Below are 129677 nucleotides of genomic sequence, written 5' to 3' on the forward strand. Positions count from 1 at the left end.
CTTATGAAACAGTTCTATGCCACCATTTTTTTTCTTAAAATGTCCTGTACTAAGTCAGGAAAATGGCCATTGTTATATTATAGTTCGTTTATGTGTGTGTTACATTTTAATGTTGTGTTTCTGTTGTGTCGTAGTTCTCCTCTTGTTTTTGATGTGTTTCTCTCAGTTTTAGTTTGTAACCCGGATTTGTTTTTTACTCAATCGATTTATGAATTTCGAACAGCGGTATACTACTGTTGCCTTTATTTCTATGCAATTGAATATTAATATTTAGCACATTCCTCTGTGACATTGTGAACGCTAAGCGTTTGATGTGTTGTTCTGTTGTGCAGCTTTAGCAGGGTAATCGATATACTCGCTGTATAAGTGAAACGGTGGTATTGTGATCAAACCCCATAAAGAACAAATCTATTCTATTAATTTGATTTTTCGTCTTCATTATTTCTTGTATTTATTTTTCACTTGTTTTTAAGCTTCGTTTGTCATCTTCCCTCGTAAAATATATGAATATTTCTAAAACCAGCACACCTTCAGAATTAGTTAGTTTTGATATGGCGGAATTTAAAAGACCTTGAATTATAAACCTAACATTTGTTTAGAAAAAAATGCAATGTTATTATTTATCAATTAGTAAGTTGATATTTTAAGAGTTTTGCAAGTAAGGAGGGAGAAAGGGATCAATTATTCCGTAACTGTTTTAAATTAAATGATTGTTAGGCTAGATTAAGTTATACGTCGAGCCTAATTTTTTTGTTATCCTCACTGTGCCATTATTGAATAAAATAAACAATATACTGTGCAGTCAGTCTTAAAGTTTCTAAACCTCTCCAATTATGCTTTATTTTCCGAGTTACATTATATTGGATAAACGCAAGGGTATTTTCAAACAAGACCATTACCGGATCTGGACCTGCATCGCTGCATGCAAATGATTGAGGTAACATGTATACCGGATCAAAACTTATCATTCCTAGACCAAATTTAAAAAAACTTCAATAGGTGCCAAGCTACATCAAAGATGTAAAAAAAAATTACTTACTCGCTACAACTCAACGTTATCAAGCTGCAAATCAAATATCAAATAATTCCCTTTCATAAAAGCCAAGAATAATTTCTTTTGGACGGACGGACGGACGGACAGATAGACGGAGTCGAGCGGTAAGATAACCTTCATCCGCCTTTGGTGATGCGGGTAAAAATAAAGCTACGTTTCTTAAATCCCTACAACTTCAATACTCACATGCATCACACATTGCGTATTAAAATTGAAAAACGTGGTTGCTAAGATTTGTAGTCACCATCAATTTCTCGACCAACAAAACCTCCAAGTAAAATGCAACTGTGAAACCCTATGATTGGCTACATTTAATTCAAAAGTTAAGTGTTTGGCCTCCAAATGCCATTGATAAGTGTTATCAGAACCCGCGTCTATTTTTTTAAATTATAAGCCTGCTGACTGATGTACCAAAGGTATCACCATTACAGTTGTCAGTACTCTTGTGCAAGGATTGGAATATCATTGATTCGATATTTTGTTAATGCTGTGCATTAAGTGTTATAAAATATCATTTTTTTTTTCTCCGAAGCATCGTTAGTATTAGCTAGATTTGGCACTACATAAAATTGAGAATGGAAATGGGGAATATGTCAAAGAGACAACAACCCAACCAAAGAGCAGACAATAGCCGAAGGCCACCAATGGGTCGTCAACGCACCGAGAAAATCCCGCACCCGGAGGTGGTCCTCAGCTGGCCCCTAAATGAAATTGTGTACTAGTTCAGTGAAAATGGACGTCACACAAACTCCAAAACATATAAATGAACTAAAATTAAAAAAAAATTTACAAGACTAACAAAGGCCAGAGGCTCCTGACTTGGGACAGGCGCAAAATGCGGCGGGGTTAAACATGTTTTGTGAATCTCAACCCCCCCCCCCCTATACCTCTAGCCAATGTAGAATAAAGAAATACATAGTAATACGCACAGTAAAACTCAGTTCAAAAGAAGTCCGAGTCCGATGTCAGAATAGGTAACAAAAGAAACCAAGCAAAATGACAATGATACATAAATGAACAAAGGACTACTAGCAGTTACTGACATGCCAGCCCAAGACCTCAATTAAACTGAATGAAAGATTATTGTCTTCATCATATTAAAATCAAGTACAATCCCCCCCGTTAGGGGTTTAGTATCAAACCATCATAACATATATGAGAAGAACATAACCCGTATCATGCCAACAACTGGTTTTAGAATAAATGTGTTTATTTCCGATGCAAAGACCCTATGAGTGAATCAATATTAATACCAAAATATGCAATCCTTAATGACTTGACAACAGTATTGTAACTATATCCTTTCCGAATAGGTCTTTTTAAAGGTTTGTTAGATTTTGAGGTGAATGCCGACATTTTTGTGCTTTGTAAAGAATATTACCATAAAATATTGGATGTGAAATACCTGAACGTATAAGATGTCTGCATGTTAATTTATATTTACGAATGATGTCCTGGTACCGATAATAAAATTTAGTAAATGTTTTGACTAGTTTGTGATATCTAAAACCCTGGTGTAATAATTTTTCAGTAATACAGAGATTTCTTTCGTTGAAATCAAATACGTTGTTACATACACGAGCGAATCGAACAAGTTGAGATATATAAACACCATAAGATGGTGACAAGGGAACGTCACCATCTAAAAATGGATAATTAACAATAGGAAATGAAAAATCATCTCTTTTATCATAAATTTTGGTATTAAGCTTCCCGTTAAAGATATAGATATTAAGATCAGGAAAGGGCAGTGTTCATTGTTAGTATTAGCTTTATTTAAAGTCAGTTCGGCAGGATAAATCTCTTTAGTGTACATACTAGAAGTCGTCATTATTGAGAGCCAATATATCATCTAAATATCTAAAAGTGTTATTAAATTTTTGAATCAGATGTTGTTTCGATGGGTCTTTGCTGATTTTAGTCATAAATTGTAACTCATAACAATACAGAAACAGGTCCACAATAAGTGGTGCACAGTTAGTCCCCATGGGAATTCCGATAACCTGACGATATACGGAATCTCCAAAGCGAATAAAAATGTTATCTAGTAAAAATTCAAGGGCAGCTATAGTATCAAAGCAGGTCCAATTGACATAGTTGTTTTGTTTGTTGTTACTAAAAAATGACCTAAAAGACTTTGAACATATATATTCGCATTCCGACTTTTTTAATGCCCATTTAATCAGGTGTGTGAATTTTTTCTTGTCTATAAATTTGTGTTTTAGATGCTGTTTAACTTTGTAATTGATCGCTCGGCATGTGCGTTGTGCATACGAAGCTATTAAAATGGTGTACATTATATCGTTGAATAGTTTTTTTAGTGATGATCCAATAAATCATCGTCGAGGTACATAAATGATAATAACAACATAGATAATATATATTTATGTATTTAAAAAAATTAAATATATTATAGAGACAATGTAATGGTTATGTCTATAATAACTGTTTTTATTTGCTGCCCATAAAGCAATGTTAACATTTATCAAGATGTGATTCTCAAAGCAAAATTATATATAGTTGGACATACATGCAACTAAAATATCTGTAGCTCTTAGTCGGTTTTACCCTTTATATGTAAGGATAAAATCTCAAAACAAGTTGTATAAAACAAAACGTAATTTATAGTATTATAAAATCTATTACAGAAGGAACATATCAGTTTGCACTAATGTCAGATAATTTAATGTGGGATTTATTCGCTTATCTTTATTTCACAGGATCCATCAACCATTTCCAACTCTTTCGAGTTGAAGGAGACGATCAACTCTCTTATTCCAGCTTTTGTGGGTAAAATTTCGACTGTTGTCATAAATGTTTGATCGCTTGGTACAATGCTGAAAAACAAAATGTTAGTGTTGAATACAAATTCACGGTTATGACGATACATTTGTATTTTACTTTACAACATTCATTGAAAGTAATCACTCAGTTATGTTTTACGTCATCAATTTCTAAATTAAACTGACTGCAAAAGTACACAATTGTTAAAAAAAAAAGCAATGCATTAAGGAAGACATATTTTGAATATGTTGATCTGGCATTGATGAAAAATAAAACCCGTTATTGTAATGATTAATCGTAAATAATTTTTACGCAGTGACTGGATTTACACAATGGGAAGTCCATTAACGTATGAGGCGTTCAGTCAACTCATTATTAGGCATCACATAAACAGTACCAGTATTGTGTACCAAGTATTCCAAGTACATATTTGAATATACCCTTGTTATGAATATCTTCCTTATAGCTATACATAATTTATAAGAAACCCCATTTTATTTCAATCAATTACGAATACAACTCTAACCTTTGAGGTATAACTTGGTTTTCCGTTAAGCCAGTACCCTCAACTGTTAATTCGCAACTAGTCAATGCACATGGAAGTGGATTTGTGAACGAGACTTCTGCTTTTATCTTCTCGCCAACCTTTCCAGTAGCTGGTGCCTAAAGTAACAGTATCGATATATCATTATAATATAAATGCAAAGCATATAAGTGTATGATTCAGTCCATCCATTTTAAGTATAAAAAATAAGGGTATGTTATATAATTGGCAATGAGAAAAGTTAACACACAAACAAACATCCACCAGAGACGAGAAACTATGATGTAAAAAACTATTTTATAGATTACAGTGCGGTCTTTAACCATAGGTAGAAACTTATTAAACAATGAGTTAAACAAGGCCTTAGCATGATAAAATGTAAAAGAGAGGCGAAAGATACCGACGAGACATTCAGACTCATAAGTCAAAAACAATCTGACAACGCCAGACAAACAACAGTACACAAAAAACAACATAGAAAACTAAAGACTGAGCTACAAGAACCCCACCAAAAACTGGGGGTGATCTCAGGTGCTCCGGAAGAGTAAGCAGATCCTGCTCCACAGTTTACCGAAAAAAATCCACGGCCTGATTTATACTCAAAACAATACACGAAAAACAAATAAAGTGACAGATTCCGACGAAAACACCTAAATTATAGGCTCCTGACTTCTTATTCAATGTAGTTGTACTTTAATTCAACGAAAGAACTTAGGGAAGAACTAACAGTGAGCTGCTTCAGGCGAAATAATATGGATGAAAGGTTTGGTAATCATCTTCCCAAAAAATATATCCCTTTTTGAGATTTTAGACTGAAAATTGAAGTAAAACAACTTTTTTTTTTATTCGTGGAATTTTAATTTGAATGAAGCCCCTTGAGAAATAAATACCCCTTTCAAAAGATATTAATCAGAAATGATATATGCTTTATCCGTCCTGCTAATAAGAGTTGCGCCATGAGCGCATGAGCGAAAGACAAACTTACGGGTGGATAAAAACTACATATCCCCGGGTAACACAGTAAATGGTGTATCTATAAAGAACTGCAATAAATACCTTGATCTTAAGTTCTGGTTTAATCAGGCGAAAGGTATCTTGATCGACGTATGAGTGTTCAGTTTCGAGGATTGTACACATACATGACATCTTCATATGGCACTGGTCAACCAGCTTGCTATAGTATTCATCAAATGTCACCTTGAGGCTCAATTCCTTACCTACAAATAAATACAAATAAATGAATAGAATGCTAAGAAATTACAGGATATTTGTGTATTGCTTATATGTGTTTCATCTTTATCAACCATGTGGTTTAATTGATTTGACCTTAATTTGATTGTTTCTGTGGTTTGTTTCTTTGTTTGAATTTAAAAACACTCAATGTTATAATGATGGAGGAAGCAATGAACATTATTAAGTAACCTTATCACAAACTAGTCGATAGATTGTCACATGACTAGTAGTGGTGTTGATACCCTAAAACCGTTGAACCTTTTGAAATTGCAAAAGGCTAAAGCAGTCTGCCCATTTAGATTTCAAACACTGAAGTTACTTTCTTTTCGCCAATATTTTGATCTTACTGCTGATTTTGATGTGCAATACTGACTGGGATTTTTTTTTTTTTTTGACGCAGAATCATTAAGCAATGGTTTCTTGTCACATTAATCAACGTTCAGTGGAAAATATGATACAGGTATTATACTCACTTTTATTTGCTGCTATTTTCTCATTGCCAATAGCTAAATTCTTCACTCTTTTGGCTGGAACTCCAGTATAGTACATACTACTTGTACATATTGAACCAGACAGTGTCCGGATCTCACTGCTGTTATTGCTTATCTTTAGAATAATTTCAAAATCTTTTCCGTATGGAGCTGTTTCTTTCTCCAGCAATTCAAACTGTACATCCTATATCCAATGTATATTAAGACATCATTTTTTTTTTCAAAATACTCATTAATTCCTGATAACATGATAATATCTTATATGTTGAACTTTTATAAAATAAAATAATCCGCAATTCTTCATGTTTTTTCGTTAGGATATGATTTTAATCCAATTTTACGCCAACTCTGCTCAGTAGCATATATTTTTTATCAAATATGCAAATACCTTGGTAAAACGAATAATTTATTATTTGATTCCCATTCGCCAGAATATTAACACATATTTTTATAAGTTATCTGCCTATAAATTCTGTAATTTTTACACTTACTTTTGTTGTTTCACATTCCTCTGACAAAGTTGAACCACGATGAGTTTAATATTGTTTCACAATTTAATTCAGCCTCATTCAGTTATAAAGTTACTAAATGAGTAAAATAGGTGTGGGTCAATGGGACAGCAACTATTTATCAAACTGTAGCAACCAAACGTCTAGCTCTCATGAGATTCTTGCTATCATTTTATGTATTATTGAATTACACTTAGGGCTCATTAGAACAGTAAGCTTACAATTTTGATTTATACATAATAGAATTTGATACATTGTATCATGTCTATTAAGGTAACTCACCCAATTCTGTCAATAAAACGGATTTATAAACAACTGTCATAAAAGTTGAAGGTTTAGCTAGCAATAAAACCAGGTTAGCCCAAGATTTGCTTCAGAAACCAGTACGTATACCAAGTCAGGAATAAGACAGCTGTTGTCCATTCGTTCCGTTGATTGATAAAGTCGAGCGTTTGATTTTGTCAGGTTTTATGAACTTCTCCCCTTTTTTAAATTTACCTTGGAGTTCGCTATTTTCATTAATGCTTTTTTACACGTTGTTCTTAAACAGTGAAAACCTTATTATATCATTGACCATTTAGCAGTACAATGTCCATACAGTTACTTTTTTATATGAGTAAATGCGAAATTAATCAGTAAGCATGTTGTTTCAACCCTATTTTGATTTTCAAAATTCATAAAACATTACATGTTATAATTTTGTGTTTGATTCCAGTTTATTGTTTGAATAACTAAAGCAATAATTGTGAATTCATGAAATTATAAAGCGCCTACCATAGGTTTGCCTTCATGGTAGATACCTTTTCTACTAGACTCTTGATTGGCTCTCATGACTGCTGTTCTTTCTTCATTCGAACCTTACATAAAAATTAAAAAATTAGATTTTAAATAAAAATATCAATATATTATATATAAACTGGGTTTAAATTGAAGAAAGCAAGTGTGTAAAATTGACATTCAACATCAGTCACGAAAAGTAAGCATTATATTGTTTGGACTTTTTTATGACAAAAATTACATTTCTTTATCAAAATCAATATTCCTTTTATTCAAAGACAACTTCCTTTATATTGGAAAAACTCATAAAACTCATACAATGATTAAATCAAAAATTAAATATTGTTTTCTTATTATCTTTTGTTATTCCTTATGAAGTATAACGATTATTTGTCCATTTCAAAGAAGCAATTCATTCTATTTGTATAATGCAAATTCAGGCGACGGTAGTGTACCGATGGTCAAACCTAGTCAATCGATTAGGAATAGACAAAGCAAGACAAGAAATAAAAATTGATGGCAGTTAATAGAACACTTTCTTTGTTTTGGAAAAATTCATACAACTCATAAAATGATCAAATCACAAGTTTATTAATTTTTCTTATAAGCTTTCGTTCTTGCTAATGAAGTATAATGATTACTTGTAAATTTCAAAGACGCAACCCATGCTATTTATATAGCACAAATTAAGGCAACAGTTAGTTATCGATGTTCAAACCTCGTAAATCCATTTGAAAGGCACAAATCAAGACAAATAACAAAAACTGAGGGAATCGCATCAACAAAGTGTCAAGTAAAGTTCCCTTCATTGAAAACTATGCAATTTTGTTCTTTTTTATCAAATATCACTCTTAACCTCCATGGTTTACCTTCTGGGTGTTTGTACTGATTAGTCACATCCTCGCGATATCTATCATAACAGAAATTTTCCCAATTTCCCATTGGTTTCCCGGTTGGTAAATGTGTACTTATATGTTTTCCTATGCTGAAATAATAATTGATAAACAATAAAAGAACAGCAGTTTATGCAATTCATTTTAAGACGTAGGGTAAACTTATTATATATACCAGGATTAAAATTTTGTACGTACGCCAGACGCGCGTTTCGTCTGCAAAAGAATCATAAATGACGCTATGGTCAAAATAGTTAAAAGAACAAATAATGTACGAAGCTGATGAGCATTGAGAACCCAACATTCCGAAAGATTTTTCCAAATACAGCTATGGTAGTCTTTTCCTGTGGTATAAATTTCCTTAGTATTTCGAAAAATTAAAAGTTGTGTAAACAGTTAATTTAGAAATATGACCACATCAATGATACTTTATTTCCACACAGGAGTGCCTACTACTGGGCGTGTGATACCATTGGAGAGATTGCAGAATGAATTTTTTTACAGCTTTTGCAGTTTTTACTTTGTACTCAAACGCAAGAGGTATTATAGATTAACGCAGAAATTTAAGACATCACATTTTAAATTATTAATAACATTAAACAGTTAAACATCTATAAAACTCATATAGTTTTGATTCATGAGACAGAAAAATCATTTTTATAACTATTCCTAGCTCAGAAACCTTTGATATGTGTCTGTCTGTTTGTTTTTATGATAGTTTTGTTTTCATTAATCTGAAACAAAAACATGTATTACATTTTATACTAATAGGTGCTTTACTGTCTTTATGACACATCCTTACATTAAATTTCTTTTGCAAAAAAGGGTTTCGGTACTGGTTACCTGTGTTTTTGGAGTCCAATATTTTTTAGATCACCAGTTTCAGTCATTTGCCAGAAGACTTTGTCTGCATTCACCTCCGCGAAGACAAATGGTGTATCAAAAGGAAGGTAGACCTCTCCGGTTTTAATGGCTGCTAATGGAGCAGGTCCACATTGATATATACCTGGGATAATACACTGTGCATTATAAATTACAATAGTAAATCTAATATATTTACACCAATAAATGTAATTCATGTTATATCACCAAAAACCAACCCTCATTTGATGTTTTATTTTTTTTTAAATTGATTGTTCTGTAGTAGAGAACCAATGCAATGTATTATGTGCTAGCTTAGGCTGCTTGTGAACTGTTAGACCTCGAGGGAATCATAAGCTCAGTAGTCAGTGCTTGGACAATGACATTATTTACTACATACAATTCATCTTAAATATATTAAGAAACAAAGTTTTAAACTCCGTCAGTCAAAGTTGACCTTAGATGAATTTGGTTATATAGTTTAGGTCCCTTTTGGACATATAATTCCTAATGTTTCTCCGTATCTATACTGGCTTTCAAATGTTTAGGTTCGAGCGTTCCTGGTGAAGATATATCCAGAAAAACGTTACAGACACACGAAAATGTTATTTTCCCATGTCTATGCAGTCTAAGATTTAGATAGAGATAGCAATATCGTATATGTGTTTCAGTGTATTGTTATAGAGAGGCGATACCAAAAGGACATACAAACTCGGAAGATGAAAAAAAACTGACAACGCCATGGCCAAAAAAAAGACAAAAACCCAAAAGACAAACAACTGTTACAGTACACAAAACACAATATAGAATACTAAAGACTGAGTAACACGAACGCAATCAAACACCAGGGGTGATATTAGGTGCTCCGGAAGGGTAGGCAGATCCTGCTCTACATTTCGCACCCGTTGTGTTGCTCATGTAAGTACAAACCCGGTGATAAGTCTAATTCGGTAGGTCACATTCGGAAACAAGAGGCTCATGAGAGCCTGATATCGCTCACCTGTAATTTCAATTTCAGGCATTTGACTTATTTGTAGATCTTACTTTGCTGAACAATTTTGTCATTTACACTTTCTCTCTTTCTATAATAATATTAAAGATAATACATAACGGGTAAAGTACACAAAACTGTAAAATTTCCTAAAAATTAACTTTTCAGGACAGTAACCCAACAACAAGTTTTCCTATTGGTCTAGAGACTACTTGACAGGTAGATCGATCTAAACCTGTTTAACACTTTCACCTATGTCAGTTTTGCTCTTACTGCTTTAGTTTTTGAGATGAAAGCCAAAAACTTCATTTGACCCCTATGTTCTATTTTTAAAAACTGCCGCAATGTTTTTGAATGGATCGAATCCCTGAATACAATCTATAAACTAGATACCCTAAGGAACATTAAGTTAAAGTTTGGAAGTAGTTGGCTCACTAGTTGCAGAGAAGAAGATTTTTGAAAAAAGTAATAGACCTTCAGGAAAAAATATAAGAAATAAACGTTTCAAGGGCAATAACTCCTTAAGGAGTCAATTGATTATTTTGATCATTTGACTTATTTGTTGATCCTACTTAGCTGAACATTTTTGCCATTGTACACTTTCTCTCTATTATAATATTAAAGATAATAACCAAAAACAGTAAAATTTCATGAAAATAAAATATTTCGGACAGTAACCCTACAATGGTTGGTCCAATTGGTCTGAAAATTTCATAGCAGATTGATCTTGACTTATTCATCACTTAAACTCCATGTCACTTTTGCTCTAACTGCTATAGTTTTTGAGATAAAAGCCATAAACTGCATTCAACCCCTATGTTCTATTTTTAGCCATGGTGGCCATGTTTGTTAATGGATCACAACTTCGAATACAATTTATAAACCAGTTACCCTAAGAAACATTCAGTTAAAGTTTAAAAGTATTAGGCCCAGTAGTTTCATAGAAGATTTTTAAATGTTAGCAAACATGATAAACAAATTGTGTAAAATTGTCTTTAAAGGGCAATTACTCCTTAAGGGGTAAATTGACAATTTTGGTCATATTAACGTTTTTGTAGATCTTACTTTGCTGAACATTTTTGCTGTTTACAGTTTATCTTTATCTTCATTAATATTCAAGATAATAACCAAAAACTGCAAAATTTCCTTAAAATTACCAATTTAGTGGCAGCAACCCAACAATAGGTTGTTCGGTTCGTCTGAAAAATTCAAGACTAATAGAACTTGACCTATTGAACAATTTAACCCCATGTCAGATTTGCTCTAAATGCTTTAGTTTTTGAGACAAACTTAAAGCCAAAAACTGCATTTGCCCCCTATGTTCTATTTATAGCCATGGTGGCCATGTTTGTTAATGGATCAAAACTTCGGATACAATTTATAAACCAGTTACCCTATGGAACATTCAGTTAAAGCTTAGAAGTATTATTAGGCCCAGTAGTTTCAGGGAAGATTTTTAAATGTTAGAAAACATGATGAACAAATTGTGTAAAATTCTTTTTAAAGGGCAATAACTCCTTAAGGGATCAATTGACAGTTTTGGTCATTTAACTTTTTTGTAGATCTTACTTTGCTGAACATTTTTGCTGTTTACAGTTTATCTTTATCTTCAATAATATTCAAGATAATAGCTAAAAACTGCAAAATTTACTTAAAATTACCAATTTAGTGGCAGCAACCCAACAATGGGTTGTTCGATTTGTCTGAAAATTTCAGGGCTGATAGATCTTGACCTATTGAACATTTCTATTTCATGTCAGATTTGCTATAAATGCTTTAGTTTTTGAGATGAAAGCCAAAAACTGCATTTTACCCCTATGTTCTATTTTTAGCCATAGCGGCCATGTTTGTTGATGGATCAAAACTTCGGATACAATTTATAAACTAGATACCCTAAGGAACATTCAGTTAAAGTTTGAAGGTAGTTGGCCCAGTAGTTTCAGAGGAGAAGATTCTTGAAATAGTTTACGACGACGACGACAGACTACGACGACGACAGACGACGGACGCCAAGTGATGGCATAAGCTCACATGGGGCCCTTCGGGCCCGGTGAGCTAAAAAGAGGACAGGATTGTAGTTACGACAATAGGAACATATCCATCGTCATATGTGAAACAGATATTCCATAACGGTCTGCCTACTCGTGATGGCGCCCGTAAAATTTACGATGGGATTATTTCAACTTCACCAATTGGAACTCTTGGTTTAATAGCTTCCTTGTGAGCAGCAACCCTCTATCAAGGATATCATGATAGGAAATACAAGCCCTGGAATATCGATATATACTCCATATACAGACTCTGCTGGAATTTTTCTACATCGAAATTGTAAGTTCACAATTGGGAAGTAACTTACAAATATCACAAAAATACATTAATGGTGAAATATAAATATGTCTGGTAAAATTTCGTGGAAAGACCGTAACTATTGTCGGTAACACATTAACATAAAAAAGATACGGAATGTGTGTCAATGAGACAACAACTCACAATAATAAAATATCTTCATGCAATCTTCAGTGAAGGTTGCGAAAGTGTTCACATCGTATTGCAAGTTATCTTCGCATTCACAAATCGCTTTACATCTAAAAAAGTTATGAATTCAACATGGATGACGACATGTATTTTCACTTAATAGAAAACAAAAAGCGCCAGCGACAACTATAGTTAAATAATCTTCTGATTTTTTTTCTAACATTGGAAAAAAACAAGCTATTAAAGATACATCTCTAAAATCCCTCCAGAAAAAAACTTAAATTATATCTCATTTACAAAAAACCAAGACCCAACTTAATAGAAGCAACACTTTCTAATACAGTATCAATAATGTTCGCAGCTTTTTAAAGATTAGCACTGAAAAACATATTTAAACTTACCATCACTGGCTTCTTGGGGTGTAGCATCTATAGCTTGCCACCCGCCATAGCCTTTTGGCAGATCTGGCCTTGCCATCCATACATCGTTCCATACATGAAAATTCCTTCAATCAAAAAATGTTTACTAAATTTGATGTTCACATATAATAATTAGTTTTTCTTTGCGTGTGTAGGAACAAATAACTTTGTAGAGAACGTTTTCTGCAATTCCTAATATATAGGTATTAACATCTCTCTACTGTCGTCATAAATGAATATAATAAATAGAAAGACTAGTAATCAACACTTTTAGTTAAGTATCACAATTCAATTTGTCTAGCTTGGTAATTTGCATTCGCCTTAATTGTCCGTCCATTCGTGAGTCTTTAGTCGAAGCATATTAGCGAAAAAAGTAGTTCGGTCTAAACACGATAGGAAATGATTTCTGAGTATGATAACGTGATATCTCTAGGTCTTTTATAGCTTACTTAAAGGTATAAGTTTATGCTAATTTTTTAAGGCAGTTCGGTCAACTATAATTGCTTACATCCACGTTCTATTGTCTATGATGAATAGTTGTATCATCAGCAATCATCCAAAATCAATTATATTTTTTTAATATTGAGTTAATAAAAAGGACAGGAATTATTTATTCTTTAGACTCTAAAGATCGGTTCAAATTATTTCGGTTGTATTACGTCGTCGTGGTAAAATCTTTTATTTGATTGTGCGTTCGCTTCACACAGTTATTCTATTGTTACGTAGTACAGAATTATTTTTATACTAATCCACGAAAGAGAGGCGGAATATACCGAGGGATAGTTAACCTGAAAAGTTGAAAACGAACTGACACTGCCATGGCAAAATACAAAAACGACCACAAGACAGACAACAGTTTAAAACCATTCCGTAGCACATGAGTAGATCACCCCCAGTTTTTGATGGTGTTCCTGTTGCTCGGTCTTTAGTTTCTAGTTTATGTTTGTAAGCAGAGCCTCCATTTGGAACCTGTCGTTTTGCTCATGAAAGTACACACCCGGTGATTTATCTAATTCGGTAATTCACGTTCTAGGAAAAGAGGACGGGATCATGGTTTCGAAAAGTAGAACATATCCGTAGTCATTTTTGAAACAGATATTCCATAACAGTACCCAAATTCGTGATGGAGTCTATAAAATAGGGACGACTTCACCTTCACCACTAAAATTTCTTAGTTAAATAGCTTCCTTGTAAGGAGCAACCCTCTATCAAGGAACTTATGATAGGAAATGCAAGCTAGATGGAATATCGTATCAACTTGAAGATATAATACATATGCAAGCGCTGGAGGAATATTGCTTTAATAAAAATGGAAATAAGCTTGATAATGTTGGGTTGTACCTTATAAGCAACTTTCAGATTTATCATGTATTCATTTTTCTTGTTTGCAAATTGATAGAAGACGCTATGTTTCACTTACCAAACGCTATCATCATTAAGTTCTTCTAATGAGTCTCCTGTCGAATCAAAGTGATTGTCAATAGAAATAGAACCATCACAATCATGTGCAGATGCAAAATTTGTCACACTTCTTGCCGGTATACCAAGAGTTCTACAAACTGTTAATTAAGATATTTGTAAATGGAAAGTAAGATAAAAGAAATGTTGTCAATATGTTGGTATCATGAATTTCAAGTATTTGTATGTACAGGAGTGAAAGGGGGTTTTCGTCTGTTTATGTTCTTAGGGATCAAGATTGACATCATTGTATAAGTAAACAATACTTCCATTGATCGAATGAATTAATTGGAAAATACAAAACTTATTTTCCATCTAAATCTTCTATCCTTATTCACCAAGTAGTTGTATTCTTCACCGCCATTATCCGTACGTCCGTCGTTGTCGTTGTCTGTTAGCACTTCCGTCCATTATTATTTTCACATGATGGTACTCATATTCTGATATGTACTAGTATAAAAAATATTTGGACCTTTATAACGTCTTTTTGAACGGTGTAAGTGATTTTAATATCTGTTATGGCAGTCACTTGTTTGCTAACACTTAGATTTTTCTATTACAATAACTGAGCATAGTACTATTTTTCTCAATGAATAATCCTGAACGTCGCCTGCATATTCTTGGTATTATATTTTACATTTGACTTATTATAATTTTGGTCAAGATAAATGGGAACAAATTTCACCGTCCAAGCAATGGGACTTTCCTCAATTAAAACATAAATATTATGCAACTTAACATTTAAATATAATTTTCATATTACATGACAAAAACCAATACAGTACAGATGTCGGAAATGGGTAAAAGGAGTAAGTTCGGTTTGGGAACTATTGCCTCGAATATTATGTCGATTGTTTAAAGATAAAAATTATTTCAAGTTAATGAATATGCATGTAAAAATGAACTATTTTTGTCTAGCTTTTCTAATAAAGCGTTGACATTTACACCCCAAAATGGCCGAACATCATGATTTTGGTGAAAGGTGACAAAATCGTCCACATGTAGGCCTACATAGCATATAGTGCATTCAAGTCAGATATGTAATGTGTTACAACAAACAAAATGTCAAAATATCTTTGTTGTCGATGTATGCGCTGTGTGTTCATCGTCCGAAAACCAATGTATTTCTAATAATATCAAAATTTGTTCTATTTGTGAAGCCAGAAAAAAAGAAAGCTGATTAGTAGATTTTCAACAAAGATACCGATTAATCATCATAGAGTTGTTCTACGTATTAACATTATGATAATGGTACATAAATCCGTGGTTTAGCTAGAAATAGGAGTCATATTTGGGCACTGCCGACCCTTCTCCTTTATTAATCGATACGAAACAGGAGAGATTCATCTATTCTTGCTTTTATAACTCGTGCATATCAAATTTGATATGTTATCCGACAAATTATTTTTATTGTATATATGTCCCACTTTCCCTCGGAGTTCGATATTTTTGTTATTTTACTTTTTGTCACACATTGGAAATACAATATCCAAAAAAATATATAATGGAGAGGTTTCAACTTACGAGTTGTAGTAATTCCAGAGAAAACCCAGCATTGTCCGTAATATACACTCCTTTTAGTTTTATAATATTCTTGTAAAATTGCAATACTCCCAACCCAATGCAATGGCGACTTCCCACCTTCGTAGTCACCTGACCAGTTTCCCTCTAAAACACCATATTCGTCTGAACCGTTTGCCTGAGAGAGAAATATAACATTTTAAATCATTTTAGCAACTCATTCTGAACTGTGTTTGTTGGTCATTTTTCGACATAGAACTGGTTGGTACTGATTCCAAAACGACTATCGTTGAGTTTTTGGAGAACAGTGTTGAAAGAGAGACGGAATCACCAAAGGGATATTTAACACATAAGTCGTGACAAACTGACAACGCCAGGGGAAATAAAAACAACGACCAAAGAATGTAATAACATAAACGTCACCAATTTGAATGCACCAGATGCGCATTTCGTCAATGTCGCATCTGTGATGCTCGAGGTCAAATATTTAAATATCCAAAATCTAATACAAATTTTGAAGACTGGAGTCAACCAAAAAGGACCTAAAGTATAGCCAAATCCGGACAATGAATTATAGATTTACATGCGGAGAAATATTCCTTTATTCAAAATAATAAAACAAATGTTATAACAGCAAATTTTAATCAAACAATATCCGTATTTTCATGCCAGTACCGAAGCACTGGTTACTGGGCTGATGGTACCCTCGGGGACTAACAGTCCACTGTTTACATGGATACACATACTGTTATTTAAAAAAAAATAAGCAATAACTGACTTCAGATGTGTTGAACTTTCGAAGCACATGAGTTCATCCCGCGTTTTTTTCTTTGTTTTGCTGCTCAATCTTCAAATTTTTGTGCAGTATTTTATGGACTTCCTCTTTTGTCTTTTTGTAGTGGCATTTTCTGTTTTGCTTTGATTAGTGTGTTCTGATTTTCATTTGAAAATCTTCCCTATTTTCTGAATACACATTATACATATTAAAGGAGATCTGAGAATTACGTAAATGACACAGTATCCAAATAAATTATCTTAAAGTCAATATGAATGTGCTTATTTACATTTCATGAAATTCTAACTAGACCTACCAGTGCTGATATTTTTCTTGCCATTTTGACTGGATCTCCTCTAGTAGACCAGAGTTCTACATTACTGTCTAGCAGATACATGGCACAATCAAGAATATCTTTTTCAAACTGTTAAAAAAACAAAATACAAATAAAACCAAATAACACAGTAAGTGTAAAATCATAATTGAAAACATTTCAACTCTATCTGACAAATTTTAACTTTCATCTTATTTAAATGAATTTAAGTGCAAGTCTTTGTAAGAATCAGGCAATTTAGAAGAATTTCAAAACATGACCGAAAAAAAACCGCCGACCTAACCGTCTTATTTTGAAGTTACCCTTGTCCCAAGATAGAAATGGTAGGTCTTTCGTTTCTGCGTGTCTGGTAATTCCAGAAATCACTAGACAATCTTTGGATGGAATGATAGCAAATTATGGAGTTAGCTCCCCTTAATTGGTAATTTATAGTGCATTTCAACCAAATATATCTTGAAATACCAGAACAGTAAATGGAAATGAATGTTATATTCGTGCGCCATTACACATTTCGAACTTAAATTAATGTTAATTTAACTTTAGTGGATAGTTGTCTCATTGGCAATCATACCACATCTCCTTATTTCTATATTGAGTGGGATTTTGTTTGTCATGTTTTCACCACTGCCTGATTCTTAGGCAGACTGGCAATTTAAAATTCTCGACAGATTTCTCTACAAACATTCAGCAAGAAAACTTTGGCATGCCATTGCATTCAATGGGTATGATGATAAAAATAATGATAGGGTAATATGCAACTTGTTTGTATAGAGGCTGCACAACGACAAAAAAAAAGTTTAAATTAAACAATATAGTACAGTTTTCATGTATAATAGTCCGTAATATATCTAAAACAAATTGCAATACGTTATGCATCAAACTGTTAATGAAATCTACAGAATAAAATGTGTTCGTTTCTTTAATTAGAAATTGATATTATTCCAATTTTTACACAAAACTTTTATGTTTCTTAGTGTAGGAATGTGGGTTGAATTATGCATGCAGAGTCTGTCTCTACATGTATAGAATGTCGTTGAGGTTTTATTAAATTAAGATAACGCTGTAAACGTTACGTCTAGCTTCGTTGGTTTTTTTTTATATCGTATTATATCATTAACTATAGGTGTACCTGTCCAAAGTTCCACTTTCTTCCATTCATTGACTTCATGTTTCCAACATAGATTCTCCCCTTGTCGTTTAAGATGTACTCGTTTAATAAATCTTGTTCATGAAGGTAAACTTGGTCGTCTATGAAAATATATTTTAATTATAGATGAAAGCAATTGTTGATGGCCAGTTTAAACAAGAAAAACTGCGAGCGGAGCTCACAAACTCAAACCATGGTCTGTCATTTGAATAGATTTGGCAAAGTTATTTTTGCAATGAGAAACCAAAAGAAGTCCTTCGGATAAAAAACAAATACATGCACAGCTGCACAATGCAATTTGGTACGTGAAGATAATGTGGAAGTATCATTGAAATAGGGACTGTGATTTAGGAAAATTACAAATATTGCGTGTTTTTCTTCTTTTGTATAGAAAAATTCACGTTAATAACAAAAGCATCATTCAAATATCAAAACAATTTTAAAAATTCACAATGACATTATCATTTAATTAATCAAATCCAGTCACTGGTATACGAATGGTGTAGTTGATATAAAGTAAAAGGTGAGTGAATGGTCACAACGACTGAATTGGGGTATTACCACTATTAATGTTGCATTGACATTTTCAATTGATAATATTAAGGTCACGAAATGTAGGTGAAAATACGATCTCGATGTATATTAACTATAGAAGTTAATAGCAACTTCTTTGACTTGATAAGCTGCCATTGTAATTGATGTATACGTGTACTAGATTTCATTTGACGGCAATGTTTGCAAAGTATAAAGTAAATGACTACTGTATTTTTTAGTTTGGTAGTTTACACTGACATGTCTGGTAGTCAGATGGTATTTACTTCATTAACATCACTGATGTGGCTGTCGTTTTGTCTTTTCATCCTGCCGTATCTAAGGGCACATATGGCCAAATCCTAGGTACTTCGTTCATTATTTGTATCACGTGACTTTGGCCTTTTTTGAGTAAATTATTTCACTTAGTTGTAGATTGAAAATATAAATCATATGAAATTTGCAAATTAGCAAAGTACCTCATTTTTTTATATGATTGGCATATCAAACTTTGGTTAAAATAAAATGATTTTCTTCCGTCTTTCTTTCAGTCGATCTTGATTATAATACTTCGGTCTGACAGTAAAGTCTGTTTTTTTTTCTTTTTTAAAAACAAAGCTGATAACAGTTCATAGTATCATTGCAGGGTATTAAACTTTAAGATACAATTTTCTTGTTGTTTTTTGTTTGTTTTACGGAATTACCGTCCTAAGTCTGTATCCTTATTCAGTTAAGTGATGCTTCCACAGAAAACTACTTATGGGTGATTGAATGATAACCTAACTGTTTTATCTGATCCTTGTATTGTGATATATCTTTGCCATTAAGTCTTTTTTGGCAAAATTCTTTACCGAATTTCTGTCAAAATTTTATTTATCTGTGCCATTAAGACTTTTTTGTCAAAGTTCTTTACCGAATTTCTGTCAAAATATAGAATATAAAAAGTGTCAACTTATTTCACTTATAGGAATTATAAAAATTAAAATGCGAACCTGTAAAATGTTTTGTAGCAGGTCAGTTAATCAAAAAAGCCACATGTGAAGACCATAAACAAATTGACTTATTCATTATATTAAACTTGCCTTTACACCAAGGATTGAATAGCATGTAGATATTTTGATCGTGACACATGTCAAATATTATTGTCTTGTTATCGGATTTCACTACAGTTTCAATCTGTATCTTCCATATCCCAACATAACAAGAAGGCGGGGTATTTATCCTGATTGACAACCTTTTCTTCTCGTTCTTTAAGATCCATGCTCCCCATTCTTTCTTTACATCCTTATCTGAGAGAATGAGACTAACACGTGTCCCTTTTGTTGGTGACGGATTATACCCTGAAAAAAATACTGCTATGCTGTATATGCGGTATATTTGCACTAAAAACCTCCATCAATTTTGCACATACATTTTCATGTTTTTTGTGAACTTCACATTCACAAAAAAGATGAAAATATATGTGCAAGAGTACGTATCTGCGTAATCTAGTGTTGCAATGACCGTTAATACTGAATTTAGAATTTCATTTCAAAACTACATAATTTAGGAAATAGATGATACTTTGGTGCAGAAACCGCTGAGGTTTTTAATAACGGTTACTACTAACTTGGTTACTTCGTTACAGGAATTGCTTTGTAATACCACTCGTGGTAATATAGTTAACGTAACTACTTAGCCACTAAGTTACAAGAATAATGTGTTTCATAGTTACACTACAGAAAATAATGTGTCACCGAGTTAAAGGAACTACTTTGTTACTATCATGACTAAATATCTACGTTATTTAACCAAGTTAAAGGAACTATCATATGTAACCAATTTAAAGGAACTATTTTAGTTTACGAAGTTAAAGGAACTACTTCATTTAACCAAGTTAAAGGAACTACTTTGTCACCGAGTTAAAGGAACTACTGTGTTACTCAGGAAAGAAACTAATTTGCTACTTAAATTATAGTTCCAGGAAATACTTTATGAAAAGAACAGTATACACATTAATATCTAGTTTATGCTGTCGTACACGAAAAGTTTATATTAATAATGCGATAAAAAAAAGAGGAAAACAACCTCATTACAAGCAATACATTATACATAAGTCATAGGTGAACCATAAGTTTATGTTGACATTAAAATGCTCTCGTTTTGAAAATGCATATATAGTATTTGCGACTGGAAGATAAATAGATATTAATCGATAAATCTCTCGGCGTCCGTGTTAAAATAAAAATCTTTGCAACATTTCTTTAGGGGTCAGTAGTGTTCTGTTGCAAGTCAAAATGTCTGCATCTATGCAACATGTCCTCAATTCCCAATGACAGTCGACATTCTCGACATCCATGCCGTCGACCTTCTGTGCACAGGCTATATTGATTTATTGTTAATTTGTTCTCGTCCTCAATATGCACGCAAAACTTGCCACTAAACGTAAAAGAAACAGCAACCAATTAATCAACTATAAATTTAAGGTTGTATGTAAGTATTCCTGAATTCCTACAAATAAGGAAACGTTACATATATATCCGCTTATTGAACACACATAAAAATGACCGTTATATTGCTTGATAATTCAATTTTGGATGTAATATGTCTTCTGAATGGCTGAATTTTTTTTTGGTTATCAGCTCATAGACATAATTTTGTCATTTAACTGTGACATCACCAATGGTTTTTTTTTATGATTTACTCCTTAATGTTAAAATGGAATTTAGAATTAAACTATTAGGAACGACTGTAATACTTTTTCTGTATATTCGAAATAACCTAAAAAATGTGGTGCACACTTTTAAATAACCCGCTACGCGGGTTATTCAGTGTGCACCACATTTTTGATGTTATTTCTTCATAGACAGAAAAAAATATTACAGTCATTCCTTAAATGTGAATATGCACTTTGTATGGGGAACAACTTTTCAACATTATATCACTAGTTGAATCATTCGAAACAGGCAAAACATCTTGTTCACACTTTACATGTAGTAGCAAACACATCAATCGACCTTTTGAACTCCACATAATAAACAATTCAAATTAGATGAAAGTTGACATCTAGTCAATAAATGAATGTAATTTTACCCAGAGGAATTTTTGTCTTTTTAGTGCGAAAAATTTGTCATGTTGACAATTCCAATAATATCATCTCGAATTTTAAATCTCAGTAGCATTATTTGAATCTTAGTTACATTTTTCAAAATTGCACTTTCCAAGACAATCACTGATTAATAGGCGTTTGACTTGGGACAGGCCCATACAGAATGTGATAGGGTTAGACATATTCGGGAGCTTATATACCCAATTAAAAAACTTTGTGTATTAACAAAACTGTTAACATGATTTTTTATGATTGCATATTGAACAATAAACAAAACAATGTTTAGAACATATGCTGAGTATCTCTTCCTGATGGAAAAAAGGAAGCTACTCAGCTGGATAATTGTAAAAAAAAATTGTAAAGTGGTATTAAGCATTTAGTAAAGTTACATGTAAACATTTGTGTTATTGTTTCCTCTGGCTTATCAAAAAAACACAACAGAATAGTATTATTATTGTATCTTCATTAGTTATCTAAACTATGAATCAATTATCATAAGTTTAAGAATATTTGCTGAGAATTTTTCAGTCATCATTTCTAACACTATGAATAAAGGACACTCCTACAAGGAGACACATCCGATATAATGTAACAATAAAGAGAAAATAAATTTCTTCAGTTTTCAGAGTATAAGATTTCCACGAGGAAGAAGATGTTCGCTACTTTATTCTAAAACTATAACTTGTTTTTGTTGTGGTTCGTGCTGTTCATTCTTTAATTTTCTATGTTGTGTTTTTATCTATTTGTTTTGATCGTTTTTTTTTTTTTGTCATGGCGTTGTCAGTTTGTTTTCGAACAATTAGTTTGACTGTCCCTTTGATACCTCTCACCTCTCTCTTAGTATTGTTTACAATGGCGGATATTTCATTACAAAAGGAACTTGTGTTTTAAATAAATTATCCTTTAACGTTTAAGTTTTTGATAAAAACATTAAATCTTTTTGTCACATTCAACACCTACATGTATCTTGATTAATATATTAAACATAAAGAAAAATTACGTTCCACTGGCAGACAGGTTAAATGATTCCTGAACATCACAACCCTTACTACAAAGGTTAAAATTTTATAGTTTTATTAATATAATCATTTCGCCCGATCGGATGCTGGATAAAGTGACGAAGTACGAACTTTCTACGTATTAATGATATATTCTTTATTTGTAACGAAATGATTCCCAATTAAATATGTTCAGTTGAATAGATAAGTTCTATAAGTAAGCATACACAGCCTGAAAGTTGTGTCACACTACATCTCCTGTGTGCATAAAACAAAGATATCCGAGAGGGTGGCGTTCAGAAACAAAAGGAGAAATACATTACAGTAAATTGGCCAACCCCTTTATGACCACACGCATCATATTGACCATGGATGAATATTAAAATACGGCGATAAAAACGGCCTTCAACAATGAGAAAACCCCATACCGTACAGTAATATTTACAATACTTCTCGATAAAGATAAAATTGAGAATGAAAATGGGGAATATGTCAAAGAGACAACAACCTGACCAAAGAGCAGACAACAGCCGAAGGCCACCAAAAGAGTATATAAAGGAAATATACCTGCAAGGAAAACAAACTTTAGATCATCTTTCTTTATATCATAATTCCTGTTCACTTCAACAGTAATATCGAATGTTTGCCCTCGTCTCACTATCAGACCTCTGCCTTCCTCGCTGATGCTGTATTCATTAGTGTGATGTTCCTTCGAGTTAATAGATATATTCAAATCCACATTTTCTATAGTCAAATCTGGTTTAACTGGTGGTATAGGTTCTTCAAAATAAAGCAAAATCAATATTTTTATTTATATGTATATATTAATTATTAGTATTAAAATATCGATGCAAGAAATTAGAATATTAATCATAATATAATCAATTTTAACTATTTATTTCAAGTTCAATCTAATATCATCTGTTTCCAAACAAAACCAGTCATTTTATAATCAGAAATCAACTGGATGACGACCAATTTTCCCTTAGAGAAAACAATTTTGCGTAGACTTTTTAACTTTTCAGATCCAAATAAAAGTATGGGAACACGCCACCATAGTACATGTATCTTACAAACATATAATTGGAGTTGTCTAACATGCGTGATTTCTTCATAACACTTAACATAGCTTTCACGCACAGTGAGACCCCCCCCCCACCCCCACCCCCTGTTTTCCAACGACAACCACTGAACTACAGGCTCCTGATTTGGGACATGCAACAAAGGATGTGACGGGGTTAAACATTATTGTTAGCGCTCAACCCTCCCCCTAACCTGGGACAGTGGTGTAACAGCATAACATAAGAACAAACGCTAAAAATTAGTCGCAATTGGCTTAACTCAAAATATCGGTACGACGCACAAAACAACTAACATAAAAACAATAGACACAAAGCACTGATATAAGAGTACTCGCAGTTACTGAAAACTAGTTCGGTCAAAATCAATTACAATTAAAAATAAATAAAAGTTCTCCCTGACTAAAGTATGAATCAGTACACATCCAACGGATTTAGTGAAGAGGTCATAGACATTTTTTGAAACAGATGACCTTATGCAATGCCAAAATATAGGTAAACTGTATCGACAGGATGTAGGCTTATGAGTTCTCATAACTGTAGACTACGTATATAGCAATATATACTTTATAGTTATGTTTTAATTCTTAAAAACTAAATCAATGTTAGCACCGATAAAAACAATACATGCATTTAAATATTTTCTTACGTGTTAAATTGATACCCTTTGAGAATAAGTTTATTAAGGGAATCGTTAAGTTTACATGGATCACATCTAGATTTACAGGCTCTATAAACAATATCGCCGTAAAAATTAGGATGTGATATCCCGTTTTTAATAAGAATACTTCAGGTATCTATGAAATAATTTGGTACAGATTTTAATTTATTTGTGTTAACGAAATCCTTGATTTTAAACTTCACCAGTTATACATAAATTACTTTCATTAAATTCTAAAACGCGACTACTGACAAGAGCATAGCGAACGAGTTTTGAAATATGCATATGTAAGAAGGGTCAAAGGAATTAAGCCTATCTACCTCATAACTATTGAGTTTAACGCCTTCTCTTATTTTGTTCAAAGTAACATTGTGCATGTCGAAGCAATCTTTAAAGGCACGCATAGTGAGTCCCCCAATCGCGGGAACACAACAAATGTATCCTGTTTATAGCGATTTTTTTCTGATTTTTCAATATTACTTTCGTCCAATATAAATTTTAGACAATCGAGAATGTCAGAGATCAGAATTTTTTTTTAGTTTTTTTTCATTACACGCTGTTTTGAACAAGATGATTAAGGGGACGACCATTTGATTTTCTGGGAGAGGGATTTTTTTCCGAATAGCATAGATCATTTTCATCTGTTGCTACGCATGCTATTTTTCCGCAGGAAGATGTATTTTTAACTTTTGTCCAATTTGTTTCCTGCATTTTGTGTAGCAGCAAAGATGTTTATTGTCAGTTCTTACTAGGCCAAGGTATTCGCTTTCCACCCCCCACCCCCCCCCCCCCCCCCCCCTTTTCCCCCAAAAAATATAATCAAATGGTCGTCCCCTAAGTCTTGAATGTACATTTCCTTGTTACCTCGCATGTTTCCAGAAGCCGGGATGATTCAATGCTCTTCAAAGTTAATAAACTTATCAAATTTTTGAATGTTTGCTTTATGTGTATCGTTGAAATGGTTTTTTTTTCTTTCAATAAGATATTATCAATGTATTTTAAAGCTTACCTTCTCTTTCTATAATTGGTTTTCGGCCTTCTGATGTTGGAGTGCTAACTGAACGTCTAGGAAAATTTGAGAGTGTGAATCTGTTACCACCATTTCTAAGGACATCGCTAAAAAGTCTCGTGCGGATAGTAGAACTACTTCCTGTACGTCTGCTACGCGGCAATGAGCGACTTCTCCTTGTTCTCATTTTGAAATATGTAGAACTAAAGTGAAAAATATAAGAAGAAATAGTAAAGAACTTGAAAGAAATGTTAATAGGATGATGCTAATTTAAACGTACAAGATCTTATGTTGATAATGCCTGACTATGATGCATTATTTCAACTAAATGATAATTGGCAAGAAGAGCGTTAATAATTGTATGAATGTTTTGCTGGATCACTATTGCAAGTATTACATACGCTAAAAATAAACATAAAGTATGCGCTCTTTCAGAACTTTGTAGATATCAAGGTCACATCTTGCATCTTTCCTCGTAATATATAAACATTTAATAGCATTAACTTAGACATCAAAGCCATTTGTTAAAGAACAATGAACTGCACAATTGTGAACTCTTGGTTAATGCACCGTACAACCGACCTGCATTATTTGTTCAAAACCCGAGGGATACGTTTACAATTACACATTGCTGTATTCTTGGAGAGTGTGTAAAGGGAGACAGCGTGAAATTCATTATATTTCTCCTCATTCAAATTTCTTGAATTGATCGATGTTCTCTTTTTCATTCTTAGTCTAACACCACGGCACTGTAACCATCTCTTCAGTTGGACATTTGCACAGCTTTCAAAATCATTTAAATGTATTTTTGCCCCAGGAATATCTTTATCAGTTAATTTTATTTTCATAAAATCTTGAGTGGATGCCATTGTTATTACTGATTTGTTTGCATGAGGTGAAACCCAATTGAAAATTGCAAAAGGAGAATAAATAGACAGTCTGTTCAAAATCCGAAACAAACTGTATAAAACATGGGGAAATGTACTTTATCAAAAATTAAATTGAGTTAATTCGATTATATTCATTGAACTGAACTAACAGCCTATTTCATTCAAGAACTGAAAAAATAAAGAATGCAAAAATTCCTCCCTTGTGATATTTGTCGGGTCTGGATTAAAACTAATTTTGGGTCAGGGGTTCTTTTCACAAAAAATCTTTACTGAAATGTTCATGACTTCAGAGTATTTTTTCTCGTAAGCGTTTTTTTTTTTGTGATTTTGTTCGCTGGTGTACGATGTGATTTAATAACTGACTTTTGACTTATTTTGTAATCAAGCAATTGATTAAGCAATTTTACGTGTTGCTCAGTCTTTGGTTTTCTATGTTGTGTTTTGCGCAATGAAGTTTGTTTGTCTTTTTCTTTTTAGCCATGGCGTTGTCAGTTTATTTTCGACTTGTGAGTTTGAATGTCCCTTTGGTATCATTCGCCTCTCTTTTTGTGACAAACCCTAGATTATGCTTAAAAATTTTGAGAGATCATTAACTTTTCCAAAAAGGAACCTCAATTGGAAAAAAAAACCTGTACAAATGTTAATCCCTTACGGTACGATGCAACCATTTTTTTATGTTTAAACATTGATATTTTCCCTACAATGTTATCCTCCCCCTCTAATTTAACCTGAATTTTAATTGATACTTTCATACATCAAAGCAAAGTAAAAATGAAATGAATTTGCTAACAGAGCATGTACAATCTAACACTTACATTTAAAGTGACTGACAACACATTACATCATAAAAATAGTTTGACTGATTATTTTATAAGCATGAATGAGTTTATGCAGTGTCATCTTCAACACGCAGGTTGATTATAACATCAAAACATCACAATAGAATGCAATTCTTACTCACTCATGTTATAGTATGATTTAAAACGACAAGATAACATGCTACGCTTCATGCATTTGATTTACAGTACGTATTGGCGGATTTAGGGGGATGTTCCGGGGGTTGGACTCCACTTTTTTTTTCGATTTTTAGTATTTTAGTCTTTTGTGTGTTTTTTTTAATCATGTGAACGTTTAATGGTATTCCGGGGTTTGGACCCCCCTCCCCTGTCCCCTTTTCAAAATGGCTGGATCCGCGCCTGATATATATATATATCATCTTCAGCATAAATAAAATCAAACATAAAATAATTTGCTGAGATCGAAATTTTAGGATAAATTAACTTTCATCATGAACACTCGGACTGGTTTCCTTGACGTCCAGTTCAATATGAGTGTTCATGAGGAAAGTCAACTTGGTTTCCGTTTCCTTAACGTCCATTTCGTCCCGAACATGCATAAAATATTTGCCCCTGGGCGTAGAGCAAAGAACAAATCAATCAACCACCTTAATGTCCAGTGGAGAAAAAAATTAAACTTTTTCATTTTTGCCAAAAAAAAAAATATTTTTTTGTGTATTATTTTGTCATTTTTTATATTTCTTTGTTAATTTGGCATAACTTTTTTAGAAAAATTTAGCAAAATTTTATTCCCGGGTGAACAAGGGTAGGGTGTTATTTACAACCGGGTAATTAACTAATCAGATTTCAGAATTCTTGCTGCATAAGAAATAAATAGGTTTTATATGTTTTTAACTCTCTGTGTAGTGTATCGTAGAGTGATTTTTGTTTTGTTTTTTTGTTATTTTACCTTGTTAAGCCGTGGTGCTATCTTTTTTTTTTCCTTTTTTTTTTGGACTTTACTCTTGGTATACGTACAAAGCTTTACTTCTGACAGTCTAAGAACTTAGGTTTTGATTAAGAATAGCCTTAAGTTTGTATTTATTTTATATAACTTCTTCTAATTTGCCAAATCTATATAAAAAAATCAGTTTCGAACCATTTTCGGGCTTTTATAATGTGGTTATATTTTTAAAAATATATTTAAAAGACATACAAATATTCTTGGAAACTCAAAGAACACATATGAAAACGCTGTTATGCTGTTAATTTTAGCAAAATTGAAAGACGCTTTTTTTTCAAATGGACTTGGTGAGAAATGAATTCAGTGGAAATTGGTTCTACAATGTACCTCATGTAAATAATTCATTTCAAATTCTTTGTGGCCACCACGTGCATTAATAGTTGTTATTAGCGTTTGAGATTAGACAAACCGCTGTTCAAAAACAGAGAAAAAGACCACCCATTAAATATCTTTATATTCTGCATTGTATACATTTACTGCACTCACAATTATTTTAAATTTGATATCTTTACTGTACTTGAAAAAATTAATTTACGCATTTAAATTATACAAAAGTATGTCATCGTATTTTCCATTTGAAGTCGTAAATCGAAGCACATAAAAGCATATTATTCAGAATCATGATTGTTGAACGGAACATGACCACAAAAAGTGCGCATATCTTTGATGGAAAAAAACAACACTAACATTATATAAGAAATAATTTTGTTGGCACGTAAATGAATTGATGCATGTAACCTTTAAAACACCACTGTCAGCTTTATCGAGTATCTTATTATTCAATGTTGTATTCTCGCATATATTATTTAAATTATAGCATTATGTTATAAAACAAGAAAAAGATAGAAACTGTCGGCAATCATGTTGGTTTGAAGTTTGTGATTTATTGATTGATTGGTGTTTAACACCACTTTCAGCACTTTTGGCTATTTCGTGGCGGTCATTTTATATTGGATGAGGAAGTCGAAGTGCCCGGAGATAACCACCCACCTACGGCAGGAAAACTGACGATCCTAGTCAATTACGATTGGAGTCGAACACATTTGCCATATGATGGATTCGAACGCAAGACATCTGTATTGACAGGCTTATGATACAGTAGTTGTACTACCTAGACCACTCGGCCACCATGGCGCCTGTATATTATGTGTCACATCTACAATCATTCTAAAGAAAAGACCAACTAAATGGAAACATTCAAAAAACCATTGTGTAGAGCTTTGATAGTTTCAGGCATACACGCATGCTGTGAAGTATCAACATTAACGATACTAAGTTTTGCTGCATAAAATGCGCATTTCAACAATTAATGTCTTCAGTGATGCTCAACATATTTGAAAAATCTAATACCTAAAATATGTAGCGTTTTATACGAATATGGGCCTTATTTTTTTAAACAAACTCAGTTGTTTCTACTTTCATTATGACTAAAAGTTTGAAAAATAGAAGGGATGATTAGGCCATAATTTGCCTTTTGCATTTTTTAATAAAGGAGTTTTGATATTTTAATCAACTTCCCACAGCTGATCATAATTGATACATGTATTAGTATTAATCAAAATTAGAATGCTTTCTTACGTATATTTACTTTTGACCTTCAAAGTTCTCTTAATAAGGAAAAAAAATGCAAAAATCGACATTACAGATTAGTTTTTATATCGTCATATTCTGATTTAAATTAAATATATATTAAGACTTACCACAATACGTATTATACTGTAACAGTTACTTATATGTTGATGCACAATGTACGTAAATCATCTTTTTTGTAAAGGCTGTTTCTCACGTCTAATTTAACCAAATTGTATATGTGAAGTGACCATGTGTTTTCATCTATTTCAATTAATGCATGTTTATAAAGTCATGCGTACAATTAAATCATAAGACGACATTACTTTAGTAAAGACTAACCACTCCTTTCCATTTGGATAAAAAAAAATGAAAAAAGGATTGAAAAAAATGCCTTTTTTAGCCATTTAACAAAATTCACTGTGACGTTGCGCACGATGTCGGTACATATGTACTACTTAGCGTTACACGACGTTCCGAATAATGAAGCGATTTCGACGATTTCAAAGAACGTTTCAAGCGTTCAAGCTTATAATTGATGAGGTCAATTTACTGTTGTGAATTTGGTAACCGATTTCGGTTTGTCTGAAAATGCATAGTTTAACAAATAAAATATCGTACACATATTTTTTTTAATGAATATTCATTTATAGGAGTTGTCAGTCTTTCCAGGCCATAATTGATCATTTTACTTTTGGAAGCAGTTCGCATCAATGAATCATACATTGATTTCCAAATTTATACAGATTTCTTTTTTTAATATAAATTAGATTTTGATTTTATTTTCCCTTTTTAATGCATGTTTATACATACTCCTTTTGTTGTATTTCTTTCCGTTTCCGTTTCCTTTCTATATTTTATCATTTCCCGATGCTTTCTTTGTCGCAAAATTTCTAGGTAGTTAAACATTTTGGATTCATGTTTTTCTCATTTCCGTATTTTTGTGACATTATATGCACATCCTTTGTTTTGTTATAATAGCCAGCAATGGTTTTTCTCTATTTTATTTTATTAACAAAAAAATTATACATGTTGCTTTTGATGATTTAAAACTTGCATATAGACAACGTTCCTTGAATAAAACAAATGTCATGAATGTGCGGAAAAAAAAACTAAGATCCCGATGTTTTTTTAGATCAATCTCATTTGGTCAACATTTGAATTTAAACTTAAACTTTTCCTTTATCATACATTGGTTATATTTTAACTTATTTTTTTATTTTCATTCGAATTAAACTGGAAACTATTAATTATGATATAAAATTAAAAACCCGAGCATGACATCAATTACGTTTTGCGAACGTTGGGACAAAACGGCTATACTTTTCGAAACGATATATAAACATCTTGTTGCCTATCGAAAAAATGTTAAACACTATATTGTTTAAAAAGAAAAAAACTTTTACCGTCAAGTTTTATTTTCTTTGATCTAACTATGCTGCCTTATTTAATATACAGCCGGTTAAAACCTCAATTGTAAAAAACTTTCAAAATATCATAAATATTTTTCCTCTCAGCTTTTCCAATTTCACGGTATAAATGCGCAAACCCGATATATGCTTACCTTGCATATGCTTGGACATTTTTCAGACCGTTTTCAAAAATAACATTTTCCGGTTTACGGTTTCAGTGATATTGATTTTGCTTTAACACGCGAATAACAATAACAATAGCAATACTCTTGTGAAGTTTTACGATGGTCAGAAAAAAAATACTGTAGGAAAGAAACGAAACTCCGATCTTTTGCACACAAAATGTAACGTTGGACATTACGTTTTTGCGTAAAAATGGGATAATTAAGTGTTATAATTCTTGATATTTTAAATTTCGGTTCCTTATTTCTTTATTTTGAAGTCTAATGTAATAAATTCAACTAAAAGTCACTATATTTTTATCAAACTGACCAGTCTACGTATTTATTTTCATGCTAATCTATAGCAAAATGGAATTCGTACCAACATCGTGCGCAACGTCTGTATCATAATAATACTATTAATCGGTGATTATTGTTTGTAACTAGCTTACATTCAGTGACAAATATCTCAAGGCGCGCATATTCAGGACGAGAACAAATCAACAACTAATACCATATGTAGGTTCAGCAAAGGGGAAAAGGAGGGTTATAAATATAACTCTTAGGTCCGAGTACACAGTTATTTCGTAGTGCATTTCTTTTAGACAATAAATGAAAATTAAAAAAATCCCACCTGCGCTTTCTCAATAATATTTTTACAGTGTGTTGTACTACTTTTGGGACAAATTATATCAAAATTATAGAAAACTTCATCGGCTCTAACTCAAAATATGGACAATTTCATGTTAAGGGGGTCTTCAAATCTTTTGACAGCTTGCGAAGTGCTAATTTTTAACATTTTTCAGCTGGACCAAATCACTACTTTACTTTAAAATTCATGACCCAAATTTTTTTACAGTGTCATTTCACCCCCCTACTTACTATTTGAGTCATAAAACATGGAGAAATAAATTTGGAAGTGGTATAAAAAAAATCAACAAGTAACACACTGTCCACACTAGGGACTATATTCGTGGACAACGAAAATCAAAGGACGATAACTGTGTACCCGGACCTAATAGGGTAGAAAAAGTTGACCAATCTTAATGAAACTTGGTATGACCAAAGCTTATTAAATTAATAAACTGCTTACAAAGTTTCATGGCAATAGGATATATATTATAGACAATATGACTAATTCTATATTCAACTTTGGGTGTTAAATTTAGACGGTAAAATTGAAAATTTTCAACTATCAACATTTGGGGCTTAAAAAATTAAGATTTTGCAAAAAAATACTTTTGAAATGCCTTAATATATAATATATTATGTATTAAAAGCAATAGAGTACTCATTTGATTTATCAGACTTATCATAATTATTAAAAAGTCAAATTTATATGAGCCTATGGCTAAAAATGGAGGTTTTCCAATGAAGGGGGGCCTTACATAAAGATGTAATATTTTCCAGCAATTTTAAATTTGTAAAGCTTTTTGGTTATAAATAATCCTTACATATGTATTTAATGTACTTTAAATGGAAAGAAAACTTACAAATAACATATCACATTAGTTTAAAAGGGTCTTAGGCCAAGTAAGACTGAAAATAATTTAGGGTCAATTTAGGCTGTATCACATATTTACATTTAAAAATGCATATTGAAGCTATAGGAAATAAAATTTTTTGTCTGTTCTATCATTTCTATACTCAGGTGACATGATACAATAAATCTGAGCACAAAAAGACTCTTGCATTCAACTTTTTTTGCAGACAGTATGGTCTGATACAAAGATTTTTCACTTTTTAGTGAAAAACATGCATGCAATTTTAGTCTCAATAGGCTTATATTTGAACCACTTGCTATCCTACAGAAGAAAAGAAAGATATTATGTGACATAAAACAGGTACAACAGACATTGTTAAGTGCTTTTTATACACATTTAGTGAGGTCTTTATAATGGACTTCAACTTTTATGTTCCAAGCTCCTCACATTTAACTTGATCCAAACAGGGCGTTAGACGAGGATCATATATACAACACATTTTTCACATATTGTCTGAGATAATCTTCTTTTCTGTAGATTCAGAGTTCACAAATGAGTAATACAACTGGATTGAAGCATAGAAACACAAATATTGACACATAAAAACCTGTCAGATAGAAAGTCAGAATGCCACTTATGCATCAAAATTGAAAAAGCTATGAAATGCTTATTTTGACCATAAAATGCCAAAATTGGTCATTTTTGCAGAAATTCTATCAAATAAAAGTTTAAATCCTTTAGTTTTATGCTATTTAATAAATTGACACCATCAAATCATTCAGGGAAGTTGCCAAAGTACAGATTCTATATTTCCTGATTTCACCTCTTAGGTCCGAGTACACAGTTATTTCGTAGTGCATTTCTTTTAGACAATAAATGAAAATTAAAAAAATCCCACCTGCGCTTTCTCAATAATATTTTTACAGTGTGTTGTACTACTTTTGGGACAAATTATATCAAAATTATAGAAAACTTCATCGGCTCTAACTCAAAATATGGACAATTTCATGTTAAGGGGGTCTTCAAATCTTTTGACAGCTTGCGAAGTGCTAATTTTTAACATTTTTCAGCTGGACCAAATCACTACTTTACTTTAAAATTCATGACCCAAATTTTTTTACAGTGTCATTTCACCCCCCTACTTACTATTTGAGTCATAAAACATGGAGAAATAAATTTGGAAGTGGTATAAAAAAAATCAACAAGTAACACACTGTCCACACTAGGGACTATATTCGTGGACAACGAAAATCAAAGGACGATAACTGTGTACCCGGACCTAATAGGGTAGAAAAAGTTGACCAATCTTAATGAAACTTGGTATGACCAAAGCTTATTAAATTAATAAACTGCTTACAAAGTTTCATGGCAATAGGATATATATTATAGACAATATGACTAATTCTATATTCAACTTTGGGTGTTAAATTTAGACGGTAAAATTGAAAATTTTCAACTATCAACATTTGGGGCTTAAAAAATTAAGATTTTGCAAAAAAATACTTTTGAAATGCCTTAATATATAATATATTATGTATTAAAAGCAATAGAGTACTCATTTGATTTATCAGACTTATCATAATTATTAAAAAGTCAAATTTATATGAGCCTATGGCTAAAAATGGAGGTTTTCCAATGAAGGGGGGCCTTACATAAAGATGTAATATTTTCCAGCAATTTTAAATTTGTAAAGCTTTTTGGTTATAAATAATCCTTACATATGTATTTAATGTACTTTAAATGGAAAGAAAACTTACAAATAACATATCACATTAGTTTAAAAGGGTCTTAGGCCAAGTAAGACTGAAAATAATTTAGGGTCAATTTAGGCTGTATCACATATTTACATTTAAAAATGCATATTGAAGCTATAGGAAATAAAATTTTTTGTCTGTTCTATCATTTCTATACTCAGGTGACATGATACAATAAATCTGAGCACAAAAAGACTCTTGCATTCAACTTTTTTTGCAGACAGTATGGTCTGATACAAAGATTTTTCACTTTTTAGTGAAAAACATGCATGCAATTTTAGTCTCAATAGGCTTATATTTGAACCACTTGCTATCCTACAGAAGAAAAGAAAGATATTATGTGACATAAAACAGGTACAACAGACATTGTTAAGTGCTTTTTATACACATTTAGTGAGGTCTTTATAATGGACTTCAACTTTTATGTTCCAAGCTCCTCACATTTAACTTGATCCAAACAGGGCGTTAGACGAGGATCATATATACAACACATTTTTCACATATTGTCTGAGATAATCTTCTTTTCTGTAGATTCAGAGTTCACAAATGAGTAATACAACTGGATTGAAGCATAGAAACACAAATATTGACACATAAAAACCTGTCAGATAGAAAGTCAGAATGCCACTTATGCATCAAAATTGAAAAAGCTATGAAATGCTTATTTTGACCATAAAATGCCAAAATTGGTCATTTTTGCAGAAATTCTATCAAATAAAAGTTTAAATCCTTTAGTTTTATGCTATTTAATAAATTGACACCATCAAATCATTCAGGGAAGTTGCCAAAGTACAGATTCTATATTTCCTGATTTCACCTCTTAGGTCCGAGTACACAGTTATTTCGTAGTGCATTTCTTTTAGACAATAAATGAAAATTAAAAAAATCCCACCTGCGCTTTCTCAATAATATTTTTACAGTGTGTTGTACTACTTTTGGGACAAATTATATCAAAATTATAGAAAACTTCATCGGCTCTAACTCAAAATATGGACAATTTCATGTTAAGGGGGTCTTCAAATCTTTTGACAGCTTGCGAAGTGCTAATTTTTAACATTTTTCAGCTGGACCAAATCACTACTTTACTTTAAAATTCATGACCCAAATTTTTTTACAGTGTCATTTCACCCCCCTACTTACTATTTGAGTCATAAAACATGGAGAAATAAATTTGGAAGTGGTATAAAAAAAATCAACAAGTAACACACTGTCCACACTAGGGACTATATTCGTGGACAACGAAAATCAAAGGACGATAACTGTGTACCCGGACCTAATAGGGTAGAAAAAGTTGACCAATCTTAATGAAACTTGGTATGACCAAAGCTTATTAAATTAATAAACTGCTTACAAAGTTTCATGGCAATAGGATATATATTATAGACAATATGACTAATTCTATATTCAACTTTGGGTGTTAAATTTAGACGGTAAAATTGAAAATTTTCAACTATCAACATTTGGGGCTTAAAAAATTAAGATTTTGCAAAAAAATACTTTTGAAATGCCTTAATATATAATATATTATGTATTAAAAGCAATAGAGTACTCATTTGATTTATCAGACTTATCATAATTATTAAAAAGTCAAATTTATATGAGCCTATGGCTAAAAATGGAGGTTTTCCAATGAAGGGGGGCCTTACATAAAGATGTAATATTTTCCAGCAATTTTAAATTTGTAAAGCTTTTTGGTTATAAATAATCCTTACATATGTATTTAATGTACTTTAAATGGAAAGAAAACTTACAAATAACATATCACATTAGTTTAAAAGGGTCTTAGGCCAAGTAAGACTGAAAATAATTTAGGGTCAATTTAGGCTGTATCACATATTTACATTTAAAAATGCATATTGAAGCTATAGGAAATAAAATTTTTTGTCTGTTCTATCATTTCTATACTCAGGTGACATGATACAATAAATCTGAGCACAAAAAGACTCTTGCATTCAACTTTTTTTGCAGACAGTATGGTCTGATACAAAGATTTTTCACTTTTTAGTGAAAAACATGCATGCAATTTTAGTCTCAATAGGCTTATATTTGAACCACTTGCTATCCTACAGAAGAAAAGAAAGATATTATGTGACATAAAACAGGTACAACAGACATTGTTAAGTGCTTTTTATACACATTTAGTGAGGTCTTTATAATGGACTTCAACTTTTATGTTCCAAGCTCCTCACATTTAACTTGATCCAAACAGGGCGTTAGACGAGGATCATATATACAACACATTTTTCACATATTGTCTGAGATAATCTTCTTTTCTGTAGATTCAGAGTTCACAAATGAGTAATACAACTGGATTGAAGCATAGAAACACAAATATTGACACATAAAAACCTGTCAGATAGAAAGTCAGAATGCCACTTATGCATCAAAATTGAAAAAGCTATGAAATGCTTATTTTGACCATAAAATGCCAAAATTGGTCATTTTTGCAGAAATTCTATCAAATAAAAGTTTAAATCCTTTAGTTTTATGCTATTTAATAAATTGACACCATCAAATCATTCAGGGAAGTTGCCAAAGTACAGATTCTATATTTCCTGATTTCACCTCTTAGGTCCGAGTACACAGTTATTTCGTAGTGCATTTCTTTTAGACAATAAATGAAAATTAAAAAAATCCCACCTGCGCTTTCTCAATAATATTTTTACAGTGTGTTGTACTACTTTTGGGACAAATTATATCAAAATTATAGAAAACTTCATCGGCTCTAACTCAAAATATGGACAATTTCATGTTAAGGGGGTCTTCAAATCTTTTGACAGCTTGCGAAGTGCTAATTTTTAACATTTTTCAGCTGGACCAAATCACTACTTTACTTTAAAATTCATGACCCAAATTTTTTTACAGTGTCATTTCACCCCCCTACTTACTATTTGAGTCATAAAACATGGAGAAATAAATTTGGAAGTGGTATAAAAAAAATCAACAAGTAACACACTGTCCACACTAGGGACTATATTCGTGGACAACGAAAATCAAAGGACGATAACTGTGTACCCGGACCTAATAGGGTAGAAAAAGTTGACCAATCTTAATGAAACTTGGTATGACCAAAGCTTATTAAATTAATAAACTGCTTACAAAGTTTCATGGCAATAGGATATATATTATAGACAATATGACTAATTCTATATTCAACTTTGGGTGTTAAATTTAGACGGTAAAATTGAAAATTTTCAACTATCAACATTTGGGGCTTAAAAAATTAAGATTTTGCAAAAAAATACTTTTGAAATGCCTTAATATATAATATATTATGTATTAAAAGCAATAGAGTACTCATTTGATTTATCAGACTTATCATAATTATTAAAAAGTCAAATTTATATGAGCCTATGGCTAAAAATGGAGGTTTTCCAATGAAGGGGGGCCTTACATAAAGATGTAATATTTTCCAGCAATTTTAAATTTGTAAAGCTTTTTGGTTATAAATAATCCTTACATATGTATTTAATGTACTTTAAATGGAAAGAAAACTTACAAATAACATATCACATTAGTTTAAAAGGGTCTTAGGCCAAGTAAGACTGAAAATAATTTAGGGTCAATTTAGGCTGTATCACATATTTACATTTAAAAATGCATATTGAAGCTATAGGAAATAAAATTTTTTGTCTGTTCTATCATTTCTATACTCAGGTGACATGATACAATAAATCTGAGCACAAAAAGACTCTTGCATTCAACTTTTTTTGCAGACAGTATGGTCTGATACAAAGATTTTTCACTTTTTAGTGAAAAACATGCATGCAATTTTAGTCTCAATAGGCTTATATTTGAACCACTTGCTATCCTACAGAAGAAAAGAAAGATATTATGTGACATAAAACAGGTACAACAGACATTGTTAAGTGCTTTTTATACACATTTAGTGAGGTCTTTATAATGGACTTCAACTTTTATGTTCCAAGCTCCTCACATTTAACTTGATCCAAACAGGGCGTTAGACGAGGATCATATATACAACACATTTTTCACATATTGTCTGAGATAATCTTCTTTTCTGTAGATTCAGAGTTCACAAATGAGTAATACAACTGGATTGAAGCATAGAAACACAAATATTGACACATAAAAACCTGTCAGATAGAAAGTCAGAATGCCACTTATGCATCAAAATTGAAAAAGCTATGAAATGCTTATTTTGACCATAAAATGCCAAAATTGGTCATTTTTGCAGAAATTCTATCAAATAAAAGTTTAAATCCTTTAGTTTTATGCTATTTAATAAATTGACACCATCAAATCATTCAGGGAAGTTGCCAAAGTACAGATTCTATATTTCCTGATTTCACCTCTTAGGTCCGAGTACACAGTTATTTCGTAGTGCATTTCTTTTAGACAATAAATGAAAATTAAAAAAATCCCACCTGCGCTTTCTCAATAATATTTTTACAGTGTGTTGTACTACTTTTGGGACAAATTATATCAAAATTATAGAAAACTTCATCGGCTCTAACTCAAAATATGGACAATTTCATGTTAAGGGGGTCTTCAAATCTTTTGACAGCTTGCGAAGTGCTAATTTTTAACATTTTTCAGCTGGACCAAATCACTACTTTACTTTAAAATTCATGACCCAAATTTTTTTACAGTGTCATTTCACCCCCCTACTTACTATTTGAGTCATAAAACATGGAGAAATAAATTTGGAAGTGGTATAAAAAAAATCAACAAGTAACACACTGTCCACACTAGGGACTATATTCGTGGACAACGAAAATCAAAGGACGATAACTGTGTACCCGGACCTAATAGGGTAGAAAAAGTTGACCAATCTTAATGAAACTTGGTATGACCAAAGCTTATTAAATTAATAAACTGCTTACAAAGTTTCATGGCAATAGGATATATATTATAGACAATATGACTAATTCTATATTCAACTTTGGGTGTTAAATTTAGACGGTAAAATTGAAAATTTTCAACTATCAACATTTGGGGCTTAAAAAATTAAGATTTTGCAAAAAAATACTTTTGAAATGCCTTAATATATAATATATTATGTATTAAAAGCAATAGAGTACTCATTTGATTTATCAGACTTATCATAATTATTAAAAAGTCAAATTTATATGAGCCTATGGCTAAAAATGGAGGTTTTCCAATGAAGGGGGGCCTTACATAAAGATGTAATATTTTCCAGCAATTTTAAATTTGTAAAGCTTTTTGGTTATAAATAATCCTTACATATGTATTTAATGTACTTTAAATGGAAAGAAAACTTACAAATAACATATCACATTAGTTTAAAAGGGTCTTAGGCCAAGTAAGACTGAAAATAATTTAGGGTCAATTTAGGCTGTATCACATATTTACATTTAAAAATGCATATTGAAGCTATAGGAAATAAAATTTTTTGTCTGTTCTATCATTTCTATACTCAGGTGACATGATACAATAAATCTGAGCACAAAAAGACTCTTGCATTCAACTTTTTTTGCAGACAGTATGGTCTGATACAAAGATTTTTCACTTTTTAGTGAAAAACATGCATGCAATTTTAGTCTCAATAGGCTTATATTTGAACCACTTGCTATCCTACAGAAGAAAAGAAAGATATTATGTGACATAAAACAGGTACAACAGACATTGTTAAGTGCTTTTTATACACATTTAGTGAGGTCTTTATAATGGACTTCAACTTTTATGTTCCAAGCTCCTCACATTTAACTTGATCCAAACAGGGCGTTAGACGAGGATCATATATACAACACATTTTTCACATATTGTCTGAGATAATCTTCTTTTCTGTAGATTCAGAGTTCACAAATGAGTAATACAACTGGATTGAAGCATAGAAACACAAATATTGACACATAAAAACCTGTCAGATAGAAAGTCAGAATGCCACTTATGCATCAAAATTGAAAAAGCTATGAAATGCTTATTTTGACCATAAAATGCCAAAATTGGTCATTTTTGCAGAAATTCTATCAAATAAAAGTTTAAATCCTTTAGTTTTATGCTATTTAATAAATTGACACCATCAAATCATTCAGGGAAGTTGCCAAAGTACAGATTCTATATTTCCTGATTTCACCTCTTAGGTCCGAGTACACAGTTATTTCGTAGTGCATTTCTTTTAGACAATAAATGAAAATTAAAAAAATCCCACCTGCGCTTTCTCAATAATATTTTTACAGTGTGTTGTACTACTTTTGGGACAAATTATATCAAAATTATAGAAAACTTCATCGGCTCTAACTCAAAATATGGACAATTTCATGTTAAGGGGGTCTTCAAATCTTTTGACAGCTTGCGAAGTGCTAATTTTTAACATTTTTCAGCTGGACCAAATCACTACTTTACTTTAAAATTCATGACCCAAATTTTTTTACAGTGTCATTTCACCCCCCTACTTACTATTTGAGTCATAAAACATGGAGAAATAAATTTGGAAGTGGTATAAAAAAAATCAACAAGTAACACACTGTCCACACTAGGGACTATATTCGTGGACAACGAAAATCAAAGGACGATAACTGTGTACCCGGACCTAATAGGGTAGAAAAAGTTGACCAATCTTAATGAAACTTGGTATGACCAAAGCTTATTAAATTAATAAACTGCTTACAAAGTTTCATGGCAATAGGATATATATTATAGACAATATGACTAATTCTATATTCAACTTTGGGTGTTAAATTTAGACGGTAAAATTGAAAATTTTCAACTATCAACATTTGGGGCTTAAAAAATTAAGATTTTGCAAAAAAATACTTTTGAAATGCCTTAATATATAATATATTATGTATTAAAAGCAATAGAGTACTCATTTGATTTATCAGACTTATCATAATTATTAAAAAGTCAAATTTATATGAGCCTATGGCTAAAAATGGAGGTTTTCCAATGAAGGGGGGCCTTACATAAAGATGTAATATTTTCCAGCAATTTTAAATTTGTAAAGCTTTTTGGTTATAAATAATCCTTACATATGTATTTAATGTACTTTAAATGGAAAGAAAACTTACAAATAACATATCACATTAGTTTAAAAGGGTCTTAGGCCAAGTAAGACTGAAAATAATTTAGGGTCAATTTAGGCTGTATCACATATTTACATTTAAAAATGCATATTGAAGCTATAGGAAATAAAATTTTTTGTCTGTTCTATCATTTCTATACTCAGGTGACATGATACAATAAATCTGAGCACAAAAAGACTCTTGCATTCAACTTTTTTTGCAGACAGTATGGTCTGATACAAAGATTTTTCACTTTTTAGTGAAAAACATGCATGCAATTTTAGTCTCAATAGGCTTATATTTGAACCACTTGCTATCCTACAGAAGAAAAGAAAGATATTATGTGACATAAAACAGGTACAACAGACATTGTTAAGTGCTTTTTATACACATTTAGTGAGGTCTTTATAATGGACTTCAACTTTTATGTTCCAAGCTCCTCACATTTAACTTGATCCAAACAGGGCGTTAGACGAGGATCATATATACAACACATTTTTCACATATTGTCTGAGATAATCTTCTTTTCTGTAGATTCAGAGTTCACAAATGAGTAATACAACTGGATTGAAGCATAGAAACACAAATATTGACACATAAAAACCTGTCAGATAGAAAGTCAGAATGCCACTTATGCATCAAAATTGAAAAAGCTATGAAATGCTTATTTTGACCATAAAATGCCAAAATTGGTCATTTTTGCAGAAATTCTATCAAATAAAAGTTTAAATCCTTTAGTTTTATGCTATTTAATAAATTGACACCATCAAATCATTCAGGGAAGTTGCCAAAGTACAGATTCTATATTTCCTGATTTCACCTCTTAGGTCCGAGTACACAGTTATTTCGTAGTGCATTTCTTTTAGACAATAAATGAAAATTAAAAAAATCCCACCTGCGCTTTCTCAATAATATTTTTACAGTGTGTTGTACTACTTTTGGGACAAATTATATCAAAATTATAGAAAACTTCATCGGCTCTAACTCAAAATATGGACAATTTCATGTTAAGGGGGTCTTCAAATCTTTTGACAGCTTGCGAAGTGCTAATTTTTAACATTTTTCAGCTGGACCAAATCACTACTTTACTTTAAAATTCATGACCCAAATTTTTTTACAGTGTCATTTCACCCCCCTACTTACTATTTGAGTCATAAAACATGGAGAAATAAATTTGGAAGTGGTATAAAAAAAATCAACAAGTAACACACTGTCCACACTAGGGACTATATTCGTGGACAACGAAAATCAAAGGACGATAACTGTGTACCCGGACCTAATAGGGTAGAAAAAGTTGACCAATCTTAATGAAACTTGGTATGACCAAAGCTTATTAAATTAATAAACTGCTTACAAAGTTTCATGGCAATAGGATATATATTATAGACAATATGACTAATTCTATATTCAACTTTGGGTGTTAAATTTAGACGGTAAAATTGAAAATTTTCAACTATCAACATTTGGGGCTTAAAAAATTAAGATTTTGCAAAAAAATACTTTTGAAATGCCTTAATATATAATATATTATGTATTAAAAGCAATAGAGTACTCATTTGATTTATCAGACTTATCATAATTATTAAAAAGTCAAATTTATATGAGCCTATGGCTAAAAATGGAGGTTTTCCAATGAAGGGGGGCCTTACATAAAGATGTAATATTTTCCAGCAATTTTAAATTTGTAAAGCTTTTTGGTTATAAATAATCCTTACATATGTATTTAATGTACTTTAAATGGAAAGAAAACTTACAAATAACATATCACATTAGTTTAAAAGGGTCTTAGGCCAAGTAAGACTGAAAATAATTTAGGGTCAATTTAGGCTGTATCACATATTTACATTTAAAAATGCATATTGAAGCTATAGGAAATAAAATTTTTTGTCTGTTCTATCATTTCTATACTCAGGTGACATGATACAATAAATCTGAGCACAAAAAGACTCTTGCATTCAACTTTTTTTGCAGACAGTATGGTCTGATACAAAGATTTTTCACTTTTTAGTGAAAAACATGCATGCAATTTTAGTCTCAATAGGCTTATATTTGAACCACTTGCTATCCTACAGAAGAAAAGAAAGATATTATGTGACATAAAACAGGTACAACAGACATTGTTAAGTGCTTTTTATACACATTTAGTGAGGTCTTTATAATGGACTTCAACTTTTATGTTCCAAGCTCCTCACATTTAACTTGATCCAAACAGGGCGTTAGACGAGGATCATATATACAACACATTTTTCACATATTGTCTGAGATAATCTTCTTTTCTGTAGATTCAGAGTTCACAAATGAGTAATACAACTGGATTGAAGCATAGAAACACAAATATTGACACATAAAAACCTGTCAGATAGAAAGTCAGAATGCCACTTATGCATCAAAATTGAAAAAGCTATGAAATGCTTATTTTGACCATAAAATGCCAAAATTGGTCATTTTTGCAGAAATTCTATCAAATAAAAGTTTAAATCCTTTAGTTTTATGCTATTTAATAAATTGACACCATCAAATCATTCAGGGAAGTTGCCAAAGTACAGATTCTATATTTCCTGATTTCACCTCTTAGGTCCGAGTACACAGTTATTTCGTAGTGCATTTCTTTTAGACAATAAATGAAAATTAAAAAAATCCCACCTGCGCTTTCTCAATAATATTTTTACAGTGTGTTGTACTACTTTTGGGACAAATTATATCAAAATTATAGAAAACTTCATCGGCTCTAACTCAAAATATGGACAATTTCATGTTAAGGGGGTCTTCAAATCTTTTGACAGCTTGCGAAGTGCTAATTTTTAACATTTTTCAGCTGGACCAAATCACTACTTTACTTTAAAATTCATGACCCAAATTTTTTTACAGTGTCATTTCACCCCCCTACTTACTATTTGAGTCATAAAACATGGAGAAATAAATTTGGAAGTGGTATAAAAAAAATCAACAAGTAACACACTGTCCACACTAGGGACTATATTCGTGGACAACGAAAATCAAAGGACGATAACTGTGTACCCGGACCTAATAGGGTAGAAAAAGTTGACCAATCTTAATGAAACTTGGTATGACCAAAGCTTATTAAATTAATAAACTGCTTACAAAGTTTCATGGCAATAGGATATATATTATAGACAATATGACTAATTCTATATTCAACTTTGGGTGTTAAATTTAGACGGTAAAATTGAAAATTTTCAACTATCAACATTTGGGGCTTAAAAAATTAAGATTTTGCAAAAAAATACTTTTGAAATGCCTTAATATATAATATATTATGTATTAAAAGCAATAGAGTACTCATTTGATTTATCAGACTTATCATAATTATTAAAAAGTCAAATTTATATGAGCCTATGGCTAAAAATGGAGGTTTTCCAATGAAGGGGGGCCTTACATAAAGATGTAATATTTTCCAGCAATTTTAAATTTGTAAAGCTTTTTGGTTATAAATAATCCTTACATATGTATTTAATGTACTTTAAATGGAAAGAAAACTTACAAATAACATATCACATTAGTTTAAAAGGGTCTTAGGCCAAGTAAGACTGAAAATAATTTAGGGTCAATTTAGGCTGTATCACATATTTACATTTAAAAATGCATATTGAAGCTATAGGAAATAAAATTTTTTGTCTGTTCTATCATTTCTATACTCAGGTGACATGATACAATAAATCTGAGCACAAAAAGACTCTTGCATTCAACTTTTTTTGCAGACAGTATGGTCTGATACAAAGATTTTTCACTTTTTAGTGAAAAACATGCATGCAATTTTAGTCTCAATAGGCTTATATTTGAACCACTTGCTATCCTACAGAAGAAAAGAAAGATATTATGTGACATAAAACAGGTACAACAGACATTGTTAAGTGCTTTTTATACACATTTAGTGAGGTCTTTATAATGGACTTCAACTTTTATGTTCCAAGCTCCTCACATTTAACTTGATCCAAACAGGGCGTTAGACGAGGATCATATATACAACACATTTTTCACATATTGTCTGAGATAATCTTCTTTTCTGTAGATTCAGAGTTCACAAATGAGTAATACAACTGGATTGAAGCATAGAAACACAAATATTGACACATAAAAACCTGTCAGATAGAAAGTCAGAATGCCACTTATGCATCAAAATTGAAAAAGCTATGAAATGCTTATTTTGACCATAAAATGCCAAAATTGGTCATTTTTGCAGAAATTCTATCAAATAAAAGTTTAAATCCTTTAGTTTTATGCTATTTAATAAATTGACACCATCAAATCATTCAGGGAAGTTGCCAAAGTACAGATTCTATATTTCCTGATTTCACCTCTTAGGTCCGAGTACACAGTTATTTCGTAGTGCATTTCTTTTAGACAATAAATGAAAATTAAAAAAATCCCACCTGCGCTTTCTCAATAATATTTTTACAGTGTGTTGTACTACTTTTGGGACAAATTATATCAAAATTATAGAAAACTTCATCGGCTCTAACTCAAAATATGGACAATTTCATGTTAAGGGGGTCTTCAAATCTTTTGACAGCTTGCGAAGTGCTAATTTTTAACATTTTTCAGCTGGACCAAATCACTACTTTACTTTAAAATTCATGACCCAAATTTTTTTACAGTGTCATTTCACCCCCCTACTTACTATTTGAGTCATAAAACATGGAGAAATAAATTTGGAAGTGGTATAAAAAAAACCAACAAGTAACACACTGTCCACACTAGGGACTATATTCGTGGACAACGAAAATCAAAGGACGATAACTGTGTACCCGGACCTAATAGGGTAGAAAAAGTTGACCAATCTTAATGAAACTTGGTATGACCAAAGCTTATTAAATTAATAAACTGCTTACAAAGTTTCATGGCAATAGGATATATATTATAGACAATATGACTAATTCTATATTCAACTTTGGGTGTTAAATTTAGACGGTAAAATTGAAAATTTTCAACTATCAACATTTGGGGCTTAAAAAATTAAGATTTTGCAAAAAAATACTTTTGAAATGCCTTAATATATAATATATTATGTATTAAAAGCAATAGAGTACTCATTTGATTTATCAGACTTATCATAATTATTAAAAAGTCAAATTTATATGAGCCTATGGCTAAAAATGGAGGTTTTCCAATGAAGGGGGGCCTTACATAAAGATGTAATATTTTCCAGCAATTTTAAATTTGTAAAGCTTTTTGGTTATAAATAATCCTTACATATGTATTTAATGTACTTTAAATGGAAAGAAAACTTACAAATAACATATCACATTAGTTTAAAAGGGTCTTAGGCCAAGTAAGACTGAAAATAATTTAGGGTCAATTTAGGCTGTATCACATATTTACATTTAAAAATGCATATTGAAGCTATAGGAAATAAAATTTTTTGTCTGTTCTATCATTTCTATACTCAGGTGACATGATACAATAAATCTGAGCACAAAAAGACTCTTGCATTCAACTTTTTTTGCAGACAGTATGGTCTGATACAAAGATTTTTCACTTTTTAGTGAAAAACATGCATGCAATTTTAGTCTCAATAGGCTTATATTTGAACCACTTGCTATCCTACAGAAGAAAAGAAAGATATTATGTGACATAAAACAGGTACAACAGACATTGTTAAGTGCTTTTTATACACATTTAGTGAGGTCTTTATAATGGACTTCAACTTTTATGTTCCAAGCTCCTCACATTTAACTTGATCCAAACAGGGCGTTAGACGAGGATCATATATACAACACATTTTTCACATATTGTCTGAGATAATCTTCTTTTCTGTAGATTCAGAGTTCACAAATGAGTAATACAACTGGATTGAAGCATAGAAACACAAATATTGACACATAAAAACCTGTCAGATAGAAAGTCAGAATGCCACTTATGCATCAAAATTGAAAAAGCTATGAAATGCTTATTTTGACCATAAAATGCCAAAATTGGTCATTTTTGCAGAAATTCTATCAAATAAAAGTTTAAATCCTTTAGTTTTATGCTATTTAATAAATTGACACCATCAAATCATTCAGGGAAGTTGCCAAAGTACAGATTCTATATTTCCTGATTTCACCTCTTAGGTCCGAGTACACAGTTATTTCGTAGTGCATTTCTTTTAGACAATAAATGAAAATTAAAAAAATCCCACCTGCGCTTTCTCAATAATATTTTTACAGTGTGTTGTACTACTTTTGGGACAAATTATATCAAAATTATAGAAAACTTCATCGGCTCTAACTCAAAATATGGACAATTTCATGTTAAGGGGGTCTTCAAATCTTTTGACAGCTTGCGAAGTGCTAATTTTTAACATTTTTCAGCTGGACCAAATCACTACTTTACTTTAAAATTCATGACCCAAATTTTTTTACAGTGTCATTTCACCCCCCTACTTACTATTTGAGTCATAAAACATGGAGAAATAAATTTGGAAGTGGTATAAAAAAAACCAACAAGTAACACACTGTCCACACTAGGGACTATATTCGTGGACAACGAAAATCAAAGGACGATAACTGTGTACCCGGACCTAATAGGGTAGAAAAAGTTGACCAATCTTAATGAAACTTGGTATGACCAAAGCTTATTAAATTAATAAACTGCTTACAAAGTTTCATGGCAATAGGATATATATTATAGACAATATGACTAATTCTATATTCAACTTTGGGTGTTAAATTTAGACGGTAAAATTGAAAATTTTCAACTATCAACATTTGGGGCTTAAAAAATTAAGATTTTGCAAAAAAATACTTTTGAAATGCCTTAATATATAATATATTATGTATTAAAAGCAATAGAGTACTCATTTGATTTATCAGACTTATCATAATTATTAAAAAGTCAAATTTATATGAGCCTATGGCTAAAAATGGAGGTTTTCCAATGAAGGGGGGCCTTACATAAAGATGTAATATTTTCCAGCAATTTTAAATTTGTAAAGCTTTTTGGTTATAAATAATCCTTACATATGTATTTAATGTACTTTAAATGGAAAGAAAACTTACAAATAACATATCACATTAGTTTAAAAGGGTCTTAGGCCAAGTAAGACTGAAAATAATTTAGGGTCAATTTAGGCTGTATCACATATTTACATTTAAAAATGCATATTGAAGCTATAGGAAATAAAATTTTTTGTCTGTTCTATCATTTCTATACTCAGGTGACATGATACAATAAATCTGAGCACAAAAAGACTCTTGCATTCAACTTTTTTTGCAGACAGTATGGTCTGATACAAAGATTTTTCACTTTTTAGTGAAAAACATGCATGCAATTTTAGTCTCAATAGGCTTATATTTGAACCACTTGCTATCCTACAGAAGAAAAGAAAGATATTATGTGACATAAAACAGGTACAACAGACATTGTTAAGTGCTTTTTATACACATTTAGTGAGGTCTTTATAATGGACTTCAACTTTTATGTTCCAAGCTCCTCACATTTAACTTGATCCAAACAGGGCGTTAGACGAGGATCATATATACAACACATTTTTCACATATTGTCTGAGATAATCTTCTTTTCTGTAGATTCAGAGTTCACAAATGAGTAATACAACTGGATTGAAGCATAGAAACACAAATATTGACACATAAAAACCTGTCAGATAGAAAGTCAGAATGCCACTTATGCATCAAAATTGAAAAAGCTATGAAATGCTTATTTTGACCATAAAATGCCAAAATTGGTCATTTTTGCAGAAATTCTATCAAATAAAAGTTTAAATCCTTTAGTTTTATGCTATTTAATAAATTGACACCATCAAATCATTCAGGGAAGTTGCCAAAGTACAGATTCTATATTTCCTGATTTCACCTCTTAGGTCCGAGTACACAGTTATTTCGTAGTGCATTTCTTTTAGACAATAAATGAAAATTAAAAAAATCCCACCTGCGCTTTCTCAATAATATTTTTACAGTGTGTTGTACTACTTTTGGGACAAATTATATCAAAATTATAGAAAACTTCATCGGCTCTAACTCAAAATATGGACAATTTCATGTTAAGGGGGTCTTCAAATCTTTTGACAGCTTGCGAAGTGCTAATTTTTAACATTTTTCAGCTGGACCAAATCACTACTTTACTTTAAAATTCATGACCCAAATTTTTTTACAGTGTCATTTCACCCCCCTACTTACTATTTGAGTCATAAAACATGGAGAAATAAATTTGGAAGTGGTATAAAAAAAATCAACAAGTAACACACTGTCCACACTAGGGACTATATTCGTGGACAACGAAAATCAAAGGACGATAACTGTGTACCCGGACCTAATAGGGTAGAAAAAGTTGACCAATCTTAATGAAACTTGGTATGACCAAATCTTATTAAATTAATAAACTGCTTACAAAGTTTCATGGCAATAGGATATATATTATAGACAATATGACTAATTCTATATTCAACTTTGGGTGTTAAATTTAGACGGTAAAATTGAAAATTTTCAACTATCAACATTTGGGGCTTAAAAAATTAAGATTTTGCAAAAAAATACTTTTGAAATGCCTTAATATATAATATATTATGTATTAAAAGCAATAGAGTACTCATTTGATTTATCAGACTTACATAATTATTAAAAAGTCCAAATTTATATGAGCCTATGGCTAAAAATGGAGGTTTTCCAATGAAGGGGGGCCTTACATAAAGATGTAATATTTTCCAGCAATTTTAAATTTGTAAAGCTTTTTGGTTATAAATAATCCTTACATATGTATTTAATGTACTTTAAATGGAAAGAAAACTTACAAATAACATATCACATTAGTTTAAAAGGGTCTTAGGCCAAGTAAGACTGAAAATAATTTAGGGTCAATTTAGGCTGTATCACATATTTACATTTAAAAATGCATATTGAAGCTTTAGGAAATAAAATTTTTTGTCTGTTCTATCATTTCTATACTCAGGTGACATGATACAATAAATCTGAGCACAAAAAGACTCTTGCATTCAACTTTTTTTGCAGACAGTATGGTCTGATACAAAGATTTTTCACTTTTTAGTGAAAAACATGCATGCAATTTTAGTCTCAATAGGCTTATATTTGAACCACTTGCTATCCTACAGAAGAAAAGAAAGATATTATGTGACATAAAACAGGTACAACAGACATTGTTAAGTGCTTTTTATACACATTTAGTGAGGTCTTTATAATGGACTTCAACTTTTATGTTCCAAGCTCCTCACATTTAACTTGATCCAAACAGGGCGTTAGACGAGGATCATATATACAACACATTTTTCACATATTGTCTGAGATAATCTTCTTTTCTGTAGATTCAGAGTTCACAAATGAGTAATACAACTGGATTGAAGCATAGAAACACAAATATTGACACATAAAAACCTGTCAGATAGAAAGTCAGAATGCCACTTATGCATCAAAATTGAAAAAGCTATGAAATGCTTATTTTGACCATAAAATGCCAAAATTGGTCATTTTTGCAGAAATTCTATCAAATAAAAGTTTAAATCCTTTAGTTTTATGCTATTTAATAAATTGACACCATCAAATCATTCAGGGAAGTTGCCAAAGTACAGATTCTATATTTCCTGATTTCACCTCTTAGGTCCGAGTACACAGTTATTTCGTAGTGCATTTCTTTTAGACAATAAATGAAAATTAAAAAAATCCCACCTGCGCTTTCTCAATAATATTTTTACAGTGTGTTGTACTACTTTTGGGACAAATTATATCAAAATTATAGAAAACTTCATCGGCTCTAACTCAAAATATGGACAATTTCATGTTAAGGGGGTCTTCAAATCTTTTGACAGCTTGCGAAGTGCTAATTTTTAACATTTTTCAGCTGGACCAAATCACTACTTTACTTTAAAATTCATGACCCAAATTTTTTTACAGTGTCATTTCACCCCCCTACTTACTATTTGAGTCATAAAACATGGAGAAATAAATTTGGAAGTGGTATAAAAAAAATCAACAAGTAACACACTGTCCACACTAGGGACTATATTCGTGGACAACGAAAATCAAAGGACGATAACTGTGTACCCGGACCTAATAGGGTAGAAAAAGTTGACCAATCTTAATGAAACTTGGTATGACCAAAGCTTATTAAATTAATAAACTGCTTACAAAGTTTCATGGCAATAGGATATATATTATAGACAATATGACTAATTCTATATTCAACTTTGGGTGTTAAATTTAGACGGTAAAATTGAAAATTTTCAACTATCAACATTTGGGGCTTAAAAAATTAAGATTTTGCAAAAAAATACTTTTGAAATGCCTTAATATATAATATATTATGTATTAAAAGCAATAGAGTACTCATTTGATTTATCAGACTTATCATAATTATTAAAAAGTCAAATTTATATGAGCCTATGGCTAAAAATGGAGGTTTTCCAATGAAGGGGGGCCTTACATAAAGATGTAATATTTTCCAGCAATTTTAAATTTGTAAAGCTTTTTGGTTATAAATAATCCTTACATATGTATTTAATGTACTTTAAATGGAAAGAAAACTTACAAATAACATATCACATTAGTTTAAAAGGGTCTTAGGCCAAGTAAGACTGAAAATAATTTAGGGTCAATTTAGGCTGTATCACATATTTACATTTAAAAATGCATATTGAAGCTATAGGAAATAAAATTTTTTGTCTGTTCTATCATTTCTATACTCAGGTGACATGATACAATAAATCTGAGCACAAAAAGACTCTTGCATTCAACTTTTTTTGCAGACAGTATGGTCTGATACAAAGATTTTTCACTTTTTAGTGAAAAACATGCATGCAATTTTAGTCTCAATAGGCTTATATTTGAACCACTTGCTATCCTACAGAAGAAAAGAAAGATATTATGTGACATAAAACAGGTACAACAGACATTGTTAAGTGCTTTTTATACACATTTAGTGAGGTCTTTATAATGGACTTCAACTTTTATGTTCCAAGCTCCTCACATTTAACTTGATCCAAACAGGGCGTTAGACGAGGATCATATATACAACACATTTTTCACATATTGTCTGAGATAATCTTCTTTTCTGTAGATTCAGAGTTCACAAATGAGTAATACAACTGGATTGAAGCATAGAAACACAAATATTGACACATAAAAACCTGTCAGATAGAAAGTCAGAATGCCACTTATGCATCAAAATTGAAAAAGCTATGAAATGCTTATTTTGACCATAAAATGCCAAAATTGGTCATTTTTGCAGAAATTCTATCAAATAAAAGTTTAAATCCTTTAGTTTTATGCTATTTAATAAATTGACACCATCAAATCATTCAGGGAAGTTGCCAAAGTACAGATTCTATATTTCCTGATTTCACCTCTTAGGTCCGAGTACACAGTTATTTCGTAGTGCATTTCTTTTAGACAATAAATGAAAATTAAAAAAATCCCACCTGCGCTTTCTCAATAATATTTTTACAGTGTGTTGTACTACTTTTGGGACAAATTATATCAAAATTATAGAAAACTTCATCGGCTCTAACTCAAAATATGGACAATTTCATGTTAAGGGGGTCTTCAAATCTTTTGACAGCTTGCGAAGTGCTAATTTTTAACATTTTTCAGCTGGACCAAATCACTACTTTACTTTAAAATTCATGACCCAAATTTTTTTACAGTGTCATTTCACCCCCCTACTTACTATTTGAGTCATAAAACATGGAGAAATAAATTTGGAAGTGGTATAAAAAAAATCAACAAGTAACACACTGTCCACACTAGGGACTATATTCGTGGACAACGAAAATCAAAGGACGATAACTGTGTACCCGGACCTAATAGGGTAGAAAAAGTTGACCAATCTTAATGAAACTTGGTATGACCAAAGCTTATTAAATTAATAAACTGCTTACAAAGTTTCATGGCAATAGGATATATATTATAGACAATATGACTAATTCTATATTCAACTTTGGGTGTTAAATTTAGACGGTAAAATTGAAAATTTTCAACTATCAACATTTGGGGCTTAAAAAATTAAGATTTTGCAAAAAAATACTTTTGAAATGCCTTAATATATAATATATTATGTATTAAAAGCAATAGAGTACTCATTTGATTTATCAGACTTATCATAATTATTAAAAAGTCAAATTTATATGAGCCTATGGCTAAAAATGGAGGTTTTCCAATGAAGGGGGGCCTTACATAAAGATGTAATATTTTCCAGCAATTTTAAATTTGTAAAGCTTTTTGGTTATAAATAATCCTTACATATGTATTTAATGTACTTTAAATGGAAAGAAAACTTACAAATAACATATCACATTAGTTTAAAAGGGTCTTAGGCCAAGTAAGACTGAAAATAATTTAGGGTCAATTTAGGCTGTATCACATATTTACATTTAAAAATGCATATTGAAGCTATAGGAAATAAAATTTTTTGTCTGTTCTATCATTTCTATACTCAGGTGACATGATACAATAAATCTGAGCACAAAAAGACTCTTGCATTCAACTTTTTTTGCAGACAGTATGGTCTGATACAAAGATTTTTCACTTTTTAGTGAAAAACATGCATGCAATTTTAGTCTCAATAGGCTTATATTTGAACCACTTGCTATCCTACAGAAGAAAAGAAAGATATTATGTGACATAAAACAGGTACAACAGACATTGTTAAGTGCTTTTTATACACATTTAGTGAGGTCTTTATAATGGACTTCAACTTTTATGTTCCAAGCTCCTCACATTTAACTTGATCCAAACAGGGCGTTAGACGAGGATCATATATACAACACATTTTTCACATATTGTCTGAGATAATCTTCTTTTCTGTAGATTCAGAGTTCACAAATGAGTAATACAACTGGATTGAAGCATAGAAACACAAATATTGACACATAAAAACCTGTCAGATAGAAAGTCAGAATGCCACTTATGCATCAAAATTGAAAAAGCTATGAAATGCTTATTTTGACCATAAAATGCCAAAATTGGTCATTTTTGCAGAAATTCTATCAAATAAAAGTTTAAATCCTTTAGTTTTATGCTATTTAATAAATTGACACCATCAAATCATTCAGGGAAGTTGCCAAAGTACAGATTCTATATTTCCTGATTTCACCTCTTAGGTCCGAGTACACAGTTATTTCGTAGTGCATTTCTTTTAGACAATAAATGAAAATTAAAAAAATCCCACCTGCGCTTTCTCAATAATATTTTTACAGTGTGTTGTACTACTTTTGGGACAAATTATATCAAAATTATAGAAAACTTCATCGGCTCTAACTCAAAATATGGACAATTTCATGTTAAGGGGGTCTTCAAATCTTTTGACAGCTTGCGAAGTGCTAATTTTTAACATTTTTCAGCTGGACCAAATCACTACTTTACTTTAAAATTCATGACCCAAATTTTTTTACAGTGTCATTTCACCCCCCTACTTACTATTTGAGTCATAAAACATGGAGAAATAAATTTGGAAGTGGTATAAAAAAAATCAACAAGTAACACACTGTCCACACTAGGGACTATATTCGTGGACAACGAAAATCAAAGGACGATAACTGTGTACCCGGACCTAATAGGGTAGAAAAAGTTGACCAATCTTAATGAAACTTGGTATGACCAAATCTTATTAAATTAATAAACTGCTTACAAAGTTTCATGGCAATAGGATATATATTATAGACAATATGACTAATTCTATATTCAACTTTGGGTGTTAAATTTAGACGGTAAAATTGAAAATTTTCAACTATCAACATTTGGGGCTTAAAAAATTAAGATTTTGCAAAAAAATACTTTTGAAATGCCTTAATATATAATATATTATGTATTAAAAGCAATAGAGTACTCATTTGATTTATCAGACTTATCATAATTATTAAAAAGTCAAATTTATATGAGCCTATGGCTAAAAATGGAGGTTTTCCAATGAAGGGGGGCCTTACATAAAGATGTAATATTTTCCAGCAATTTTAAATTTGTAAAGCTTTTTGGTTATAAATAATCCTTACATATGTATTTAATGTACTTTAAATGGAAAGAAAACTTACAAATAACATATCACATTAGTTTAAAAGGGTCTTAGGCCAAGTAAGACTGAAAATAATTTAGGGTCAATTTAGGCTGTATCACATATTTACATTTAAAAATGCATATTGAAGCTATAGGAAATAAAATTTTTTGTCTGTTCTATCATTTCTATACTCAGGTGACATGATACAATAAATCTGAGCACAAAAAGACTCTTGCATTCAACTTTTTTTGCAGACAGTATGGTCTGATACAAAGATTTTTCACTTTTTAGTGAAAAACATGCATGCAATTTTAGTCTCAATAGGCTTATATTTGAACCACTTGCTATCCTACAGAAGAAAAGAAAGATATTATGTGACATAAAACAGGTACAACAGACATTGTTAAGTGCTTTTTATACACATTTAGTGAGGTCTTTATAATGGACTTCAACTTTTATGTTCCAAGCTCCTCACATTTAACTTGATCCAAACAGGGCGTTAGACGAGGATCATATATACAACACATTTTTCACATATTGTCTGAGATAATCTTCTTTTCTGTAGATTCAGAGTTCACAAATGAGTAATACAACTGGATTGAAGCATAGAAACACAAATATTGACACATAAAAACCTGTCAGATAGAAAGTCAGAATGCCACTTATGCATCAAAATTGAAAAAGCTATGAAATGCTTATTTTGACCATAAAATGCCAAAATTGGTCATTTTTGCAGAAATTCTATCAAATAAAAGTTTAAATCCTTTAGTTTTATGCTATTTAATAAATTGACACCATCAAATCATTCAGGGAAGTTGCCAAAGTACAGATTCTATATTTCCTGATTTCACCTCTTAGGTCCGAGTACACAGTTATTTCGTAGTGCATTTCTTTTAGACAATAAATGAAAATTAAAAAAATCCCACCTGCGCTTTCTCAATAATATTTTTACAGTGTGTTGTACTACTTTTGGGACAAATTATATCAAAATTATAGAAAACTTCATCGGCTCTAACTCAAAATATGGACAATTTCATGTTAAGGGGGTCTTCAAATCTTTTGACAGCTTGCGAAGTGCTAATTTTTAACATTTTTCAGCTGGACCAAATCACTACTTTACTTTAAAATTCATGACCCAAATTTTTTTACAGTGTCATTTCACCCCCCTACTTACTATTTGAGTCATAAAACATGGAGAAATAAATTTGGAAGTGGTATAAAAAAAATCAACAAGTAACACACTGTCCACACTAGGGACTATATTCGTGGACAACGAAAATCAAAGGACGATAACTGTGTACCCGGACCTAATAGGGTAGAAAAAGTTGACCAATCTTAATGAAACTTGGTATGACCAAAGCTTATTAAATTAATAAACTGCTTACAAAGTTTCATGGCAATAGGATATATATTATAGACAATATGACTAATTCTATATTCAACTTTGGGTGTTAAATTTAGACGGTAAAATTGAAAATTTTCAACTATCAACATTTGGGGCTTAAAAAATTAAGATTTTGCAAAAAAATACTTTTGAAATGCCTTAATATATAATATATTATGTATTAAAAGCAATAGAGTACTCATTTGATTTATCAGACTTATCATAATTATTAAAAAGTCAAATTTATATGAGCCTATGGCTAAAAATGGAGGTTTTCCAATGAAGGGGGGCCTTACATAAAGATGTAATATTTTCCAGCAATTTTAAATTTGTAAAGCTTTTTGGTTATAAATAATCCTTACATATGTATTTAATGTACTTTAAATGGAAAGAAAACTTACAAATAACATATCACATTAGTTTAAAAGGGTCTTAGGCCAAGTAAGACTGAAAATAATTTAGGGTCAATTTAGGCTGTATCACATATTTACATTTAAAAATGCATATTGAAGCTATAGGAAATAAAATTTTTTGTCTGTTCTATCATTTCTATACTCAGGTGACATGATACAATAAATCTGAGCACAAAAAGACTCTTGCATTCAACTTTTTTTGCAGACAGTATGGTCTGATACAAAGATTTTTCACTTTTTAGTGAAAAACATGCATGCAATTTTAGTCTCAATAGGCTTATATTTGAACCACTTGCTATCCTACAGAAGAAAAGAAAGATATTATGTGACATAAAACAGGTACAACAGACATTGTTAAGTGCTTTTTATACACATTTAGTGAGGTCTTTATAATGGACTTCAACTTTTATGTTCCAAGCTCCTCACATTTAACTTGATCCAAACAGGGCGTTAGACGAGGATCATATATACAACACATTTTTCACATATTGTCTGAGATAATCTTCTTTTCTGTAGATTCAGAGTTCACAAATGAGTAATACAACTGGATTGAAGCATAGAAACACAAATATTGACACATAAAAACCTGTCAGATAGAAAGTCAGAATGCCACTTATGCATCAAAATTGAAAAAGCTATGAAATGCTTATTTTGACCATAAAATGCCAAAATTGGTCATTTTTGCAGAAATTCTATCAAATAAAAGTTTAAATCCTTTAGTTTTATGCTATTTAATAAATTGACACCATCAAATCATTCAGGGAAGTTGCCAAAGTACAGATTCTATATTTCCTGATTTCACCTCTTAGGTCCGAGTACACAGTTATTTCGTAGTGCATTTCTTTTAGACAATAAATGAAAATTAAAAAAATCCCACCTGCGCTTTCTCAATAATATTTTTACAGTGTGTTGTACTACTTTTGGGACAAATTATATCAAAATTATAGAAAACTTCATCGGCTCTAACTCAAAATATGGACAATTTCATGTTAAGGGGGTCTTCAAATCTTTTGACAGCTTGCGAAGTGCTAATTTTTAACATTTTTCAGCTGGACCAAATCACTACTTTACTTTAAAATTCATGACCCAAATTTTTTTACAGTGTCATTTCACCCCCCTACTTACTATTTGAGTCATAAAACATGGAGAAATAAATTTGGAAGTGGTATAAAAAAAATCAACAAGTAACACACTGTCCACACTAGGGACTATATTCGTGGACAACGAAAATCAAAGGACGATAACTGTGTACCCGGACCTAATAGGGTAGAAAAAGTTGACCAATCTTAATGAAACTTGGTATGACCAAAGCTTATTAAATTAATAAACTGCTTACAAAGTTTCATGGCAATAGGATATATATTATAGACAATATGACTAATTCTATATTCAACTTTGGGTGTTAAATTTAGACGGTAAAATTGAAAATTTTCAACTATCAACATTTGGGGCTTAAAAAATTAAGATTTTGCAAAAAAATACTTTTGAAATGCCTTAATATATAATATATTATGTATTAAAAGCAATAGAGTACTCATTTGATTTATCAGACTTATCATAATTATTAAAAAGTCAAATTTATATGAGCCTATGGCTAAAAATGGAGGTTTTCCAATGAAGGGGGGCCTTACATAAAGATGTAATATTTTCCAGCAATTTTAAATTTGTAAAGCTTTTTGGTTATAAATAATCCTTACATATGTATTTAATGTACTTTAAATGGAAAGAAAACTTACAAATAACATATCACATTAGTTTAAAAGGGTCTTAGGCCAAGTAAGACTGAAAATAATTTAGGGTCAATTTAGGCTGTATCACATATTTACATTTAAAAATGCATATTGAAGCTATAGGAAATAAAATTTTTTGTCTGTTCTATCATTTCTATACTCAGGTGACATGATACAATAAATCTGAGCACAAAAAGACTCTTGCATTCAACTTTTTTTGCAGACAGTATGGTCTGATACAAAGATTTTTCACTTTTTAGTGAAAAACATGCATGCAATTTTAGTCTCAATAGGCTTATATTTGAACCACTTGCTATCCTACAGAAGAAAAGAAAGATATTATGTGACATAAAACAGGTACAACAGACATTGTTAAGTGCTTTTTATACACATTTAGTGAGGTCTTTATAATGGACTTCAACTTTTATGTTCCAAGCTCCTCACATTTAACTTGATCCAAACAGGGCGTTAGACGAGGATCATATATACAACACATTTTTCACATATTGTCTGAGATAATCTTCTTTTCTGTAGATTCAGAGTTCACAAATGAGTAATACAACTGGATTGAAGCATAGAAACACAAATATTGACACATAAAAACCTGTCAGATAGAAAGTCAGAATGCCACTTATGCATCAAAATTGAAAAAGCTATGAAATGCTTATTTTGACCATAAAATGCCAAAATTGGTCATTTTTGCAGAAATTCTATCAAATAAAAGTTTAAATCCTTTAGTTTTATGCTATTTAATAAATTGACACCATCAAATCATTCAGGGAAGTTGCCAAAGTACAGATTCTATATTTCCTGATTTCACCTCTTAGGTCCGAGTACACAGTTATTTCGTAGTGCATTTCTTTTAGACAATAAATGAAAATTAAAAAAATCCCACCTGCGCTTTCTCAATAATATTTTTACAGTGTGTTGTACTACTTTTGGGACAAATTATATCAAAATTATAGAAAACTTCATCGGCTCTAACTCAAAATATGGACAATTTCATGTTAAGGGGGTCTTCAAATCTTTTGACAGCTTGCGAAGTGCTAATTTTTAACATTTTTCAGCTGGACCAAATCACTACTTTACTTTAAAATTCATGACCCAAATTTTTTTACAGTGTCATTTCACCCCCCTACTTACTATTTGAGTCATAAAACATGGAGAAATAAATTTGGAAGTGGTATAAAAAAAATCAACAAGTAACACACTGTCCACACTAGGGACTATATTCGTGGACAACGAAAATCAAAGGACGATAACTGTGTACCCGGACCTAATAGGGTAGAAAAAGTTGACCAATCTTAATGAAACTTGGTATGACCAAAGCTTATTAAATTAATAAACTGCTTACAAAGTTTCATGGCAATAGGATATATATTATAGACAATATGACTAATTCTATATTCAACTTTGGGTGTTAAATTTAGACGGTAAAATTGAAAATTTTCAACTATCAACATTTGGGGCTTAAAAAATTAAGATTTTGCAAAAAAATACTTTTGAAATGCCTTAATATATAATATATTATGTATTAAAAGCAATAGAGTACTCATTTGATTTATCAGACTTATCATAATTATTAAAAAGTCAAATTTATATGAGCCTATGGCTAAAAATGGAGGTTTTCCAATGAAGGGGGGCCTTACATAAAGATGTAATATTTTCCAGCAATTTTAAATTTGTAAAGCTTTTTGGTTATAAATAATCCTTACATATGTATTTAATGTACTTTAAATGGAAAGAAAACTTACAAATAACATATCACATTAGTTTAAAAGGGTCTTAGGCCAAGTAAGACTGAAAATAATTTAGGGTCAATTTAGGCTGTATCACATATTTACATTTAAAAATGCATATTGAAGCTATAGGAAATAAAATTTTTTGTCTGTTCTATCATTTCTATACTCAGGTGACATGATACAATAAATCTGAGCACAAAAAGACTCTTGCATTCAACTTTTTTTGCAGACAGTATGGTCTGATACAAAGATTTTTCACTTTTTAGTGAAAAACATGCATGCAATTTTAGTCTCAATAGGCTTATATTTGAACCACTTGCTATCCTACAGAAGAAAAGAAAGATATTATGTGACATAAAACAGGTACAACAGACATTGTTAAGTGCTTTTTATACACATTTAGTGAGGTCTTTATAATGGACTTCAACTTTTATGTTCCAAGCTCCTCACATTTAACTTGATCCAAACAGGGCGTTAGACGAGGATCATATATACAACACATTTTTCACATATTGTCTGAGATAATCTTCTTTTCTGTAGATTCAGAGTTCACAAATGAGTAATACAACTGGATTGAAGCATAGAAACACAAATATTGACACATAAAAACCTGTCAGATAGAAAGTCAGAATGCCACTTATGCATCAAAATTGAAAAAGCTATGAAATGCTTATTTTGACCATAAAATGCCAAAATTGGTCATTTTTGCAGAAATTCTATCAAATAAAAGTTTAAATCCTTTAGTTTTATGCTATTTAATAAATTGACACCATCAAATCATTCAGGGAAGTTGCCAAAGTACAGATTCTATATTTCCTGATTTCACCTCTTAGGTCCGAGTACACAGTTATTTCGTAGTGCATTTCTTTTAGACAATAAATGAAAATTAAAAAAATCCCACCTGCGCTTTCTCAATAATATTTTTACAGTGTGTTGTACTACTTTTGGGACAAATTATATCAAAATTATAGAAAACTTCATCGGCTCTAACTCAAAATATGGACAATTTCATGTTAAGGGGGTCTTCAAATCTTTTGACAGCTTGCGAAGTGCTAATTTTTAACATTTTTCAGCTGGACCAAATCACTACTTTACTTTAAAATTCATGACCCAAATTTTTTTACAGTGTCATTTCACCCCCCTACTTACTATTTGAGTCATAAAACATGGAGAAATAAATTTGGAAGTGGTATAAAAAAAATCAACAAGTAACACACTGTCCACACTAGGGACTATATTCGTGGACAACGAAAATCAAAGGACGATAACTGTGTACCCGGACCTAATAGGGTAGAAAAAGTTGACCAATCTTAATGAAACTTGGTATGACCAAAGCTTATTAAATTAATAAACTGCTTACAAAGTTTCATGGCAATAGGATATATATTATAGACAATATGACTAATTCTATATTCAACTTTGGGTGTTAAATTTAGACGGTAAAATTGAAAATTTTCAACTATCAACATTTGGGGCTTAAAAAATTAAGATTTTGCAAAAAAATACTTTTGAAATGCCTTAATATATAATATATTATGTATTAAAAGCAATAGAGTACTCATTTGATTTATCAGACTTATCATAATTATTAAAAAGTCAAATTTATATGAGCCTATGGCTAAAAATGGAGGTTTTCCAATGAAGGGGGGCCTTACATAAAGATGTAATATTTTCCAGCAATTTTAAATTTGTAAAGCTTTTTGGTTATAAATAATCCTTACATATGTATTTAATGTACTTTAAATGGAAAGAAAACTTACAAATAACATATCACATTAGTTTAAAAGGGTCTTAGGCCAAGTAAGACTGAAAATAATTTAGGGTCAATTTAGGCTGTATCACATATTTACATTTAAAAATGCATATTGAAGCTATAGGAAATAAAATTTTTTGTCTGTTCTATCATTTCTATACTCAGGTGACATGATACAATAAATCTGAGCACAAAAAGACTCTTGCATTCAACTTTTTTTGCAGACAGTATGGTCTGATACAAAGATTTTTCACTTTTTAGTGAAAAACATGCATGCAATTTTAGTCTCAATAGGCTTATATTTGAACCACTTGCTATCCTACAGAAGAAAAGAAAGATATTATGTGACATAAAACAGGTACAACAGACATTGTTAAGTGCTTTTTATACACATTTAGTGAGGTCTTTATAATGGACTTCAACTTTTATGTTCCAAGCTCCTCACATTTAACTTGATCCAAACAGGGCGTTAGACGAGGATCATATATACAACACATTTTTCACATATTGTCTGAGATAATCTTCTTTTCTGTAGATTCAGAGTTCACAAATGAGTAATACAACTGGATTGAAGCATAGAAACACAAATATTGACACATAAAAACCTGTCAGATAGAAAGTCAGAATGCCACTTATGCATCAAAATTGAAAAAGCTATGAAATGCTTATTTTGACCATAAAATGCCAAAATTGGTCATTTTTGCAGAAATTCTATCAAATAAAAGTTTAAATCCTTTAGTTTTATGCTATTTAATAAATTGACACCATCAAATCATTCAGGGAAGTTGCCAAAGTACAGATTCTATATTTCCTGATTTCACCTCTTAGGTCCGAGTACACAGTTATTTCGTAGTGCATTTCTTTTAGACAATAAATGAAAATTAAAAAAATCCCACCTGCGCTTTCTCAATAATATTTTTACAGTGTGTTGTACTACTTTTGGGACAAATTATATCAAAATTATAGAAAACTTCATCGGCTCTAACTCAAAATATGGACAATTTCATGTTAAGGGGGTCTTCAAATCTTTTGACAGCTTGCGAAGTGCTAATTTTTAACATTTTTCAGCTGGACCAAATCACTACTTTACTTTAAAATTCATGACCCAAATTTTTTTACAGTGTCATTTCACCCCCCTACTTACTATTTGAGTCATAAAACATGGAGAAATAAATTTGGAAGTGGTATAAAAAAAATCAACAAGTAACACACTGTCCACACTAGGGACTATATTCGTGGACAACGAAAATCAAAGGACGATAACTGTGTACCCGGACCTAATAGGGTAGAAAAAGTTGACCAATCTTAATGAAACTTGGTATGACCAAAGCTTATTAAATTAATAAACTGCTTACAAAGTTTCATGGCAATAGGATATATATTATAGACAATATGACTAATTCTATATTCAACTTTGGGTGTTAAATTTAGACGGTAAAATTGAAAATTTTCAACTATCAACATTTGGGGCTTAAAAAATTAAGATTTTGCAAAAAAATACTTTTGAAATGCCTTAATATATAATATATTATGTATTAAAAGCAATAGAGTACTCATTTGATTTATCAGACTTATCATAATTATTAAAAAGTCAAATTTATATGAGCCTATGGCTAAAAATGGAGGTTTTCCAATGAAGGGGGGCCTTACATAAAGATGTAATATTTTCCAGCAATTTTAAATTTGTAAAGCTTTTTGGTTATAAATAATCCTTACATATGTATTTAATGTACTTTAAATGGAAAGAAAACTTACAAATAACATATCACATTAGTTTAAAAGGGTCTTAGGCCAAGTAAGACTGAAAATAATTTAGGGTCAATTTAGGCTGTATCACATATTTACATTTAAAAATGCATATTGAAGCTATAGGAAATAAAATTTTTTGTCTGTTCTATCATTTCTATACTCAGGTGACATGATACAATAAATCTGAGCACAAAAAGACTCTTGCATTCAACTTTTTTTGCAGACAGTATGGTCTGATACAAAGATTTTTCACTTTTTAGTGAAAAACATGCATGCAATTTTAGTCTCAATAGGCTTATATTTGAACCACTTGCTATCCTACAGAAGAAAAGAAAGATATTATGTGACATAAAACAGGTACAACAGACATTGTTAAGTGCTTTTTATACACATTTAGTGAGGTCTTTATAATGGACTTCAACTTTTATGTTCCAAGCTCCTCACATTTAACTTGATCCAAACAGGGCGTTAGACGAGGATCATATATACAACACATTTTTCACATATTGTCTGAGATAATCTTCTTTTCTGTAGATTCAGAGTTCACAAATGAGTAATACAACTGGATTGAAGCATAGAAACACAAATATTGACACATAAAAACCTGTCAGATAGAAAGTCAGAATGCCACTTATGCATCAAAATTGAAAAAGCTATGAAATGCTTATTTTGACCATAAAATGCCAAAATTGGTCATTTTTGCAGAAATTCTATCAAATAAAAGTTTAAATCCTTTAGTTTTATGCTATTTAATAAATTGACACCATCAAATCATTCAGGGAAGTTGCCAAAGTACAGATTCTATATTTCCTGATTTCACCTCTTAGGTCCGAGTACACAGTTATTTCGTAGTGCATTTCTTTTAGACAATAAATGAAAATTAAAAAAATCCCACCTGCGCTTTCTCAATAATATTTTTACAGTGTGTTGTACTACTTTTGGGACAAATTATATCAAAATTATAGAAAACTTCATCGGCTCTAACTCAAAATATGGACAATTTCATGTTAAGGGGGTCTTCAAATCTTTTGACAGCTTGCGAAGTGCTAATTTTTAACATTTTTCAGCTGGACCAAATCACTACTTTACTTTAAAATTCATGACCCAAATTTTTTTACAGTGTCATTTCACCCCCCTACTTACTATTTGAGTCATAAAACATGGAGAAATAAATTTGGAAGTGGTATAAAAAAAATCAACAAGTAACACACTGTCCACACTAGGGACTATATTCGTGGACAACGAAAATCAAAGGACGATAACTGTGTACCCGGACCTAATAGGGTAGAAAAAGTTGACCAATCTTAATGAAACTTGGTATGACCAAAGCTTATTAAATTAATAAACTGCTTACAAAGTTTCATGGCAATAGGATATATATTATAGACAATATGACTAATTCTATATTCAACTTTGGGTGTTAAATTTAGACGGTAAAATTGAAAATTTTCAACTATCAACATTTGGGGCTTAAAAAATTAAGATTTTGCAAAAAAATACTTTTGAAATGCCTTAATATATAATATATTATGTATTAAAAGCAATAGAGTACTCATTTGATTTATCAGACTTATCATAATTATTAAAAAGTCAAATTTATATGAGCCTATGGCTAAAAATGGAGGTTTTCCAATGAAGGGGGGCCTTACATAAAGATGTAATATTTTCCAGCAATTTTAAATTTGTAAAGCTTTTTGGTTATAAATAATCCTTACATATGTATTTAATGTACTTTAAATGGAAAGAAAACTTACAAATAACATATCACATTAGTTTAAAAGGGTCTTAGGCCAAGTAAGACTGAAAATAATTTAGGGTCAATTTAGGCTGTATCACATATTTACATTTAAAAATGCATATTGAAGCTATAGGAAATAAAATTTTTTGTCTGTTCTATCATTTCTATACTCAGGTGACATGATACAATAAATCTGAGCACAAAAAGACTCTTGCATTCAACTTTTTTTGCAGACAGTATGGTCTGATACAAAGATTTTTCACTTTTTAGTGAAAAACATGCATGCAATTTTAGTCTCAATAGGCTTATATTTGAACCACTTGCTATCCTACAGAAGAAAAGAAAGATATTATGTGACATAAAACAGGTACAACAGACATTGTTAAGTGCTTTTTATACACATTTAGTGAGGTCTTTATAATGGACTTCAACTTTTATGTTCCAAGCTCCTCACATTTAACTTGATCCAAACAGGGCGTTAGACGAGGATCATATATACAACACATTTTTCACATATTGTCTGAGATAATCTTCTTTTCTGTAGATTCAGAGTTCACAAATGAGTAATACAACTGGATTGAAGCATAGAAACACAAATATTGACACATAAAAACCTGTCAGATAGAAAGTCAGAATGCCACTTATGCATCAAAATTGAAAAAGCTATGAAATGCTTATTTTGACCATAAAATGCCAAAATTGGTCATTTTTGCAGAAATTCTATCAAATAAAAGTTTAAATCCTTTAGTTTTATGCTATTTAATAAATTGACACCATCAAATCATTCAGGGAAGTTGCCAAAGTACAGATTCTATATTTCCTGATTTCACCTCTTAGGTCCGAGTACACAGTTATTTCGTAGTGCATTTCTTTTAGACAATAAATGAAAATTAAAAAAATCCCACCTGCGCTTTCTCAATAATATTTTTACAGTGTGTTGTACTACTTTTGGGACAAATTATATCAAAATTATAGAAAACTTCATCGGCTCTAACTCAAAATATGGACAATTTCATGTTAAGGGGGTCTTCAAATCTTTTGACAGCTTGCGAAGTGCTAATTTTTAACATTTTTCAGCTGGACCAAATCACTACTTTACTTTAAAATTCATGACCCAAATTTTTTTACAGTGTCATTTCACCCCCCTACTTACTATTTGAGTCATAAAACATGGAGAAATAAATTTGGAAGTGGTATAAAAAAAATCAACAAGTAACACACTGTCCACACTAGGGACTATATTCGTGGACAACGAAAATCAAAGGACGATAACTGTGTACCCGGACCTAATAGGGTAGAAAAAGTTGACCAATCTTAATGAAACTTGGTATGACCAAAGCTTATTAAATTAATAAACTGCTTACAAAGTTTCATGGCAATAGGATATATATTATAGACAATATGACTAATTCTATATTCAACTTTGGGTGTTAAATTTAGACGGTAAAATTGAAAATTTTCAACTATCAACATTTGGGGCTTAAAAAATTAAGATTTTGCAAAAAAATACTTTTGAAATGCCTTAATATATAATATATTATGTATTAAAAGCAATAGAGTACTCATTTGATTTATCAGACTTATCATAATTATTAAAAAGTCAAATTTATATGAGCCTATGGCTAAAAATGGAGGTTTTCCAATGAAGGGGGGCCTTACATAAAGATGTAATATTTTCCAGCAATTTTAAATTTGTAAAGCTTTTTGGTTATAAATAATCCTTACATATGTATTTAATGTACTTTAAATGGAAAGAAAACTTACAAATAACATATCACATTAGTTTAAAAGGGTCTTAGGCCAAGTAAGACTGAAAATAATTTAGGGTCAATTTAGGCTGTATCACATATTTACATTTAAAAATGCATATTGAAGCTATAGGAAATAAAATTTTTTGTCTGTTCTATCATTTCTATACTCAGGTGACATGATACAATAAATCTGAGCACAAAAAGACTCTTGCATTCAACTTTTTTTGCAGACAGTATGGTCTGATACAAAGATTTTTCACTTTTTAGTGAAAAACATGCATGCAATTTTAGTCTCAATAGGCTTATATTTGAACCACTTGCTATCCTACAGAAGAAAAGAAAGATATTATGTGACATAAAACAGGTACAACAGACATTGTTAAGTGCTTTTTATACACATTTAGTGAGGTCTTTATAATGGACTTCAACTTTTATGTTCCAAGCTCCTCACATTTAACTTGATCCAAACAGGGCGTTAGACGAGGATCATATATACAACACATTTTTCACATATTGTCTGAGATAATCTTCTTTTCTGTAGATTCAGAGTTCACAAATGAGTAATACAACTGGATTGAAGCATAGAAACACAAATATTGACACATAAAAACCTGTCAGATAGAAAGTCAGAATGCCACTTATGCATCAAAATTGAAAAAGCTATGAAATGCTTATTTTGACCATAAAATGCCAAAATTGGTCATTTTTGCAGAAATTCTATCAAATAAAAGTTTAAATCCTTTAGTTTTATGCTATTTAATAAATTGACACCATCAAATCATTCAGGGAAGTTGCCAAAGTACAGATTCTATATTTCCTGATTTCACCTCTTAGGGTAGAAAAAGTTGACCAATCTTAATGAAACTTGGTATGACCAAAGCTTATTAAATTAATAAACTGCTTACAAAGTTTCATGGCAATAGGATATATATTATAGACAATATGACTAATTCTATATTCAACTTTGGGTGTTAAATTTAGACGGTAAAATTGAAAATTTTCAACTATCAACATTTGGGGCTTAAAAAATTAAGATTTTGCAAAAAAATACTTTTGAAATGCCTTAATATATAATATATTATGTATTAAAAGCAATAGAGTACTCATTTGATTTATCAGACTTATCATAATTATTAAAAAGTCAAATTTATATGAGCCTATGGCTAAAAATGGAGGTTTTCCAATGAAGGGGGGCCTTACATAAAGATGTAATATTTTCCAGCAATTTTAAATTTGTAAAGCTTTTTGGTTATAAATAATCCTTACATATGTATTTAATGTACTTTAAATGGAAAGAAAACTTACAAATAACATATCACATTAGTTTAAAAGGGTCTTAGGCCAAGTAAGACTGAAAATAATTTAGGGTCAATTTAGGCTGTATCACATATTTACATTTAAAAATGCATATTGAAGCTATAGGAAATAAAATTTTTTGTCTGTTCTATCATTTCTATACTCAGGTGACATGATACAATAAATCTGAGCACAAAAAGACTCTTGCATTCAACTTTTTTTGCAGACAGTATGGTCTGATACAAAGATTTTTCACTTTTTAGTGAAAAACATGCATGCAATTTTAGTCTCAATAGGCTTATATTTGAACCACTTGCTATCCTACAGAAGAAAAGAAAGATATTATGTGACATAAAACAGGTACAACAGACATTGTTAAGTGCTTTTTATACACATTTAGTGAGGTCTTTATAATGGACTTCAACTTTTATGTTCCAAGCTCCTCACATTTAACTTGATCCAAACAGGGCGTTAGACGAGGATCATATATACAACACATTTTTCACATATTGTCTGAGATAATCTTCTTTTCTGTAGATTCAGAGTTCACAAATGAGTAATACAACTGGATTGAAGCATAGAAACACAAATATTGACACATAAAAACCTGTCAGATAGAAAGTCAGAATGCCACTTATGCATCAAAATTGAAAAAGCTATGAAATGCTTATTTTGACCATAAAATGCCAAAATTGGTCATTTTTGCAGAAATTCTATCAAATAAAAGTTTAAATCCTTTAGTTTTATGCTATTTAATAAATTGACACCATCAAATCATTCAGGGAAGTTGCCAAAGTACAGATTCTATATTTCCTGATTTCACCTCTTAGGTCCGAGTACACAGTTATTTCGTAGTGCATTTCTTTTAGACAATAAATGAAAATTAAAAAAATCCCACCTGCGCTTTCTCAATAATATTTTTACAGTGTGTTGTACTACTTTTGGGACAAATTATATCAAAATTATAGAAAACTTCATCGGCTCTAACTCAAAATATGGACAATTTCATGTTAAGGGGGTCTTCAAATCTTTTGACAGCTTGCGAAGTGCTAATTTTTAACATTTTTCAGCTGGACCAAATCACTACTTTACTTTAAAATTCATGACCCAAATTTTTTTACAGTGTCATTTCACCCCCCTACTTACTATTTGAGTCATAAAACATGGAGAAATAAATTTGGAAGTGGTATAAAAAAAATCAACAAGTAACACACTGTCCACACTAGGGACTATATTCGTGGACAACGAAAATCAAAGGACGATAACTGTGTACCCGGACCTAATAGGGTAGAAAAAGTTGACCAATCTTAATGAAACTTGGTATGACCAAAGCTTATTAAATTAATAAACTGCTTACAAAGTTTCATGGCAATAGGATATATATTATAGACAATATGACTAATTCTATATTCAACTTTGGGTGTTAAATTTAGACGGTAAAATTGAAAATTTTCAACTATCAACATTTGGGGCTTAAAAAATTAAGATTTTGCAAAAAAATACTTTTGAAATGCCTTAATATATAATATATTATGTATTAAAAGCAATAGAGTACTCATTTGATTTATCAGACTTATCATAATTATTAAAAAGTCAAATTTATATGAGCCTATGGCTAAAAATGGAGGTTTTCCAATGAAGGGGGGCCTTACATAAAGATGTAATATTTTCCAGCAATTTTAAATTTGTAAAGCTTTTTGGTTATAAATAATCCTTACATATGTATTTAATGTACTTTAAATGGAAAGAAAACTTACAAATAACATATCACATTAGTTTAAAAGGGTCTTAGGCCAAGTAAGACTGAAAATAATTTAGGGTCAATTTAGGCTGTATCACATATTTACATTTAAAAATGCATATTGAAGCTATAGGAAATAAAATTTTTTGTCTGTTCTATCATTTCTATACTCAGGTGACATGATACAATAAATCTGAGCACAAAAAGACTCTTGCATTCAACTTTTTTTGCAGACAGTATGGTCTGATACAAAGATTTTTCACTTTTTAGTGAAAAACATGCATGCAATTTTAGTCTCAATAGGCTTATATTTGAACCACTTGCTATCCTACAGAAGAAAAGAAAGATATTATGTGACATAAAACAGGTACAACAGACATTGTTAAGTGCTTTTTATACACATTTAGTGAGGTCTTTATAATGGACTTCAACTTTTATGTTCCAAGCTCCTCACATTTAACTTGATCCAAACAGGGCGTTAGACGAGGATCATATATACAACACATTTTTCACATATTGTCTGAGATAATCTTCTTTTCTGTAGATTCAGAGTTCACAAATGAGTAATACAACTGGATTGAAGCATAGAAACACAAATATTGACACATAAAAACCTGTCAGATAGAAAGTCAGAATGCCACTTATGCATCAAAATTGAAAAAGCTATGAAATGCTTATTTTGACCATAAAATGCCAAAATTGGTCATTTTTGCAGAAATTCTATCAAATAAAAGTTTAAATCCTTTAGTTTTATGCTATTTAATAAATTGACACCATCAAATCATTCAGGGAAGTTGCCAAAGTACAGATTCTATATTTCCTGATTTCACCTCTTAGGTCCGAGTACACAGTTATTTCGTAGTGCATTTCTTTTAGACAATAAATGAAAATTAAAAAAATCCCACCTGCGCTTTCTCAATAATATTTTTACAGTGTGTTGTACTACTTTTGGGACAAATTATATCAAAATTATAGAAAACTTCATCGGCTCTAACTCAAAATATGGACAATTTCATGTTAAGGGGGTCTTCAAATCTTTTGACAGCTTGCGAAGTGCTAATTTTTAACATTTTTCAGCTGGACCAAATCACTACTTTACTTTAAAATTCATGACCCAAATTTTTTTACAGTGTCATTTCACCCCCCTACTTACTATTTGAGTCATAAAACATGGAGAAATAAATTTGGAAGTGGTATAAAAAAAATCAACAAGTAACACACTGTCCACACTAGGGACTATATTCGTGGACAACGAAAATCAAAGGACGATAACTGTGTACCCGGACCTAATAGGGTAGAAAAAGTTGACCAATCTTAATGAAACTTGGTATGACCAAAGCTTATTAAATTAATAAACTGCTTACAAAGTTTCATGGCAATAGGATATATATTATAGACAATATGACTAATTCTATATTCAACTTTGGGTGTTAAATTTAGACGGTAAAATTGAAAATTTTCAACTATCAACATTTGGGGCTTAAAAAATTAAGATTTTGCAAAAAAATACTTTTGAAATGCCTTAATATATAATATATTATGTATTAAAAGCAATAGAGTACTCATTTGATTTATCAGACTTATCATAATTATTAAAAAGTCAAATTTATATGAGCCTATGGCTAAAAATGGAGGTTTTCCAATGAAGGGGGGCCTTACATAAAGATGTAATATTTTCCAGCAATTTTAAATTTGTAAAGCTTTTTGGTTATAAATAATCCTTACATATGTATTTAATGTACTTTAAATGGAAAGAAAACTTACAAATAACATATCACATTAGTTTAAAAGGGTCTTAGGCCAAGTAAGACTGAAAATAATTTAGGGTCAATTTAGGCTGTATCACATATTTACATTTAAAAATGCATATTGAAGCTATAGGAAATAAAATTTTTTGTCTGTTCTATCATTTCTATACTCAGGTGACATGATACAATAAATCTGAGCACAAAAAGACTCTTGCATTCAACTTTTTTTGCAGACAGTATGGTCTGATACAAAGATTTTTCACTTTTTAGTGAAAAACATGCATGCAATTTTAGTCTCAATAGGCTTATATTTGAACCACTTGCTATCCTACAGAAGAAAAGAAAGATATTATGTGACATAAAACAGGTACAACAGACATTGTTAAGTGCTTTTTATACACATTTAGTGAGGTCTTTATAATGGACTTCAACTTTTATGTTCCAAGCTCCTCACATTTAACTTGATCCAAACAGGGCGTTAGACGAGGATCATATATACAACACATTTTTCACATATTGTCTGAGATAATCTTCTTTTCTGTAGATTCAGAGTTCACAAATGAGTAATACAACTGGATTGAAGCATAGAAACACAAATATTGACACATAAAAACCTGTCAGATAGAAAGTCAGAATGCCACTTATGCATCAAAATTGAAAAAGCTATGAAATGCTTATTTTGACCATAAAATGCCAAAATTGGTCATTTTTGCAGAAATTCTATCAAATAAAAGTTTAAATCCTTTAGTTTTATGCTATTTAATAAATTGACACCATCAAATCATTCAGGGAAGTTGCCAAAGTACAGATTCTATATTTCCTGATTTCACCTCTTAGGTCCGAGTACACAGTTATTTCGTAGTGCATTTCTTTTAGACAATAAATGAAAATTAAAAAAATCCCACCTGCGCTTTCTCAATAATATTTTTACAGTGTGTTGTACTACTTTTGGGACAAATTATATCAAAATTATAGAAAACTTCATCGGCTCTAACTCAAAATATGGACAATTTCATGTTAAGGGGGTCTTCAAATCTTTTGACAGCTTGCGAAGTGCTAATTTTTAACATTTTTCAGCTGGACCAAATCACTACTTTACTTTAAAATTCATGACCCAAATTTTTTTACAGTGTCATTTCACCCCCCTACTTACTATTTGAGTCATAAAACATGGAGAAATAAATTTGGAAGTGGTATAAAAAAAATCAACAAGTAACACACTGTCCACACTAGGGACTATATTCGTGGACAACGAAAATCAAAGGACGATAACTGTGTACCCGGACCTAATAGGGTAGAAAAAGTTGACCAATCTTAATGAAACTTGGTATGACCAAAGCTTATTAAATTAATAAACTGCTTACAAAGTTTCATGGCAATAGGATATATATTATAGACAATATGACTAATTCTATATTCAACTTTGGGTGTTAAATTTAGACGGTAAAATTGAAAATTTTCAACTATCAACATTTGGGGCTTAAAAAATTAAGATTTTGCAAAAAAATACTTTTGAAATGCCTTAATATATAATATATTATGTATTAAAAGCAATAGAGTACTCATTTGATTTATCAGACTTATCATAATTATTAAAAAGTCAAATTTATATGAGCCTATGGCTAAAAATGGAGGTTTTCCAATGAAGGGGGGCCTTACATAAAGATGTAATATTTTCCAGCAATTTTAAATTTGTAAAGCTTTTTGGTTATAAATAATCCTTACATATGTATTTAATGTACTTTAAATGGAAAGAAAACTTACAAATAACATATCACATTAGTTTAAAAGGGTCTTAGGCCAAGTAAGACTGAAAATAATTTAGGGTCAATTTAGGCTGTATCACATATTTACATTTAAAAATGCATATTGAAGCTATAGGAAATAAAATTTTTTGTCTGTTCTATCATTTCTATACTCAGGTGACATGATACAATAAATCTGAGCACAAAAAGACTCTTGCATTCAACTTTTTTTGCAGACAGTATGGTCTGATACAAAGATTTTTCACTTTTTAGTGAAAAACATGCATGCAATTTTAGTCTCAATAGGCTTATATTTGAACCACTTGCTATCCTACAGAAGAAAAGAAAGATATTATGTGACATAAAACAGGTACAACAGACATTGTTAAGTGCTTTTTATACACATTTAGTGAGGTCTTTATAATGGACTTCAACTTTTATGTTCCAAGCTCCTCACATTTAACTTGATCCAAACAGGGCGTTAGACGAGGATCATATATACAACACATTTTTCACATATTGTCTGAGATAATCTTCTTTTCTGTAGATTCAGAGTTCACAAATGAGTAATACAACTGGATTGAAGCATAGAAACACAAATATTGACACATAAAAACCTGTCAGATAGAAAGTCAGAATGCCACTTATGCATCAAAATTGAAAAAGCTATGAAATGCTTATTTTGACCATAAAATGCCAAAATTGGTCATTTTTGCAGAAATTCTATCAAATAAAAGTTTAAATCCTTTAGTTTTATGCTATTTAATAAATTGACACCATCAAATCATTCAGGGAAGTTGCCAAAGTACAGATTCTATATTTCCTGATTTCACCTCTTAGGTCCGAGTACACAGTTATTTCGTAGTGCATTTCTTTTAGACAATAAATGAAAATTAAAAAAATCCCACCTGCGCTTTCTCAATAATATTTTTACAGTGTGTTGTACTACTTTTGGGACAAATTATATCAAAATTATAGAAAACTTCATCGGCTCTAACTCAAAATATGGACAATTTCATGTTAAGGGGGTCTTCAAATCTTTTGACAGCTTGCGAAGTGCTAATTTTTAACATTTTTCAGCTGGACCAAATCACTACTTTACTTTAAAATTCATGACCCAAATTTTTTTACAGTGTCATTTCACCCCCCTACTTACTATTTGAGTCATAAAACATGGAGAAATAAATTTGGAAGTGGTATAAAAAAAACCAACAAGTAACACACTGTCCACACTAGGGACTATATTCGTGGACAACGAAAATCAAAGGACGATAACTGTGTACCCGGACCTAATAGGGTAGAAAAAGTTGACCAATCTTAATGAAACTTGGTATGACCAAAGCTTATTAAATTAATAAACTGCTTACAAAGTTTCATGGCAATAGGATATATATTATAGACAATATGACTAATTCTATATTCAACTTTGGGTGTTAAATTTAGACGGTAAAATTGAAAATTTTCAACTATCAACATTTGGGGCTTAAAAAATTAAGATTTTGCAAAAAAATACTTTTGAAATGCCTTAATATATAATATATTATGTATTAAAAGCAATAGAGTACTCATTTGATTTATCAGACTTATCATAATTATTAAAAAGTCAAATTTATATGAGCCTATGGCTAAAAATGGAGGTTTTCCAATGAAGGGGGGCCTTACATAAAGATGTAATATTTTCCAGCAATTTTAAATTTGTAAAGCTTTTTGGTTATAAATAATCCTTACATATGTATTTAATGTACTTTAAATGGAAAGAAAACTTACAAATAACATATCACATTAGTTTAAAAGGGTCTTAGGCCAAGTAAGACTGAAAATAATTTAGGGTCAATTTAGGCTGTATCACATATTTACATTTAAAAATGCATATTGAAGCTATAGGAAATAAAATTTTTTGTCTGTTCTATCATTTCTATACTCAGGTGACATGATACAATAAATCTGAGCACAAAAAGACTCTTGCATTCAACTTTTTTTGCAGACAGTATGGTCTGATACAAAGATTTTTCACTTTTTAGTGAAAAACATGCATGCAATTTTAGTCTCAATAGGCTTATATTTGAACCACTTGCTATCCTACAGAAGAAAAGAAAGATATTATGTGACATAAAACAGGTACAACAGACATTGTTAAGTGCTTTTTATACACATTTAGTGAGGTCTTTATAATGGACTTCAACTTTTATGTTCCAAGCTCCTCACATTTAACTTGATCCAAACAGGGCGTTAGACGAGGATCATATATACAACACATTTTTCACATATTGTCTGAGATAATCTTCTTTTCTGTAGATTCAGAGTTCACAAATGAGTAATACAACTGGATTGAAGCATAGAAACACAAATATTGACACATAAAAACCTGTCAGATAGAAAGTCAGAATGCCACTTATGCATCAAAATTGAAAAAGCTATGAAATGCTTATTTTGACCATAAAATGCCAAAATTGGTCATTTTTGCAGAAATTCTATCAAATAAAAGTTTAAATCCTTTAGTTTTATGCTATTTAATAAATTGACACCATCAAATCATTCAGGGAAGTTGCCAAAGTACAGATTCTATATTTCCTGATTTCACCTCTTAGGTCCGAGTACACAGTTATTTCGTAGTGCATTTCTTTTAGACAATAAATGAAAATTAAAAAAATCCCACCTGCGCTTTCTCAATAATATTTTTACAGTGTGTTGTACTACTTTTGGGACAAATTATATCAAAATTATAGAAAACTTCATCGGCTCTAACTCAAAATATGGACAATTTCATGTTAAGGGGGTCTTCAAATCTTTTGACAGCTTGCGAAGTGCTAATTTTTAACATTTTTCAGCTGGACCAAATCACTACTTTACTTTAAAATTCATGACCCAAATTTTTTTACAGTGTCATTTCACCCCCCTACTTACTATTTGAGTCATAAAACATGGAGAAATAAATTTGGAAGTGGTATAAAAAAAACCAACAAGTAACACACTGTCCACACTAGGGACTATATTCGTGGACAACGAAAATCAAAGGACGATAACTGTGTACCCGGACCTAATAGGGTAGAAAAAGTTGACCAATCTTAATGAAACTTGGTATGACCAAAGCTTATTAAATTAATAAACTGCTTACAAAGTTTCATGGCAATAGGATATATATTATAGACAATATGACTAATTCTATATTCAACTTTGGGTGTTAAATTTAGACGGTAAAATTGAAAATTTTCAACTATCAACATTTGGGGCTTAAAAAATTAAGATTTTGCAAAAAAATACTTTTGAAATGCCTTAATATATAATATATTATGTATTAAAAGCAATAGAGTACTCATTTGATTTATCAGACTTATCATAATTATTAAAAAGTCAAATTTATATGAGCCTATGGCTAAAAATGGAGGTTTTCCAATGAAGGGGGGCCTTACATAAAGATGTAATATTTTCCAGCAATTTTAAATTTGTAAAGCTTTTTGGTTATAAATAATCCTTACATATGTATTTAATGTACTTTAAATGGAAAGAAAACTTACAAATAACATATCACATTAGTTTAAAAGGGTCTTAGGCCAAGTAAGACTGAAAATAATTTAGGGTCAATTTAGGCTGTATCACATATTTACATTTAAAAATGCATATTGAAGCTATAGGAAATAAAATTTTTTGTCTGTTCTATCATTTCTATACTCAGGTGACATGATACAATAAATCTGAGCACAAAAAGACTCTTGCATTCAACTTTTTTTGCAGACAGTATGGTCTGATACAAAGATTTTTCACTTTTTAGTGAAAAACATGCATGCAATTTTAGTCTCAATAGGCTTATATTTGAACCACTTGCTATCCTACAGAAGAAAAGAAAGATATTATGTGACATAAAACAGGTACAACAGACATTGTTAAGTGCTTTTTATACACATTTAGTGAGGTCTTTATAATGGACTTCAACTTTTATGTTCCAAGCTCCTCACATTTAACTTGATCCAAACAGGGCGTTAGACGAGGATCATATATACAACACATTTTTCACATATTGTCTGAGATAATCTTCTTTTCTGTAGATTCAGAGTTCACAAATGAGTAATACAACTGGATTGAAGCATAGAAACACAAATATTGACACATAAAAACCTGTCAGATAGAAAGTCAGAATGCCACTTATGCATCAAAATTGAAAAAGCTATGAAATGCTTATTTTGACCATAAAATGCCAAAATTGGTCATTTTTGCAGAAATTCTATCAAATAAAAGTTTAAATCCTTTAGTTTTATGCTATTTAATAAATTGACACCATCAAATCATTCAGGGAAGTTGCCAAAGTACAGATTCTATATTTCCTGATTTCACCTCTTAGGTCCGAGTACACGGTTATTTCGTAGTGCATTTCTTTTAGACAATAAATGAAAATTAAAAAAATCCCACCTGCGCTTTCTCAATAATATTTTTACAGTGTGTTGTACTACTTTTGGGACAAATTATATCAAAATTATAGAAAACTTCATCGGCTCTAACTCAAAATATGGACAATTTCATGTTAAGGGGGTCTTCAAATCTTTTGACAGCTTGCGAAGTGCTAATTTTTAACATTTTTCAGCTGGACCAAATCACTACTTTACTTTAAAATTCATGACCCAAATTTTTTTACAGTGTCATTTCACCCCCCTACTTACTATTTGAGTCATAAAACATGGAGAAATAAATTTGGAAGTGGTATAAAAAAAATCAACAAGTAACACACTGTCCACACTAGGGACTATATTCGTGGACAACGAAAATCAAAGGACGATAACTGTGTACCCGGACCTAATAGGGTAGAAAAAGTTGACCAATCTTAATGAAACTTGGTATGACCAAAGCTTATTAAATTAATAAACTGCTTACAAAGTTTCATGGCAATAGGATATATATTATAGACAATATGACTAATTCTATATTCAACTTTGGGTGTTAAATTTAGACGGTAAAATTGAAAATTTTCAACTATCAACATTTGGGGCTTAAAAAATTAAGATTTTGCAAAAAAATACTTTTGAAATGCCTTAATATATAATATATTATGTATTAAAAGCAATAGAGTACTCATTTGATTTATCAGACTTATCATAATTATTAAAAAGTCAAATTTATATGAGCCTATGGCTAAAAATGGAGGTTTTCCAATGAAGGGGGGCCTTACATAAAGATGTAATATTTTCCAGCAATTTTAAATTTGTAAAGCTTTTTGGTTATAAATAATCCTTACATATGTATTTAATGTACTTTAAATGGAAAGAAAACTTACAAATAACATATCACATTAGTTTAAAAGGGTCTTAGGCCAAGTAAGACTGAAAATAATTTAGGGTCAATTTAGGCTGTATCACATATTTACATTTAAAAATGCATATTGAAGCTATAGGAAATAAAATTTTTTGTCTGTTCTATCATTTCTATACTCAGGTGACATGATACAATAAATCTGAGCACAAAAAGACTCTTGCATTCAACTTTTTTTGCAGACAGTATGGTCTGATACAAAGATTTTTCACTTTTTAGTGAAAAACATGCATGCAATTTTAGTCTCAATAGGCTTATATTTGAACCACTTGCTATCCTACAGAAGAAAAGAAAGATATTATGTGACATAAAACAGGTACAACAGACATTGTTAAGTGCTTTTTATACACATTTAGTGAGGTCTTTATAATGGACTTCAACTTTTATGTTCCAAGCTCCTCACATTTAACTTGATCCAAACAGGGCGTTAGACGAGGATCATATATACAACACATTTTTCACATATTGTCTGAGATAATCTTCTTTTCTGTAGATTCAGAGTTCACAAATGAGTAATACAACTGGATTGAAGCATAGAAACACAAATATTGACACATAAAAACCTGTCAGATAGAAAGTCAGAATGCCACTTATGCATCAAAATTGAAAAAGCTATGAAATGCTTATTTTGACCATAAAATGCCAAAATTGGTCATTTTTGCAGAAATTCTATCAAATAAAAGTTTAAATCCTTTAGTTTTATGCTATTTAATAAATTGACACCATCAAATCATTCAGGGAAGTTGCCAAAGTACAGATTCTATATTTCCTGATTTCACCTCTTAGGTCCGAGTACACAGTTATTTCGTAGTGCATTTCTTTTAGACAATAAATGAAAATTAAAAAAATCCCACCTGCGCTTTCTCAATAATATTTTTACAGTGTGTTGTACTACTTTTGGGACAAATTATATCAAAATTATAGAAAACTTCATCGGCTCTAACTCAAAATATGGACAATTTCATGTTAAGGGGGTCTTCAAATCTTTTGACAGCTTGCGAAGTGCTAATTTTTAACATTTTTCAGCTGGACCAAATCACTACTTTACTTTAAAATTCATGACCCAAATTTTTTTACAGTGTCATTTCACCCCCCTACTTACTATTTGAGTCATAAAACATGGAGAAATAAATTTGGAAGTGGTATAAAAAAAATCAACAAGTAACACACTGTCCACACTAGGGACTATATTCGTGGACAACGAAAATCAAAGGACGATAACTGTGTACCCGGACCTAATAGGGTAGAAAAAGTTGACCAATCTTAATGAAACTTGGTATGACCAAAGCTTATTAAATTAATAAACTGCTTACAAAGTTTCATGGCAATAGGATATATATTATAGACAATATGACTAATTCTATATTCAACTTTGGGTGTTAAATTTAGACGGTAAAATTGAAAATTTTCAACTATCAACATTTGGGGCTTAAAAAATTAAGATTTTGCAAAAAAATACTTTTGAAATGCCTTAATATATAATATATTATGTATTAAAAGCAATAGAGTACTCATTTGATTTATCAGACTTATCATAATTATTAAAAAGTCAAATTTATATGAGCCTATGGCTAAAAATGGAGGTTTTCCAATGAAGGGGGGCCTTACATAAAGATGTAATATTTTCCAGCAATTTTAAATTTGTAAAGCTTTTTGGTTATAAATAATCCTTACATATGTATTTAATGTACTTTAAATGGAAAGAAAACTTACAAATAACATATCACATTAGTTTAAAAGGGTCTTAGGCCAAGTAAGACTGAAAATAATTTAGGGTCAATTTAGGCTGTATCACATATTTACATTTAAAAATGCATATTGAAGCTATAGGAAATAAAATTTTTTGTCTGTTCTATCATTTCTATACTCAGGTGACATGATACAATAAATCTGAGCACAAAAAGACTCTTGCATTCAACTTTTTTTGCAGACAGTATGGTCTGATACAAAGATTTTTCACTTTTTAGTGAAAAACATGCATGCAATTTTAGTCTCAATAGGCTTATATTTGAACCACTTGCTATCCTACAGAAGAAAAGAAAGATATTATGTGACATAAAACAGGTACAACAGACATTGTTAAGTGCTTTTTATACACATTTAGTGAGGTCTTTATAATGGACTTCAACTTTTATGTTCCAAGCTCCTCACATTTAACTTGATCCAAACAGGGCGTTAGACGAGGATCATATATACAACACATTTTTCACATATTGTCTGAGATAATCTTCTTTTCTGTAGATTCAGAGTTCACAAATGAGTAATACAACTGGATTGAAGCATAGAAACACAAATATTGACACATAAAAACCTGTCAGATAGAAAGTCAGAATGCCACTTATGCATCAAAATTGAAAAAGCTATGAAATGCTTATTTTGACCATAAAATGCCAAAATTGGTCATTTTTGCAGAAATTCTATCAAATAAAAGTTTAAATCCTTTAGTTTTATGCTATTTAATAAATTGACACCATCAAATCATTCAGGGAAGTTGCCAAAGTACAGATTCTATATTTCCTGATTTCACCTCTTAGGTCCGAGTACACAGTTATTTCGTAGTGCATTTCTTTTAGACAATAAATGAAAATTAAAAAAATCCCACCTGCGCTTTCTCAATAATATTTTTACAGTGTGTTGTACTACTTTTGGGACAAATTATATCAAAATTATAGAAAACTTCATCGGCTCTAACTCAAAATATGGACAATTTCATGTTAAGGGGGTCTTCAAATCTTTTGACAGCTTGCGAAGTGCTAATTTTTAACATTTTTCAGCTGGACCAAATCACTACTTTACTTTAAAATTCATGACCCAAATTTTTTTACAGTGTCATTTCACCCCCCTACTTACTATTTGAGTCATAAAACATGGAGAAATAAATTTGGAAGTGGTATAAAAAAAACCAACAAGTAACACACTGTCCACACTAGGGACTATATTCGTGGACAACGAAAATCAAAGGACGATAACTGTGTACCCGGACCTAATAGGGTAGAAAAAGTTGACCAATCTTAATGAAACTTGGTATGACCAAAGCTTATTAAATTAATAAACTGCTTACAAAGTTTCATGGCAATAGGATATATATTATAGACAATATGACTAATTCTATATTCAACTTTGGGTGTTAAATTTAGACGGTAAAATTGAAAATTTTCAACTATCAACATTTGGGGCTTAAAAAATTAAGATTTTGCAAAAAAATACTTTTGAAATGCCTTAATATATAATATATTATGTATTAAAAGCAATAGAGTACTCATTTGATTTATCAGACTTATCATAATTATTAAAAAGTCAAATTTATATGAGCCTATGGCTAAAAATGGAGGTTTTCCAATGAAGGGGGGCCTTACATAAAGATGTAATATTTTCCAGCAATTTTAAATTTGTAAAGCTTTTTGGTTATAAATAATCCTTACATATGTATTTAATGTACTTTAAATGGAAAGAAAACTTACAAATAACATATCACATTAGTTTAAAAGGGTCTTAGGCCAAGTAAGACTGAAAATAATTTAGGGTCAATTTAGGCTGTATCACATATTTACATTTAAAAATGCATATTGAAGCTATAGGAAATAAAATTTTTTGTCTGTTCTATCATTTCTATACTCAGGTGACATGATACAATAAATCTGAGCACAAAAAGACTCTTGCATTCAACTTTTTTTGCAGACAGTATGGTCTGATACAAAGATTTTTCACTTTTTAGTGAAAAACATGCATGCAATTTTAGTCTCAATAGGCTTATATTTGAACCACTTGCTATCCTACAGAAGAAAAGAAAGATATTATGTGACATAAAACAGGTACAACAGACATTGTTAAGTGCTTTTTATACACATTTAGTGAGGTCTTTATAATGGACTTCAACTTTTATGTTCCAAGCTCCTCACATTTAACTTGATCCAAACAGGGCGTTAGACGAGGATCATATATACAACACATTTTTCACATATTGTCTGAGATAATCTTCTTTTCTGTAGATTCAGAGTTCACAAATGAGTAATACAACTGGATTGAAGCATAGAAACACAAATATTGACACATAAAAACCTGTCAGATAGAAAGTCAGAATGCCACTTATGCATCAAAATTGAAAAAGCTATGAAATGCTTATTTTGACCATAAAATGCCAAAATTGGTCATTTTTGCAGAAATTCTATCAAATAAAAGTTTAAATCCTTTAGTTTTATGCTATTTAATAAATTGACACCATCAAATCATTCAGGGAAGTTGCCAAAGTACAGATTCTATATTTCCTGATTTCACCTCTTAGGTCCGAGTACACAGTTATTTCGTAGTGCATTTCTTTTAGACAATAAATGAAAATTAAAAAAATCCCACCTGCGCTTTCTCAATAATATTTTTACAGTGTGTTGTACTACTTTTGGGACAAATTATATCAAAATTATAGAAAACTTCATCGGCTCTAACTCAAAATATGGACAATTTCATGTTAAGGGGGTCTTCAAATCTTTTGACAGCTTGCGAAGTGCTAATTTTTAACATTTTTCAGCTGGACCAAATCACTACTTTACTTTAAAATTCATGACCCAAATTTTTTTACAGTGTCATTTCACCCCCCTACTTACTATTTGAGTCATAAAACATGGAGAAATAAATTTGGAAGTGGTATAAAAAAAACCAACAAGTAACACACTGTCCACACTAGGGACTATATTCGTGGACAACGAAAATCAAAGGACGATAACTGTGTACCCGGACCTAATAGGGTAGAAAAAGTTGACCAATCTTAATGAAACTTGGTATGACCAAAGCTTATTAAATTAATAAACTGCTTACAAAGTTTCATGGCAATAGGATATATATTATAGACAATATGACTAATTCTATATTCAACTTTGGGTGTTAAATTTAGACGGTAAAATTGAAAATTTTCAACTATCAACATTTGGGGCTTAAAAAATTAAGATTTTGCAAAAAAATACTTTTGAAATGCCTTAATATATAATATATTATGTATTAAAAGCAATAGAGTACTCATTTGATTTATCAGACTTATCATAATTATTAAAAAGTCAAATTTATATGAGCCTATGGCTAAAAATGGAGGTTTTCCAATGAAGGGGGGCCTTACATAAAGATGTAATATTTTCCAGCAATTTTAAATTTGTAAAGCTTTTTGGTTATAAATAATCCTTACATATGTATTTAATGTACTTTAAATGGAAAGAAAACTTACAAATAACATATCACATTAGTTTAAAAGGGTCTTAGGCCAAGTAAGACTGAAAATAATTTAGGGTCAATTTAGGCTGTATCACATATTTACATTTAAAAATGCATATTGAAGCTATAGGAAATAAAATTTTTTGTCTGTTCTATCATTTCTATACTCAGGTGACATGATACAATAAATCTGAGCACAAAAATACTCTTGCATTCAACTTTTTTTGCAGACAGTATGGTCTGATACAAAGATTTTTCACTTTTTAGTGAAAAACATGCATGCAATTTTAGTCTCAATAGGCTTATATTTGAACCACTTGCTATCCTACAGAAGAAAAGAAAGATATTATGTGACATAAAACAGGTACAACAGACATTGTTAAGTGCTTTTTATACACATTTAGTGAGGTCTTTATAATGGACTTCAACTTTTATGTTCCAAGCTCCTCACATTTAACTTGATCCAAACAGGGCGTTAGACGAGGATCATATATACAACACATTTTTCACATATTGTCTGAGATAATCTTCTTTTCTGTAGATTCAGAGTTCACAAATGAGTAATACAACTGGATTGAAGCATAGAAACACAAATATTGACACATAAAAACCTGTCAGATAGAAAGTCAGAATGCCACTTATGCATCAAAATTGAAAAAGCTATGAAATGCTTATTTTGACCATAAAATGCCAAAATTGGTCATTTTTGCAGAAATTCTATCAAATAAAAGTTTAAATCCTTTAGTTTTATGCTATTTAATAAATTGACACCATCAAATCATTCAGGGAAGTTGCCAAAGTACAGATTCTATATTTCCTGATTTCACCTCTTAGGTCCGAGTACACGGTTATTTCGTAGTGCATTTCTTTTAGACAATAAATGAAAATTAAAAAAATCCCACCTGCGCTTTCTCAATAATATTTTTACAGTGTGTTGTACTACTTTTGGGACAAATTATATCAAAATTATAGAAAACTTCATCGGCTCTAACTCAAAATATGGACAATTTCATGTTAAGGGGGTCTTCAAATCTTTTGACAGCTTGCGAAGTGCTAATTTTTAACATTTTTCAGCTGGACCAAATCACTACTTTACTTTAAAATTCATGACCCAAATTTTTTTACAGTGTCATTTCACCCCCCTACTTACTATTTGAGTCATAAAACATGGAGAAATAAATTTGGAAGTGGTATAAAAAAAATCAACAAGTAACACACTGTCCACACTAGGGACTATATTCGTGGACAACGAAAATCAAAGGACGATAACTGTGTACCCGGACCTAATAGGGTAGAAAAAGTTGACCAATCTTAATGAAACTTGGTATGACCAAAGCTTATTAAATTAATAAACTGCTTACAAAGTTTCATGGCAATAGGATATATATTATAGACAATATGACTAATTCTATATTCAACTTTGGGTGTTAAATTTAGACGGTAAAATTGAAAATTTTCAACTATCAACATTTGGGGCTTAAAAAATTAAGATTTTGCAAAAAAATACTTTTGAAATGCCTTAATATATAATATATTATGTATTAAAAGCAATAGAGTACTCATTTGATTTATCAGACTTATCATAATTATTAAAAAGTCAAATTTATATGAGCCTATGGCTAAAAATGGAGGTTTTCCAATGAAGGGGGGCCTTACATAAAGATGTAATATTTTCCAGCAATTTTAAATTTGTAAAGCTTTTTGGTTATAAATAATCCTTACATATGTATTTAATGTACTTTAAATGGAAAGAAAACTTACAAATAACATATCACATTAGTTTAAAAGGGTCTTAGGCCAAGTAAGACTGAAAATAATTTAGGGTCAATTTAGGCTGTATCACATATTTACATTTAAAAATGCATATTGAAGCTATAGGAAATAAAATTTTTTGTCTGTTCTATCATTTCTATACTCAGGTGACATGATACAATAAATCTGAGCACAAAAAGACTCTTGCATTCAACTTTTTTTGCAGACAGTATGGTCTGATACAAAGATTTTTCACTTTTTAGTGAAAAACATGCATGCAATTTTAGTCTCAATAGGCTTATATTTGAACCACTTGCTATCCTACAGAAGAAAAGAAAGATATTATGTGACATAAAACAGGTACAACAGACATTGTTAAGTGCTTTTTATACACATTTAGTGAGGTCTTTATAATGGACTTCAACTTTTATGTTCCAAGCTCCTCACATTTAACTTGATCCAAACAGGGCGTTAGACGAGGATCATATATACAACACATTTTTCACATATTGTCTGAGATAATCTTCTTTTCTGTAGATTCAGAGTTCACAAATGAGTAATACAACTGGATTGAAGCATAGAAACACAAATATTGACACATAAAAACCTGTCAGATAGAAAGTCAGAATGCCACTTATGCATCAAAATTGAAAAAGCTATGAAATGCTTATTTTGACCATAAAATGCCAAAATTGGTCATTTTTGCAGAAATTCTATCAAATAAAAGTTTAAATCCTTTAGTTTTATGCTATTTAATAAATTGACACCATCAAATCATTCAGGGAAGTTGCCAAAGTACAGATTCTATATTTCCTGATTTCACCTCTTAGGTCCGAGTACACAGTTATTTCGTAGTGCATTTCTTTTAGACAATAAATGAAAATTAAAAAAATCCCACCTGCGCTTTCTCAATAATATTTTTACAGTGTGTTGTACTACTTTTGGGACAAATTATATCAAAATTATAGAAAACTTCATCGGCTCTAACTCAAAATATGGACAATTTCATGTTAAGGGGGTCTTCAAATCTTTTGACAGCTTGCGAAGTGCTAATTTTTAACATTTTTCAGCTGGACCAAATCACTACTTTACTTTAAAATTCATGACCCAAATTTTTTTACAGTGTCATTTCACCCCCCTACTTACTATTTGAGTCATAAAACATGGAGAAATAAATTTGGAAGTGGTATAAAAAAAATCAACAAGTAACACACTGTCCACACTAGGGACTATATTCGTGGACAACGAAAATCAAAGGACGATAACTGTGTACCCGGACCTAATAGGGTAGAAAAAGTTGACCAATCTTAATGAAACTTGGTATGACCAAAGCTTATTAAATTAATAAACTGCTTACAAAGTTTCATGGCAATAGGATATATATTATAGACAATATGACTAATTCTATATTCAACTTTGGGTGTTAAATTTAGACGGTAAAATTGAAAATTTTCAACTATCAACATTTGGGGCTTAAAAAATTAAGATTTTGCAAAAAAATACTTTTGAAATGCCTTAATATATAATATATTATGTATTAAAAGCAATAGAGTACTCATTTGATTTATCAGACTTATCATAATTATTAAAAAGTCAAATTTATATGAGCCTATGGCTAAAAATGGAGGTTTTCCAATGAAGGGGGGCCTTACATAAAGATGTAATATTTTCCAGCAATTTTAAATTTGTAAAGCTTTTTGGTTATAAATAATCCTTACATATGTATTTAATGTACTTTAAATGGAAAGAAAACTTACAAATAACATATCACATTAGTTTAAAAGGGTCTTAGGCCAAGTAAGACTGAAAATAATTTAGGGTCAATTTAGGCTGTATCACATATTTACATTTAAAAATGCATATTGAAGCTATAGGAAATAAAATTTTTTGTCTGTTCTATCATTTCTATACTCAGGTGACATGATACAATAAATCTGAGCACAAAAAGACTCTTGCATTCAACTTTTTTTGCAGACAGTATGGTCTGATACAAAGATTTTTCACTTTTTAGTGAAAAACATGCATGCAATTTTAGTCTCAATAGGCTTATATTTGAACCACTTGCTATCCTACAGAAGAAAAGAAAGATATTATGTGACATAAAACAGGTACAACAGACATTGTTAAGTGCTTTTTATACACATTTAGTGAGGTCTTTATAATGGACTTCAACTTTTATGTTCCAAGCTCCTCACATTTAACTTGATCCAAACAGGGCGTTAGACGAGGATCATATATACAACACATTTTTCACATATTGTCTGAGATAATCTTCTTTTCTGTAGATTCAGAGTTCACAAATGAGTAATACAACTGGATTGAAGCATAGAAACACAAATATTGACACATAAAAACCTGTCAGATAGAAAGTCAGAATGCCACTTATGCATCAAAATTGAAAAAGCTATGAAATGCTTATTTTGACCATAAAATGCCAAAATTGGTCATTTTTGCAGAAATTCTATCAAATAAAAGTTTAAATCCTTTAGTTTTATGCTATTTAATAAATTGACACCATCAAATCATTCAGGGAAGTTGCCAAAGTACAGATTCTATATTTCCTGATTTCACCTCTTAGGTCCGAGTACACAGTTATTTCGTAGTGCATTTCTTTTAGACAATAAATGAAAATTAAAAAAATCCCACCTGCGCTTTCTCAATAATATTTTTACAGTGTGTTGTACTACTTTTGGGACAAATTATATCAAAATTATAGAAAACTTCATCGGCTCTAACTCAAAATATGGACAATTTCATGTTAAGGGGGTCTTCAAATCTTTTGACAGCTTGCGAAGTGCTAATTTTTAACATTTTTCAGCTGGACCAAATCACTACTTTACTTTAAAATTCATGACCCAAATTTTTTTACAGTGTCATTTCACCCCCCTACTTACTATTTGAGTCATAAAACATGGAGAAATAAATTTGGAAGTGGTATAAAAAAAATCAACAAGTAACACACTGTCCACACTAGGGACTATATTCGTGGACAACGAAAATCAAAGGACGATAACTGTGTACCCGGACCTAATAGGGTAGAAAAAGTTGACCAATCTTAATGAAACTTGGTATGACCAAATCTTATTAAATTAATAAACTGCTTACAAAGTTTCATGGCAATAGGATATATATTATAGACAATATGACTAATTCTATATTCAACTTTGGGTGTTAAATTTAGACGGTAAAATTGAAAATTTTCAACTATCAACATTTGGGGCTTAAAAAATTAAGATTTTGCAAAAAAATACTTTTGAAATGCCTTAATATATAATATATTATGTATTAAAAGCAATAGAGTACTCATTTGATTTATCAGACTTATCATAATTATTAAAAAGTCAAATTTATATGAGCCTATGGCTAAAAATGGAGGTTTTCCAATGAAGGGGGGCCTTACATAAAGATGTAATATTTTCCAGCAATTTTAAATTTGTAAAGCTTTTTGGTTATAAATAATCCTTACATATGTATTTAATGTACTTTAAATGGAAAGAAAACTTACAAATAACATATCACATTAGTTTAAAAGGGTCTTAGGCCAAGTAAGACTGAAAATAATTTAGGGTCAATTTAGGCTGTATCACATATTTACATTTAAAAATGCATATTGAAGCTATAGGAAATAAAATTTTTTGTCTGTTCTATCATTTCTATACTCAGGTGACATGATACAATAAATCTGAGCACAAAAAGACTCTTGCATTCAACTTTTTTTGCAGACAGTATGGTCTGATACAAAGATTTTTCACTTTTTAGTGAAAAACATGCATGCAATTTTAGTCTCAATAGGCTTATATTTGAACCACTTGCTATCCTACAGAAGAAAAGAAAGATATTATGTGACATAAAACAGGTACAACAGACATTGTTAAGTGCTTTTTATACACATTTAGTGAGGTCTTTATAATGGACTTCAACTTTTATGTTCCAAGCTCCTCACATTTAACTTGATCCAAACAGGGCGTTAGACGAGGATCATATATACAACACATTTTTCACATATTGTCTGAGATAATCTTCTTTTCTGTAGATTCAGAGTTCACAAATGAGTAATACAACTGGATTGAAGCATAGAAACACAAATATTGACACATAAAAACCTGTCAGATAGAAAGTCAGAATGCCACTTATGCATCAAAATTGAAAAAGCTATGAAATGCTTATTTTGACCATAAAATGCCAAAATTGGTCATTTTTGCAGAAATTCTATCAAATAAAAGTTTAAATCCTTTAGTTTTATGCTATTTAATAAATTGACACCATCAAATCATTCAGGGAAGTTGCCAAAGTACAGATTCTATATTTCCTGATTTCACCTCTTAGGTCCGAGTACACAGTTATTTCGTAGTGCATTTCTTTTAGACAATAAATGAAAATTAAAAAAATCCCACCTGCGCTTTCTCAATAATATTTTTACAGTGTGTTGTACTACTTTTGGGACAAATTATATCAAAATTATAGAAAACTTCATCGGCTCTAACTCAAAATATGGACAATTTCATGTTAAGGGGGTCTTCAAATCTTTTGACAGCTTGCGAAGTGCTAATTTTTAACATTTTTCAGCTGGACCAAATCACTACTTTACTTTAAAATTCATGACCCAAATTTTTTTACAGTGTCATTTCACCCCCCTACTTACTATTTGAGTCATAAAACATGGAGAAATAAATTTGGAAGTGGTATAAAAAAAATCAACAAGTAACACACTGTCCACACTAGGGACTATATTCGTGGACAACGAAAATCAAAGGACGATAACTGTGTACCCGGACCTAATAGGGTAGAAAAAGTTGACCAATCTTAATGAAACTTGGTATGACCAAAGCTTATTAAATTAATAAACTGCTTACAAAGTTTCATGGCAATAGGATATATATTATAGACAATATGACTAATTCTATATTCAACTTTGGGTGTTAAATTTAGACGGTAAAATTGAAAATTTTCAACTATCAACATTTGGGGCTTAAAAAATTAAGATTTTGCAAAAAAATACTTTTGAAATGCCTTAATATATAATATATTATGTATTAAAAGCAATAGAGTACTCATTTGATTTATCAGACTTATCATAATTATTAAAAAGTCAAATTTATATGAGCCTATGGCTAAAAATGGAGGTTTTCCAATGAAGGGGGGCCTTACATAAAGATGTAATATTTTCCAGCAATTTTAAATTTGTAAAGCTTTTTGGTTATAAATAATCCTTACATATGTATTTAATGTACTTTAAATGGAAAGAAAACTTACAAATAACATATCACATTAGTTTAAAAGGGTCTTAGGCCAAGTAAGACTGAAAATAATTTAGGGTCAATTTAGGCTGTATCACATATTTACATTTAAAAATGCATATTGAAGCTATAGGAAATAAAATTTTTTGTCTGTTCTATCATTTCTATACTCAGGTGACATGATACAATAAATCTGAGCACAAAAAGACTCTTGCATTCAACTTTTTTTGCAGACAGTATGGTCTGATACAAAGATTTTTCACTTTTTAGTGAAAAACATGCATGCAATTTTAGTCTCAATAGGCTTATATTTGAACCACTTGCTATCCTACAGAAGAAAAGAAAGATATTATGTGACATAAAACAGGTACAACAGACATTGTTAAGTGCTTTTTATACACATTTAGTGAGGTCTTTATAATGGACTTCAACTTTTATGTTCCAAGCTCCTCACATTTAACTTGATCCAAACAGGGCGTTAGACGAGGATCATATATACAACACATTTTTCACATATTGTCTGAGATAATCTTCTTTTCTGTAGATTCAGAGTTCACAAATGAGTAATACAACTGGATTGAAGCATAGAAACACAAATATTGACACATAAAAACCTGTCAGATAGAAAGTCAGAATGCCACTTATGCATCAAAATTGAAAAAGCTATGAAATGCTTATTTTGACCATAAAATGCCAAAATTGGTCATTTTTGCAGAAATTCTATCAAATAAAAGTTTAAATCCTTTAGTTTTATGCTATTTAATAAATTGACACCATCAAATCATTCAGGGAAGTTGCCAAAGTACAGATTCTATATTTCCTGATTTCACCTCTTAGGTCCGAGTACACAGTTATTTCGTAGTGCATTTCTTTTAGACAATAAATGAAAATTAAAAAAATCCCACCTGCGCTTTCTCAATAATATTTTTACAGTGTGTTGTACTACTTTTGGGACAAATTATATCAAAATTATAGAAAACTTCATCGGCTCTAACTCAAAATATGGACAATTTCATGTTAAGGGGGTCTTCAAATCTTTTGACAGCTTGCGAAGTGCTAATTTTTAACATTTTTCAGCTGGACCAAATCACTACTTTACTTTAAAATTCATGACCCAAATTTTTTTACAGTGTCATTTCACCCCCCTACTTACTATTTGAGTCATAAAACATGGAGAAATAAATTTGGAAGTGGTATAAAAAAAATCAACAAGTAACACACTGTCCACACTAGGGACTATATTCGTGGACAACGAAAATCAAAGGACGATAACTGTGTACCCGGACCTAATAGGGTAGAAAAAGTTGACCAATCTTAATGAAACTTGGTATGACCAAAGCTTATTAAATTAATAAACTGCTTACAAAGTTTCATGGCAATAGGATATATATTATAGACAATATGACTAATTCTATATTCAACTTTGGGTGTTAAATTTAGACGGTAAAATTGAAAATTTTCAACTATCAACATTTGGGGCTTAAAAAATTAAGATTTTGCAAAAAAATACTTTTGAAATGCCTTAATATATAATATATTATGTATTAAAAGCAATAGAGTACTCATTTGATTTATCAGACTTATCATAATTATTAAAAAGTCAAATTTATATGAGCCTATGGCTAAAAATGGAGGTTTTCCAATGAAGGGGGGCCTTACATAAAGATGTAATATTTTCCAGCAATTTTAAATTTGTAAAGCTTTTTGGTTATAAATAATCCTTACATATGTATTTAATGTACTTTAAATGGAAAGAAAACTTACAAATAACATATCACATTAGTTTAAAAGGGTCTTAGGCCAAGTAAGACTGAAAATAATTTAGGGTCAATTTAGGCTGTATCACATATTTACATTTAAAAATGCATATTGAAGCTATAGGAAATAAAATTTTTTGTCTGTTCTATCATTTCTATACTCAGGTGACATGATACAATAAATCTGAGCACAAAAAGACTCTTGCATTCAACTTTTTTTGCAGACAGTATGGTCTGATACAAAGATTTTTCACTTTTTAGTGAAAAACATGCATGCAATTTTAGTCTCAATAGGCTTATATTTGAACCACTTGCTATCCTACAGAAGAAAAGAAAGATATTATGTGACATAAAACAGGTACAACAGACATTGTTAAGTGCTTTTTATACACATTTAGTGAGGTCTTTATAATGGACTTCAACTTTTATGTTCCAAGCTCCTCACATTTAACTTGATCCAAACAGGGCGTTAGACGAGGATCATATATACAACACATTTTTCACATATTGTCTGAGATAATCTTCTTTTCTGTAGATTCAGAGTTCACAAATGAGTAATACAACTGGATTGAAGCATAGAAACACAAATATTGACACATAAAAACCTGTCAGATAGAAAGTCAGAATGCCACTTATGCATCAAAATTGAAAAAGCTATGAAATGCTTATTTTGACCATAAAATGCCAAAATTGGTCATTTTTGCAGAAATTCTATCAAATAAAAGTTTAAATCCTTTAGTTTTATGCTATTTAATAAATTGACACCATCAAATCATTCAGGGAAGTTGCCAAAGTACAGATTCTATATTTCCTGATTTCACCTCTTAGGTCCGAGTACACAGTTATTTCGTAGTGCATTTCTTTTAGACAATAAATGAAAATTAAAAAAATCCCACCTGCGCTTTCTCAATAATATTTTTACAGTGTGTTGTACTACTTTTGGGACAAATTATATCAAAATTATAGAAAACTTCATCGGCTCTAACTCAAAATATGGACAATTTCATGTTAAGGGGGTCTTCAAATCTTTTGACAGCTTGCGAAGTGCTAATTTTTAACATTTTTCAGCTGGACCAAATCACTACTTTACTTTAAAATTCATGACCCAAATTTTTTTACAGTGTCATTTCACCCCCCTACTTACTATTTGAGTCATAAAACATGGAGAAATAAATTTGGAAGTGGTATAAAAAAAACCAACAAGTAACACACTGTCCACACTAGGGACTATATTCGTGGACAACGAAAATCAAAGGACGATAACTGTGTACCCGGACCTAATAGGGTAGAAAAAGTTGACCAATCTTAATGAAACTTGGTATGACCAAAGCTTATTAAATTAATAAACTGCTTACAAAGTTTCATGGCAATAGGATATATATTATAGACAATATGACTAATTCTATATTCAACTTTGGGTGTTAAATTTAGACGGTAAAATTGAAAATTTTCAACTATCAACATTTGGGGCTTAAAAAATTAAGATTTTGCAAAAAAATACTTTTGAAATGCCTTAATATATAATATATTATGTATTAAAAGCAATAGAGTACTCATTTGATTTATCAGACTTATCATAATTATTAAAAAGTCAAATTTATATGAGCCTATGGCTAAAAATGGAGGTTTTCCAATGAAGGGGGGCCTTACATAAAGATGTAATATTTTCCAGCAATTTTAAATTTGTAAAGCTTTTTGGTTATAAATAATCCTTACATATGTATTTAATGTACTTTAAATGGAAAGAAAACTTACAAATAACATATCACATTAGTTTAAAAGGGTCTTAGGCCAAGTAAGACTGAAAATAATTTAGGGTCAATTTAGGCTGTATCACATATTTACATTTAAAAATGCATATTGAAGCTATAGGAAATAAAATTTTTTGTCTGTTCTATCATTTCTATACTCAGGTGACATGATACAATAAATCTGAGCACAAAAAGACTCTTGCATTCAACTTTTTTTGCAGACAGTATGGTCTGATACAAAGATTTTTCACTTTTTAGTGAAAAACATGCATGCAATTTTAGTCTCAATAGGCTTATATTTGAACCACTTGCTATCCTACAGAAGAAAAGAAAGATATTATGTGACATAAAACAGGTACAACAGACATTGTTAAGTGCTTTTTATACACATTTAGTGAGGTCTTTATAATGGACTTCAACTTTTATGTTCCAAGCTCCTCACATTTAACTTGATCCAAACAGGGCGTTAGACGAGGATCATATATACAACACATTTTTCACATATTGTCTGAGATAATCTTCTTTTCTGTAGATTCAGAGTTCACAAATGAGTAATACAACTGGATTGAAGCATAGAAACACAAATATTGACACATAAAAACCTGTCAGATAGAAAGTCAGAATGCCACTTATGCATCAAAATTGAAAAAGCTATGAAATGCTTATTTTGACCATAAAATGCCAAAATTGGTCATTTTTGCAGAAATTCTATCAAATAAAAGTTTAAATCCTTTAGTTTTATGCTATTTAATAAATTGACACCATCAAATCATTCAGGGAAGTTGCCAAAGTACAGATTCTATATTTCCTGATTTCACCTCTTAGGTCCGAGTACACGGTTATTTCGTAGTGCATTTCTTTTAGACAATAAATGAAAATTAAAAAAATCCCACCTGCGCTTTCTCAATAATATTTTTACAGTGTGTTGTACTACTTTTGGGACAAATTATATCAAAATTATAGAAAACTTCATCGGCTCTAACTCAAAATATGGACAATTTCATGTTAAGGGGGTCTTCAAATCTTTTGACAGCTTGCGAAGTGCTAATTTTTAACATTTTTCAGCTGGACCAAATCACTACTTTACTTTAAAATTCATGACCCAAATTTTTTTACAGTGTCATTTCACCCCCCTACTTACTATTTGAGTCATAAAACATGGAGAAATAAATTTGGAAGTGGTATAAAAAAAATCAACAAGTAACACACTGTCCACACTAGGGACTATATTCGTGGACAACGAAAATCAAAGGACGATAACTGTGTACCCGGACCTAATAGGGTAGAAAAAGTTGACCAATCTTAATGAAACTTAGTATGACCAAAGCTTATTAAATTAATAAACTGCTTACAAAGTTTCATGGCAATAGGATATATATTATAGACAATATGACTAATTCTATATTCAACTTTGGGTGTTAAATTTAGACGGTAAAATTGAAAATTTTCAACTATCAACATTTGGGGCTTAAAAAATTAAGATTTTGCAAAAAAATACTTTTGAAATGCCTTAATATATAATATATTATGTATTAAAAGCAATAGAGTACTCATTTGATTTATCAGACTTATCATAATTATTAAAAAGTCAAATTTATATGAGCCTATGGCTAAAAATGGAGGTTTTCCAATGAAGGGGGGCCTTACATAAAGATGTAATATTTTCCAGCAATTTTAAATTTGTAAAGCTTTTTGGTTATAAATAATCCTTACATATGTATTTAATGTACTTTAAATGGAAAGAAAACTTACAAATAACATATCACATTAGTTTAAAAGGGTCTTAGGCCAAGTAAGACTGAAAATAATTTAGGGTCAATTTAGGCTGTATCACATATTTACATTTAAAAATGCATATTGAAGCTATAGGAAATAAAATTTTTTGTCTGTTCTATCATTTCTATACTCAGGTGACATGATACAATAAATCTGAGCACAAAAAGACTCTTGCATTCAACTTTTTTTGCAGACAGTATGGTCTGATACAAAGATTTTTCACTTTTTAGTGAAAAACATGCATGCAATTTTAGTCTCAATAGGCTTATATTTGAACCACTTGCTATCCTACAAAAGAAAAGAAAGATATTATGTGACATAAAACAGGTACAACAGACATTGTTAAGTGCTTTTTATACACATTTAGTGAGGTCTTTATAATGGACTTCAACTTTTATGTTCCAAGCTCCTCACATTTAACTTGATCCAAACAGGGCGTTAGACGAGGATCATATATACAACACATTTTTCACATATTGTCTGAGATAATCTTCTTTTCTGTAGATTCAGAGTTCACAAATGAGTAATACAACTGGATTGAAGCATAGAAACACAAATATTGACACATAAAAACCTGTCAGATAGAAAGTCAGAATGCCACTTATGCATCAAAATTGAAAAAGCTATGAAATGCTTATTTTGACCATAAAATGCCAAAATTGGTCATTTTTGCAGAAATTCTATCAAATAAAAGTTTAAATCCTTTAGTTTTATGCTATTTAATAAATTGACACCATCAAATCATTCAGGGAAGTTGCCAAAGTACAGATTCTATATTTCCTGATTTCACCTCTTAGGTCCGAGTACACAGTTATTTCGTAGTGCATTTCTTTTAGACAATAAATGAAAATTAAAAAAATCCCACCTGCGCTTTCTCAATAATATTTTTACAGTGTGTTGTACTACTTTTGGGACAAATTATATCAAAATTATAGAAAACTTCATCGGCTCTAACTCAAAATATGGACAATTTCATGTTAAGGGGGTCTTCAAATCTTTTGACAGCTTGCGAAGTGCTAATTTTTAACATTTTTCAGCTGGACCAAATCACTACTTTACTTTAAAATTCATGACCCAAATTTTTTTACAGTGTCATTTCACCCCCCTACTTACTATTTGAGTCATAAAACATGGAGAAATAAATTTGGAAGTGGTATAAAAAAAATCAACAAGTAACACACTGTCCACACTAGGGACTATATTCGTGGACAACGAAAATCAAAGGACGATAACTGTGTACCCGGACCTAATAGGGTAGAAAAAGTTGACCAATCTTAATGAAACTTGGTATGACCAAAGCTTATTAAATTAATAAACTGCTTACAAAGTTTCATGGCAATAGGATATATATTATAGACAATATGACTAATTCTATATTCAACTTTGGGTGTTAAATTTAGACGGTAAAATTGAAAATTTTCAACTATCAACATTTGGGGCTTAAAAAATTAAGATTTTGCAAAAAAATACTTTTGAAATGCCTTAATATATAATATATTATGTATTAAAAGCAATAGAGTACTCATTTGATTTATCAGACTTATCATAATTATTAAAAAGTCAAATTTATATGAGCCTATGGCTAAAAATGGAGGTTTTCCAATGAAGGGGGGCCTTACATAAAGATGTAATATTTTCCAGCAATTTTAAATTTGTAAAGCTTTTTGGTTATAAATAATCCTTACATATGTATTTAATGTACTTTAAATGGAAAGAAAACTTACAAATAACATATCACATTAGTTTAAAAGGGTCTTAGGCCAAGTAAGACTGAAAATAATTTAGGGTCAATTTAGGCTGTATCACATATTTACATTTAAAAATGCATATTGAAGCTATAGGAAATAAAATTTTTTGTCTGTTCTATCATTTCTATACTCAGGTGACATGATACAATAAATCTGAGCACAAAAAGACTCTTGCATTCAACTTTTTTTGCAGACAGTATGGTCTGATACAAAGATTTTTCACTTTTTAGTGAAAAACATGCATGCAATTTTAGTCTCAATAGGCTTATATTTGAACCACTTGCTATCCTACAGAAGAAAAGAAAGATATTATGTGACATAAAACAGGTACAACAGACATTGTTAAGTGCTTTTTATACACATTTAGTGAGGTCTTTATAATGGACTTCAACTTTTATGTTCCAAGCTCCTCACATTTAACTTGATCCAAACAGGGCGTTAGACGAGGATCATATATACAACACATTTTTCACATATTGTCTGAGATAATCTTCTTTTCTGTAGATTCAGAGTTCACAAATGAGTAATACAACTGGATTGAAGCATAGAAACACAAATATTGACACATAAAAACCTGTCAGATAGAAAGTCAGAATGCCACTTATGCATCAAAATTGAAAAAGCTATGAAATGCTTATTTTGACCATAAAATGCCAAAATTGGTCATTTTTGCAGAAATTCTATCAAATAAAAGTTTAAATCCTTTAGTTTTATGCTATTTAATAAATTGACACCATCAAATCATTCAGGGAAGTTGCCAAAGTACAGATTCTATATTTCCTGATTTCACCTCTTAGGTCCGAGTACACAGTTATTTCGTAGTGCATTTCTTTTAGACAATAAATGAAAATTAAAAAAATCCCACCTGCGCTTTCTCAATAATATTTTTACAGTGTGTTGTACTACTTTTGGGACAAATTATATCAAAATTATAGAAAACTTCATCGGCTCTAACTCAAAATATGGACAATTTCATGTTAAGGGGGTCTTCAAATCTTTTGACAGCTTGCGAAGTGCTAATTTTTAACATTTTTCAGCTGGACCAAATCACTACTTTACTTTAAAATTCATGACCCAAATTTTTTTACAGTGTCATTTCACCCCCCTACTTACTATTTGAGTCATAAAACATGGAGAAATAAATTTGGAAGTGGTATAAAAAAAATCAACAAGTAACACACTGTCCACACTAGGGACTATATTCGTGGACAACGAAAATCAAAGGACGATAACTGTGTACCCGGACCAGTACTGAAGTTGAAGCTACGCGACGCCAGTTTAACTGCATTTGCGACCAATTGACGATGGAAACTCTTCGACTACAGTCTGTACTGTTATTTCTTGAATATTGAAGTCTGTATGCGCAATTGAACATTTCAACAAATGTATTCAAGCTTTTATATATAATAATACAAGCAGTAAGTATTGTTAACAGGTTATACAGTATAACTAGAACTGCTGCATTTTATAATCATCAGTCCCTTCCGTAAAACAATAAGATAAATATGCATCGATTCGCCTCTCATTAAACTGACTATAAATCTTATGGGTGTAATTTGTGCTTTATAAAGAATTATATATAACGTTTATCGAATCTATCGTGAGTTTTTTGTGTACCCGGACCAGTACTGAAGTTGAAGCTACGCGACGCCAGTTTAACTGCATTTGCGACCAATTGACGATGGAAACTCTTCGACTACAGTCTGTACTGTTATTTCTTGAATATTGAAGTCTGTATGCGCAATTGAACATTTCAACAAATGTATTCAAGCTTTTATATATAATAATACAAGCAGTAAGTATTGTTAACAGGTTATACAGTATAACTAGAACTGCTGCATTTTATAATCATCAGTCCCTTCCGTAAAACAATAAGATAAATATGCATCGATTCGCCTCTCATTAAACTGACTATAAATCTTATGGGTGTAATTTGTGCTTTATAAAGAATTATATATAACGTTTATCGAATCTATCGTGAGTTTTTTGTGTACCCGGACCAGTACTGAAGTTGAAGCTACGCGACGCCAGTTTAACTGCATTTGCGACCAATTGACGATGGAAACTCTTCGACTACAGTCTGTACTGTTATTTCTTGAATATTGAAGTCTGTATGCGCAATTGAACATTTCAACAAATGTATTCAAGCTTTTATATATAATAATACAAGCAGTAAGTATTGTTAACAGGTTATACAGTATAACTAGAACTGCTGCATTTTATAATCATCAGTCCCTTCCGTAAAACAATAAGATAAATATGCATCGATTCGCCTCTCATTAAACTGACTATAAATCTTATGGGTGTAATTTGTGCTTTATAAAGAATTATATATAACGTTTATCGAATCTATCGTGAGTTTTTTGTGTACCCGGACCAGTACTGAAGTTGAAGCTACGCGACGCCAGTTTAACTGCATTTGCGACCAATTGACGATGGAAACTCTTCGACTACAGTCTGTACTGTTATTTCTTGAATATTGAAGTCTGTATGCGCAATTGAACATTTCAACAAATGTATTCAAGCTTTTATATATAATAATACAAGCAGTAAGTATTGTTAACAGGTTATACAGTATAACTAGAACTGCTGCATTTTATAATCATCAGTCCCTTCCGTAAAACAATAAGATAAATATGCATCGATTCGCCTCTCATTAAACTGACTATAAATCTTATGGGTGTAATTTGTGCTTTATAAAGAATTATATATAACGTTTATCGAATCTATCGTGAGTTTTTTGTGTACCCGGACCAGTACTGAAGTTGAAGCTACGCGACGCCAGTTTAACTGCATTTGCGACCAATTGACGATGGAAACTCTTCGACTACAGTCTGTACTGTTATTTCTTGAATATTGAAGTCTGTATGCGCAATTGAACATTTCAACAAATGTATTCAAGCTTTTATATATAATAATACAAGCAGTAAGTATTGTTAACAGGTTATACAGTATAACTAGAACTGCTGCATTTTATAATCATCAGTCCCTTCCGTAAAACAATAAGATAAATATGCATCGATTCGCCTCTCATTAAACTGACTATAAATCTTATGGGTGTAATTTGTGCTTTATAAAGAATTATATATAACGTTTATCGAATCTATCGTGAGTTTTTTGTGTACCCGGACCAGTACTGAAGTTGAAGCTACGCGACGCCAGTTTAACTGCATTTGCGACCAATTGACGATGGAAACTCTTCGACTACAGTCTGTACTGTTATTTCTTGAATATTGAAGTCTGTATGCGCAATTGAACATTTCAACAAATGTATTCAAGCTTTTATATATAATAATACAAGCAGTAAGTATTGTTAACAGGTTATACAGTATAACTAGAACTGCTGCATTTTATAATCATCAGTCCCTTCCGTAAAACAATAAGATAAATATGCATCGATTCGCCTCTCATTAAACTGACTATAAATCTTATGGGTGTAATTTGTGCTTTATAAAGAATTATATATAACGTTTATCGAATCTATCGTGAGTTTTTTGTGTACCCGGACCAGTACTGAAGTTGAAGCTACGCGACGCCAGTTTAACTGCATTTGCGACCAATTGACGATGGAAACTCTTCGACTACAGTCTGTACTGTTATTTCTTGAATATTGAAGTCTGTATGCGCAATTGAACATTTCAACAAATGTATTCAAGCTTTTATATATAATAATACAAGCAGTAAGTATTGTTAACAGGTTATACAGTATAACTAGAACTGCTGCATTTTATAATCATCAGTCCCTTCCGTAAAACAATAAGATAAATATGCATCGATTCGCCTCTCATTAAACTGACTATAAATCTTATGGGTGTAATTTGTGCTTTATAAAGAATTATATATAACGTTTATCGAATCTATCGTGAGTTTTTTGTGTACCCGGACCAGTACTGAAGTTGAAGCTACGCGACGCCAGTTTAACTGCATTTGCGACCAATTGACGATGGAAACTCTTCGACTACAGTCTGTACTGTTATTTCTTGAATATTGAAGTCTGTATGCGCAATTGAACATTTCAACAAATGTATTCAAGCTTTTATATATAATAATACAAGCAGTAAGTATTGTTAACAGGTTATACAGTATAACTAGAACTGCTGCATTTTATAATCATCAGTCCCTTCCGTAAAACAATAAGATAAATATGCATCGATTCGCCTCTCATTAAACTGACTATAAATCTTATGGGTGTAATTTGTGCTTTATAAAGAATTATATATAACGTTTATCGAATCTATCGTGAGTTTTTTGTGTACCCGGACCAGTACTGAAGTTGAAGCTACGCGACGCCAGTTTAACTGCATTTGCGACCAATTGACGATGGAAACTCTTCGACTACAGTCTGTACTGTTATTTCTTGAATATTGAAGTCTGTATGCGCAATTGAACATTTCAACAAATGTATTCAAGCTTTTATATATAATAATACAAGCAGTAAGTATTGTTAACAGGTTATACAGTATAACTAGAACTGCTGCATTTTATAATCATCAGTCCCTTCCGTAAAACAATAAAATAAATATGCATCGATTCGCCTCTCATTAAACTGACTATAAATCTTATGGGTGTAATTTGTGCTTTATAAAGAATTATATATAACGTTTATCGAATCTATCGTGAGTTTTTTGTGTACCCGGACCAGTACTGAAGTTGAAGCTACGCGACGCCAGTTTAACTGCATTTGCGACCAATTGACGATGGAAACTCTTCGACTACAGTCTGTACTGTTATTTCTTGAATATTGAAGTCTGTATGCGCAATTGAACATTTCAACAAATGTATTCAAGCTTTTATATATAATAATACAAGCAGTAAGTATTGTTAACAGGTTATACAGTATAACTAGAACTGCTGCATTTTATAATCATCAGTCCCTTCCGTAAAACAATAAGATAAATATGCATCGATTCGCCTCTCATTAAACTGACTATAAATCTTATGGGTGTAATTTGTGCTTTATAAAGAATTATATATAACGTTTATCGAATCTATCGTGAGTTTTTTGTGTACCCGGACCAGTACTGAAGTTGAAGCTACGCGACGCCAGTTTAACTGCATTTGCGACCAATTGACGATGGAAACTCTTCGACTACAGTCTGTACTGTTATTTCTTGAATATTGAAGTCTGTATGCGCAATTGAACATTTCAACAAATGTATTCAAGCTTTTATATATAATAATACAAGCAGTAAGTATTGTTAACAGGTTATACAGTATAACTAGAACTGCTGCATTTTATAATCATCAGTCCCTTCCGTAAAACAATAAGATAAATATGCATCGATTCGCCTCTCATTAAACTGACTATAAATCTTATGGGTGTAATTTGTGCTTTATAAAGAATTATATATAACGTTTATCGAATCTATCGTGAGTTTTTTGTGTACCCGGACCAGTACTGAAGTTGAAGCTACGCGACGCCAGTTTAACTGCATTTGCGACCAATTGACGATGGAAACTCTTCGACTACAGTCTGTACTGTTATTTCTTGAATATTGAAGTCTGTATGCGCAATTGAACATTTCAACAAATGTATTCAAGCTTTTATATATAATAATACAAGCAGTAAGTATTGTTAACAGGTTATACAGTATAACTAGAACTGCTGCATTTTATAATCATCAGTCCCTTCCGTAAAACAATAAGATAAATATGCATCGATTCGCCTCTCATTAAACTGACTATAAATCTTATGGGTGTAATTTGTGCTTTATAAAGAATTATATATAACGTTTATCGAATCTATCGTGAGTTTTTTGTGTACCCGGACCAGTACTGAAGTTGAAGCTACGCGACGCCAGTTTAACTGCATTTGCGACCAATTGACGATGGAAACTCTTCGACTACAGTCTGTACTGTTATTTCTTGAATATTGAAGTCTGTATGCGCAATTGAACATTTCAACAAATGTATTCAAGCTTTTATATATAATAATACAAGCAGTAAGTATTGTTAACAGGTTATACAGTATAACTAGAACTGCTGCATTTTATAATCATCAGTCCCTTCCGTAAAACAATAAGATAAATATGCATCGATTCGCCTCTCATTAAACTGACTATAAATCTTATGGGTGTAATTTGTGCTTTATAAAGAATTATATATAACGTTTATCGAATCTATCGTGAGTTTTTTGTGTACCCGGACCAGTACTGAAGTTGAAGCTACGCGACGCCAGTTTAACTGCATTTGCGACCAATTGACGATGGAAACTCTTCGACTACAGTCTGTACTGTTATTTCTTGAATATTGAAGTCTGTATGCGCAATTGAACATTTCAACAAATGTATTCAAGCTTTTATATATAATAATACAAGCAGTAAGTATTGTTAACAGGTTATACAGTATAACTAGAACTGCTGCATTTTATAATCATCAGTCCCTTCCGTAAAACAATAAGATAAATATGCATCGATTCGCCTCTCATTAAACTGACTATAAATCTTATGGGTGTAATTTGTGCTTTATAAAGAATTATATATAACGTTTATCGAATCTATCGTGAGTTTTTTGTGTACCCGGACCAGTACTGAAGTTGAAGCTACGCGACGCCAGTTTAACTGCATTTGCGACCAATTGACGATGGAAACTCTTCGACTACAGTCTGTACTGTTATTTCTTGAATATTGAAGTCTGTATGCGCAATTGAACATTTCAACAAATGTATTCAAGCTTTTATATATAATAATACAAGCAGTAAGTATTGTTAACAGGTTATACAGTATAACTAGAACTGCTGCATTTTATAATCATCAGTCCCTTCCGTAAAACAATAAGATAAATATGCATCGATTCGCCTCTCATTAAACTGACTATAAATCTTATGGGTGTAATTTGTGCTTTATAAAGAATTATATATAACGTTTATCGAATCTATCGTGAGTTTTTTGTGTACCCGGACCAGTACTGAAGTTGAAGCTACGCGACGCCAGTTTAACTGCATTTGCGACCAATTGACGATGGAAACTCTTCGACTACAGTCTGTACTGTTATTTCTTGAATATTGAAGTCTGTATGCGCAATTGAACATTTCAACAAATGTATTCAAGCTTTTATATATAATAATACAAGCAGTAAGTATTGTTAACAGGTTATACAGTATAACTAGAACTGCTGCATTTTATAATCATCAGTCCCTTCCGTAAAACAATAAGATAAATATGCATCGATTCGCCTCTCATTAAACTGACTATAAATCTTATGGGTGTAATTTGTGCTTTATAAAGAATTATATATAACGTTTATCGAATCTATCGTGAGTTTTTTGTGTACCCGGACCAGTACTGAAGTTGAAGCTACGCGACGCCAGTTTAACTGCATTTGCGACCAATTGACGATGGAAACTCTTCGACTACAGTCTGTACTGTTATTTCTTGAATATTGAAGTCTGTATGCGCAATTGAACATTTCAACAAATGTATTCAAGCTTTTATATATAATAATACAAGCAGTAAGTATTGTTAACAGGTTATACAGTATAACTAGAACTGCTGCATTTTATAATCATCAGTCCCTTCCGTAAAACAATAAGATAAATATGCATCGATTCGCCTCTCATTAAACTGACTATAAATCTTATGGGTGTAATTTGTGCTTTATAAAGAATTATATATAACGTTTATCGAATCTATCGTGAGTTTTTTGTGTACCCGGACCAGTACTGAAGTTGAAGCTACGCGACGCCAGTTTAACTGCATTTGCGACCAATTGACGATGGAAACTCTTCGACTACAGTCTGTACTGTTATTTCTTGAATATTGAAGTCTGTATGCGCAATTGAACATTTCAACAAATGTATTCAAGCTTTTATATATAATAATACAAGCAGTAAGTATTGTTAACAGGTTATACAGTATAACTAGAACTGCTGCATTTTATAATCATCAGTCCCTTCCGTAAAACAATAAGATAAATATGCATCGATTCGCCTCTCATTAAACTGACTATAAATCTTATGGGTGTAATTTGTGCTTTATAAAGAATTATATATAACGTTTATCGAATCTATCGTGAGTTTTTTGTGTACCCGGACCAGTACTGAAGTTGAAGCTACGCGACGCCAGTTTAACTGCATTTGCGACCAATTGACGATGGAAACTCTTCGACTACAGTCTGTACTGTTATTTCTTGAATATTGAAGTCTGTATGCGCAATTGAACATTTCAACAAATGTATTCAAGCTTTTATATATAATAATACAAGCAGTAAGTATTGTTAACAGGTTATACAGTATAACTAGAACTGCTGCATTTTATAATCATCAGTCCCTTCCGTAAAACAATAAGATAAATATGCATCGATTCGCCTCTCATTAAACTGACTATAAATCTTATGGGTGTAATTTGTGCTTTATAAAGAATTATATATAACGTTTATCGAATCTATCGTGAGTTTTTTGTGTACCCGGACCAGTACTGAAGTTGAAGCTACGCGACGCCAGTTTAACTGCATTTGCGACCAATTGACGATGGAAACTCTTCGACTACAGTCTGTACTGTTATTTCTTGAATATTGAAGTCTGTATGCGCAATTGAACATTTCAACAAATGTATTCAAGCTTTTATATATAATAATACAAGCAGTAAGTATTGTTAACAGGTTATACAGTATAACTAGAACTGCTGCATTTTATAATCATCAGTCCCTTCCGTAAAACAATAAGATAAATATGCATCGATTCGCCTCTCATTAAACTGACTATAAATCTTATGGGTGTAATTTGTGCTTTATAAAGAATTATATATAACGTTTATCGAATCTATCGTGAGTTTTTTGTGTACCCGGACCAGTACTGAAGTTGAAGCTACGCGACGCCAGTTTAACTGCATTTGCGACCAATTGACGATGGAAACTCTTCGACTACAGTCTGTACTGTTATTTCTTGAATATTGAAGTCTGTATGCGCAATTGAACATTTCAACAAATGTATTCAAGCTTTTATATATAATAATACAAGCAGTAAGTATTGTTAACAGGTTATACAGTATAACTAGAACTGCTGCATTTTATAATCATCAGTCCCTTCCGTAAAACAATAAGATAAATATGCATCGATTCGCCTCTCATTAAACTGACTATAAATCTTATGGGTGTAATTTGTGCTTTATAAAGAATTATATATAACGTTTATCGAATCTATCGTGAGTTTTTTGTGTACCCGGACCAGTACTGAAGTTGAAGCTACGCGACGCCAGTTTAACTGCATTTGCGACCAATTGACGATGGAAACTCTTCGACTACAGTCTGTACTGTTATTTCTTGAATATTGAAGTCTGTATGCGCAATTGAACATTTCAACAAATGTATTCAAGCTTTTATATATAATAATACAAGCAGTAAGTATTGTTAACAGGTTATACAGTATAACTAGAACTGCTGCATTTTATAATCATCAGTCCCTTCCGTAAAACAATAAGATAAATATGCATCGATTCGCCTCTCATTAAACTGACTATAAATCTTATGGGTGTAATTTGTGCTTTATAAAGAATTATATATAACGTTTATCGAATCTATCGTGAGTTTTTTGTGTACCCGGACCAGTACTGAAGTTGAAGCTACGCGACGCCAGTTTAACTGCATTTGCGACCAATTGACGATGGAAACTCTTCGACTACAGTCTGTACTGTTATTTCTTGAATATTGAAGTCTGTATGCGCAATTGAACATTTCAACAAATGTATTCAAGCTTTTATATATAATAATACAAGCAGTAAGTATTGTTAACAGGTTATACAGTATAACTAGAACTGCTGCATTTTATAATCATCAGTCCCTTCCGTAAAACAATAAGATAAATATGCATCGATTCGCCTCTCATTAAACTGACTATAAATCTTATGGGTGTAATTTGTGCTTTATAAAGAATTATATATAACGTTTATCGAATCTATCGTGAGTTTTTTGTGTACCCGGACCAGTACTGAAGTTGAAGCTACGCGACGCCAGTTTAACTGCATTTGCGACCAATTGACGATGGAAACTCTTCGACTACAGTCTGTACTGTTATTTCTTGAATATTGAAGTCTGTATGCGCAATTGAACATTTCAACAAATGTATTCAAGCTTTTATATATAATAATACAAGCAGTAAGTATTGTTAACAGGTTATACAGTATAACTAGAACTGCTGCATTTTATAATCATCAGTCCCTTCCGTAAAACAATAAGATAAATATGCATCGATTCGCCTCTCATTAAACTGACTATAAATCTTATGGGTGTAATTTGTGCTTTATAAAGAATTATATATAACGTTTATCGAATCTATCGTGAGTTTTTTGTGTACCCGGACCAGTACTGAAGTTGAAGCTACGCGACGCCAGTTTAACTGCATTTGCGACCAATTGACGATGGAAACTCTTCGACTACAGTCTGTACTGTTATTTCTTGAATATTGAAGTCTGTATGCGCAATTGAACATTTCAACAAATGTATTCAAGCTTTTATATATAATAATACAAGCAGTAAGTATTGTTAACAGGTTATACAGTATAACTAGAACTGCTGCATTTTATAATCATCAGTCCCTTCCGTAAAACAATAAGATAAATATGCATCGATTCGCCTCTCATTAAACTGACTATAAATCTTATGGGTGTAATTTGTGCTTTATAAAGAATTATATATAACGTTTATCGAATCTATCGTGAGTTTTTTGTGTACCCGGACCAGTACTGAAGTTGAAGCTACGCGACGCCAGTTTAACTGCATTTGCGACCAATTGACGATGGAAACTCTTCGACTACAGTCTGTACTGTTATTTCTTGAATATTGAAGTCTGTATGCGCAATTGAACATTTCAACAAATGTATTCAAGCTTTTATATATAATAATACAAGCAGTAAGTATTGTTAACAGGTTATACAGTATAACTAGAACTGCTGCATTTTATAATCATCAGTCCCTTCCGTAAAACAATAAGATAAATATGCATCGATTCGCCTCTCATTAAACTGACTATAAATCTTATGGGTGTAATTTGTGCTTTATAAAGAATTATATATAACGTTTATCGAATCTATCGTGAGTTTTTTGTGTACCCGGACCAGTACTGAAGTTGAAGCTACGCGACGCCAGTTTAACTGCATTTGCGACCAATTGACGATGGAAACTCTTCGACTACAGTCTGTACTGTTATTTCTTGAATATTGAAGTCTGTATGCGCAATTGAACATTTCAACAAATGTATTCAAGCTTTTATATATAATAATACAAGCAGTAAGTATTGTTAACAGGTTATACAGTATAACTAGAACTGCTGCATTTTATAATCATCAGTCCCTTCCGTAAAACAATAAGATAAATATGCATCGATTCGCCTCTCATTAAACTGACTATAAATCTTATGGGTGTAATTTGTGCTTTATAAAGAATTATATATAACGTTTATCGAATCTATCGTGAGTTCAGTATGCTTGTTTACTCGTTTATAAACTTGATACGGGGAACCAAGTGACAAACGGCTATTTGAATAACAGAGCAAGTTAATGGAATTCTTTAAAATGTGACACAATTTTAAATACATTTATTCGGTTTTCTGTTCAATTTCTAAGTGCATATAGATATGTGATTCTGGCTTTTGCATAGAATCAAATTGTACAATCAGGAACAATTGGTATCCCCCTTTTTTAACATCCGAATGGTAACTTTTGAAAGTGAGTTAGTTCTCCTTTCTCCATTCTCAGAATGAAAATCATTTAAATATATTCTCGGCGAATGATATATTATATATGAGAAACACATGATTGAAAATAAAGTTAATATAAAATTATATTATACTGGAGCGAAATATCCGGACTTATCCTGTAATTTGAGTGGGTACCCTGTTAGGGATTATAAGCAAATATACCCTATGAACAAAACCAAAGATCAGAATTGTAAAATATGTAGAAATAAGAAACCTCCAGTATAATATAATTTTTATTCAGGCTTCACATAGGCTATGGGCTTACATTCCCTGTCAGTCCCCTATATCCCCTTCGCCTGGCGGCTCCTGAGACAGAAAACACTGACAAAGAATATAAGCCCATACATATGAAACCCGACACAAGTCACCAAACTTAACTCCCTTTTTCAAAGTGACAGTAGTGAGTCCTTGTCAAATGAATAACAAAATTATATAAAATAAAATTTACAATACGCACATGCAATAGAATCTTGTAAACTTTTCTAAAATGTTGTTAAATCTCTAAAATGTAATCTTACGTAATTTTTCCTCCTGCCTAAATATTTAACTGAAACACAATGGAAATACAAGGAAGAAATAAATGAATACATTAACGGTTTTCTCTTAAAAAAATCTTTTAACACCTTCCTTCTTTTGATTTTAAATAGTATATATACATGTACATACATGTATCTATGTTTTGACTGATTTGAAGAATAGTCTCGTGTTGATGATACAGTCATACCAGACAAATTTAGATGTAAAGTTAAGAGAAATATAACTTCTATTATAATAGTAATTAAAAGTCGCGCTATAATATTCCACTGTCTAGTACGAAGTACAACGTAGTATAATTCAAACGAACTGGAAAGGCTGGTAAATAAATTTCTCAACGTCTAGAGATTTATATTTTACTCATGTGTCTGAACTAGAGTGAGTAGGGTAGGAGAGAGAAAGCTGATGAATGTAAGAATAAGGGTATCAATTTGTTTGTCATTTGAAAATAAGCTTGGCGTCTTACTTGTATCATCTGACCTGTTGAACTCCCCTCCCACGGAAACCTTTTAAAAGGTAGTACATGTATAACGTGGCAGAAAGATGCCAGTCCGAAAATTTAACGTGACCAATAGTGATTGATTGATAGGTAAGATGGTTGATGTTTAACGCTACTTTCAGTACTATTGGCTATTTCGTGGCGGTCAGTTCTTGTTGATGGAGGAAGCCGGAGAGAACTATCGACATTCGAGAGGAAAAGTGGCCATTTTAGTTATTTAAGATTGGAGTCGAACAACGTGCGTGGTTCAAACTTACAATATCAGTATTGACAGGCTAGTGAAACAGTAGTTGAACTACGTAGATCACTTGGCCACCGAAGTCCCCAGACCAATAGTAACTTCGAGTAATAAATAGCACATTTAAAATTGATAATGAGTTTCCATTACTTTGAACTACGAGAAATACATTATTTCAATCCTTGCATGAACAAGTTATGGAAAGTAGTTTAATAACTTCATACAATATATTTAAACTTTTAAATGTCTCATCTTTCATATTTCCTATAGTTTGAGCATTATGTACAGCTTAAATATCAATGACAATGTAAATATTGACTATTTGAATACGTTTGTCCATGCTGATAATCACACTTGTAATAAGTGTGTGAAACTTGACCAGTATGTTAAAATCAAGGAGCTTATTTTTTCACACTTAAATCTACCGTGCAATACGTCTATTTTTACTACCTTTCCCTGTTTTAAATTTATCCATTTATCAAATTAATAAGTTATTTCATTACCAAAAATATAAACTACAAAATTTACATATCGTATAATTAACTACATGTAAGTACTTGTATGCGATCGTTTTCACGGGTTAAACATCATACATGTATCCGAATCAGAAAGTGTGCACATACTTTGTCAGAAAAGAGGAACAAAAAAGTCCGGTATCATTCTGTAATAAACATGGTACTCGGGATTTAATGTTCATCGATCCGTAAAGAAGACAATTAGATAGATATTGTATCTTCACTACACAAATTAATATTACATGTATGCATTTCACCATAAATAGTGGATTTACAGAGCATTGTAAAAAACACGTGTATGGGTAGCAATAAATGTACCAAAAAAAAAGGGTGAATGAATATGTTAAGATTTGAAAGTTATGAATAATAATTTATTATAAAAAAAAATGACTTCTTACCTTTGACCAGTAGTTTCACCAAAAGAAGATTAAAATTCGCCGACAATATATAGTACAGTGGTACGGTGTTGCTATTTAAAATATTACAAACTTATTAAGTTATAAAGAATTTAAATACACAATGTCGAGGTTGCATACAAACATAAAAGTGATATTTGATCTTAGTTAATAATGGTGTATCTTTATTAGTAGATACAATTCTATTCTATTGAATGGTTGTGCATATTATATAACATTCACGAAGCATATCGTACCATCACACTTATTTTTTCTCGATGTTATAATAAAACTCTTTATTTCCCAGTCAAGAACCGTGCAAATTTTGAAAAAAAAGTGCTGAACTTCTTTATTTACAGATTACTGAATTGGAGAAGAACAAATTTGTTCTGGGGCGTGTTTTTTTTGTTCTTCGGTAGTAAGCCAGAAGAGGTCCATTTCTGTTTTTATTTTGCATTGGGAAGATCTTCTGGCTCTTTTCTACCTCTTCCTTTTAAATAGGTAGTTAAGACGGCAGAGGCACATAACAAACATGGCGTCTCTTAGTTTAAATGACATTGATAAATTTATGAAAGCAGATATAATAGAATTTGAACTGTGTGATAAACGTTTTATATGGTATGGCAGCTTTAGTAGGACATCCCTGTATATATAGGGACGATAAGCTGGATAAATATAAGATCTACACGGACAATATCTGTAAGGAGACGACTATTTGATATTCTTGGGAGTGTGTTGGGAGGGGGCAGGAGAATTTTTTTTCTCGGATTTATTATTCATTTAAATCTGTCGCTAATTATGCCTATTTTTTCAACTCTTACCTGACCACCATATTCAAATTTAAAATCCTCTTGTCCTCTCCCCCCACCCCCCACAAAAATAATAAATAAATGGTGTTCTCTTTATTTAACACAAGTTTAAAATGATTAATTGTTGGTTGCTTATTTTTAACGTCCAGTGACAAATATTTCATGCATGTCGTCAGGAAAACACGAGTTTAAAATTTATGTATGGTATGTAATATAAATATAAGGAGATAAAGTATGATTGCCAATGATGCTACTATCCACATAAGTTTGGCAACCGTACAGCCTTCGACAATGACAAAACCCCATACCATGTGGTCGTTTTAAAAGGCCCCAACATGAAAAATGTGAAACAATTCGAACGAAAAAACTAACGGCCTAATTATATATAACAAAACATATTAACAAAAAAATCAAATATTCCGACAGACAACCACTGAACTACAGGTTCTGTAGGACAGGCACATAAAGAATATGGCAGGGTTAAACATGTTTGTAGGCGCCCAACCGTTCCCTCAAATGGGACAGTGGTGTGACAGTACAACATAAGAACAAACTGTTGCAATTAGATTAATTCAAAAGATCGGTACGAGACACACAAAAAAAAACAACTAACATTAAGGCAATAGACACAAAGCACCGAAAGTATTTGCAGTTACTGACAGTTTGTTCAAAGCTAATTATAAGTAACACTGAAATAAATCTTGTTCTCTCAGACTAATGTATCAATCAGTACACAAACAACGGATTTAGTCATAAACAGTCTGAGAAACGCCGTTCTCCAGAAGAGGTCCAGATTTATTTGTTGGACTCTTCACCAGAAGACATTCTGGAGATGTACAGAAGAGACCAATAAAACACGCCCCTGGACTGATACGCATGTCCTGCTGAACTCAGTCTCAGAAGCATGTAGTTAACTGCGAATGAAGAAAGAGGGATAGCTTGCCAGTCAGATATACATATCTGGAATCAATAAATAATACAAACACTATAAATAATCATTGTGTGGTATTCAATGAAGTACTATTTTAACTTGTAATAGCTTCCGTCTTACTTAATTTATGGAACCTTGACTGTGTAGATTTCTTGTAAGCAACGGGCTTCGTACATGCATGTGGGATAAGACGGGATCTGGGCTATGGTTAACTTTTCTAATTTTATCGTTGGGTTCTAGGTTCGACGTTAATGGGTTTTAGACTCCTATGAGCACTGTTTTTGTTTCTTGTTCCAGTGTCAATTGATTTTGCTCCCAGATCTAATGATAGGACACCGAACTCCAATGATATGGCTTTAAGCTCCAAAGGTAGGGATCATCGCGCAAAATACAGTAAAAGTACTTATACGTGATCTCCACGCTCCACGGGAACTGTGGAACTCGAGTTACCCCTATTATGAAAACAATAAGTATCTACTCTGAAAGATGGTTGAGGAAAAAGGGACAAGACTATAATATACATACACGTCTAAACATGTGACAACTTTATGACAGACGTTTTCCATCGGATAACACGTGGTTATACAGGGCTAACACCATATATATATATATATAATTCGTCTCAAATTTAGCCCAACAATGTTAGATCCTCAAATTTGCGTTAGCAAATTTTTGTTCTTCCCGTAGCGGGATTCGAACCCTTGCGTCTGTGACATCGTGGCAACACCGCCTGCACCGTACCTAGAGCCCTAGACCACTCGACCACCTAGGCTACATAAACATATTATATATATCAAGTTTGTGACCCGACATCTGTAGGCAGCAAAAAGTTCACAGTAAGGCAACCGGAAATAACTATAGGATATTTTTCAATGTGACCTCTAAAAGTATGAATGTTATTTACATCCTAGAATGTTCGGTTTGTGGCCTAAATATATGTTGATGATTCAAAGCAGCCTTTCCACAAACCCCTAAATGACCATAGGAGTGATATCTCTAAGAAGCCACTCCTCCCAATTATATTCAGCATTTCAGACAGTCGGGTCACAAACTTGGTGACTTTAACCGCATGAAAATCCTAGTGATTGCACAGAACATTCACTAGATTGATGCCCAGCGACAGGTTCGGGAACGCTTTTGGATAAAGAAACTAAATGTACATCATCCAAAACGGCAACAAGAAGATATACTAGCAGTTTTATAGAGGGACTCTTCTATTCTTTTACACACATTCTTACATACTACTACATTTTGACAATTTGGGATGTATATGTGCACAGACACGTTTATAGAGAGTATTGAGTTTTGTTCTATTTGATGAGGTTCAAGATTTGGGATTAAATCAATAGACCAAAACTTACCTGTATTACTGAGTTATTTTACACAAACAATTAGTATTGTAAAAGTTATTGACACTGACGAAGACTATTTGTTAAGCCGAAATAGTTGTCAACAGTGACGACGACACTGTAGATGAACTTTAATATTTCTACATTATTTTACATACATTTTCCCTTATTGATGTTCAGATTTCTTCGGATGGGTTTGAATTGCAAAGCATTCGGTTTATTGTGTGTTTATTGTGCTACTCACCATGCTCACTGTTCTGACTTTTATTTACCTGTTCAAAGATCAATATTTCTGTGTTTTTATCTTTCAAAAAAGTATGATCCCGAAAAGCATTTTAGTAACTGTCCATATGAAGAAATAATTACAGCGATATTCTTTGGATGTATTGAATATTTTCTATTTCATTTTTATCCAAATAATTCGGAAATCGCTTTTTAGCGTTTTATTTCTTGGATTACAGTAAGAATTTGACAATTTTGTGTCATTGTGTGGTTATTGTTTGAGACGGAACAAAAAGAACATACATAAAAAAACTAAAGACTGAGAAACGCGAACCCAGTCTAAAATCGGGGTGGATCTTATTATGATACACAGCACCTGAAATATACATTGGCAAAAAAAATCAATTATACACACACGCAATGAAATGCTAGTCTCTTGGAGTTATTAATGTTTCTTTCTTTCTTGATTCATTCATTCGTTAGTTATTGATTTATTTGTAGACGGGACAGTTAGAAATAAGCTGTAGATGTCTCAGACTGGTTCTTTATGTTGTCTGGTTGTGTTGTATTAGTTTACAAATGCACTCGGAAACTAGTTGAAGCATAGCATATGGAAACGCCACTTGTCCTTTCATGAAGACCGAATGTTGACCTGAAGATGGTTTTGTTCTCATTGCTGGGTTGCTGTCACATTAACATTTATCCAACTGCAAGATTCAATTGTATAGAAAATAACCAATATATCAAAAAGATTTTTCTTGATTTTGACAGCTGTAAGTATGATATTATAGAGCTGATACTTTCAGCAATGTTAAATATTCATTTGCGCCGTCCAAAGTGGTGGATATTGATCATGTCGACGCTAAATGCAAAAATAATTACAGATTGCACAATTAACACGTTAAAACCATACATCAACTATGACATAAGACATCAGCACTGTCTGACCAGGAACACTTGACAAAGAAAAATTAGATAGAAAAAATTAAAGATTTGCATTGAATGATTAAAAAACAGTCATGCTTAAGACTTATAGATATGAGTAATGAAATATCTAACGAATAAACGCTCCATAGCATGAAAATAAGAAGGAATTATACGCACTTGTACTAGTCAATCTTTATCAAATTCAAATTCAAATATTTATATTAAGAATTGAATGCTTCTTTTTGTAAATTTATTGGGGTGTAAAAGCGTTGAGCGAAGTACATTTTGTATGAAGCACGGAAGCGCTTCATTCTAAAAATGTGCGCACGGTCAATGCTTTTACAACCCTATAGAATTACTTAAAGAAGCATTCAATACTTATAATTACATTTATTTTGCTAGGATCATGAAACACGATTTCTATCAAGTTTTTTTTCTTTTTTTTACCTTGCAATTTTTTGTGGAAGCTCGTGTCATCATGAATGTTACATTTCATTTTGATTTTGAAATGAAGGTTAATTTCAGAATTTCGCGAGATTGTTGTTAGCCAATCAAAATAACGTTTATTGTAATGAAACATACATGTATTGTAATTACTGTCATGCAAACTTTAAACAATAAGTTTGTGACTAATACAAAATAAGTAGACAATATAACTGAAATTCACATATATATAAAATTATACACAATCATTTAATAACAGTAAATAGTCCAGTGTCCCCTGTCCTCAGTTCTAATGACTTTTTGATGTAGGACCCCAATTTATTTACTTGTGGTGGTGTTGATGGAAGAGTATAAAAAATCACATTTTCTTCATCAGAAAATTCTTTAACAGAAAAGTTAAATTCCAAATTATCAAAAAAATTGTTTCTCAGTTCCCTATTTAATTCAAAATCTAATAAAAAAATGTTTTTCATCTTCTAATATGTTACATTTAAGGCATAATCTCTGCTATCTAGGAACATTAGAATGTATTCCTTTTTCTATATTTAAATTATGGTCACTCATTCTTAGTTTTGTTATTAATTTTCTATATCAAATCCACATAACATTTTAGGAAAAAACCTAAAAAGTAGAAAAGAAAACTTTGAGGATAACCAACCTTTCCAAACGCGCAAAACAATCATTGCAATCAAAAGCATTGGATTTTTTTTAATTATCAAGCATAAAATTATTTGAAAACAAACATTGATTGTTGACTGATTCGAACATTGAAACTATACTTTTTACATTATCTCATGACTGAAATATTTAATAAGATATTCAAATTAATTCATATATACATCAGCAAGATAAAACATTTGTTTATGTCTCCTTATTCCCGATAAAGTTATTATTATAAACAATCAATTAGAGGGCTCCACCAAGACTTTTGCATGAAACTTTTTTTTAAATTTTAATTAACTTATCTTTTTTCATTTTGGGAATTTGGTGTTGGATACTCTGTCAAATTTACTCACAACTTTCTCGTTAACCTCGGGCGATATTTAGCTTGGCATATTGTACATTGTATAAACACGTGACTATTGAACTCTAGTTATTATTTTTGGTATTATGTCGTTGGGTTTCTTCTCATCGACGTAAGTCCCACATCTTCTTTTATTCATAAATATAATAAGTAAACTTTATGAACACTTCTTACAGTCGGAAAAGTGTAGAATTAAAAATCAAACCTTTGCTTATCTATAAGGTATTTCGTGGTCAGAGGTCATACTATAAATATAATCGGACAATATATATAAGAATTAATTGACATTCTGATAAGGTAATTACGGAGACTTAAATTATTATTAGGGATCATCTCAAGGTACTAAAGTTTGATAGATGTAAGTTTGAACTCGTCTGAATTTTATTTCTTTCGTATGATATACATAATATCAGTCACACAAAAAACAAAACTGCACAAACCAACAAAAAGAGATAACAAACAAGACAGAAAGAAAACAATTCTATTAATGCAACGTCCAAAAACGGCTTAGTTCTAGAGTTTTTTGGTATTGTTCGAACACACTGAAATGTACCAACAAAAATAATTGCGTTTTTTTTTTAAGGAATAAACAACAATGCAGAATTGTAAGACCTTGTGGGAAGATGCAGGTATGAAGATTGTCCAGTTGAAAACTGTTTTATAGATTTAAATCAAAACTTTACGTAACGGTTTCCTATTTGTTACTGGGTTAAATCGAGCAGAAATCAATCAATCTATATTTTTGTCCCGTCAGCTTGATTTATGAAATATAAAATTGGAGTTACACAATACAAAATATAAACATAACATATTTTTTATAAACTTGTATATGTTCTGTTTAGCTGAATACATGTCATTATTTTAATACCATTTAAGCACATTTGCGACGTATTATGCTATGGTAATTTTTTGTATTCTTGTCTTTCATTTTTGCTTATGCCATTTTGTTTTTCTTTGTTGACATATTTGTTTGTTTTTATAGTGATTAAGATTATAACACAATGTTGGCTGCTGTACCCCTATTTCTCACATTTTTTAGCTCACCGGGGCCCTTCGCCCCATGTGAGCTTATGCCATCACTTGGCGTCCGTCGTCGTCCGTCATCTGTCGTCGTCGTCTGTCGTCGTAAACTATTTCAAAAATCTTCTCCTCTGAAACTACTGGGCCAAATACCTTCAAACTTTAACTAAATGTTTCTTAGGGTATCTAGTTTATAAATTTTATTCGAAGTTTTGATCCATCGACAAACATGGCCGCCATGGCTAAAAATAGAACATGGGGTCAAATGCAGTTTTTGGCTTATATCTCAAAAACTAAAGCTTTTAGAGCAAATCTGACATAGGGTAAAATTGTTCAGTTGGTCAAGATCTATCAGCTCTGAAATTTTCAGACGAATCAAACAACCCATTGTTGGGTTGCTGCCGCCGGATTGGTAGTTTTAACAAAATTTTGCAGTTTTTTGTTATTATTTTGAATATTATTATAGATATATATAAACTGTAAGCAGCAATAATGTTCAGCAAAGTAAGATCTACAAAAAAGTTAAATGATCACTATTGTCAATTGACCCCTTAAGAAGTTATTGCCCTTTAAAGACAATTTTACACCATTTGTTCATCAAGTTTGCTAACATTTAAAAATCTTCTCCTCTGAAACTACTGGGCCAATTACCTTCAAACTTTAACTAAATGTTCCTTAGGGTATCTTGTTTATAAATTGCATCCGATGTTTGTATCCATCGACAAACATGGCCGCCTTGGCTAAAAATAGAACAAAAGGGTCAAATGCAGTTTTTGGCTTATATCTCAAAAACTAAATCTTTTAGAGCAAATGTGACATTTAGGTAAAATTGCTCAGTTGGTCAAGATCTATCAGCTCTCAAATTTTCAGACGAATCAAACAACCCATTGTTGGGTTGCTGCCACCGAATTGGTAGTTTTAACAAAATTTTGCAGTTTTTTGTTATTATTTTGAATATTATTATAGATATATATAAACTGTAAGCAGCAATAATGTTCAGCAAAGTAAGATCTACAAAAAAGTTAATATGACCAAAATTGTCAATTGACCCCTTAAGGAGTTATTGCCCTTTAAAGACAATTTTACACAATTTGTTCATCAAGTTTGCTAACATTTAAAAATCTTCTCCTCTGAAATGCAGGTGAGCGATTCAGGCTCTTGAGAGCCTCTTGTTTCTAATTATGTCTGTTTGTTTTGTTCACATATTGTCGTCAATATAAAGGAATTATATGCGACTGTCATACAAGTGAGAGCTTTAGCTAGCTATAAAACCAAGTTTAATCCGCCATTTTCTACACAAGGAAATGCCTGTACCAAGTCAGGAATAGGACAGTTGTTTTCTATTTGTTTGCTGTGTTTGTGCTTTTGATTTTACCATTTGATAAGGAACTTTCCGATTTCAATTTTCCTTGGAGTTCGGTATTTTTGTTATTCTATTTTTTATATGTCATACTCTCCACGTTCCCTTATTTCTTGATAACAGAAAACAACACGTTTGTACTACTCCTCATTCTCTCCTTCGGTGTGAATTTATATTTGTTGTTCAGTCCGTCTGTACTATTTGCCCAGTTCATACATTGCATATACCAAGTTATCTAACATTATCTTGATTTGCACAATATTTGTTCCGAATGTTTCTATTGTTTCGATATTTTACAGTGAGATTTTCAGGCAAATTATGACAGTATTTGTTAGATCCCCCTCTCGTTATAGTCTATAATTGTTTATGTGACCCTGTAGCTGTGTTCTTCACTGTATAGATATAGCCTTGTCGACATTTTCGAACCAATTTTTTTTTTTTTTTATTTCATTGTATATATATATTGTTCTGTGTTGAAGCTTTATTTGAATCACAATGGAAAACATTACAATTGACGACAAACATGAAACACCATGCATGACAAACACTTTGTTCACTGCTTCTTTCATTTTTAAATTGATATTTACCTCACAGTTCATTTCAATGGAGCAGTTCGCGTTCTTTAAACGATTGGTTGTAAATATCTGAACATTAAATGGAGGATGAACATAGTGTAATCAACGGTCATTGAAAAACAAAAATTAAAACCATTGTCGTGACGTCAGCCTATTTACCGTAGTTTCTTTTCTAGAATCAACGCTTCCTAAATCTGTCCCTTAAAATGGATTCTTAAAATTTGTTTGTAAACTTAATTTCCTAAGTTTGAATTGGCTAACTTACTGATTTCTGTTCACTAGTGGAATTAATTTAAAAACTTACTTAACTTTTGTATTTTTTTTGGGGGACCGTCACTGAGAATCTATGTAATAGACGATTAATGGTATAAGTTGGTGGACGCCAGGTTGAGGTGAATGAACTGTATTTTGAGAATACAAAAGTTAGAAGCAATTCTGTTTTATAATTATTTATGTTGATTGGATATTAATCATTTAATAATTTATGATATGTTTTTAGACAGTGTACCCACAACACAGTGTGTCGATGCTACGTATGTAACCTGTAGTGATAGTCATGTTTGTGGAGATAATTTATTAAAACAACATTGTCCGGTGACATGTGGACTCTGTGGTAAGAGTGTAAAGATCGTCAGTGTTTGGGGGGGGGGGGGGGGGGGGGGGGTCGGTTTTTTTTATGGCCTAACATAAATTAACGTTTATCAGAATAATTGAATACGTATGCACATAAACAAGTCAGTTATCAAGGATTTGTCAATAAATCGAACAGAAACAACATCTTTGCAAAAAAACAAAAAAAGTTCCACAGTACTAATGAAACCAAAAAAACGAAAACATTAATTATCGAAATCCTCAAGACTTTTTGGACCTTTTTTTGGCTAAAAAACATAAAATAAGTGGAAAATGCATTTTATAGTTAAAGTGTAGGGGTTGGACATTTTTGGTGCCGTATTCTCTTCATTAATTGTCTATTATAAAATGATTGGATGGATTCAAAGCTATATACTAACTAATTATATATTTGATGTGGGATTTGTCAGTAAAAAATGGACATGGAAAATTCTCGTTTGTTGTATGGTTAGTTAGCATAACCTCACAGATTGTTTGTTGTAAACAAGATATACGGCTATTAATGAAATTTCATATTCGACCGACACGAAGAAAGACAAACAAGCAATTGTTATCCAAATGTTTGGTTGAAATCTTTCAACCAACAAGGAAAGTGAGGGGTTCCAAATCAACCAAAGGCTACGAATGAGTCGGAAATGACAATGAAGTTGTGAATGACGGTCGACACATGGAGACATATAGGTCACACCCAGCAGGCAGGTTGCAGTCGGGCCTTGACTGAGTATTCAGTATATCAATTCGGCAAAACAGACATTCCGGTCAGATATAGGATTCACATGCAACCCCCCCAAAAAAAATTACGCCCACCATCATGTTCATTTAATGCTAAATAATTTTGTTGAAAATATTTTGTTCTAATAGCAAAAAATTGGACAAGATTATTGTTTTCAATCCAGATACGGCCAGAATTTTTGTTTAAGGCAAAAATCAGGGTCAGAATTTTTTCTCTAAAATAACTCAGACTGCCCCCCCAAATCAAATGGTCCGTACCTTAGACTTTAAATCTATATCTAGAGCTTACTGACTGGGGATCACTATTCATCAATGTTATTAATGGGCTGGGGCGTGTGGGGTTAAACATGTTTTCGTAGATAAATAATATTGCTGTGGAACTTTTTTTTTCATGAGAGTGTAAAAGAGTATTACTTTCTGTTGGATGGAATTGTGAAATAGAAGTCAATACGTTCTTGCTCAATACTTTGTAGCTTTGGAGGCGTCATGCTTGTCATCCTCAGCCTAAGCAATGTGTTACTGTAATTTGAATTTCAAAATGACTGAGTGACGTTTTTTTCGACGTACTGGTCAAATCCACCGTAGCGAATCACATGACTTTGACATAATCAATAATATATTACAGTAAATACGAGCAAAGAATTGTCGCATAAAAATTAAATACACGGGAAATGGCAAAGTTCGCGAAGTCTAGTCTGGTTAATCATTTTACAAAAAAAAAAAAAAAAAAAGTGCAAGCAAAGGGGGGGGGGGGGGGCGTACGCCCTCTACGCCCCCCTCTGGATCCGCCACTGTAAGCAACTAGTTTAATATTTTTCACTTTGCGTTACCAGCAGTTTTAAACTCTTTGCAAAACTTGACAAAACTCATTAAACGGCATATGTAGGCCAGAATCAGTTCAGTTTTATCGAATTTATTTTAGTTCTGTCTTTCAATGTGTAAACTATTGTCTCATTTTTAACTAAAATAAAGGACATTTATATATATTATTTAAGCCTGAAAGAACAACAAGGATACCTGTTACTAAGTGTGAAGATGCTACATACGTGCAGTGTACTGAAAGTCATGTGTGTAGTGATACAATTCTTAAACAACACTGTCCTGTAACATGTGGCCTTTGTGGTGAGTAAAATTGATAATGAGATAAACAAAGCAAAGAAGCATTTTGAATTAATACTTTTCCACATAATGAGCAGGATTTACTAATCCTTTCCGGAGCATCTGATATCACCCCAATTTTTTGTGGGGTTCGTGATGCTCAGTCTTCGGTTTTCTGTGTTGTGTTTTGTGTACTGTTCTTTGACGTTTGGTCGGTTTTTTTCATGGCGGAACAGTTGTCGGTTTTTTACTTATGAGTTTGAAAGACCTTTCTGGTATCTTTCACCTCTCTTTTACAGCAATTAAACATCATAACAAAAACGAAAGTTAATTTGTAAGCCCTTGAAGTACTGCCAGAAAAAAAGCATGCTATTATATTCTCATTATGCAACAAATATACAACAAGTATCCCAATTTTAAATTGTGATTTCTACAGTAACACCTCTACCACTTTATTCTCTAATAATACCGTTGATTTATTTATTTTCTGGGGTTTCAATTTTCGTGGATTGAAGAACACTTGCATTTTCGTTGATGTTTGAATTCGTGGTTTTGCTTTAGTGTTCATACATTCCTATACACAATTTCGGTGAACATTTAAATTCGTGGTTCCCCTGATCTTACGACATCCACGAAAATTGGTATCCAACGAATAATAAGGAATCCACAGTAAAACAAAAATTAAAATCATAGAACTTATTGACTACTTTTGATTACACTTTAAAAAGAAAACATCACCAACAGTCGAAGTAGCATGCTGGCAAAAAAAAAGAAAAAACTTTCTCAGAATTACAGGAAACTCCTAGAAAGTAAGTCAATATCTATTATATCAAAGAAAAACATAATTAATTAAGTAGTTTGTTATGCTTTAAAATGGAGTTATCTCAATCACACACAAACGACACATTATTAAAAGTAATATTTTTGTCGACACAGGCTTGATCTGTTTGACGGGATGAAGGAATGACAAACAACCAATATGTATGAATTGAAAACTGTCATTTATTATTAAAATGACGAAGAAGCAAACAAAATGAAAAACATGTATTATGATTAAATCAATAATCATGGAATTTGATGCGACTGTCATACAAGTGAGAGGTTTAGCGCTATTAAACCAGGTTCAATCCACTATTTTCTACATAAGAAAATGCCTGTACCAAGTCAGGAATATGACAGTTGTTGTCCATTCGTTTGATGTGTTTGTGCTTTTGATTTTGCCATTTGATTAGGGACTTTCCGTTTTGAATTTTCCTCGGAGTTCAGTATTTTTGTGATTTATTTTTTTATAAACAACATATATGTTTATAATGACAAAACTTTATTGACCCATCCCATCAAAGATGGGGTTACAATCGAATATAACACTGACATCTTGTATAACAAAGTAAAAATATTTATCTTACCTCCTATACATTTCTAGGAATATGATTGGTTAAAAGCGTCCGCGTGGAGACCGTGTATATTCCATATTAGGTTAGTAGGGAGGCGGGGCTTCGCTCTCACCCCATAGGGAATTTACTGACCCCATATATACCGTATTAGGTCACTAGCACACTATGTAACTAATAGTATGTGCCTTACCGAATGAATGTTGAATATACACAATACCCCAATTAAACAAAGTTAAAATATTTCAAATTTAGAATGATTTAAAAATAATTCATTATCAAAATGAGTTATCCAGGGAGGGATGGTGGGTATTATTTCAGTTCCCAAATTTTCCAGCCACTTTCTATCTGCAACTGAAGCGCCTTTTGAGATATGATAACAACAGGGGAAGGAACTAACTTTGTATTAGCATTTCTCCAACATAAAGTCAAAGAGTTATGCCGCTTTCTATAGTACTGCCAAGTTGGCCAAAAAAATCATTTTTAATAAAAATTAGCATTTTTGTCAACACACGCTTGCTCTGTTTGATGGAATGAAGGAATGACAAACAACCAATATGTATGAATTGAAAACTGTCATTTATTATTAAAATGACGAAAAAGCAACAAAATGAAAAACATGAATAATTAAATCAATAAATCATATTTATAAACAACATATATGTTTATAATAAAAATAACCTATTGACCCATCCCATCAAACATGGGGTTACATTCGCCACAATATTGTTACCCACAGCCTTTCTTGTAACAATGTCCCCCAACCAAGCCAGTGACCAAATATTCAAATAAAAACAAAAACAAAAAACAATTAGGCCTAACTACCAAAAAAAAAAAATTGCTTGCATTCTGGATACTAAACGTTCAAAGAACGTTGATATGTCATCAATCCCATGATTATAATGTATTTACAGATTTAAACATGGCTGTCAGAGGCCCATGTACCCATGGCTTTGGAGTGATCTCATACACACACAAACGACACATTATAAAAAGTAATATATTTTAAATTATAAAAGTAAAAGTAAAAGTTTCACTGATAGCTCTTCGATTCTAGGTGCTTTAACCTATCTTCTGGTGCAATATTTATTTATTCTTTTTAAACTATAATAAGCGTGACTGTGTCAAAAGTAAACCATATATGTATGTATAATTTAAGTTACTGCAGCAACCAAGAGTCCTGTTAATCAGTGTGTAGATGTTACATACGTACAGTGCACAGATAGACATATCTGCAGTAATTCAGCCCTTCGACAACTTTGTCCTGTAACATGTGGTTTATGTGGTTAGTAGAATTAAAACCAAAATTAAGTAGCATTTATAGTTTTTTTCGGTAATACTAGTACCTTAAAGTGAGATAATTGAAATAGCAATGAAAAAAGTGACTTAACAAATTAAATTGCATGTTATTGGTAAACATTGTTTCCTCGATTATCTTTTATATATTTCTTGATTTAAAGTCATATGATGATTCACATTAAATAAAAAGTTTATATAAAAATAAGAAGATGAGGTATGATTGCCAATGAGACAACTATCCACCAAAGTTCAAATAAATTGGATGTAAGCAATTAAAAGCAAACGTACGGTCTTTAAAAAAATATTGAAAACATATACATATTACGGTATGCCCCTTTTACAGTTATTTATTCAGTAATTTCATAGAACGCAAAATGTTTACAAATTGAATTATGTTTCATATATTGTGTATATTCAAAATATAAAATAAGGTTCAACAAAGAGTACTCTATCTTCAAAATATAAATATTGTTAGGATTTACAATGCATAGATTTTTGGTCAATGCGAGATTTACCAAATCAGAATTATTAACTACGTAAAATATAATACAAAAACTCTAAATTTGTTTATGCTTATGTTTATAACAAAAAATCAGAAAGAAGAAACGTCAGTTTAAGCTTAGTAAATATGATGAGTTTATTGGTTGAGCAATACGACCAATACGATGTATGTGTGCCTCAACGTTAATGTTCAAGCGATTACTGTTCAAGGTCTTAGGTCTTTAATTATCATACCCCTAGCTTTATCTGGATTGGTATAGTCGGACTGGATTCATGAGATTTTAAAGTCGGTAAACTGCTGTTGCCTCTAATATAGATAAATTCCTATAATGACATCAAACCGGTACGCTCGAGATCAAGAGAATTGGGAAGCCAAGTATGTCATAAGTTTATGAGCAATATACTGAGACACTTACATAATAGCAATGAAACAGAGCATAGTATTACTTTTCTTTTGGGTTATATTTTACACATTGTAAACGTGTAAGTGCTATAACTTTCTTTACATTTTCAGCAACAACCATGAAACATTCAACTGGTTGGATTCAAATTTTGGGGAAATAGTTTCACCATATCTACTTTTAGAGTATAAATCACTTGATAGACTAATAAATATTTCAGTAATGACATTTGAAGTGAATTGGAAGTTAAATGGAGACCTTATGGTATAAACACTTGTCTCACGATGAAGACTGAAAGTTCACCGAAATTTATTTTTGGTTTTGGTGTTTTGTTTCGTTGTTCATTTGAGGTGGGGGGGGGGGGGGGTCTTTTTTATTTTGTTATTCCGTAAACGTCAGGTGTAGACCCAGGAGAATATACATAACTGATACAAAGATTTTACCTCATGTTAGCATCGGGCGATTAATACATATCTGATAGGTTCTGAAACACAGTTCAAATTGGATCATCTTCCGTTTATCTTTAAAATCGATCCTCATGTGATGTCCGAAAACAATAAAACCCTGCTTCATTTGTTGAAATAAATAAATCCCAAGATAAGGTTTAAGTGTCCATCTGAATTTCAATTCGCTATTAAACAACCATCCAATAATATCAAATTAATAGATCAAACTTTCGAACAATGTTCACATTTAATTTCGCGAAATTCTACAATATTTGTATATAAAAAAAAACTTAATTAATTTGGTGCTTCCTAAGGGGTTTTCTTGATTTCCTTTCATCAAAAAATCTCGACAACAAAACTTTAAAGCGAAGAATGCATAACTTCGTAACAACGTGATAAGCAATTGGACCCAAGGGGAAGAGAAGAGCCAAATCCCTCAAATGTAATTTCGCCTGTGGTAGTTGGAACCCTTGTTTTTAATGATTCATATCTTGTCAAACGCGAATTTTAGATAGATTTGTTACCAATCAAGTCAGAACCAAATGAACTCTTACATAGGATACATTTGATCTTTATGACAATATTTTCACGTTTGAAAACATATAAAGTAACTTTAAATACCATTGATTTGGTAATTTTCTGAAAACTTATTCGTCATCAAATGTAATTTAAAAAAAAAGGAAAATACTTCAGTGTTTCTTCCACAAGCAGAGGTAGCATTGAACTACTTCGAACAACTTTTTATATTTTATTTTATTTTGAATGCTTTTCTTTATTGTAATTGGTTTGGGTTTTACTCTTATTCGTGAACCTAATGAACGTCATGCGTACAAACTAATAGAGCCAGTAATATTTGAGGACTTGTTAAAAGTATAGCATCTTGCTTATTACCACTGTGGTGGCCATTTATTCACCAATGGAAATACCAGTCACAGAGGTTTAACTGCGATCTTAACACGAAATGTCATTTATGTGGTCAGGTTATGTGAATTAAATTGCATAAAATGTGAAAATCATTCGAAATATAAACTCAAAGGTTTTTAATCCTCTCTCATCATAAGATGTTTAGCCAGATTTGGAACAACTTTTCGAATATTTGGTCTTGAAAACCTCTTCATATTCTAATTGGTTTGATTCTGTTGACATTCGATCTGTTTTGATTTGAGTGCCAGTGTTGACTATATACATGTACTTAAAACGCACGTCTAGTTGCACTGAATTTGAAATCTGGTATATTTAATGTCTTTAGGTACACTTTGTGAGAAGCAAAATAGATATGGCGATGATGATGATGATAATGGGTGGTTGTTAAACGTCCAGTGGCAAATGTAATGCATATTCAGAACGAGAACATTTTGTTACAATATGAATGTGCACCTTGCTTTGTACTAGACTGATACGATGAGTCGGAATTTAAATGTTCTAGTTCACAATGTAACAGTATTCCCGGACATATTGCTTTTCTTCCGGGTCAAACAATCTGTATGCTTACACCCTAAATCCGCGTAATTAGCGATGGAGTAGACCCAGTTTTAAGTCGTAGGTTTGACCTGGCCGGGAATTGAATCTACGACCACACAAAATTGAGGGGAGCGCGCTACCAAAAGACCACCGAGGCGGTTCAAAGGGATTTAAGCCAATGCATCTGTTACATTATAGCAATTGCCTGCACTGTGTCCAGCGTAATATATAAAAATAT

General features: G+C 31.4%; 1 protein-coding gene across 3 annotated transcripts; it reads right to left on the reverse strand.

Annotated features, from left to right (window-relative positions):
* Positions 1-3424: 3424 nt before the first annotated feature.
* Positions 3425-112969, reverse strand: LOC127702316 (hemocyte protein-glutamine gamma-glutamyltransferase-like). Of its 3 annotated transcripts, none has more exons than XM_052206457.1 (16): positions 112823-112969; positions 25633-25835; positions 23451-23663; positions 19880-20137; positions 18249-18367; positions 17102-17209; positions 16014-16188; positions 14452-14590; positions 13014-13117; positions 9129-9291; positions 8262-8377; positions 7390-7472; positions 6089-6290; positions 5439-5599; positions 4365-4501; positions 3425-3891 (listed from the first exon to the last, which is right to left on the reverse strand). In XM_052206457.1, exons 2-16 carry the CDS (start codon positions 25817-25819, stop codon positions 3750-3752), a joined length of 2307 nt encoding a protein of 768 aa, XP_052062417.1. In that variant the 5' UTR covers positions 25820-25835; positions 112823-112969; the 3' UTR covers positions 3425-3749. The 3 variants fall into 3 exon arrangements, with proteins under 3 accessions (XP_052062417.1, XP_052062419.1, XP_052062418.1); XM_052206459.1 differs by lacking the exon at positions 112823-112969 and adding an exon at positions 111096-111177; XM_052206458.1 differs by lacking the exon at positions 112823-112969 and adding an exon at positions 30023-30138.
* Positions 112970-129677: the final 16708 nt, after the last annotated feature.

Source organism: Mytilus californianus, unplaced genomic scaffold, assembly GCF_021869535.1.
Source record: "Mytilus californianus isolate M0D057914Y unplaced genomic scaffold, xbMytCali1.0.p SCAF_5, whole genome shotgun sequence".
Taxonomy (NCBI): Eukaryota; Metazoa; Mollusca; class Bivalvia; order Mytilida; family Mytilidae; genus Mytilus; species Mytilus californianus.

Excerpts from the sequence above, each read along its gene's own strand:
- LOC127702316 (XM_052206457.1), bottom strand. The coding sequence starts at position 25,819 with ATGAGAACAAGGAGAAGTCGCTCATTGCCGCGTAGCAGACGTACAGGA. Across the intron at positions 8,378-9,128 it reads ATTGGACTCCAAAAACACAG|CATAGGAAAACATATAAGTA; the intron begins GTAACCAGTACC and ends TTATTATTTCAG. Across the intron at positions 6,291-7,389 it reads ACCATGAAGGCAAACCTATG|GATGTACAGTTTGAATTGCT; the intron begins GTAGGCGCTTTA and ends CATTGGATATAG.